The following is a 112,917-nucleotide window of genomic DNA, read 5'->3' as shown; positions in this document are numbered from 1 at the left end:
TAACATTTCCCTCCTGTTATCGCTTGTTAAACATATAGTAGGCATCACCTAGCTTAGCACTTCTTTTGAGATTTCACTAAGAGGTTCATCATGGTATGTTCTACAGGCTTACACCCCAGAGGTTATGTCATCATCATCGGTGTCTGGGTCATCATACTTCCATTGGTCTGGGTACAGGTCATGAGAGCCCTTCTTCCTCCTCGTCGTCGTTTTGCCCCAGGAGTGGGATATGAAGCTGGTCCCCCTCCTGGTCCTGGACCTATTGCTGTGGTTATCATTCTATTGCAAGGCCTCGAAGACATGGAATACAACAACATCCACACAATGTTGAAATCGCAGCAAATACTGCTATAGACACTAATATTGAAGAAATCAAAGACCTCCATTTTCCCATCCCTTCCAGCCACCAATCCCAGCCTTCGGTGTTTACTCCACTGTGCTCTTTCTCTTCCTGTTCAACGTCCCTGCAGCCCGTCGTGGCTTGAGTGAGGCTGCCATCTGCAGCTGTGTTGTTTGGGAATGAATGTGCAGCATTGTTCTCCGAACATGGCACAAACACCTCCTTTCTCTGCCAACAACATATCCAGAGCAATACGGTTTCTGGAAGGCCTAAGGGACGTGGCTTCTAACCTGTGAATGGACAGCCTTAAATCCTTCCTCAGTCCAATTTCCTAATTTCTGCACATTGTAGTGGATGTAGTTTATTCTGTCTACGTTCTTATAATTGAACACCACCAACAGATGGAGGATTCGAATCCAGCTGCTATTTGATCAACCAGTTTATACTCGTCAGGCACTCCTCTGGGGACTCCTATCGCATCAATATATGTTGGATCTCCCACTCCTTTCCAATCTCTTTTTACTCTATGTCTGGCTATGCCTTTCTGCCAGTCTTCAGGAATAAGAGAGGCTGCATATGTCATAACGTCTTCAGGGGTCATGGGTATAGCTTTAACTGGTAACAATAATGATATTAATGCACAATAACCTGACACATTTCTTGGCAGTCTGTCAAAGATTCTGTTATCACCACACCACCACCATACATCACTCCTACTGACAGGCTTGAATGTGGACTTACTATGGACCACATCCTTACACCAGGCAGTGTGGTTAAGCTACCCAAAGTCTTACTTATCCCTGTCAAGTTTACACATGTATGGTTAGCATGCCCAACTTTGCTTGAAATAAAGGTTTAATCTTAGTCATATTGGTCAATGGATAGAGTCTTGTCCCACTTAGAACAATTGTTGTTTGCTGCAATGTATGTCTGTGTCCATTACAGTCAACAGACAGTCTTGGGTAATGCTGCCGGTATTACCTGTAATATAGGTCTGGGTCCCATACATACAACACAGTCCCTTTTGTAGCTAGTCCTGCTGTTCTGCCATAAAAGCCAGTTATTATTTGTCCACTAATTCCTGTAGTACTAGGAACCAGTCATCTGTTTTCATGTCTTTGTATTTCTTATGGATGCACCCTTTGTCCTGCTGAGATCAGTCATAACTGGTTGCTTTAATGTCTTGTTAGCTGTAGCCATGATATTATCTTCACACAATATCAGGGAGAAGTAGGGGTCAGACCCTGTTTGTGGACCCCACACAAAAACAACCAACATTCTGGATCCGGTGTTCCTGGTGGGATTATGGATTTGTTTTTTGTATCCACTGCAATCAGCAAGCTATCCTCTGTTTGATACATTTTGAGGAATTGGCTTTGGTACTTAGCCCACCCGGTTTGAGCCCAACTAGGCGTCCATCTGTCATACCTATCTGCCACCAAGGTCTCCCATCTCTTATCCTGTTGATCATTTGTCATATACCAATCATAGCCACTATACCATGATCCCTGTTGATCATCCTGTGTCCGTGTCAAGGATGTAAAAGGGACTTTGATTACTACTGAAGCATTTCGGGGGAAAGCAGGCCTGTACACCAAATTGATATGCTCTTTGTTTACTACATCGATGCCCTACAGGTATAAGTGGATTGGGGCCTCTGTCCTCTCTTTTTGGCCTATTTAGTTTGTTGATGTGTCCTGTATTGTCGTGTCCGACACTTATGGCTTTCACTAATAAGCCTAATCCAAAAAAGAAAAGTAGCATAATAAGGACTGTCCATGGGGGTCCAGGGACCCTCGTTCTTTTTGTTTTTTACTTTTGTCATTTCTACACACTACAGCACACCTATGTTCAGAACAGTGGTTTCTTAAAGTCTTCTGCTAGCTTTCGTGTCTAACCTGGATCTTAACACCAAGCTCACACACTATTACTAGTCTTATCCTACTGTTCTTACTGTTTGCCTGTGTCTGCAGAAATGACTTTCTTACAGTGAGTTAAATGAATCCATGTACTTCTTTCCCCAATTTTCAAAGCTGTGGGTGTTGTGAGTAGTACTTGATGGGGCCCTTCCCACTTAGGTGAATGCCAGTGTTTTCTCTTGATGCTTCTTATCAACACCCAGTCTCCAGGTACCACTTTAGGGTCATCCTGTGGAGAAATGGGATCATCAGTGTTTGAAACTCTCCCTCGTTGTCTTTCTAACATCTTCCTCATGTAATCTGCCAAATTGGCTTCCTCAGGTACATCCCAAATTTGCCCATAATATGGCAATCGGTATTTTCTGCCAAACAATGTTTCATACGGTGTCAACCCCATGGTACTAGTTATGTTTATGTACATTTTTACCAAATCTACACAATGTGTCCATGGTCTGCCTGTTTCCTCCATTGTCTTCCTAAGTCTGTTTTTTACTGTCCCATTCATCCTTTCTACTAATCCGGCACTTTGTGGATGATAAGCACAATGATTTTTGAGATTAATCTGTAGCGCTTCTCCCACATGTTGCACTATTGTATTAATAGTTTCTGGTATTCCAAATCGTGGAATGATGTCTTTGCACAGTGCTTTAGCCACTGTAAGTGCATCTGCATGTTTTGTGGGGAACAATTCTACCCATTTTGAGAAGGCATCAATTATGACTAAACAAAATTCCTTCCCTTCATGTTTACTCAGCTGTATATAATCCATATGAATCACTTGAAAGGGATATTGTGGTGTTGGAAATTTGCCTCTTTGGGGTCTCAAATTGCCTTGTGAGTTGTGTTTTGCACATGTCATGCATGCTCTACAATGCTGTTTTGCATATGCATCGAACCCATAAAGACAAAAAATAGATTGCAATTGCGATATCATACCCCCTGATGAGACATGCGTCACGCCATGGCTCATAATAGCTGCCCATTTAAACATATTTTTTGGCAATATGGGTTTCTTTTGTGGTCATAAGTACAAATCATTTGCGAATGTAGCTCCTTTGTGTAACCACATCTGCCTTTCTTTCTCAGGTGCCTGCTGTTGCATCTCAGCAAGCAGTATGTGACCTAAGTGCAAATCTGGAGCGGTTTCCTGTACAACAAAAATAGAAGAAGCTGCTGCTGCCTCCTTTGCTGCTCTGTCAGCAAAATCATTTCCTTTTGAAACACTGTCAGAGCCTTTGGTGTGAGCCGCACATTTGCATATAGCAATTTGTTTAGGCAATTTCACAGCTTTCAGTAGTGCAGTTAGGAGTGTGGCATGAGTTACTGGCTTTCCAGATGATGTCACCATCCCACGCTCTTCCCACAGTTTTGCAAACACATGCACTGTGCTGAAAGCGTACTGGCTGTCCGTATAGATTGTCACAGCTTTTCCTTTAAACAAATGACAAGCTGCAGTTAAAGCAACTAATTCAGCTGCTTGCGCTGAGAATGACGATGGCAATGAAGTAGAATCCAATACTTCTGAATTTGTGACAACAGCATATCCAGATTGTGTTTGTCCATAAGCATTTTTAGTGGAGGATCCATCCACATACACAATTGTACTGTGTGGGATGGGCGTATCCAAAAGATCAACATGGGCCTTCATACAGACAGTTGCTACATCAAGACAATTGTGCGGCTCACCATCCTCAGGTAAAGGTATCAATGTGGATGGGTTCAATGTTGTACATCGCTCTACCGTAAGGTGTGGTTGTGATAATAGCAAGGACATGCACGAAAGATGTCTTGCTGGGGACAAAAAACTCATGTTTGTCTGCAACAGAAGTGCAGAAACTGCATGTGGAACTTTCAATGTCAGCTGATGGAATAGAACAACATTACTGCTACTTTGAACAGCCATAGAGGCTGCAACAACAGCTTGTACGCATGGTGGTAGAGCACTTGCCACTGCATCCAATTTAGATGAGTAGTAGGCAACTGGCCTTAATTTTGAGCCATACACTTGTACCAAAACACTAGTCATGAACTTATTCTTACAATCAACTGTTTGAATGAATGGTTTACTATAATCTGGTAGTGCCAAACTGTGGATGACACTAATGTTTGTTTGACTTTTACAAAAGCTTCCTCAGCATCTTTGTTCCACTCCAGCACAGTTGACATTGAAATATCATCTTTGTACATCAAATCAGAAAGTGGACTAGTCAACTCTGCATAGCAAGGAATCCATGCCCTGCAGTAATTTGTCAGTCCAAGAAATGACATCATCTGTTTTTTAGTTTGTGGTTTCGGAGCATGTAAAATCGCTTCCTTTCTGTCAGACAGGATCGTGCGCCCTGTGGCTGATAATTCATGTCCTAAATATTTACTTTATCCCTACACAACTGAACTTTGTTTTTACTCACTTTGTGGCCATTATCAAATAAGAAACATAATAATGCTACTGTGTCAGTTATGCAGTTTTCTCGTGTGTCAGAGGCAATCAAAATGTCATCAACATACACTAATAGTTGGCTATCTGCCGGTGGAACGAAATTGGCTAAACATGCTGACATGACTTGAGAATAAATAGTTGGACTCTCTGCGTAACCCTGCGGTAATCTGGTAAATGTATATCGTTGTCCTTTAAAGGTAAAAGCAAACCAGAATTGACTATCTGGGTGTACTGGCACAGAGAAAAATGCATTACTTATGTCAATTACTGAGAAACTATTAGAATTTGGTCTCAGCGAATTTAACAAGGTGTGTGGATCTGGAACACATGGTGCTCTTTTAATCACAGCAGCATTTACTGCCTGCAGATCTTGAATCATTCTCCACCCCACTGAGGGCGGAGCCTTTTTTACAGGAAATATGGGTGTGTTACATGGTGAATCTGGGCATGGCACTATTACTCCTGCTGTTAACAAATCCTCTATTACTGGCCTGATTCCTTCAATTGCATCAGGTTTCAATGGATACTGTCTTACACATGGTCTGTATTCTGTTTTTGGTCTTATAACTACAGGTTGTGCATTTTTAATCAGTCCTACGTCTGAAGGACCTGTTGTCCACAATCCTGATGGTACTGAAGAAAGAAGATCATCTTCTCCAGGACTCAACTGAAACACTCAGGATTGTGAAGTGGACACATCAATATGTGTTCCGGCTGTCAGCACCAATGAGACATTAACTGGCACTTTATACAATTTAGTTGATGGACTGAACTCCGTTCGTGGTCCAACTCTGCTCCAATCAGTGGCTGACAAAGCTGTCATGACTGTCAGTCCCAAATCTTGCCATTCTGTCAAATATGGTTTACAAAGTGACACATGTAATGGCATACCTGTGAATCTCAATTTTAAAACATCTTCAGTGGCACCTGTCACTGTTATGACAGCTGTTGAGTTGCCATCATGAATCAAATCTGTCATTGTCAGCTTCACAGGTGAACTGTCTTTCAATTTGTTTTCATAGTCACCATCCGGACCTGGAGGATCTTTATGCCACATTGTGACATGCAGGTCAGGTGGTGACATCTTTTGTTCAGGATGTTTCAGTAGGGCTGTTGCTTGCAAGACGACATCTTTACCCCATCCGGCAGCATCTTCTTCAGAAATGTCAAATGTATAGTAATAGTGGAATGTGGGGTCATCGCTTTCTTCTCTCACCATGTTAACACCTCCTGTGCGCTCAACAACTAATTTCCCTTGTTCCACAATTATGGACAAGCCCAATGCAGTCAATCCGTCTCGTCCTAAGAGGTTAACTGGACATTGTGGCATGTTCAACACTGACATAGTACATGTCAGGCCAAATGGATCTGTCAACGTTATGGGTTTAGTGAGAGGGACATTTGATGTTTGCCCATTTGCTGAGCGAACTTTGAACATTTCGCTGCTCAATTTATGGACTGGTATATTATCATTGCATGTAGTTCTACATGCCCCTGTATCACAAAGAAACACTACGGGCCACCCATTTACTAACAAGGTCACTTCTGGTTTGGGTACTGGATATTCCCAGTAAGGCACACAGATCCATATCACAATCAGACTGCCTATCTGATGTGGAGTCATGGATTATGGATTCTAGTCATTGTGGATATTGTGGCTGCGGAGGAGTATTTCGCTGTGGAGCTCTTTCCGCATTCGGGGGTGGATTTGGACAATTCCTAGATATATGTCCCTCTCTTCCACAGTTCCAACATATCAGGGGATCACGGGGTGATCCTCCCTGTCTGTTCAGTGGTTGCTGTGGCGGCCATGGTCCTTGACGTTGTGGTTGTCTACCTTGTCTATTCTGCCATGGTTTTTGGGGACGTTTCCATTGTTTTTGCTGTCTCATATTACTCTGCTGGTAATATATTTCATCATCCCCTTGTGCCACATACACTCCTTTGTCATTACTTCCTGTCTGCTTTTTCTGTTTCAGGACCTCCTCGGCATGACAACAGTGAGTGTGTGTTTCTTCTAATGTGCCTGTTGGCAAGCCAATCCAGTGTTTCTGTATCCAAGCTTTTATATCCTTATTGGAATGCTGGATCAGAGCATTTTTTTAATTGTTGTTCATACACCGGTGTTCCTGGCGATATGCCACTATGGACCCTAAAGACACTCTCAAATCTGCATCTAAAGTCTGCCCATGGCTCTCCTTCTTTCTGAGTTGTCCTAGTAATTTCAGTATAATTTATCTTTGGGCCCAATACTCCTTTTGCTCGTGTAATCATAGCTTCCACTCTTGTCTGCAACACTGGATTATCATGCTCCAGTGGCTTTCTTTCCGCGTCTACAGGATTCCAGTCCCCACGTACCTGACTCCACTTTGGGCCACATGCTTTCATCCATACCTGTTGGACCTCAGTTCCATCTAGGTGATACGACTTTCTAATATTTTCTATGTCTTGCATGAATCCCTCAATGTCAACATGAGGTGATGGTATCATGTCAACTGCTGCTTTGATATCATCAGCATTCCATGTTCGATATACGAGCATGGTTGGTCGGTGCCCTGGAGTTCCTGCACGAGGATTTGGTACTTCTATCAAAGGATAGGTGCCTTCCTGGTCACTGTGTTCCTCCATGGGAGGAGCTGTAGGCACTTTTGTTTGACTGCGTGTTTGTGGCTTTTCTTGTTTTTCACTTTTTACCTTAGGTTTTACTGCCAAATCATACTGTGGTGGCGGTACATCATCATCCTCTGGTAGAGGAAGATATAAAGGTGTTGTTGTCACCGACGATCCAGCCGACGGTGGTTGTTGAGGTTGTTCTGGTTCTCTGTGCTGAATTATCACATCTTCTTCTGCCTTACCTACAGCTTTCTTTTTCCTTGCTTTCTCTAATCGTCACTTCTCTGCTCCCTTCCGTCTGTTCTCTGCTTCCTCCTCCCAAAATGCCACTAAATCTGCCCCTATTTTCTGCTTCTTCTTTTTATCACCTTTATGTTCCTTTTCCAACCTTTCCTTCAGTTTTTGAATACTAGTCAGGTTCAGTCGTCCGTCAAAGTCATGTTTATTTATCCAGGTCTCCAATTTCTTTGTTGCTTTTGGATTTTTTGCTTCCATAAATTTCCAGTCGTCAGTTGATAAATTTTCCTTATTTTTAGACGTCTTAACCCCCATTTTTATTATCCCTTGTTATAATTTGGACTTCAGACGGGGGCACACCTAGGGTGTTCTAAATCTGAAGTTTTCACTTTCTTTGGACGTGACAATTAATTTGCCGTTGTGTGGTTGATTCCTTTCACCTCCCCGTAGGAAGCGGAATCACTTGCCTTTGCTTCCACTCACACGGTTGTCACTTACGTTGTCCAAAGTATTACACTCTCACACTTTTATTCTCAAAACCGGTATTACTTCGTATTAAAACAGAGGAGTCCGTACCCTCCTTCCGGAATTTAACTATGTGCGTCCCTCGCAACCGTAGAGGAGTCCGCCCTCCTCGCGGAGTTTAACTGCTTTACATTAACAGACGATTCCACGCCATCGCTTACGGAGTTTAACTGTTTATGTGATCACACTTTTATTCCCTACCGGTACGCGTATATAAACAGAGGAGTCCGCACCCTCCTTCGGAATTTAACTACGTGCGTTCCTCGCCATCGTAGAGGAGTCCGACCTCCTTACAGAGTTTAACTGTGTTTCATTAACAGACGATTCTGTATCATCGCTTGCGGAATTTAACTGTTTATGTGATCTGATCACCATTCACTCAGTACTGTTACAAAGAAATTCTACTCACTGACTCGACTTCCTGTCTGTCTTCTTCGGGAAAATCTCGTCAACCAGACGATGCCACCGGCGGTCGACAATTGCAGACACGATCAATCGATCGGACCTTGGCCAAGGATTTACGTCTGGACTTGGCGACCCCCGCCGGACACCTCCGGTATTGTTGAGCTCCCGGACGAGCCCCCAGTCAATGTTGGGTATTTTCTCCTCCAAACATTCTTAAAACCTTTAACAAGACAAACAGAGTCAAAAAACACCAGTGAGACAGAAAGTCAAATTTAGCTCGCGAGGAGTGCAAACAGTCCGTACACGTAGTACCACGGAAAGCACTAAGGACTGTTGCGCATGCTCACTCTTTTTATTAGGAGAAAGCCCTACCCACATTGTGAAACTTGTCCTAAGGGGGGGGGGGGGGCGCGAGACAAGTTTCTTCCCGTAAAACAAACACATACGTCAATAAGTGCAGCTGCGTGGAAAAACAGTTCCTTTGTTTAATCATATCTTTGAAGGTCAGCACATCTCGTTCTTGCAGGCTCCTCTGTTTGCACTTATCATCTGTTCTGCAAAAGCTTGGAGTGTCCTGTTTAATATATAAAATCTTTAACACATAACATCAACAGTTAACACATAACATCAACAGTTAACATATAGCATCAACAGTAACACATAACATCAACAGTTAACACATAACATCAACAGTAACACATAACATCAACAGTTAACACATAACATCAACAGTAACAGAAAACATCAACAATAACACATAACATCAACAGTTAACACAACATCAACAGTAACAGAAAACATCAACAATAACACATAACATCAACAGTAACACATAACATCAACAGTTAACACATAACATTAACAGTAACACATAACATCAACAGTTAACACATAACATCAACAATAACACAACATCCTCAGTAACATGTAACATCACCAGTTAACACATAACATCAACAGTTAACACATAACATCAACAATAACACATAACATCAACAGTTAACACATAACAGTAACAATTAACACATAGCATTAACAGCTAACACATAACATCAACAGTTAACACATAACATCAACAGTAACACATAACATCAACAGTTAACACATAACAGTAACAATTAACACATAGCATTAACAGTTAACACATAACATCAACAGTTAACACATAACATCAACAGTAACACATAACATCAACAGTAACACATAACATCAACAGTTAACACATAACATCAACAGTAACACATAACATCAACAGTTAACACATAACATCAACAGTAACAGAAAACATCAACAATAACACATAACATCAACAGTTAACACAACATCAACAGTGACAGAAAACATCAACAATAACACATAACATCAACAGTTAACACAACATCAACAGTAACACATAACATCACCAGTTAACACATAACATTAACAGTAACACATAACATCAACAGTTAACACATAACATCAACAATAACACAACATCCCCAGTAACATGTAACATCACCAGTTAACACATAACATCAACAGTTAACACAACATCAACAGTAACACATAACATCAACAGTTAACACATAACATTAACAGTAACACATAACATCAACAGTAACACATAACATCAACAGTTAACACATAACATCAACAGTAACAGAAAACATCAACAATAACACATAACATCAACAGTTAACACAACATCAACAGTAACAGAAAACATCAACAATAACACATAACATCAACAGTTAACACATAACATCAACAGTAACACATAACATCAACAGTTAACACATAACATCAACAGTTAACACATAACATCAACAATAACACAACATCCCCAGTAACACATAACATCAACAGTTAACACATAACATCAACAGTTAACACATAACATCAACAGTTAACACATAACATCAACAGTAACAGAAAACATCAACAGTAACACATAACATCAACAGTTAACACATAACATCAACAGTAACACATAACATCAACAGTTAACACATAACATCAACAGTAACAGAAAACATCAACAATAACACATAACATCAACAGTTAACACAACATCAACAGTGACAGAAAACATCAACAATAACACATAACATCAACAGTTAACACAACATCAACAGTAACACATAACATCACCAGTTAACACATAACATTAACAGTAACACATAACATCAACAGTTAACACATAACATCAACAATAACACAACATCCCCAGTAACATGTAACATCACCAGTTAACACATAACATCAACAGTTAACACAACATCAACAGTAACACATAACATCAACAGTTAACACATAACATTAACAGTAACACATAACATCAACAGTAACACATAACATCAACAGTTAACACATAACATCAACAGTAACAGAAAACATCAACAATAACACATAACATCAACAGTTAACACAACATCAACAGTAACAGAAAACATCAACAATAACACATAACATCAACAGTTAACACATAACATCAACAGTAACACATAACATCAACAGTTAACACATAACATCAACAGTTAACACATAACATCAACAATAACACAACATCCCCAGTAACACATAACATCAACAGTTAACACATAACATCAACAGTTAACACATAACATCAACAGTTAACACATAACATCAACAGTAACAGAAAACATCAACAATAACACATAACATCAACAGTTAACACAACATCAACAGTAACAGAAAACATCAACAATAACACATAACATCAACAGTTAACACAACATCAACAGTAACACATAACATCAACAGTTAACACATAACATTAACAGTAACACATAACATCAACAGTTAACACATAACATCAACAATAACACAACATCCCCAGTAACATGTAACATCACCAGTTAACACATAACATCAACAGTTAACACATAACATCAACAATAACACATAACATCAACAGTTAACACATAACAGTAACAATTAACACATAGCATTAACAGCTAACACATAACATCAACAGTTAACACATAACATCAACAGTAACACATAACATCAACAGTAACACATAACATTAACAATAACACATAACATTAACAGTAACATATAACATCAACAGTAACACATAACATCAACAATAACACATAACATCACCAGTTAACACATAACATTAACAGTTAACACATAACTGGCCTCTACTGGTGGTTGGCTCTCACTGCAGTATTGTATCACTTCCTGTTCCAGAGCTGTTTAATCTGCGTAGTTAGATTGATCTAGATAACTAGATAATGATTTATTTCACAGTGTAATCTTCACGTGCCTTAACTAAAGCACTCCCTCTGCTGAGTCACCTCTAAATTATTTACACATTATTCACTTTGTGTGTTTTTAGGAATCCGCTAGCTTAGCACAGCTAGTAGCTCTTAGCCGGTTTAACATGGCGGCTTCTCCTGTCTCTCCCGCACTTTTCTGCTCTGGGTGTGAAATGTTTAGTTATTCCTCGGCCTCCTTTAGCAGTAACGGTACTTGTAATAAGTGTAGCTTATTCATAGCTTTGGAGGCCAGGCTGGGCGAATTGGAGACTCCGCTCCGCACCTTGGAAAATCCTACAGCTAGCCAGGCCCCTGTAATCTTTGCGGACCAAGGTAGCTTAGCCGCCGTTAGCTGTCCCCCAGCAGATCCTGAGCAGCCGGGAAAGCAGGCCAGCTGGGTGACTGTGAGGAGGAAGCGTAGTCCTAAACAGAAGCCCCGTGTACACCACCAACTCGTTCACATCTCTAACCGTTTTTCCCCACTCGGCGACACACCCGCCGAGGAACAAACTCTGGTTATTGGGGACTCTGTTTTGAGAAATGTGAAGTTAGTGACACCAGCAACCATAGTCAATTGTCTTCCAGGGGCCAGAGCAGGCAACATTGAAGGAAATTTGAAACTGCTGGCTAAGGCTAAGCGTAAATTTGGTAAGATTGTAATTCACGTCGGCAGTAATGACACCCGGTTACGCCAATCGGAGGTCAGTAAAATTAACATTGAATCGGTGTGTAACTTTGCAAAAACAATGTCGGACTCTGTAGTTTTCTCTGGGCCCCTCCCCAATCGGACCGGGAGTGACATGTTTAGCCGCATGTTCTCCTTGAATTGCTGGCTGTCTGAGTGGTGTCCAAAAAATGAGGTGGGCTTCATCGATAATTGGCAAAGCTTCTGGGGAAAACCTGGTCTTGTTAGGAGAGACGGCATCCATCCCACTTTGGATGGAGCAGCTCTCATTTCTAGAAATCTGGCCAATTTTATTAAACCCTCAAAACCGTGACTATCCAGGGTTGGGACCAGGAAGCAGAGTTGTAGTCTTACACACCTCTCTGCAGCTTCTCTCCCCCTGCCATCCCCCAATACCCCATCCCCGTTTTTCCTTCCCACTTTCGCCAAGTGCTTGCTCACAGGGGGTCGTTTTGACCTTTGGGGTTTTTCTGTAATTATTGTATGGCTTTTACCTTACAATATAAAGCGCCTTGGGACAACTGTTTGTTGTGATTTGGTGCTATATAAATAAAAGTGATTTTATTTGATTTGATAACATCAACAGTTAACACATAACATCACCAGTTAACACACAACATCAACAGTTAACACAACATCAACGATAACACATAACATCACCAGTTAACACGTAACATCACCAGTAACACATAACATCAACAGTTAACACATAACATCACCAGTTAACACATAACATCACCAGTAACACAACATCACCAGTTACCACATAACATCACCAGTTAACACATAACATTAACAGTAACACGTAACATCACCAGTAACACTTAACATCACCAGTTAACACATAACATCACCAGTTAACACATAACATGAACAGTAACACATAACATGAACAGTAACACATAACATCAACATTAACACATAACATCGCCAGTAACACATAACATCAACAGTTAACACATAACATCAACAGTAACACGTAACATCACCAGTTAACACATAACACCAACAGTTAACACATAACATGAACAGTAACACATAACATCAACAGTAACGCATAACATCAACAGTTAACACATAACATCAACAGTAACATAACATCAACAGTTAACACATAACATCAACAGTAACATAACATCAACAGTAACACATAACATCACCAGGGGCCTGTACTACGAAGCGGGGTTACTGGCTTATCAGGGTAACTTCGGGAGTAAGTTGATGACGTGTGGAGTAACTTCCCGGTTAACCCGTACTACGAAGGGTGGATAGGTTTTGATCAAGGTATGCTGCCATGGCAATTTACGCTGCGTGCCAAACCGGCTCCGAGCAGGTTATGTTCTAGGTTAGTTTGAGGTTTTCGCTTAACCACTCCCTTTATAAGTACTGCCCATCCACCTTCAATCACTCCGAAGACAATGCCGGCCTACCTGGATGATCCGTTTGATATCGGGGCATAAATTGTGAGGGGCTCTCCTCGCAGGGCGAGGGTTTTTAAAGACCGCCAGAATCCACTGACATACCCGGACGATATTCTCTATGAAAGATATAGATTCTCAGCCGAGGGAATTCATCATCTTTGTCAGCTGATCGGGCCAGAAGTCTGTAACATCACCCATCGTAGCAATGCCCTGACGATCGAGCAGATAATGTGCTTTGCGCTTAGATATTTTGCCAGTGGACAATTTATGTATTCCGTCGGTGATGCTGAACATCTAAGCAAGAATACTGTATGTCGTATGTTTCGCAAGGTAGTACTTGCTCTATCTAAACTGTTGGATGTATTTCTCATTTTCCCTGGCCATTTATCCGCAATGCAAATCAAAGAAGGGTTTTATGCAATTGTGGGTAATTACTAATATCAAAATAGGTCTAATGCATGTCCATTAATTAGGCGAAGTGGGGCTTATCAATGACAATTTCTCCTAGGTTTCCCAAGAGTAATAGGAGCCATTGATTGCACGCAAATCCCAATCAGTGCACCCCTGGGAGAGCAGGAGGGCGATTATGTCAATCGCAAATCTTTTCACAGTATCAATGTGCAGGTATAGCCATTCTATTCAGCCTATTTCATATACTCATTATCATGTAGTCCACTCTAAGCTCACCTTCTTTTCACTTATTTCAGCCACATAAGGGTTGCTTTGGTTTGGTTGATTTTTATAAATATTCTAATATGCAATTACTATAATTACATATTTCGTATTCTTTTACTCCCCACATAGGGCTGTCCTGTTGGATAACCTTCATGCCAAAGTGATATATATGTACCTATGTTAACAGAATGACCATTAATGGCTTTAAATCCTTAGATGACATGTGAACATTTACCCGATCAGCAATACGTTGCCAACAAGCCTGTCTTGCTTTATTGGCAGAAGATGTGTTTGATATCCCCCTTAACGTTAATTTAAATTCCTCGTAGCTCCGCATAATACTCGTGCATTCTTCTTCAGTAAAGTAAGGTGACCACGCCATCATTGAAAAATGGTGACGTGTGCTGCAACCTGCCCCTTTTATGTGAACGCGCACAAACTCCAATTAGGTTAACACAGGTTCAACAAATCAACATCTTACTCAGCGTCGTAGTACCGATTAACACCACTTGAGAAAATCAGGTTTTGTCAACCCCGGTTTAACAAGTTGTCCCTGGGTTACATCTGAGTAAGTTAACCCCTCTTCGTAGTACAGGCCCCAGTAATACATAACATCAACAATAACACATAACATCACCAGTAATACATAACATCAACGGTAAGACATAACATCACCAGGGACACGTAACATCACCAATAACACATAACATCAACAGTAACAGAAAACATCAACAGTAACAGAAAACATCAACAATAACACATAACATCAAACGTTAACACATAACATCAACAGTAACACATAACGTCACCAGTAATACATAACATCAACAATAACATAACATCACCAGTAATACATAACATCAACAATAACACATATCACCAGTAACACATAACATCACCAGGTACGCGTAACATCACCAGGAACACATAACATCAACAATAACACATAACATCACCAGTAATACATAACATCAACAATAACAAATAACATCACCAGTAACACATAACATCACCAGGTACGCGTAAGATCACCAGGAACACATAACATCAACAATAACACATAACATCACCAGTAATACATAACATCAACAATAACACATAACATCACCAGTAACACATAACATCACCAGCTACGTGTAACATCACCAGGAACACATAACATCAACAATAACACATAACATCACCAGTAATACATGACATCAACAATAACACATAACATCATCAGTATCACATAACATCAACAATAACACATAACATCACCAGGGACACGTAACATCACCAGGAACACATAACATCAACAGTAACACATAACATCACCAGGGACACGTAACATCACCAGGAAAACATAACATCAACAATAACACATAACATCACCAGGGGCACGTGACATCACCGGGAACACATAACATCAACAATAACACATAACATCACCAGTATCACAAAACATCACCAGAAACACATAAAATCAACAGGAATACATAACATCAACAGTTAACACATAACATCACCAGTAACACATAACATCAACAGTTAACACATAATATCACCAGTAACACAAACAGTGAGGAAAATAAGTATTTGAACACCCTGCGATTTTGCAAGTTCTCCCACTTAGAAATCATGGAGGGGTCTGAAATGAGTGCATGTCCACTGTGAGAGACATAATCTAAAAAAAAAAATCCGGAAATAAACTAATGGAACACGTTTTTGATGTCTTCAGGTGTCACAGTGTCTGCACCACAGCTCAGCATTCCCCTGAAAAGTCTCTGTATGATGTATTACTCAAGAGAGAGATTCAAGAGATTCAAGCATTTGGGTGATTCTTAGACTACGGGCACTTATTATGTCCTTTGATCATATTGTATGAAAAACAAAAAAAGGGGAAATTTCACACTTTTATAGTTATCTTTACAATGAAAGTGTGTTAAGAAATTTGTTCTAGTAGTCTATGATGAATTTTTCACCTTTTTTCAGCATCATTATATGCAAATATTGCCGTTTTGTGCTTGTCCCACACCCAGACTTTTGATCTTCAATGATAAAAATGAATGGTAAAGAAACATTTTTTCTAATGTTTTAAAATATCTCTGAATAAAATATCAGTAAAATAATCAAAACATAATTGGGGTATTCAATGTCATACAACTGTTGTGATTTTTTTTAAACAAAATGTAGTTGTCCCACACTATTGCCGTAATTTCCACCACAACACTGTAATGTCCCTTTAAACAGTTTGTATGAAAGATTGTTTGGGTAGTTTCTATAGAGATAAACAGTGACATCAGAGCACATGTATATAGCGCCAAATCACAACAAACAGTTGCCCCAAGGCGCTTTATATTGTAAGGCAATGGTGTGGTGGAAATTACATTTACAAGGCCAGTAGTGCCCGTAGTTAAAGAATCACCCATTTATTGTCATTGCCACAAAGAACAACGAAATTACATCTGGAGCATCCACATGCGTAGTTAAAAAGTGCAACCAGTGCAATAAATAACCCCTAAATACCCCATGTAAGCATTTATAACATCTGTACAGTGACATTTGACAGCAATATAAAAACAAGATATTGATAAAATGCATTAAAGAGTAAGAACAGACCAAATAAATAAATATAAAAATGGTGACACTGTACAGCAATGCAGAAACCAGTTCAATACTATTAATTGTTGGCTATAATCCACGGAAGGAGGGACATAGGGGGAAGAGGGCAATTTCCAAATAAATAAATAATAGTAACAATGTGCAACAATGCAAAACCAGTTCTGTGCTACGACAATTGATTATGAACTCAGTGCAACTGATATAGTTATAGTCCATGGGAAGGAGGCAGAGAGGGGGGGAGGGCAGTGTTCAATAATCTGACAGCTTGAGGGTACAGGCTATTGGCCAGTCTAGATGTTCTGGCCTTTACGGCCCTATACCTTCTCCCTGAAGGCAACAGATGGAAAAAGTGATAAGCAGGATGGTGCTGATCTCGCAGGATATTACGCATTCTACTAAGACAGCGAGTGGGATAGATAGTGTTAATCTCTGGGAGAGTCGTCCCAATGATTCTCCCCGCTATTTTCACCACCCACTGAAGTGCCTGCTGATCAGCCTTAGTGCAGCTGGAGAACCACACTAAGAACCCATATGTCAGCACACTACTGATGGCACAGTTATAAAAGATCACCATCAGGCATCTAGGGATAAGGGCACTCCTCAGCTTCCTCAGATAATAGAGGCGTTGTTGGGCCTTTCCCACAACTGAGGCAATGTGAATGCCCCAGGACAGGTCCTCCGTCACTGTCACACCCAAGAACTTAAAACTGCTAACCCTCTCCACCACATCAGTGCCAATGAAGAGAGGTTGATGGTCATTATGCCCCTTCTTACGAAAATCCACAACTATTTCTTTAGTCTTTTTGGTGTTTAGCGCTAAATTGTTGTCCTGGCACCAAGACACCAAATGTTGCACCTCAGACCTGTAGTGTGTCTCATTGTCATTGGTAATAAATCCGAGCACTGTGGTGTCATCGGCAAATTTGACAATGAGATTGAACGGGGAGGTGACACAGCAGTCATGGGTAAACAGAGTATAGAGCAGGGGACTCAAAACACATCCTTGAGGGACCCCAGTGTTAATAACAAGGGTAGAGGAGATGTTTTTCCCCACTCTAACACTCTGTGTGCGATTAGTTAAAAAGTCCATAATCCAATTGCACAGGATGGAATTGAGACCCAGCTGATGGAGTTTGGACCGCAGTTTAAACGGCCGGATAGTATTAAAGGCCAAACTGTAGTCTACAAAGAGGAGCCGTGCATAGCTGTTCTTATGCTCCAGGTGCTCCAATAACGTGTGTAGGACCATAGCAATGGCATCCTCAGTTGAGCGATTCTCTCTGTAAGCAAATTGGTATGGATCCATTAATGGTGATATTGCAGCTTTAATGTATTTGATAACCAGTCTCTCCAGACATTTGGCAAGAATGGATGTAAGTGCCACAGGTCTGTAATCATTGAGACATGTGACATTAGACTGCTTCGGAAGGGGAACAATTATAGCTGTCTTGAAGCAAGCCAGGACCAGAGCGCAGGACAGCGAGATGTTGTAAATAGAGGTGAAAATGTCTGCCAACTCTGCAGCACAGTCTTTAAGTACCCGGCCCAGCACTCCATCCGGTCCGGCTGTTTTCCTGATGTTAATGCCTTGGAAGATACGTCTCACCTCATGTGTGATCAGGACAGGAGTAAGATCTGTAATGCGGAGAGGGGGCAGGGCAGGGTCTTTGTTATCCTTATCAAAACGGGCATAAAAGAGGTTTAAATCCTCCGCCAAGGTGGAACAGTCAGCAGAGGGTAATGATGGTTCCCTCTTATAGTCCGTGATAGCCTTGATACCCTCCCAGAACCAGGCTCAGGGAGGGGCAGTCTTCTGCTGGGACTGGTTGGGGCTGAGGGAGAGAACCAGGAAAAAGACATGCTGTGGAGGGGAGCAGAGATCAGTCACTAATGATTAAATGCAGAGTGGTGCATACAGAGGAAAAAGAGAAAGAAACACTCAGTGCATCATGGGAACCCCCCAGCAGTCTAAGTCTATAGCAGCATAACTAAGGGATGGTTCAGGGTCACCTGATCCAGCCCTAACTATAAGCTTTAGCAAAAAAGAAAGTTTTAAGCCTAATCTTAAAAGTAGAGAGGGTGTCTGTCTCCCTGATCCGAATTGGGAGCTGGTTCCACAGGAGAGGAGCCTGAAAGCTGAAGGCTCTGCCTCCCATTCTACTCTTAAAAACCCTAGGAACTACAAGTAAGCCTGCAGTCTGAGAGCGAAGCGCTCTATTGGGGTGATATGGTACTATGAGGTCCCTAAGATAAGATGGGACCTGATTATTCAAAACCTTATAAGTAAGAAGAAGAATTTTAAATTCTATTCTAGAATTAACAGGAAGCCAATGAAGAGAGGCCAATATGGGTGAAATATGCTCTCTCCTTCTAGTCCCCGTCAGTACTCTAGCTGCAGCATTTTGAATTAACTGAAGGCTTTTCAGGGAACTTTTAGGACAACCTGATAATAATGAATTACAATAGTCCAGCCTAGAGGAAATAAATGCATGAATTAGTTTTTCACCATCACTCTGAGACAAGACCTTTCTAATTTTAGAGATATTGTGCAAATGCAAAAAAGCAGTCCTACATATTTGTTTAATATCTGCATTGAATGACATATCCTGATCAAAAATGACTCCAAGATTTCTCACAGTATTACTAGAGGTCAGGGTAATGCCATCCAGAGTAAGGATCTGGTTAGACACCATGTTTCTAAGATTTGTGGGGCCAAGTACATACCCAGTGTTGTCTCCAGAATGTGACATGATCCACACAGAAGCAGATATAATCCAGTACATGGGAGGTGTACTTATCCAGTGCACCATGATTGTCAGTACCCTATTCCCTGAATACATCCCACTCTGTGTGTTGGAGCATAGGAATTGCATCCTCTGGCCATATTCTCACATTTCTAACTGTAGTCCCCATACTCTTGATCTTTGGTGTGTACTGTGAGTGTAGCAGGAGAGAAAGATGGTCTGAAAAACCCAGGTGAGGAAAAACCTGGGGTCTATATGCATCTGCTACATTGGTATACACCTGATCCAAAATTCTATCTCCTCTAGTAGCACACTTCACATTTCAATGGAATTTGTGAAGAACTGATTTCAAGTCTGCATGATTAAAATCCCCAGCTGCGATAAAAACACAGTCCGGATGTGCTGCTAGACTGTTATTAATACTACTGCTCACTTGTGCTAGTGCTAGCTTAACGTTAGCGTAAACAGCACAGATGTAAACAGCAGTAAACTGACGCGGGAGATAGAATGGCCGACACTTTAACAGCAACAGTTCTGCATCTGGGCTACACAGCTTATCCAATACTGTAACATTAGTGCACCATGAGTTGTTGATATAAATGCATAGTCCTCCGCGGATCTTTTTACCAGAGTCCGCAGTCCTATCAGCTCGGTAGGCGGTACGACCAGCTAACTCAATAGCCGTGTCCGGAATAGAACTGTCCAACCAGGTCTCAGAAAAAATCATGCAGCAACAGTTCTTAATAACCCTCCACATAGTCATTTGCAGCCGAACCTTATCCAGTTTATTCTGGATAGACCGCACATTACAGAAAAAGATGGTCGGAAGCGGTGGTTTGAATGGGCTAGCCTTTACCCTGGCCCACACGCCCCCCAGCTTACCTCTCTTCTGCCGCCACTCACAGCGTCTCCTCCTCCAGCCTTCTGCTGTGAATATCCCAGGAGGCGGTCTAATAATCTCCAGAAGGATTAAAAACTCGGCTGACAGGTGATGTTCTCCGTTATCTAACCGTAGAAGATCGCTTCTGCTGTACCGAACTGTCCCAAAACTGTGCGAAATAATGCACAGCACCACCAAAAAAAAAAATGCAAAAACTACGACAATAATGGGAGCTCCGGGCCGCTGCATCTATGTGCGCCGCCATCTTTACTTTTACTTTTACTTTACTTTTACTCAGAATCACTATTTTGACTACTGACAATTTTACACGGTTTAAGCCGCAGCATGTCTTTACATTATACACTGTGTTTGTGGATGTGATGGTATGGCGCGTGAAACATCAACAGCTACTGAGGAGCGACATTTTCCCCACACTGCTAAAGCTGAATACTGAGATAAACTGTAAATGCGAGGACCGTGTATTACTGAGCGTCCATCAAGTATGAACGTGAACAAATGCTTTTTTGTCATATTATTTTATATGTAAGTGTGGCTTTAATGAATGTAATAAACCATGTATTCTAAACTCATACAGCCTGTGTTTTCCAATAATGTTGCTGAAAAGGGTAAGTTGTTTTTCAAAAATCAAACAAGGTTTTTTGAAAAAAAGTTTTTTTGTGTGTGAAAAAAGGTTACTGATCTCTTGAGAGGAGTCTCCTCATACCTTTGAAGTTTGCATGCTTTAAAACAACGTTATTAATGAAAACATGTTGACCTTTGTCCCCTGGGCATCGGCGCTGAAATTTTTTTAATGTTTTTGTGGGAAAAAGTTACAGATGTGTTGAGAGTGGTCTCCTCATCATATCTTTGAAGTTTGCACATTTGCACGCTTTAAAACATTGATATTAATTAAAGAAAAAGTGTTGACCTTTGACCCCTGGCAGCGATGCTGAAGGCCGGATTTTTTGAACCAGCCGCTGATTAAAACTGCTGAAGACCATTTAGTTTCACTTGATGTTTTATTCGTAATGAGGTGACAAAACGTCTAGCAGTAACTACCTATTTAAAAATGATGAACACAATATCCTGTCTGTTTTTTTATTTAATGCACACCGCCACATCAACGTCCTCCTTCTTTGGCGAGAAACCTTCCCAGTGCTGGAAGTCTTTTTTTTCTTAAGTTTCTTCGTGGCAGGTTACTTGGTTGAAGCATGGTTTTCATCTGGCGAGCTGGTCCGCCCTTTTTTAAGCTTCTAAAACTGCTCATGGGCTTGATACGCACATCACTGGAATGTTTTGCTCACGTAAAGTATTGAGAAACTTTTCCCAGCCTGTAGGAGGGCTAGATTTCTTGAACGAAGATCCGACATGTTTCCTAAGATCTATGGCATGAGACCCTCTCACGGCTTTCCCTTTGTAAATAAATTCCCCGACGGACTGCAGCGCGTAAAACCCTTTGACAATTTTCTCATAATATATTCAGCATTTCTACGGTCTCTGGATGGAATGTTCTTCAGGACTTCCCTCACAGCCTCCTCTTCCTCCTGCTCAGGTTGTTTAGTGGGGCGTGCCTCTTGCGGGGTTGAAATACACAACTTGTGTTCCCTGTTTGATCAGTCTTAAATAGCGCTGCAGCAAAGCCTCATGAGTTTTAATTTTTTCATAAGGGGAGTGAGTGCGTTCCTCCAGCATGGCCCGCATTTGGGAGTCTAGATCGTTTTCAGCTGTCTGCCTGATGTTATTACCGCTTGATGGCTGCAAGATGGTATGGCTGAGTTGCTGGAGCTGCTGAGGACACAGTAAAAACATCTATTGCGCGGCTTTGAACGCCATTATCCTCTGGGCCATATTAGACTCGTTATAGCAGGCACGGCCGCGGCTAGCAGAGGCAGGACAAAGCAGCCCGTCTGTATCAATGCTCCGCACTTCCTTTTGTAGCTGGTATTTCTGTCTGCGAGAAGACGTAAAACTCTCTTTCATTTTTTTTAAGGTGCGGAATTAAGACTTGCTCAAAGTGATATTCCCCTTTAAAATATTCAAAGCAATCTCGGATAAGGTTCTCAGGAGCTCTGGCCCGCACGTTTTCAAGATGTGCTGACGCTGCTTTGCCCCGGTGTTAATTAGTGTTTTTAGCTTTCTGTAAACAAACCACAGGCCACTCGTGTGGAAGTAAGCTCGACCTCAATCTGAACTGATCTGGACACCCCTACGTACAATCCAGTAATAAACCCTTGTAACATCATCAAGAGCCTCCAAAAAATATTGTTTTCTGCCAGGAAACATTTGCTGAGCCAGAATGTTCATCTGTAACTTGTCTCTGGGGTTTTTAAACAGCACCATACAAATACAATTCAAGCTGTATTTCCCTTTATGAAATACATTCTGCGTGATCATTATAACACTAATATTCTGATGATGTCTGTACTAGGTAAAAATTATTACAAATTCAGGATGAGCCATTGCTTGAAAGATGAGATCGCCCAAAATAATAGATGACTCTTACCTTGAGGAAAAAGACTTTCATCTTCAAAGGAATCAGGCAGACCTTGTAAAAATCTTATATTTTTATTCTTCACCCTCAGTTCAGAATACAGAGGCTGTTCGGATGTATACACCCATACAATGTTTTGTGGCACATATCCCATGGCGTGGTTACAATTTTCCAGCAATGTTCACAGTCTTTCATGACCCACTCAGTCCAACAACGAGACAGGAGAATGGGAGCTGAAGTCTGGGGTCAAAATCTACTGTGGCGGTAGAGTGAGACATGTTTTAAAATCCAAAGGGCTCGGTTTCCCCATCCTTTAAAAGGTGCCGCTTGTCATATGCCACTCTGAAGGTTTTTTGAAATGATACGTTTGTCAGACTGAAACTGCTTTTATGATGTTTAATTCCCTGCTGCGGCATTTTGATAGATGCTGCGAGGGTGGGGTCTTTTATATAACCCTCAACGAGATCTTCGACACTGTCAAAGTTTATTTTCTGATAGCTTTCACGCGTTTGAGTGATCCCCTTCACCCGCATAATGGTTTTACCTCCGACGGTTTTATAAGCATAATTTTTCTTCTTACTTATAAGGTTTTGAATAATCAGGTCTCATCTTATCTTAGGGACATCATAGTACCATATCACCCCAATAGAGTGCTTCGCTCTCAGACTGCAGGCTTACTTGTAGTTCCTAGGGTTTGTAAGAGTAGAATGGGAGGCAGAGCCTTCAGCTTTCAGGCTCCTCTCCTGTGGAACCAGCTCCCAATTCAGATCAGGGAGACAGACACCCTCTCTACTTTTAAGATTAGGCTTAAAACTTTCCTTTTTGCTAAAGCTTATACGAGGTCTGTCCGTAAAGTATCGTACCTTTTTATTTTTTTCAAAAACTATATGGATTTCATTCATATGTTTTTACGTCAGACATGCTTGAACCCTCGTGCGCATGCGTGAGTTTTTTCCACACCTGTCGGTGACGTCATTCGCCTGTGAGCACGCCTTGTGGAAGGAGTGGTCCCGCCCCCCTCGTCGGATTTTCATTGTCTGGAAATGGCGGAATGAAAAGGACTTTTTTTCCATCAGAATTTTTCAGAAGCTGTTAGAGACTGGCACCTGGAAACCATTCGAAAAATTTATCTGGCTTTCAGTGAAAATTTTACGGGCTTCACAGAGAATAAGGACTTTAACTACAGGTTTAAGGACCCCTTTAAAGGACGGTCGGTGCGCCGCGCTGCGAGCTGCGACGATGCGGCACAAACCACTGGATCATTTCTAAGCTGATGGCTCTGTGGATACGAGACCGTCGTGTGCTCTTTCTCTGGTTATCACAAGACCTGGACATCAGCCATTTTCCGGCAGATTTCACTTTTAACAAGAGATTTTGTCATGGAAAGCCGCGCGGAGGCTTCGCGCGTCACGACCGATTCGCTGATGAAGCGAGACAAAGGAACACCTCCGTTTCGGAGTGTTAGAGGACAAGTTGGGACATGTCCAGCTCTCCACAAGTTCTTTTATACTCACTCGACTGGTAAGCACTGAAAGCCGAGATAGTCCTGACAGCAGGCCAGATTTCACTATTAATTGATATCAAGTGGTGGGCCGGATGAAATGATCTTGCGGGCCAGATTTGGCCCACGGGCCTTGAGTTTGAGACCCCGGGGTTACATCGACGAAATGGACCCGCTCGCCTTGCTTAGCCGTGTAACTCAACCACGAGGCGCAGGTTCGCCCTCTGTATAAGGCATTGTGAGGTTCGAGGGGAGCCGATAAACCCCTACGGGCGAGGAATTGCTGAATGGACTTTTCCCTCTGTTTCACACGCAGGGCTGCGATTCTTTCCTGACACATAACATGCAGCTGTTCAAATGAGGTGTTTGTCAGAGGATTTATCTCAGGTTGTTTAAAACATGGACTGCCGTGGTAAAAACATCCTAGAAATTCCCAGACTTTTATGCTTCCATTGATCTTAGCATAGTCATCCACATAATAACCCCCTATTTTTTCTCACCCCTGTTTAGAGGGTGATCGATCTCTGTTTTGTGTCTCAGCAACCCATTCTAACCACTGCACTGCTACATCCAAATATTTTTATACCTCATTCTATAATTGTCATCGGATGGGATCGCCAGAGTTTTTGGGGTGAGGAAGTTGGTTTTAAAGACTTTCATGCAGGCCAAGGCAATTGTAACACATATGAAAGGATCCACGCGTGTTTCAGAGATGAATTCTCACATAAACTTGGAGCACGCTGCAGCCAGGCTCTTTGTATTGTTGTCACAATACATTATTGCCTCAAAAACAGCATTTTTTATTTATTTATTTATTTTTGGTCTCGTACCATGCGTTAAATTACCCCTCCATCAGATTTTTTTCTGAACTGAACAGGTGTGAAAAGTAACAGATGATTTCGTCTTTCAGCCAGATTCCCACGGCTTTTGGCATTTGTGCCAAATGCATTGTCAGAAATTATAAGGAATCTATATATGTCTGTTTAAACACTTTGTCTGTCATGAGTAATAGTTTACTCCCAGCCATAATCATAGCTGTTCTTTCCAATCGTAACATCACAGTCCAAGAAGGCTACATGGTTGTTTCTGGCATCCTCACGTGTGAACTTGATATTGCAGATGACCAAAGCTGATGTGCTCTGTAAAGGCCTCCACTTTGTAAAGGCCCCCACTGTTGCTTGATTTTAACCGATGTGTCATTGACATATCTGAACCAGTGACTGGGGGAGATGCCCGTGAATGACGAAATTTAGCTGAGGAAGCTTCTGTGATTAGAAGCGAAATGTCCTCACGTCAAGCAACCCAGTCCAGTCGAAGATACAAGCTTCTCTACTATGGAAACCAGCTGGACAACTGAGAGCCTTCACAGAAATGTTCCACCTGTAGTTTTTTTGTTATGTAAAAGGTTCCCAATGTATTTTTTGTTTCATAAAATGTTCCGACTGTATTTTTTTTGTTTTGCAAACTGTCCCGACTGTATTTTTTTGTTTTGCAAACTGTCCTGACTGTATTTTTTGTTTTGTAAAATGTTCTGGCTGTATTTTTTGTTTTAAAAAATGTTCCAACTGTATCTTTTTGTTTTGTAAAATGTTATGACTGTAAAATGTTTTTGTAAAATGTTCTGACTATATGATGAAAAGGTTCCACCTGTATTTTTTTGTTATGTAAAATGTTGCAATTGTACTTTTTTTTGTTTGCCAATATTTTTATGTTTCATAAAAAGTTCCGACTCTATTTTTTGTTTCGCAAAATGTTCCAACTACATATCCTGTCATAATATGTTAAACTGTATTTGTTTTGTTTTGTAAAATGTTCTGGCTGTATTTTTTGTTTAAAAAATGTTCTGACTTTTTTTTTTTTTTTTTTGTAAAATGTTCCGACTGCTTTTTTGTTTCATAATATGTTTGAACTGTACTTTTTTGTTTCATAAAATGTTCCGGGAGTATTTGTTTGTTTTAAAAATGTTTGAACTGTATGTTTTGTTTCATAAGATGTACTTTTTTTGTTTCGGAAAATGTTATGTTTTGTAAAATGTTTCAACTGCATTTTCTGTCAAACTGTTCCAACTATATTTTTTCGTAAAATGTTTTGACTGCATTTTTTGTTTCATAAAATGTTCCAACTGTTTTTTGCTTTAAAATGTTCTGACTGCACCTTTTTGTTTTGTAAAATGTTCTGACTAATTTTATGATGAAAAAGGTTCTACCTGTATATCTATATCTATATCTATCTATATATATATATATATATATATATATATATATATAAAATGTTGCAATTTTACTTTTTTGTTTGGCAAAATGTTGTGACTGTATTTAAGTTCCGACTGTATTTTTTGTTTCACAAAATGTTCCAACTGTTATTTGTTTTGTAAAATGTTTCAACTGCATGTTCTGTCATAAACTGTTCCAACTATGGGTTTTTTTTTTCGTAAAATGTTCTGACTGTATTTTTTTGTTATGCAAAATGTCCCGATTGTATTTTTTGTTTCATAAAATGTTCCGACTGTATTTAGTTTTTTGTTTTAAAAAATGTTCTGACTGCATCTTTTTGTTTTGTAAAATGTTCTGACTGTAATTTTAGGACGAAAAAGGTTCCACCTGTATTTTTTTGTTATGTAAAATGTTGCAATTTTACTTTTTTGTTTGGAAAAATGTTGTGACTGTACGGAAGCGTATTGCATTCACTGGATGAAAAAAAATAGACCAGTGATCTTGTAATTTCGAGATAAGATTTCGTAATTACGAGATCTTTTCTCATAATTACGAGAAAAGATCTCGTAATTATGAGATCTTTTCTCGTAATTACGACATCGGGATCTCATAATTACGAGAAAAGATCTCGTAATCACGAGATCGGGATCTCATAATTACGAGAAAAGATCTCGTAATCACGAGATCGGGATCTCATAATTACGAGATCAGGTTCCTCCTCAAACAGACCCACCGACCACTGAGGGACACAGCGGGGCTCACACCCACCCGGGCACATGCCAGTCTGTGTGCCCGAGTTGTGCCTCACCTCACTGGAGGAGTTTCATTCATCCAGCAACAGTTTAGTGGGAAATCCACACTTTGTGCGTGCCGTGGTGTGGATCACAATGCAGTGTCGGAGGTTACAAATTGGCCTATTTTCGATTATGACTCGGGCATTCTCACGCTTGGACTGGAAGTATGGAAGCGATTACACACACACACACACACACACACACACACACACACACACACACAGAAAATAAATAAATAAAAACAATAGCTTGATCTCATAATTACGGCGACGTGGAGCATAATTTCTTGTTATATAACATGATAATTTCTCGTTATAACGTGAAAATACCGCATCATGAAATAACATGATAATTTCATATGACGAAATAACGTGATAAGTATCACGTTATAACGTGATAAATATCACGTTATAACATGAAACTTTTCACGTAATTGCATGATACTGAGCCAAATATATTATGGCTTGGCAGCTCAGAGCTTCCGTACGTAAGAAAGAGAGCGACGTCCAGCACCTCAGACTGGGCTTTCCGCCGGAACAATCCCAACGACTTGAGATGCCTGCACTGTTGACATACTAATATTAATATCATCCTCATTTTTAAGAAATATCAGTATTTCCCAGTGTCTCAGACCGAGAAGGTGGTAACAGCAGATTAATTGCGACAGCGCCATCATGCCCGCTGATCATTGAGGAAGCGCGCATACGGGGAAGCTGGAGGCACCTGATCTCATAATTATGAGATCCCGATCTCGTGATTACGAGATCTTTTCTCGTAATTATGAGATCCTGATGTCGTAATTACGAGAAAAGATCTCATAATTAAATCACTTGGCCAAGTAGAATTACATCCCATTGTGCCACCTTAATCGATAATATATTCACCAGTGATATTGAAAACAATACAGTGAGTGGGTTACTAATCAATGACATCAGTGACCACTTACCAGTTTTCATTGTTTATAATAGAAACCACTGGAAGAATCAGCCAGTGGAAAAACTCAAATACAGGCGAGAGCGAACAGAGGAAAAGACGAATACACTGAAGTATTATTTACGGGTGCAAAACGGGGAAGAGGTATACAGTAAAGGTGATGTTGATAGAGCATATGGAGCTTTTTTAAAAATATTTACATCACTATGTGAAAAAAATTGTCCAATAAAACAATACGGTAGAAAACAAAAATTCAAAGAGCGACCATGGTTGACGAAGGGATTACAAAATGCATGTAAAAAGAAAAATACACTATATAAAGAATTCATAAAACTAAGGACTAAGGGCGCAGAAAACAGATATAAGAAATATTAAAATAAGTTAACTAATATTATAAGGGTATGTAGGAAGGAACACTATAGTAAGATATTATATAATAACAAAAATATCAAAGGAATATGGGATATATTAAATAGCATTATTAAAAATGGTACCAAACAACAGAGCTATCCTCAATATTTCATTGATAATAATATTAGAAAGGAAAATATGGATGAGGTGGTTAATGGCTTTAATAATTTTTCTGTAAATGTTGGCCCTAACTTGGCAGAAAAAAAATCCTGATTCATTGTTATCTGAGGCTGGAATTATAATCTTATCGAGAGGAATCCCTGTTCAATGTTCCTCACAGCAGTGGAAGAAAAATAAATAATAGATATTGTTAACAATTGCAAATACAAAACATCAACTGCTTTAAATCCTCTACTGCCTCTACTGGTGGTTGGCTCTCACTGCGGTATTGTATCACTTCCTGTTCCAGAGCACAGCGGTGTTTTGCTGTATCTGTTAGCTGTTTAATCTGCGTAGTTAGATTGATCTAGTTAACTAGATAACGATTTGTTTCACAGTGTAATCTTCACGTGCCTTAACTAAAGCACTCCCTCTGCTGAATCACCTCTAAATTATTTACACATTATTCACTTTGTGTGTTTTTAGGAATCCGCTAGCTTAGTGCAGCTACTAGTTCTTAGCCGGTTTAGCATGGCGGCTTCTCCTGTCTCTCCCTCAGTTTTCTGCTCTGGGTGTGAAATGTTTAGTTATTCCTCGGCCTCCTTTAGCAGTAATGGTACTTGTAATAAGTGTAGCTTATTCGTAGCTTTGGAGGCCAGGCTGGGCGAATTGGAAACTCGGCTCCGCACCGTGGAAAATTCTACAGCTAGCCAGGCCCCTGTAGTCGGTGCGGACCAAGGTAGCTTAGCCGCCGTTAGTTTCCCTCTGGCAGATCCCGAGCAGCCGGGAAAGCAGGCCGACTGGGTGACTGTGAGGAGGAAGCGTAGTCCTAAACAGAAGCCCCGTGTACACCGCCAACCCGTTCACATTTCTAACTGTTTTTCCCCACTCGACGACACACCCGCCGAGGATCAAACTCTGGTTATTGGTGACTCTGTTTTGAGAAATGTGAAGTTAGCGACACCAGCAACCATAGTCAATTGTCTTCCGGGGGCCAGAGCAAGCGACACTGAAGGAAATTTGAAACTGCTGGCTAAGGCTAAACGTAAATTTGGTAAGATTGTAATTCACGTCGGCAGTAATGACACCCGGTTACGCCAATCGGAGGTCAGTAAAATTAACATTGAATCGGTGTGTAACTTTGCAAAAACAATGTCGGACTCTGTAGTTTTCTCTGGGCCCCTCCCCAATAGGACCGGTAGTGACATGTTTAGCCGCATGTTCTCCTCGAATTGCTGGCTGTCTGAGTGGTGTCCAAAAATGAGGTGGGCTTCATAGATAATTGGCAAAGCTTCTGGGGAAAACCTGGTCTTGTTAGGAGAGACGGCATCCATCCCACTTTGGATGGAGCAGCTCTCATTTCTAAAAATCTGGCCAATTTTCTTAAATCCTCCAAACAGTGACTATCCAGGGTTGGGACCAGGAAGCAGAGTTGTAGTCTTACACACCTCTCTGCAGCTTCTCTCCCCCTGCCATCCCCTCATTACCCCATCCCCGTAGAGACAGTGCCTGCTCCCAGACCACCAATAACCAGCAAAAATCTATTTAAGCATAAAAATAAAATAAAAAATAATAATAATATAGCACCTTCAACTGCACCACAGACTAAAACAGTTAAATGTGGTCTATTAAACATTAGGTCTCTCTCTTCTAAGTCCCTGTTAATAAATGATATAATAATTGATCAACATGTTGATTTATTCTGCCTTACAGAAACCTGGTTACAGCAGGATGAATATGTTAGTTTAAATGAGTCAACACCCCCGAGTCACACTAACTGCCAGAATGCTCGTAGCACGGGCCGAGGCGGAGGATTAGCAGCAATCTTCCATTCCAGCTTATTAATTCATCAAAAACCCAGACAGAGCTTTAATTCATTTGAAAGCTTGACTCTTAGTCTTGTCCATCCAAATTGGAAGTCCCAAAAACCAGTTTTATTTGTTATTATCTATCGTCCACCTGGTCGTTACTGTGAGTTTCTCTGTGAATTTTCAGACCTTTTGTCTGACTTAGTGCTTAGCTCAGATAAGATAATTAAGTGGGCGATTTTAACATCCACACAGATGCTGAGAATGACAGCCTCAACACTGCATTTAATCTATTATTAGACTCAATTGGCTTTGCTCAAAATGTAAATGAGTCCACCCACCACTTTAATCATATCTTAGATCTTGTTCTGACTTATGGTATGGAAATTGAAGACTTAACAGTATTCCCTGAAAACTCCCTTCTGTCTGATCATTTCTTAATAACATTTACATTTACTCTGATGGACTACCCAGCAGTGGGGAATAAGTTTCATTACACTAGAAGTCTTTCAGAAAGCACTGTAACTAGGTTAAGGATATGATTCCTTCTTTATGTTCTCTAATGCCATATACCAACACAGTGCAGAGTAGCTACCTAAACTCTGTAAGTGAGATAGAGTATCTCGTCAATAGTTTTACATCCTCAATGAAGACAACTTTGGATGCTGTAGCTCCTCTGAAAAAGAGAGCTTTAAATCAGAAGTGCCTGACTCTGTGGTATAACTCACAAACTCGCAGCTTAAAGCAGATAACCCGTAAGTTGGAGAGGAAATGGCGTCTCACTAATTTAGAAGATCTTCACTTAGCCTGGAAAAAGAGTCTGTTGCTCTATAAAAAAGCCCTCCGTAAAGCTAGGACATCTTTCTACTCATCACTAATTGAAGAAAATAAGAACAACCCCAGGTTTCTTTTCAGCACTGTAGCCAGGCTGACAAGAGTCAGAGCTCTATTGAGCCGAGTATTCCTTTAACTTTAACTAGTAATGACTTCATGACTTTCTTGCTAATAAAATTTTAACTATTAGAGAAAAAAATTACTCATAACCATCCCAAAGACGTATCGTTATCTTTGGCTGCTTTCAGTGATGCCGGTATTTGGTTAGACTCTTTCTCTCCGATTGTTCTGTCTGAGTTATTTTCATTAGTTACTTCATCCAAACCATCAACATGTCTATTAGACCCCATTCCTACCAGGCTAATCTATCTTTATTAGTTGGCTATGTACCACAGGCTTTTAAGGTGGCAGTAATTAAACCATTACTTAAAAAGCCATCACTTGACCCAGCTATCTTAGCTAATTATAGGCCAATCTCCAACCTTCCTTTTCACTCAAAAATTCTTGAAAGGGTAGTTGTAAAACAGCTAACTGATCATCTGCAGAGGTATTATTAGACAGCATTGCTTAAATTTTCATTGTTACGCAGATGATACCCAGCTTTATCTATCCATGAAGCCAGAGGAGACACACCAATTAGCTAAACTGCAGGACTGTCTTACAGACATAAAGACATGGATGACCTCTAATTTCCTGCTTTTAAACTCAGATAAAACTGAAGTTATTGTACTTGGCCCCACAAATCTTAGAAACATGGTGTCTAACCAGATCCTTACTCTGGATGGTATTACCCTGACCTCTATAATACTGTGAGAAATCTTGGAGTCATTTTTGATCAGGATATGTCATTCAATGCGCATATTAAACAAATATGTAGGACTGCTTTTTTGCATTTACGCAATATCTCTAAAATTAGAAAGGTCTTGTCTCAGAGTGATGCTGAAAAACTAATTCATGCATTTATTTCCTCTAGGCTGGACTATTGTAATTCATTATTATCAGGTTGTCCTAAAAGTTCCCTGAAAAGCCTTCAGTTAATTCAAAATGCTGCAGCTAGAGTACTAACGGGGACTAGAAGGAGAGAGCATATCTCACCCATATTGGCCTCTCTTCATTGGCTTCCTGTTAATTCTAGAATAGAATTTAAAATTCTTCTTCTTACTTATAAGATTTTGAATAATCAGGTCCCATCTTATCTTAGGGACCTCATAGTACCATATCACGCCAATAGAGCGCTTCGCTCTCAGACTGCAGGCTTACTTGTAGTTCCTAGGGTTTGTAAAAGTAGAATGGGAGGCAGAGCCTTCAGCTTTCAGGCTCCTCTCCTGTGGAACCAGCTCCCAATTCAGATCAGGGAGACAGACACCCTCTCTACTTTTAAGATTAGGCTTAAAACTTTCCTTTTTGCTAAAGCTTATAGTTAGGGCTGGATCAGGTGACCCTGAACCATCCCTTAGTTATGCTGCTATAGACTTAGACTGCTGGGGGGTTCCCATGATGCACTGAGTGTTTCTTTCTCCTTTTTCTCTGTATGCACCACTCTGCATTTACTCATTAGTGATTGATCTCTACTCCCCTCCACAGCATGTCTTTTTCCTGGTTCTCTCCCTCAGCCCCAACCAGTCCCAGCAGAAGACTGCCCCTCCCTGAGCCTGGTTCTGCTGGAGGTTTCTTCCTGTTAAAAGGGAGTTTTTTTCCTTCCCACTGTCGCCAAGTGCTTGCTCACAGGGGGTCGTTTTGACCATTGGGGTTTTTACGTAATTATTGTATGGCCTTGCCTTACAATATAAAGCGCCTTGGGGCAACTGTTTGTTGTGATTTGGTGCTATATAAATAAAATTGATTGATTGATTGATTAAATGAAATTGACATGATAGTTGTAAAACAGGTCATTGAAGGGATTTCAGAACCATTAACATATATTTGTAATTTGTCATTTCAAACAGTTAAATTTCCCAATGAAGTGAAAATAGCCAAAGTTGTACCGCTGTATAAGACTGGGGATAGACACCACTTCACAAATTATAGGCCTGTTTCTTTGCTTCCACAATTTTCCAAAATATTAGAAAAATTATTCAACAATAGATTAGATAAATTCATAAACAAACATAAATTACTTATTGACAGTCAATATGGATTTAGAGCAAATAGTTCAACATCACTGGCATTAATAGAATCACTTGAGGAGATCACAAATGCCATAGATCATAAATTACATTCAGTTGGAATATTCACATACCTTAAAAAAGCTTTTGACACAATCAATCATGATATATTAATCAATAAACTTGAAGGGTATAGGATCGGGGATTAGTGTTGAACTGGGTGAGAAGTTATTTGAGGAACAGAAAACAATTTGTGAAGTTGGGGGAATATACATCATCATGCTTGGACATTGCTTGTGGTGTCCCACAGGGGTCAGTATTGGGTCCGAAACTCTTTTTACTTTATATAAATTATATTTTTAATGTGTCCAAGATATTAAAAATAGTATTATTTGCAGATGACAAGTATTTTTTGTTCTGGGGGGGATTTGTAGAAACTACTAAGGAACATCACTACAGAAATGGGAAAGCTGAAAATGTGGTTTGACAGAAACAAATTATCATTAAACTTAAGTAAAACAAAATATATGTTATTTGGCAATTGTAATAAAGACATACAAGTACAGTTACAAGTACAGGGGGTGGATATTGAAAGAGTATATGAAACTAAGTTTCTTGGGGTGATAATTGATGATAAAATAAACTGGAAGTCTCATAAAACATATACAGAGCAAACTGTCAAGAAGCATTTCAGTTCTGAACAAAGTTAAATACATTCTGGACCACAACTCACTCCGCATTGTCTATTGCTCACTGATCTTACCATATTTACACTATTGTGCAGAGGTCTGAGGCAATAATTATAAATGTACAACACAACCATTATTCATACTGCAGAAAAGAGCTATAAGAATAATTCATATTACTGGTTTATAGAGATCACACAAATTCACTATTCTTAAAACCAAAAATTTTTAAATTTACTGATCTGGTTCATTTTCAAACAGTACAAATCATGTATAAAGCAATAAACAATTTACTTTCTGGAAATATTAAAACATGTTCTTTAATAGAGTAGGGTATTATAATCTGAGGGGGGGGGGGGGGGGGGGTTAACTTAAAACATCAGTGGGCATGTACAACATTAAAAGGTTTTTGTATTTCTGTTTGCGGAGTGAGGACGTGGAACAGATTGGGGGTGGAGCTCAAGCAATGTCCAAGCATGAACCAGTTTAAGCAGCGGTATAGGCACATGGTTTTTTTCTAGGTATAGGGAGGAGGAAGGGTGTTGAGGGTTAGGGTGTTTTGTTGATCATTGTTTAGTTGTGTGTACTTTTTCTATCTTTTAAATATATAGTATAAAATCACACGCATTGTATATGCATGTACGTATGTGTAGGTGTATGTCGGTATGTGTATATATGTATGTATCTACACGAGATATGTTTATGATGATGGGATTTGAGTTTGTGTTATGTTAAATGTTTATCTATCCATCTATCAGCTTTATCTATCCATGAAGCCAGAGGACACACACCAATTAGCTAAACTGCAGGATTGTCTTACAGACATAAAGACATGGATGACCTCTAATTTCCTGCTTTTAAACTCAGATAAAACTGAAGTTATTGTACTTGGCCCACAAATCTTAGAAACATGGTGTCTAACCAGATCCTTACTCTGGATGGCATTACCCTGACCTCTAGTAATACTGTGAGAAATCTTGGAGTCATTTTTGATCAGGATATGTCATTCAAAGCGCATATTAAACAAATATGTAGGACTGCTTTTTGCATTTACGCATATCTCTAAAATCAGAAAGGTCTTGTCTCAGAGTGATGCTGAAAAACTAATTCATGCATTTATTTCCTCTAGGCTGGACTATTGTAATTCATTATTATCAGGTTGTCCTAAAAGTTCCCTAAAAAGCCTTCAGTTAATTCAAAATGCTGCAGCTAGAGTACTGACGGGGACTAGAAGGAGAGAGCATATCTCACCCATATTGGCCTCTCTTCATTGCTTCCTGTTAATTCTAGAATAGAATTTAAAATTCTTCTTCTTACTTATAAGGTTTGAATAATCAGGTCCCATCTTATCTTAGGGGACCTCGTAGTACCATATCACCCCAATAGAGCGCTTTCGCTCTCAGACTGCAGGCTTACTTGTAGTTCCTAGGGTTTGTAAGAGTAGAATGGGAGGCAGAGCCTTCAGCTTCAGGCTCCTCTCCTGTGGAACCAGCTCCCAATTCAGATCAGGGAGACAGACACCCTCTCTACTTTTAAGATTAGGCTTAAACTTTCCTTTTTGCTAAAGCTTATAGTTAGGGGCTGGATCAGGTGACCCTGAACCATCCCTTAGTTATGCTGCTATAGACTTAGACTGCTGGGGGGGTTCCCATGATGCACTGTTTCTTTCTCTTTTTGCTCTGTATGCACCACTCTGCATTTAATCATTAGTGATCGATCTCTGCTCCCCTCCACAGCATGTCTTTTTCCTGGTTCTCTCCCTCAGCCCCAACCAGTCCCCAGCAGAAGACTGCCCCTCCCTGAGCTGGTTCTGCTGGAGGTTTCTTCCTGTTAAAAGGGAGTTTTTCCTTCCCACTGTAGCCAAGTGCTTGCTCACAGGGGGTCGTTTTGACCGTTGGGGTTTTACATAATTATTGTATGGCCTTGCCTTACAATATAAAGCGCCTTGGGGCAACTGTTTGTTGTGATTTGACGCTATATAAAAAATTGATTGATTGATTGAAATGTGTTTGTAGCATGGCCCAAACAGAGGGTCACCCCTTAGAGTCTGGTCTGCTTGAGGTTTCTTCCTCAATACATCAGAGGGAGTTTTTTCCTTACCACTGTCGCCTGTGTGCTTGCTCTGGGGGTTGGTAATGAGTATATATGTATGTATATAAGGGGTGGACGTTTAGAAGCTTTGCTTCTGCTTACCCCCTTTTGGTCACACATGTCATTGTGGAATTGTCTTGTGTATCAGTTTTTTGTTATTGTTGAGTCTGTGTGCCAAATAAATCCATTCATTCATTTTTTTTCCAGAAAGTGTTCCAACTGTATTTTTTTTTTTTTTTGGTAAAAAGGTTCCAACTGTAGTTTTGTGATGAATTAGGTCCCATTTGTATTTTTTTTGTAATGTAAAATGTTGCAATTGTTTTTTTTATTTTTGGTAAAATATTCCGACTATGTTTTTTGTTGCATAAAATGCTCCGACTGTATGTTTTTGTTCGTAAAATTATGTCTGGCTGTTTTTTTTGTTGTTGTTGTTTGTTTGTTTTAAAAAAATGTTCCAACTATATTTTTTGTCATAAAATCTTTTGACTGTATTTTTTTTTTTTTTTTTTTTGCATAAAATGTTCCAAATTTCGGAAGCGTATTGCATTCACTGGATAAAAAAATTTGACCGATGATCTCGTAATTACGAGAAAAGATCTCATAATTACAACATCAGGATCTCGGAATTATGAGAAAAGATCATGTAATTACGACATCAGGATCTCATAGTTACGAGAAAAGATCTCATAATTACAACATCAGGATCTTGTAATTATGAGGTCAGGCTATTTTTTTTATTTATTTACTGTGTATTGGTGTGTGTTTGTGTGTGTAAATGCTTCCATACAATGTGCTTCCGTACTTCGAGTCCTCTGTAAAGACAGCATGAGAATTCTCAAGTCATAATCGAAAATCGGCCAATTTGTAACCTCCGACACTGCACTGTGATCACATACCACAGCGCGCTCAAAGTGTGGATTTTCCCCTAAACTGTTCCTGGATGAATGAATCTCCTCCAGCGAGGCCCACAGACTGGCATGCACACGGGTGGGAGTGAGCATGCCTCAGTGGTCGGTCGGGCTGTGTGAGTGAAAGCAGGAAGACGCCTCGTGGTCCCTCCCTGGATATTCATCCGGGGAGCACTTCAGTGGAAAATCAACACTTTGTGTTTGATTGCAGTATGTATACTCGGCTGAGCTCAGCCCGCTTCTTTACTGAGGGACTGGAAGTACAGAAGTATATACATAAAACAAGTTAGTCACCTGATCTTTTCTCATAATTCCGAGATCCTGATGTTGTGATTATGAGATCTTTTCTTGTAATTATGAGATCTTTTCTCATAATTACGAGATCAGTAGTTGATTTTTTTTTTTTTTTTAATCCGGTGTATGCAATACGCTTCCGTACCAAATGTATTTTTTAAATGTAAAAATGTTCCAACTACATTCTATGTCATAAAATGTTCCAATTATATTTTATTTAATAATTGTTCCGACTGTATTTTTTTGTTTTGTAAAAAGTTCTGACTGTATTTTTTTTTTGTTTTGTAAAAAAAACTGTTCCGACTAATTTTGTGACAAAAAAGGTTCCACCTGTATTTTTTTAATGTAAAATGTTGCAATTGTATTTTATTTGTTTTGTAAAATATTGCAATTGTATTTTTTTTCATAAAATGTTCCAACTAGTTTGTTGTAAAATTTTCCGATTGTATTTTCTGTCAAAAATGTTCAGACTATTTTTTCCCATGAAATGTTCTGACTGTATTTTTTGTCGTAAAATGTTCTGCCCATCAGCCACCTTGAAGGAAGGATGAGTCTGAGTTATTTGTGCAGAAGGTCACTTTATTGAAGTGGATTGACAGGTTGAGGCAGGGTCAAAGGTCACTGTTTTGGAGCCAGGGACTGGTCAGCATGCCAGGAAGCCTCCGTCCACAGGCAAAGCAGCTCCATTAATCATGCTGCTTTTATCACTGAGCAGGAAAAGAAGCTGTTCACCACATCCTCCACCTCTATGAACACACATACACACATATACACACACACAAAGTCAAAGGTTAAAGGGGCCACGTGAAGGCAAACTAAAGGAAGAGCTCAAAGTCCAAAAATATACAAAAAATAAAAACGTATAGGCCCTTTGATAACGTGATAAAGTGGAGTTCAGGCTTTCTAGAAGTTTCTAACAAATAGCCAATGCAGAGCAAAGAGTTCTGATCCTGGAAACTGAAAGGAGATCAGAAGCAGTCTTGGATCAGATCATCCAAGACTGGACTGATGTGGTCTGTCTTCTCTGGTTTGGGGTTGTAATACCCTCCATCTGGATCTCACAAAAAATTTCTGATTATTTTATTTGTTCAAAGAGAAAGATTAAATAAAAAGGCCAGATATAGAACCTGTGAGTCTAAACACATGTTCAACTCCATATCACCCACAAACAAATGAGCAACCTGATCCATGATCGGTGCACACTGAGAACCAAGTCTTTCAAACAAGCCACAGAGTGTCGAATTGATGTCACAGCCCCTTGACCTGCCGGTTCTATGCAAATGGTTCAACAACAGTCTCATGAGCACAGTTCTAATGAGCCCAAACCACAACATCCAGGAGGATGTTACCGTGTCAACCCACATGGAACTTCATGAACCCAAACCTGATTTTAGGCATCTGGTTTATATTACTCTAGAACCACCCCAAATCCCAAAAGTCACATTGTCAACCCCACAGAGGTCCTTTGTTTGGTTCTATAAGATCATTGTCCTCAAAATCACTGTTGATTAATGATCTAATAATGGATCACCACTTAGATATGATTGGTGTATGTGAAACCTGGTTTAAACCTACTGCTGTCTTCCCCTTAAATGAAGCCTGCCCACCGGTGTACACATTTAGTCACGGCCCTCGTGATATGAAGCAAGGCGGCGGGGTGTTGCTCTAACTTATAAATCTGGGTTTAGCTTACTAGCTGTTGGGGTCTAAAATATAATTTGCTTGAACATCTGACTCTCTGCTCTGCCCAGGATAATAAGTATAAGGTCAAAAGAATAAAAATCAAACGTTACTTTGTCACTGTATATAGGCCCCCTAGCCATACTCTCTAATTTGTGTGCAGATAACATTCTGATTATTGGTGACTTCAACATCCATATACATAAAACCTCTGATCACCTCCGCAATGTTGTGTGGGCCGCTGAAGAGGAGGTACTGCTGGCCCACCACCACCAGAGGACACCCTGCCTGGAGTGCGGGCTCCAGGCACAAGAGGGCGCTGCCGCCTCACAGGAGCAGCCGGGGTGACAGCTGTCACTTATCACCTACGACGGCTGTCACCAATCATCTGATCTTCATAGTAATATCAGCAGACGACATCTCCACCTCGTGCCGAGATATCGCTCTACCTAGGAGGTAAAGTGCTCAGCCGATTGTGTTGTCTTCCCGACAATAATACTTTGTTGCTTTGTGTGTTTAATAGCAGACAGTGAGTATTTACAGCTGGAGACTGTGTTGGACTTTTTCCCTACCTCTTTGATAAGTACTCACACTCCTGCACTTACCAGTTTCTGATGAGAGGTGGAGGTGGTTTTCCCACCATACGTGTTGCTGGGTGCAAACGCATCCACATCTAACTGTTTTTTGTTCCTCGCCAGCAGTACCAGATCCGACAAGTGGAGGCAGTGGCCACCTGGGAGTTCGGGACTTGGCGGCTCCAGTATTCCCGGGGTTCGGTGGCGGAGGAAATCGTGTGGTTCCGGTTCTGCTTTGGACGGACGTCGCTTATCATCGAGCCTGCCCACGTGACACATTTTTGTGAATTGACTTCATTGCTTACTATTGTGATCTGCCGTGTTTGTCGTGCTTATTCACAACAGTAAAGCGTTGTTATTTGACTTCCTCCATTGTCCGTTCATTTGTGCCCCCTGTTGTGGGTCCGTATTCCTACACTTTCACAACACGCAAATCATTTCTAGACATACATTCAGGGTTCGACACACATTAGTGGAAATACCCTGGATCACTGTCACAAATATTGGCATCTTGCCTCTTGTGTCAGTGGTCTCGGATCACTCACTTATTAAGTTTACAGTCTCATGGTTGTGTTCACTGGAATGAGAAACTTATTTATTGTCATGGAGACACATCAACTGCTCAACTACAATTGAACTTGGAGCCAGACTGTGTGATATTTTAGCATCAATTTTGGAAAATGACCATTCAGTAGACAGTCTTGAGGACAGTTTAAACTCAGTGCTCAAAACTACACTAGACATGATTGTGCCACCTATATTAAAACCACACCCCCCAAAACACAGTCGCCTTGGTTCAATGATTACTTACATGGCCTTAAACATAAGGCTAGAGCTCTAGAACAAAATGGCGTAGTTCAAAATTAGAAGTATTCCACCTTGTGTGGCGTGATGCTATCTTAGACTGTAAGCATGCACTACTGGCTACAAAGTGGACCTATTATTCTGATCTGATCAACAAAAACAAGCATAATGTACATCCACCTCTTTTACAGCACAAGATTTGTTGAATTACTTGGAGAAGAAAATAGAAGACACTAGGTTAAACATATCCCAGCATGCTTTAACCCAGCAACTACACCCTGCTATTGAGGTGGGTGCCATCACTGAGGTATTACTTAGATTTTTGTAGAATTTGATGTTACTAGTGCAGTGCCCGTAGGACGTTTGTATTCCTATAGAAAATTGGGAGTTTAAGTACATTTTTCATGGACAAGCTGTTACAGCACATACAGTAGTGTTCAGAATAATAGTAGTGGTATGTGACTAAAAAGATTAATCCGGGTTTTGAGTATATTTCTTATTGTTACATGGGAAACAAGGTACCAGTAGATTCAGTAGATTCTCACAAATCCAACAAGACCAAGCATTCATGATATGCACACACATAAGGCTATGAAATTGGGCTATTAGTAAAAAAAAAAGTAGAAAAGGGGGTGTTCACAATAATAGTAGTGTGGCATTCAGTCAGTGAGTTCATCAATTTTGTGGAACAAACAGGTGTGAATCAGGTGTCCCCTATTTAAGGATGAAGCCAGCACCTGTTGAACATGCTTTTCTCTTTGAAAGCCTGAGGAAATTGGGGCATTCAAGACACTGTTCAGAAGAACAGCGATTGGAGAGGGGAAAATTTATACGCAGGTGCAAAAAATTATAGGATGTTCATCTACAATAATCTCCAGTGCTTTAAAATGGACCAAAAAAACAGAGACGTGTGGAAGAAAACAGAAAACAACCATCAAAATGGATAGAAGAATAACCAGAATGGCAAAGGCTCACCCATTGATCAGCTCCAGGATGATCAAAGACAGTCTGGAGTTACCTGTAAGTGCTGTGACAGTTAGAAGACGTCTGTGTGAAGCTAATTTATTTGCAAGAATCCCCCGCAAAGTCCCTCTGTTAAATAAAAGACGTGCAAAAGAGGTTACAATTTGCCAACGAATACATCAACTGGCCTAAAAAGAGAAATGGAGGAGTATTTTGTGGACTGATGAGATTAAATTGTTGTTTTTGGTCCAAGGGCTGCAGACAGTTTGTGAGACGACCCAAACTCTGAATTCAAGCCACAGTTCACAGTGAAGACAGTGAAGCATGGTGGTGCAAGCATCATGATATGGGCATGTTTCTCCTACTATGGTGTTGGGTCTATATATCGCATACCAGGTATCATGGATATGTCAAAATACTTGAAGAGGTCATGTTGCCTTATGCTGAAGAGGACATGCCCTTGAAATAGGTGTTTCAACAAGACAATGACCCCAAGCACATTAGTAAATGAGCAAAATCTTGGTTCCAAACCAACAAAATTAATGCCTCGCAGATGTGGAAAAAAACATGAAAAACTGTGGTTATACAACTAAATACTAGTTTAGTGATTCACAGGATTGCTAAAAAAAGCAGTTTGAACATAATAGTTTTGAGTTTGTAGCATCAACAGCAGATCAACTCAATCAATCAACTTTTTTTTTATATGGCGCCAAATCACAACAAACAGTTGCCCCAAGGCGCTCTATATTGTAAGGCAAGGCCATACAATAATTATGAAAAACCCCAACGGTCAAAACGACCCCCTATGAGCAAGCACTTGGCTACAGTGGGAAGGAAAAACTCCCTTTTAACAGGAAGAAACCTCCAGCAGAACCAGGCTCAGGGAGGGGCAGTCTTCTGCTGAGACTGGTTGGGGCTGAGGGAAAGAACCAGGAAAAAGACATGCTGTGGAGGGGGGCAGAGATCGATCACTAATGATTAAATGCAGAGTGATGCATACGGAGCAAAAAGAGAAAGAAACAGTGCATCATGGGAACCCCTCCACAGTCTACGTCTAAAGCAGCATAACCAAGGGATGGTCCAGGGTCACCTGATCCAGCCCTAACTATAAGCCTTAGCGAAAAGGAAAGTTTTAAGCCTAATCTTAAAAGTAGAGAGGGTATCTGTCTCCCTGATCTGAATTGGGAGCTGGTTCCACAGGAGAGGAGCCTGAAAGCTGAAGGCTCTGCCTCCCATTCTACTCTTACAAACCCTAGGAACTACAAGTAAGCCTGCAGTCTGAGAGCGAAGCGCTCTAATGGGGTAATATGGTACTACGAGGTCCCTAAGATAAGATGGGACCTGATTATTCAAAACCTTATAGGTAAGAAGAAGAATTTTAAATTCTATTCTAGAATTAACAGGAAGCCAATGAAGAGAGGCCAACACGGGTGAGATATGCTCTCGCCTGCTAGTCCCCGTCAGTACTCTAGCTGCAGCATTCTGAACCAACTGAAGGCTTTTTAGGGAACTTTAGGACAACCTGATAATATGAATTACATAGTCCAGCCTAGAGGAAATAAATGCATGAATTAGTTTTTCAGCATCACTCTGAGACAAGACCTTTCTGATTTTAGAGATATTGCGTAAATGCAAAAAGGCAGTCCTACATATTTGTTTAATGTGCGCTTTGAATGACATATCCTGATCAAAAATGACTCCAAGATTTCTCACAGTATTACTAGAGATCAGGGAAATGCCATCCAGAGTAAAGATCTGGTTAGACACCATGTTTCTAAGATTTGTGGGGCCAAGTACAATAACTTCAGTTTTATCTGAGTTTAAAAGCAGGAAATTAGAGGTCATCCATGTCTTTATGTCTGTAAGACAATCCTGCAGTTTAGCTAATTGGTGTGTATCCTCTGGCTTCATGGATAGATAAAGCTGGGTATCATCTGCGTAACAATGAAAATTTAAGCAATACCGTCTAATAATACTGCCTAAGGGAAGCATGTATAAAGTGAATAAAATTGGTCCTAGCACAGAACCTTGTGGAACTCCATAATTAACTTTAGTCTGTGAAGAAGATTCCCCATTTACATGAACAAACTGTAATCTATTAGACAAATATGATTCAAACCACCGCAGCGCAGTGCCTTTAATACCTATGACATGCTCTAATCTCTGTAATAAAATTTTATGGTCAACAGTATCAAAAGCAGCACTGAGGTCCAACAGAACAAGCACAGAGATAAGTCCACTGTCCGAAGCCATAAGAAGGTCATTTGTAACCTTCACTAATGCTGTTTCTGTACTATGATGAATTCTAAACCTGACTGAAACTCTTCAAATAGACCATTCCTCTGCAGGTGATCAGTTAGCTGTTTTACAACTACCCTCTCAAGAATCTTTGAGAGAAAAGGAAGGTTGGAGATTGGCCTATAATTAGCTAAGATAGCTGGGTCAAGTGATGGCTTTTAAGTAATGGTTTAATTACTGCCACCTTAAAAGCCTGTGGTACATAACCAACTAACAAAGATAGATTGATCATATTTATGATTGAAGCATTAAATAATGGTAGGACTTCCTTGAGCAGCCTGGCAGGAATGGGGTCTAATAAACATGTTGATGGTTTGGATGAAGTACTAATGAAAATAACTCAGACAGAACAATCGGAGAGAAAGAGTCTAACCAAATACCGGCATCACTGAAAGCAGCCAAAGATAACGATACATCTTTGGGATGGTTATGAGTAATTTTTTCTCTAATAGTCAAAATTTTGTTAGCAAAGAAAGTCATGAAGTCATTACTAGTTAAAGTTAATGGAATACTCAGCTCAATAGAGCTCTGACTCTTTGTCAGCCTGGCTACAGTGCTGAAAAGAAACCTGGGGTTGTTCTTATTTTCTTCAATTAGTGATGAGTAGAAAGATGTCCTAGCTTTACGGAGGGCTTTTTATAGAGCAACAAACTCTTTTTCCAGGCTAAGTGAAGATCTTCTAAATTAGTGAGACGCCATTTCCTCTCCAACTTACGGGTTATCTGCTTTAAGCTACGAGTTTGTGAGTTATACCACGGAGTCAGACACTTCTGATTTAAAGCTCTCTTTTTCAGAGGAGCTACAGCATCCAAGGTTGTCTTCAATGAGGATGTAAAACTATTGACGAGATACTCTAACTCCCTTACAGAGTTTAGGTAGCTACTCTGCTCTGTGTTGGTATATGACATTAGAGAACATAAAGAAGGAATCATATCCTTAAACCTAGTTACAGCGCTTTCTGAAAGACTTCTAGTGTAATGAAACTTATTACTTACAGATGCTACTATTATTCTGAACACACCCTTTTCTATGTTTTTTTTTTACTAATAGCCCAATTTCATAGCCTTAAGAGTATGCATATCATGAATGCTTGGTCTTGTTGGATTTGTGAGAATCTACTGAATCTACTGGTACCTTGTTTTCCATGTAAAAATAAGAAATATACTCAAAACCTGGATTAATCTTTTTAGTCACATAGCACTACTATTATTCTGAACACTACTGTATTGTCACCACGGCAATATATGACTACGTTCAAAGGCACAGGCTCATAATGTCTCTAGCACTTATTGTCCCAAGCAACAATGTATACCGACAATCAAGGCACCTATCGTCACCGGTTGTCAGAGCAAGTAGCAAAATGTGATGTTTAACTATGAATTGTTTTCCTCTGACACACACACACACGTTCCCATTATGTCCGCTAAAGACGCATAAATCGGCATTTATTCATTTGTCTGTTATCAGGATGACTTCAAAACTACTGAACCCATTATGAAATTTGCACCACAGATTATTAGGCCAAGGAAGACTCCAATAAATATTGGAGGTGATCCAGATCCGGACTGGTGGATCTTAGAAATCTGCAATTGCCAGCGACAGCACACATTTAAACAGGTGCTTTTTGCTGTGAAGTTCCATAGAAGAGATCACTGTTGTTGTTTATTTCCACCTTTCCCACAAAGACCGGTAGGCAGAAAACTCCAGACTCCAAGCAGATACGGTGAGAAAAGGCATAGGAAGATGACTTCAGACTACATGTCAACTCTTGATCCCGAAGATCAAAAGTGATCTTGTGAGAAATTAAATCTTGGAGACCACGACCGTGAAGACTTTCAAGTATCTGGAGGCGTACAATTATTTTATCAGTGGTCCCATGACGGAATTACGTCATCAGCCTGTTAATGTCTGTCTGTGATCTTTCTGGTGTCTGGTCCCGTGTCTGTGGGCTGAGTTGACGGACTTTTTAAATGCAGTTAAAAAAAAAAGACACTCCTGCACAGTCCAGCCAGCATGCACATCCATGTGTTAGGCTGTACTTCACTTGTGTGACAGAGTCATTAAATGCAGCAATTCTGTGTGTGCACCCAGTGCAAGGCTGGAAAAATGGAGGAAATCTCTGTTAAAAAAAAAGCTATCACAATGAGGCGGCCGTTTTAAGTATATACAGTGGTCCCTCGCTATAACGCGGTTCACCTTTCGCAGCTTCGCAGTTTCACGGATTGTTTTAGTGCAATTTTGCATGCTTCTATTTCTTTTGAACAGCACATTGTGTTGCGCGTCCTTATCAGGCGGGGCGGTCGCGGCACTGGTCTGCATCACCGCAATTGCTCTGCCTCCGATGCGCTTATAGAGTTTGTGGGCTCGGTAAATGCCGCAGCGGGCCACTCACACCGCCCCCTGTCTGCTGTGCGGAGCTGTGGCCAACTCTGGCTACAGGTCCAGAAACTACCGACTTGGATTCTTTGCAGGTCCCGCATCCGTACCCCCGGAGGCAGTGAGCGAAGGGAGAGCACGCGCATTGTGTTCTGCGTGTGTCTGTTTATAGTCTTCTCGCCCAGAAGAAAAAAGAGAGTGTTTACACAGGAGAGAAAAGTGAGAAAATGTTAATGCCTGTTTGAGAAAAGTGTATAAAGTGTGTAGTGAGGGGTTTTACAGCCTTAAAACATCTATAATAATTGTAAAAACTAACACTGACTACTTCGCGGATTTCACCTATTGCGGGTTATTTTTAGAACGTAACTCCCGCGATAAACGAGGGACCACTGTACAGCTGTGTGGATCACATGACTTCCTAAAAATAAAATAAAACCCCTGAAGACAACACAAGATATATATATATATATACTCAACAAAAATATAAACGCAACACTTTTGGTTTTGCTCCCATTTTGTATGAGATGAACTCAAAGATCTAAAACTTTTTCCACATACACAATATCACCATTTCCCTCAAATATTGTTCACAAACCAGTCTAAATCTGTGATAGTGAGCACTTCTCCTTTGCTGAGATAATCCATCCCACCTCACAGGTGTGCCATACCAAGATGCTGATTAGACACCATGATTAGTGCACAGGTGTGCCTTAGACTGCCCACAATAAAAGGCCACTCTGAAAGGTGCAGTTTTATCACACAGCACAATGCCACAGATGTCGCAAGATTTGAGGGAGCGTGCAGTTGGCATGCTGACAGCAGGAATGTCAACCAGAGCTGTTGCTCGTGTATTGAATGTTCATGTCTCTACCATAAGCCGTCTCCAAAGGCGTTTCAGAGAATTTGGCAGTACATCCAACCAGCCTCATAACCGCAGACCACGTGTAACCACACCAGCCCAGGACCTCCACATCCAGCATGTTCACCTCCACTCGGACAGCTGCTGAAACAATCGGTTTGCATAACCAAAGAATTTCTGCACAAACTGTCAGAAACCGTCTCAGGGAAGCTCGTCTGCATGCTCGTCGTCCTCATCTGGGTCTCGACCTGACTCCAGTTCGTCGTCGTAACCGACTTGAGTGGGCAAATGCTCACATTCGCTGGCGTTTGGCACGTTGGAGAGGTGTTCTCTTCAACTTTATGCGAAAGAGATGTGTTGCACTGCATGAGGCAAATGGTGGTCACACCAGATATTGACTGGTATCCCCCCCAATAAAACAAAACTGCACCTTTCAGAGTGGCCTTTTATTGTGGACAGTCTAAGGCACACCTGTGCACTAATCATGGTGTCTAATCAGCATCTTGATATGGCACACCTGTGAGGTGGGATGGATTATCTCAGCAAAGGAGAAGTGCTCACTATCACAGATTTAGACTGGTTTGTGAACAATATTTGAGGGAAATGGTGATATTGTGTATGTGAAAAAAGTTTTAGATCTTTGAGTTCATCTCATACAAAATGGGAGCAAAACCAAAAGTGTTGCATTTATATTTTTGTTGAGTGTATATATATATATATATATATATATATATATATATATATATATATATATATATACATACATAAACATACACACACATATTCATACATTTATACATTTTAACAACCTGAAGCCAGCAGACCAGTTAGAACCAAACCACGGGTTCCTGGGACAGTCACCTCTGCGTTTCTTCTCACTGGCTTTATTTCTCCCGCAGCTTGCAGTCATTTTGACGCCAGTGAGTCCAAGTTTTCACTTTGTGTTCATCCATTTGTCTGTCATCTGTGTCAGCTTGGGACTCCGGCAAGAGCGGTCGCATTCCTCCCCTCTCCTCTCCTTTTCTGTTCTCTATTTCTGCTCCGACCTTCAAAGTCCCAGCTTCACCAGACTGTGAATTCTGATTCTTCTCTTAAGATTTGGATTAACCATGGAACTGATCAACTGGTCTCTCAGTGCTATTGATACCATTTTTTTTTTCGACAAGGAAATCAGGGCCGGGGGACCCTGTGTGCCCTGATGGAACCTACCCAGCAGGCTGTGTTCTCGACACCTGGGAGAAATGGAGCGTGGCATGCTTGGCTCCAGACGTTGAGGATTTATTTCTATTTGCTTTTATGGTGTGGCATTTGGCACTGACTAGTTTGTGCGCTGCCCTGATCCACAGGAATATTAGCAAGATGGCTGCTACCCAAATCTCATCCCCTTATCTGTCCGTCATGATTAATGAGTTGGGCAAGGCAGCAATCTCAGACTGCGTTAACTCTTGAATTCAAATGCAAAAATGGATACCATCTTGGAGCATATCGCTGCATTGCAAAGGAATGTGCTGCTGAGGACCACAGAATATTGTTCATAAATTTGGACTCTAGACGGTCAGAGGTACAGTAAATGGAATTCTCAATCTCCCCGCTTAACATTAACATAGCAGCCTTATCGGCTCCTGAAGGTCAAATGCTCTGCTCTTCCCCCAGAAGGATCTACGGCCTTGGTGAAAGAATTTGGCTCCCCCTTCTTATCTATCTACCCCCCACCCCACTGCTGCCTAGCAAAGTCAGACATTATGCACACACAGACAGAAACGGACAGAAACTTAACTCATCTGCACACGATCTCCTGGCAGACAAAACAAGTATCATCTGTTAAACCCAGTTTATACCATGGTCAGTGAGAATTCCATGTCTATTATTTTCGTGTATACGCACACTTAGTTCGGCGAGTTAAGTCACTTGTTATTATCACTCCGCTCTGGTCGTCACCATAGCAATGCGCAAATCAGTTGGGGCAGATCAGCTGTGTTTTGACAGGTGAATGACAGAAACGCGATAAAGCATGAATTTCCAAGTAAATTTTAATATTTTTGACCAAAATAAAACATTTGTGGAATGGAAAGACGAGGAGAGCAGACGAGAAGAACAGCAAAAGCAATGGTGTAAAGATTTAACAATGGACGAACTGGACAAGATTGAAAACGGGAAAGAAGAGGAGTACTGTTCTATCCTTGCGGGCTGCCGGAGCGCTCCGCATCAAAACAGCAAGCGTAGTTTCTGGACCTGTTGCCAGAGTTGGCCACAGCTCCAAAAATCAAAGAGGGGGGCGGTGTGAGTGGCCTGCTGCAGCGCGAGCCCGCAGACACGGTAAGCACATCGGCGGCAAAATGTCTTGAGACTGGCATAAAATAGTCCCAAATACTTACGCATTTTTATCAAGTTCTTAAATAAATATTGTGTGTTAGCTCACTGTGTAGGACCATGGTATAAGCGGATTAAACAACTCGAAGCCGTGCATTATACGGTATGCATACACTCCGCTTCACGTCGTGGTGTTTTAGATTTCGTGTTGTGCATTTAAACCGTATAATGCACGGCTTCTCGTTGTTTAATCCTTACTTATATGCAGAAAAAGAATATCCTAATCCAAAAATGATGCACTGAATGAAATGACCAAACTGAACAAAATAATGTAAAATAATGAATGGAGATATGAAAAAACTAACAACACATACAATGTGATTTATCAAGCCGAAAAGCAATTTAAGGGGAATCTGTACTGGGGCAGTAACTTTTGCCTGACCCAGAGGGGGTAATCCACCCTTTTCCGACAAAGGACCATGCCGTTGCCATGCCACCATGAGAAGATGCCTAATTTTTGCAACATAAGGCAAAAACAGAAAATGACATAACAGTAATTATAACATAACACCTTAGTGGACTTTCAATGACTATGAAAGAAGTCACAGATATGAAAAATGACTAGAATTACTAGAAGAAAAGCATCAGGTTCTTCTCAGGCTGAAATCCAAACCAGCTCAAGAGGCTCATGTAGCCGAGTGAGATCTGATCTGCTGGACCGTGAGCTCACAACTATTGTGAATCACTATGCTCCAAGGTTCTACAATCAACAACCAACAAGACCTCTAGGAACACAAAAACAAAAGATGGATCAGCAACTGCTGACAAATTAAAAACACTGGATTTGTGGATATAGTCAGCTCCATAGTGAAGAGAGCAACATGTCTGCTGAAACCCAAGAAGATCTCTCAAATTGTCCAGTCATGAATCACCTTGACACTGAGCCAGAACGAGGTGTACAAAATACCACCCTCCGGGGACTGAAAATGACACACACACACACACACACACACACACACACACACACACACACACACACACACACACACACACACACACACACACACACACACACACATATACATATATATATATATCAACTAGTACACAGTGACATGTAAAATGAGATACACAGTTTAATAGTGATACATCAAAAGAGATGTGCAGTAAAACGGCACATCAAAGATTACATACAGTGAGATGTCAAAGGAGACAAACATGGAGTCTCACCTGCAAAACGGCCCAGAGGGATACGGGATATCATAGTCTTGGCTTTTTCGGGGTTGCTCCAGCCCATACGGCCCATCTCAGTCATCACGACAGTTGGATTCACACTGTTGACACGAATCTGTCCAAAATGAAACACCACTCGTGTTCAGGGTTTGGTATGGGAAGACTTGTACACACACAATGTGGTAACTCTGAACACTTCCTGTGTTCCGTGTCCTCCCTGATCCAGGTTTCTTTTTATAACTACCTTCTGTGTTGTGCTTTTTAAGGATTTCTTAAAGTCCACTAAGTTATTTTCTCAACATAAACTTAAACTGTAAGGTGTCGGAGATATTGTTCAACGATCAGTAGAAAGTCAAGAAGGTGGAGATGTCTGGCTTCCGGCCAGGGATTTCAGGTGTAATGATACCTTTAGTTTATTGGTGCTCTGTACACAGTTATCCTTTACCAAACTGACCATGACTGACATGGTCATGAAACAATCAGCTCCACCTGAGCTCATGGTCAGCTTCCAAATCTCACCACCATGCAGTAAGATAGAAAGCATTGACCCTAAAGACTTGAACCTTTCTTCTGCAAAGATTTCAACATCACAAGACCTCTCTGTGCTGTAACCACATGACTCCATAAGCTCATCCTAGATCTCAACGGCTGAGGACCCAGAGCCATGAATGGCTCCCAAAGTTTTGCAACAAAAAGATATACTTCTGATGGCCAAGTCCCAGAAGTTATTAGATCTTAGTCTTGATCCAGGACAATTTTAAACCCAGACACTCCAATTCCTCGCTCAGCTTGTCCAGTGCTGCAATTACAGCATCCATTGATTCCACAAAGATCACAGAATCATTGGCAAAGTCAAGTGTGTACCCTTCTACAATAACATGCTATGTGATACGCCCGCGTAGTTTTTCCAGGATGGACCAGAGTTACCAGGAAGATGGCGCTGCAGATGGGACAAGTCACTAAGAATCAGCAAAAGGCTGAGGTGTAGATCTCCTTAGGCCACACCCTCATTACACAAATACATGTCACCTGATATGCTTAAATCCAAAAAGCATTCAAAATGATGATATGGTCAAAATACGTAATAATTGTGCACACGGTGTAATTCTAAGGTGGAACTCAAAATCAGAAACAGTAAAATACAAACCGAATGAAAACATTCTGGTTTGAAGCCCTGGTATAGAACAATTCTTGTAAGCACCTTCCCTGGCACAGAGAGCAGTGTAATACCCCTTGAACTACTGCAATTTGGGCTTTCGCTTCCAGAAGACTTGTTTCTTCTCTTCTGTTGGGTTGAAACCAGTCTCCAATCCTGAAACAAAGACTGCTTGCAATGCCAGAAGAACAGCATCTCAATCCACCTGGAGGAGTTCATTTTCGAAGCCACAGATCCCTGAAACTTTCCCTGCCCTCAAATGCTTCACTACCTTTGTGTTCTTAGTAACATTTGGTCATTCTCAGTTGACTGGGCAATCAGCCACCAGAACCCTGGCACTAGAAATGTCTAACATTCCAGGATGTGGATCAGCTTTGTGCAATGCTCCACATAGCCAGGCCAATGAAACGGCACAGAAGAGACATCTATCATAACAGAAATGTCTTCTGCAATAACTGTGATGGGACGAGGTGAACTTTGGAGGAAAAAAGTGCTTTGTACACTCAACAAAAATATAAACGCAACACTTTTGGTTTTGCTCCCATTTTGTATGAGATGAACTCAAAGATCTAAAACTTTTTCCACATACACAATATCACCATTTCCCTCAAATATTGTTCACAAACCAGTCTAAATCTGTGATAGTGAGCACTTCTCCTTTGCTGAGATAATCCATCCCACCTCACAGGTGTGCCATACCAAGATGCTGATTAGACACCATGATTAGTGCACAGGTGTGCCTTAGACTGCCCACAATAAAAGGCCACTCTGAAAGGTGCAGTTTTGTTTTATTGGGGGGGATACCAGTCAGTATCTGGTGTGACCACCATTTGCCTCATGCAGTGCAACACATCTCCTTCGCATAGAGTTGAAGAGAACACCTCTCCAACGTGCCAAACGCCAGCAAATGTGAGCATTTGCCAACTCAAGTCGGTTACGACGACAAACTGAAGTCAGGTCGAGACCCCAATGAGGACGACAAGCATGCAGATGAGCTTCCCTGAGATGGTTTCTGACAGTTTGTGCAGAAATTCTTTGGTTATGCAAACCGATTGTTTCAGCAGCTGTCCGAGTGGCTGGTCTCAGATGATCTTGGAGGTGAACATGCTGTGTGTGGAGGCCCTGGGCTGGTGTGGTTACACATGGTCTGCAGTTATGAGGCTGGTTGGATATACTGCCAAATTCTCTGAAACGCCTTTGGAGATGGCTTATGGTAGAGACATGAACATTCAATACACGAGCAACAGCTCTGGTTGACATTCCTGCTGTCAGCATGCCAATTGCACGCTCCCTCAAATCTTGCGACATCTGTGGCATTGTGCTGTGTGATAAAACTGCACCTTTCAGAGTGGCCTTTTATTGTGGGCAGCCTAAGGCACACCTGTGCACTAATCATGGTGTCTAATCAGCATCTTGATATGGCACACCTGTGAGGTGGGATGGATTATCTCAGCAAAGGAGAAGTGCTCACTATCACAGATTTAAACTGGTTTGTGAACAATATTTGAGGGAAATGGTGATATTGTGTATGTGGAAAACATTTTAGATCTTTGAGTTCATCTCATACAAAATGGGAGCAAAACCAAAAGTGTTGCGTTTATATTTTTGTTGAGTATATATACTCTGTATGCTATAGGTCACATTTTAGGAATCAAAATCCAACCCGACATCTGCATCATGACAGTTGGGTAATGGATTCAGAAGGGGATTACTGTGTTGGGGTAAAATACAGTGGGAATCTTGTGTGCACCATGGCTTCTATGGTAGCCATGAAGGTCCAACAGGACATCCTTATGCCAGATCAGACAAAGGAGGTGATGGCTTGTGACAGGATTGCTGTGTAGGGGAATGAAGGCTACAGGAGGTCCTCACACCTCAATCATCTGGGATTTCACAGCCATCAGAAAAAAGGCTGATGATCTGTTCTGTCATGTCCACTTGCAATGACATTCCCACATTAAATAAACCCACAAGCAGGCATCGCTTGCATGTGGGTTTTCTTGCCTAAATGGTAATGATTCCCATATAACATGCAGTGCAGGTTACATACATCACACTGACAAAGTGAGGAACCTTGGCTTCATTTTTGATCCCATGTTCTCCTTTGACTTCCACATGAGAGATGTTACAAGGACTTCTTCCACCTGTGAAATATAGCCAAGATTTGTCCCATCCTGTCTATGGCTGATGCTGAGACCCTGATTCATGCATTTGTCTCTTCTAGATTGGACTACTGCAATGTTCCATTTTCTGGTTTACTGCAGTCCAGCATTAGGGGTTTCCAATTGGTTAAAAATCAACAAATTGTTGTGTGGGCCGCCAGAAGAGGAGGTACTGCTGGCCCACCACCAGAGGGCGCCCTGCCTGAAGTGCGGGCTTCAGGCACGAGAGGGCGCTGCCGCCCCACAAGAGCGGCCGGGGTGACAGCTGTCACTCATCGGCTATGACAGCTGTCACGAATCATCTACTCCTCACCCCTGATAAAAGCAGGACAACACCTCCACCACATCGCCGAGATATCATCCTAACAAGGAGGTAATATTCTCAGCGGTTTTGACTGTGCCGTACGCACAAGTTCTCTCTTTTCTGAGTGTTGTAGGAGTTCCTGTCTACTACTGCCAGCTGGGAGCTGGGTTTGTAGTTACTGGAGGAGTGACGTCTTCACCACTCACTCCAAACCGGCTAAGTAGTACTTTTCAGGCTCTTCACGAACTGTGTTTTCTGGTGTTAAGGTGGAGGTGTTTTTCCCACCTGACTAGTAGAAGACGAACTTGCTGACTGTTTTTGCTCTTCGCCAGCAGTACCAGATCCGACACGCGGAGACGGTGGCCACCTGGGGAACTCGGGACTTGGCCGCTCCAGTATTCTCCTGGTTCGGTGGTGGAGGAAATCGTGTGGTTCCGGTTCTTCTCCAGACGGACGTCTCCTATCGTCGAGCCTGCCCACACGACACCTTGATTGATTGACTTTGTATTCATTCTAAAATCTGCTGTGTGTAGTTGTGGCATTCACAACAGTAAAGTGTTCATATTTGACTTCTCCTATTGTCCGTTCATTTGCGCCCCCTGTTGTGGGTCCATGTCACTACACTTTCACAACAGGATATCTCGGCCAGCGTCATGGACTCCGAGGGGCGTCACCCAGCAGTTGAACAGCCAATGGGAGAGCAGGGTGCACAGGCGTCTACAGGAGGCGTGATTGGTGAGTTGCAGCACATCCTCACCGCCTTTACTGCTCGGTTGGATCAGATGACCGAGCAAAACATCCTCCTGAACCGCAGGGTGGAGGCTCTCTCCGCACAGGTGGCAGCGAGCGCTCAGGGCGCTGCTGCAGCTCCTCCTCCTGCCGACCCTGTGCAGGACATAAACGTTCCACTGGTCGTTCAACGACCCCTCCCACCATCCCCTGAAGCATACATAAGCCCCCCAGAGCCGTACGGGGGTTGTGTGGAGACATGCGCGGACTTTCTTATGCAGTGTTCGCTTGTCTTTGCACAACGTCCCGTCATGTACGCGTCTGATGGTAGTAAAGTATCTTATGTGATTAATCTGCTTCGAGGAGAGGCACGCGCTTGGGCTACGGTGCTTTGGGAGCAAAATTCACGGCTCCTTCATACGTACACTGGGTTTGTGAGGGAGTTCAAAACCATGTTTGACCACCCTAACAGGGGAGAGACCGCTTCAACTGTTCTGCTGTCAATGAGACAGGGACGCCGGAGCGCAGCCGCTTATGCAGTCGACTTCCGCATTGCGGCTGCGAGGTCCGGCTGGAATAATGCTGCGCTCTGTCGTCCGTCCTGAAGGAGCACCTGGTGGCCAAGGGAACGCTGTCGGGAACAAGACGAGGGGCGTGGCCGGGCACGCGCCGTCCCTCTTCCTTCCGGGTCCGAAAAAGGTCCGCCCTTCCCACGCTCCACGGCCTCTACGCCCCGTATGGTTACAGCTCCCCCTGCCGACGAAGCTATGGACACGAGCAGGGCCACATTCAGACCACCGAATAGACGGAGGAGGCTCCCCCGCGGGGCGTGCTTTGTTTGCAGCTCAATTGAGCATCAAGTGAGAGACTGCCCCGAACGGTTAAACACCAACGCCCGCCCCTAGAAACTGGGCTTAGGGTGGGCCAAGAAATTCACGTGGGACACACACATATTTCCACACGACTCCCAGTTACAATCCTTAGCGGGGATTTAACCCTTCAGGCCCCAGCACTGGTAGACACAGGCTCAAAAGGGAATCTGCTAGACAGCAGATGGGCCAGGGAGGTAGGGCTCCCTCTGGTGGCGCTTCCTTCGCCATTGCAGGTGCGAGCACTGGATGGCACCCTACTCCCTTTAATCACACACAGGACACTACCAGTAACTCTGGTGGTGTCAGGGAATCATCGGGAAGAGTTTTTTGTGACTCCCTCTACCTCCCGTGTGATTCTGGGGTTCCCATGGATGTTAAAACACAATCCCCGGATTGATTGGCCGTCTGGGGTGGTGGTTCAGTGGAGCGAGACCTGCCATCGGGTGTGTTTAGGATCCTCGGTCCCTCCCGGTTCCCAGGCTAAAGGGCAGGTCAAAGTCCCTCCCAATCTGTCGGCGGTGCCGGTTGAGTACCACGATCTTGCTGATGTTTTCAGCAAGAATCTGGCACTCACCCTTCCCCCGCACCGTCCGTACGATTGTGCCATCGATTTAATTCCAGGCGTGGAGTTCCCGTCCAGCAGGCTGTACAACCTCTCACGACCTGAGCGCGAATCGATGGAGACCTACATCCGGGACTCCTTAGCTGCTGGGCTGATCCGGAACTCCACCTCCCCGATGGGAGCAGGTTTCTTTTTTGTGGGCAAGAAAGATGGCGGTCTTCGTCCATGCATTGATTATCGGGGGCTGAACGAGATCACGGTTCGCAACCGATACCCGTTGCCTTTGTTAGATTCGGTGTTCACCCCCCTGCATGGAGCCAAAATATTCACAAAGCTGGATCTTAGGAACGCATATCACCTGGTTCGGGTCCGGAAGGGAGACGAGTGGAAGACGGCATTCAACACCCCGTTAGGTCATTTTGAGTACATGGTCATGCCGTTTGGCCTCACTAACGCCCCCGCGACGTTCCAAGCTTTGGTAAATGACGTCTTGCGGGACTTCCTGCACCGATTCATCTTCGTATATCTGGACGATATACTCATTTTTTCTCCGGACCCTGAGACTCATGTACGGCATGTACGTCAGGTCCTGCAGTGGTTGTTGGAGAACCGGCTGTTTGTGAAGGGCGAGAAGTATGAGTTTCACCGCACCTCTCTGTCCTTCCTGGGGTTTATCATCTCCTCCAACTCCGTCGCCCCGGATCCGGCCAAGGTCGCGGCGGTGAGAGACTGGCCCCAACCTACGAGCCGCGGGAAGCTGCAACAGTTCCTCGGCTTCGCAAATTTTTACAGGAGGTTCATTAAGGGCTATAGTCAGGTAGTTAGCCCCCTGACAGCCCTGACCTCACCAAAGATCCCCTTCACCTGGTCGGATCGGTGCGATGCCGCGTTCAGGGAGTTGAAACAGCGCTTCTCAACTGCACCCGTCTTGGTGCAGCCCGATCCCAGTCGCCAGTTTGTGGTTGAAGTGGACGCCTCTGACTCAGGGATAGGAGCCGTGCTATCCCAGAGTGGAGAGAACAATAAGGTTCTTCACCCGTGTGCCTATTTTTCCCGCAGGTTGACCCCAGCAGAACGGAACTATGACGTGGGCAATCGAGAACTCCTAGCGGTGAAAGAGGCCCTTGAGGAGTGGAGACATTTGTTGGAGGGAGCGTCAGTGCCATTCACGGTTTTTACTGACCACCAGAACCTGGAGTATATCAGGACCGCCAAGCGGCTGAACCCCAGGCAAGCCCGCTGGTCACTGTTCTTCGGCCGTTTTGACTTCCAGATCACCTACCGCCCCGGGACCAAAAACCAGAGGTCGGATGCCTTGTCCCGGGTGCATGAAAATGAAGTCAAAACCGAGTTGTCGGATCCACCGGAACCCATCGTACCGGAGTCCGCTATCGTGGCCACCCTTACCTGGGACGTGGAGAAGACCGTCCGGGAGGCCCTGGCACAGAGCCCGGACCCCGGAACAGGGCCAAAGAACAAACTGTACGTCCCACCAGAGGCCAGGGCTGCCGTCCTGGACTTCTGTCACGGTTCCGAGCTCTCCTGCCACCCAGGGGTGCGAAGGACCGTGGCAGTGGTCCGGCAGCACTTCTGGTGGGCGTCCCTGGAGGCTGACATCCGGGAATACATCCAGGCCTGCACCACCTGCGCCAGGGGCAAGGCGGACCACCAAAAGGCACAGGGACTCCTACAGCCGCTTCCTGTGCCTCATCGTCCCTGGTCCCACATCGGCCTGGATTTCGTCATGGGCCTCCCGCCATCCCGGGGGCACACCACCATCCTCACGATAGTGGACCATTTCTCCAAGGCGGCCCACTTTGTGGCCCTCCCGAAGCTCCCGTTGGCCCAGAAGACAGCGGACCTTCTGGTCCACCATGTCGTACGTCTGCATGGGATACCAACAGACATCGTCTCAGATCGTGGTCCCCAGTTTTCCTCGCAGGTTTGGAGGAGTTTCTGCCAGGAGCTGGGGGCCACCGTAAGCCTCTTGTCTGGGTATCACCCACAGACCAACGAACAGGCTGAACGGGCTAACCAAGAGCTGGAGCAGGCCCTGCGCTGTACTACATCCGCACACCCGACGGCTTGGAGTGAACACCTGGCCTGGATCGAGTATGCGCATAACAGCCAAGTGTCCTCTGCCACCGGCCTCTCCCCATTCGAGGTGTGTCTGGGGTACCAGCCCCCTTTGTTTCCTGTGGTGGAGGGAGAGGTCGGTGTGCCCTCAGTCCAGGCCCACCTGCGGAGATGCCGTCGGGTGTGGCGCACCGCCCGTTCGGCCTTGTTGAGGGCCCGGACGAGGGCGAAGACCCATGCAGACCATCGACGGTCCCCGGCCCCCACATATCAGCCCGGGCAGGAGGTGTGGCTATCTACGAGGGACATCCCCCTCCGGGTCGAGTCCCCCAAACTCCAGGACAGGTACATTGGGCCCTATAAAATCCTCAAGGTCCTGTCCCGCCGCAGTGAGGCTCCAACTCCCGGCCTCACTGTGGATCCATCCGGTATTTCATGTGTCAAGACTGAAACCGCATCACACCTCACCCCTCTGTACACCTGGCCCGGCGCCGCCTCCTGCCCGTATCATCGACGGGGAGCCGGCTTGGACTGTGCGCCGGCTCCTGGACGGCCGTCGAATGGGCCGGGGTTTCCAGTATTTGGTGGACTGGGAGGGGTATGGACCCGAGGAATGCTCCTGGGTGAAGAGGAGCTTCATCCTGGACCCGGCCCTCCTGGCTGATTTTTACCGTCGCCACCCGGACAAGCCTGGTCGGGCGCCAGGAGGTGCCCGTTGAGGGGGGGGTCCTGTTCTGTGGGCCGCCAGAAGAGGAGGTACTGCTGGCCCACCACCAGAGGGCGCCCTGCCTGAAGTGCGGGCTTCAGGCACGAGAGGGCGCTGCCGCCCCACAAGAGCAGCCGGGGTGACAGCTGTCACTCATCGGCTATGACAGCTGTCACCAATCATCTACTCCTCACCCCTGATAAAAGCAGGAAGACACCTCCACCACGTCGCCGAGATATCGTCCTACCAAGGAGGTAATATTCTCAGCTGTTTTTGACTGTGCCGTACGCACAAGTTCTCTCTTTTCTGAGTGTTGTAGGAGTTCCTGTCTACTAGTGCCAGCTGGGAGCTGGGTTTGTGGTTAATGGAGGAGTGACGTCTTCACCTCTCACTCCAAACCGGCTAAGTAGTACTTTTCAGGCTCGTCACGAACTGTGTTTTCTGGTGTTAAGGTGGAGGTGTTTTTCCCACCTGACTAGTAGAAGACGAACTTGCTGACTGTTTTTGCTCTTCACCAGCAGTACCAGATCCGACACGCAGAGACGGTGGCCACCTGGGGAACTCGGGACTTGGCGGCTCCAGTATTCTCCTGGTTCGGTGGCGGAGGAAATCGTGTGGTTCCGGTTCTTCTCCAGACGGACGTCTCCTATCGTCGAGCCTGCCCACACAACACCTTGATTGATTGACTTTGTATTCATTCTAAAATCTGCTGTGTGTAGTTGTGGCATTCACAACAGTAAAGTGTTCATACGAGGTCTGTCCGTAAAGTATCGTACCTTTTTATTTTTTTCAAAAACTATATGGATTTCATTCATATGTTTTTACGTCAGACATGCTTGAACCCTCGTGCGCATGCGTGAGTTTTTCCACGCCTGTCGGTGACGTCATTCGCCTGTGAGCACGCCTTGTGGAAGGAGTGGTCCCGCCCCCTCGTCGGATTTTCATTGTCTGGAAATGGCGGAATGAAAAGGACTTTTTTCCATCAGAATTTTTTCAGAAGCTGTTAGAGACTGGCACCTGGAAACCATTCGAAAAATTTATCTGGCTTTCAGTGAAAATTTTACGGGCTTCACAGAGAATAAGGACTTTAACTACAGGTTTAAGGACCCCTTTAAAGGACGGTCGGTGCGCCGCGCTGCGAGCTGCGACGATGCGGCACAAACCACTGGATCATTTCTAAGCTGATGGCTCTGTGGATACGAGACCGTCGTGTGCTCTTTCTCTGGTTATCACAAGACCTGGACATCAGCCATTTTCCGGCAGATTTCACTTTTAACAAGAGATTTTGTCATGGAAAGCCGCGCGGAGGCTTCGCGCGTCACGACCGATTCGCTGATGAAGCGAGACAAAGGAACACCTCCGTTTCGGAGTGTTAGAGGACAAGTTGGGACATGTCCAGCTCTCCACAAGTTCTTTTATACTCACTGGGCTGGTAAGCACTGAAAGCCGAGATAGACATGTCCCAACTTGTCCTCTAACACTCCGAAACGGAGGTGTTCCTTTGTCTCGCTTCATCAGCGAATCGGTCGTGACGCGCGAAGCCTCCGCGTGGCTTTCCATGACAAAATCTCTTGTTAAAAGTGAAATCTGCCGGAAAATGGCTGATGTCCAGGTCTTGTGATAACCAGAGAAAGAGCACACGACGGTCTCGTATCCACAGAGCCATCAGCTTAGAAATGATCCAGTGGTTTGTGCCGCATCGTCGCAGCTCGCAGCGCGGCGCACCGACCGTCCTTTAAAGGGGTCCTTAAACCTGTAGTTAAAGTCCTTATTCTCTGTGAAGCCCGTAAAATTTTCACTGAAAGCCAGATAAATTTTTCGAATGGTTTCCAGGTGCCAGTCTCTAACAGCTTCTGAAAAAATTCTGATGGAAAAAAAGTCCTTTTCATTCCGCCATTTCCAGACAATGAAAATCCGACGAGGGGGCGGGACCACTCCTTCCACAAGGCGTGCTCACAGGCGAATGACGTCACCGACAGGCGTGGAAAAACTCACGCATGCGCACGAGGGTTCAAGCATGTCTGACGTAAAAACATATGAATGAAATCCATATAGTTTTTGAAAAAAATAAAAAGGTACGATACTTTACGGACAGACCTCGTATTTGACTTCTCCTATTGTCCGTTCATTTGCGCCCCCTGTTGTGGGTCCGTGTCACCACACTTTCACAACACAAATGACATGATCATTGACTTTGGTAAAATTGGTGCTCCCAATCAAGAGGTAACAAGTTTGAAAAGATCAGACAGTGGTGTGTGTCAGCACATATAAATATCATGGAACTGTCATAGATAACAAGCTGAACTTTGAGGCAAACTGAGACACTCTGAACAAAAAGGGATGCCAGTGCCTTTATTGTCTGAGAAAACTGTCCACTTTTAACATGGACAGGACTTGACCTTGTTTTATTGTGCTTTGATAGAATCAGTTTTATCTTTTTGTCTTGTTTCATGGTTTGGAAGCATGTCCTTCAAAAACAGAAATTATTTAAACCAAACTGTGAACTGATTTGCAGTCTGATTGGTGAGTCTGAGCTTCATCCAGAATCCCTGTGTGCTGAACAGGTTCAGAGGATAGCGGCTTGACAGTAAGAGACGACTCCCTCCCGCTTAATAGTGAGTTCAGCTGCTCCCTTCAGGTCAGAGATTCAGGTACCTGCCTGTAAAACCAAATGCTACAAAAACAGCTTTTTACCAGCAGCCATCAGTACTAGAGAAACTGCAATATAATTTATGTATTTATTTTTTGTATATTTTCTTTTACCTTGTTTTTCTGAATGGCACATTTTTTTAGCCTTTGGCTTGGTATGATGTGCGTTTTGGCTTTTCATCTATTGATGTTTTAACTTATCTTGTTTTTTACCTTGGGGTCATCTTTTTTTTTTTTTTGTTCTTTTAGCCTTAGCACTGTCCTCACTTTGTCTTGTTCCATGTTGTTCAGTGCGTTTTCAAAATGAGATGACTCACTCACTGTAAACCAAATTTACCCAAGGGTACAATAAATCTGAAACTGAAATGCTGCAGAAAGTTTGACCACATTACACCCATTTTGGTGTCTCTTCACTGGCTTCCTGTCCCTGTGAGATCAGATTTTAAGGTTCTGCTATTAACCTATAAAATTATTCAGACTGGCACCTCCCTACTTAGCTGACCTAATTAAACCCTACGTACCGGCCCAGGCTCTGCGTTATAAAGATGTTCTCAGGACTACTTTGTGTCCCTAGGGTGAATAAGACGTCTGTGGGTCACAGAGCTTTCTCTTATCATGCCCCTGTTCTGTGGAATGATCTCCCTGCATCAATACAACAGTCAGATTCTGTAGAGACTTTCAAGTCCAGACTTAAGACACACTTATTCTCCATCTCGTATGGCTAGCATACTGGTATAGCATGGAACTATGCTTCCTATTGTTTTAAATTCATTTTATAATTAATGGAACAGGTCTCTGCCTCAACTTTATCTAAATCCTGGGTCTGTTAGTGTATAAAACTCCCTGTGACTGGACTAGTTGGGCTGTTCCGCCCACCCTCCAGGTTATGGTAAAATGGTACATCCCACTTTGCCTCTGACTTGTCCAGACCTTTTGTGCCTTGTTGAACCTGCAAATTGATTGATAGTTTGTTGCTCCGAACTTGTGCCGTATGTGCGTGAATATTAACGTGAGTATCCTGTATATTATTGTCATTACATGTTCTATGTTTAATACTGCACTGCATAATGTAGTTGTTAAGTTTGCGCAGTGTTAGTTTGGTTATGGTGTTTATTTGGCCGTGGGGCATTCGACCATAATGGCGGTGCCCATACAGTCTTTAACCAGGATAATGAGCCCTCAGTAAAGATGTCTACATTCCTTTGTTAGTAGGGTAGTACATTTTTTGTCCAGAAGAGGGCGGTATTCTACCACTTATGAGTGGCCTGAATTTGAGTGTGTTTTTCATGCTGGTTTGACATGTAGAGTTAGATTGTATTATGATTATTCATTCAATTGTAATTATTTTTTCCTTTTGTTGTTTTACAGAAACCACACACACAAACACTTGTTACTTGCATGTCCTAATAAAGTCCTGGAACCCAAAGGCTGTGGATAAGACTTCATTTCAAGTCTCCAGTACCTTCTGACAGAGGATTGCCAGGACCTTTCCCATGCATCAAACATCTACTCCAATGCATCCAGCAAGTGGCATTGACGGGTCATCAGAGACTGAGAGATGGCGGAGGATGGAACATTGTGTAACTCAGGTTCAGAATCAAGTGAGGGAGTTACAGAGTGCACTGCAAGTATCGCTGAACCTCAACAGAGCGCCATCAAAAATGCAGCACGTCCCTCAGACCCGGAGTACCAGTATACCTCTGCTCAATGACAGTTCATCTCTGCTCAACGAAGACAGTAATCAACCCATAAGGGACCCAGCTATGGGCAGTTTGGAGGTCATCGCTCCTTTATCTCCATTGCCACCAGACTATAACATGAGTACTGTACAGCCAACCTCTCCTCACACAGTACAGTCTATGGCTATCCCCTCAACTTTACAGCCAACAGTACCCGCTTCTACTATAGCAGGAGTGACGGCAGCACTGCCTGTTTATGTCTTCTCTTCTGTGGCTTCTACAGTTACATCTCCATCAGCACCAGTAGTATCCAGTTCTACGTTTATAGCTGCAAATCCACATCCCCCCTGGCAACAACAAAGAGACTTTAACTGGCCTGCATCACTCCCTGCATGGTCTGCACAACCGAGTGCCCAGTACGGCTTCTCTGGCACGATGCAGTATCCTTCTGCAGCCCTGCCCCCTGCCAACTCCACTCAAGGCCCTTTACCATGGGTATCAGGCTCATATCCGACTCAGCCAAACGCTGTAGTCCAGCCTCCAGTTGTGGGTTTGCCTAATGCGTGTCGCAACCCCATTCCAGCCCCACAGTCTCCTGTTAGCATGCAGTAAGGAGCACCTCAAAGACCAAACTTAATGGAAATGGCTATATCTTCCTCCTATGGCATCCCCAAACCCAAGCTGATCAGTTTCACCACAGGAAAGGAGAGTGATTTTCTCTTGTTAAAGAAAGGACTAGATGGAGTGCTGGGACCACACACACATCTGTCTGAGGATTATAAATTCCAAGTACTGCTGGACCATCTGAAATTCCCTGCTGCATTTCAAATAGCAAAAAGGTATATTTATGACCCTATTCCTTTCACTAGAGCAATGCAGGCTCTACAGCAACGTTATGGGCAGCCACGGCAGTTAGTCCAAGGTGAAATTAACAACATTCTGAGGGCCCCTACAGTGAAAGCTGGAGATACACAGGGGTTTGAGGACTTTGCACTCTCAGTTAGTAGCCTAGTGGGATTGCTAAACTCTATGGAAGGAGCAGCCAGGAGTGAACTCGAGTGTGGTTCTCATGTGGACAGACTTCTGAGTAAACTTCCCCTCTCATATCAGGACAGTTTTGCTGAATATTGCCTCACAAAGGGTATTCTGCAAAGTGACTCTGTTACAACATATACTCTCCCTGACTTTGCACAATGGTTAGAGAGGAAGTCACAGGCTATTCAAATATCCAGAAGAGCAACTGAGAGCTATATACCTGAAAAGCTATGCCCAGACCGCAGGGATAAACCATTTAAACAACACAAACCTCCATCATGCATTTACTATGGCACCGATAAGGCTACATCACTTCCTCTCAACGGCGCCTCCGTCTCTACAGAGAATAAAGATGGATCTAAATGCAAGAAAAGAGAGAAATTTAAGCCCTATTGCCCCTTCTGCAGTAGTACAGAGCACTATTTGAGTTCCTGCCCAGATTTCAGTAAACTAGGCACAGCCCAAATCGTTACCTGGATTAACGACAACAAGAAATGCTGGCGATGTGGACGGGGGCATCAGCCTGACTGCTGTAATCTGAAAAAAACATGTGGTACCTGTGGAGAGCAACACCTGCAGATTCTCCATGAAGCAGCCTCCAGCGCCAATAGGAGTGTCCTAACATTGAGTACAACATCCAGTATGGTGTATTTGGATCAGTCTACACACTCAGGGCGTGTCATGCTCAAAGTAGTACCGGTTACCCTACACAGCAATGGCCAATCTCTGTCTACACACGCAATTCTAGATGTCGGATCGGAAAGGACTATAGTACTATCCGCTGCAGTTCACTATCTGAAATTAAACACCACAGAGGATTCCCTCAAACTGCACACCATAAGGCAGGAAGTATCCCAGGTACGGGGAGCAGTTATTTCCTTTGATGTGAGTGCATCCGAATCTCCCCAAACCAAATATCATATTTGCAATGCATTCACTGCAAAGGAGCTTGACCTGGCTAAACAATCCTGCCCAATGGATATACTCCATCAGAAATACTCACACCTGACAGACGTTCCCTTTGAAGCATTTAAAGATGTGCAGCCTATGCTTCTTATAGGCTCAGACAATGCACAGCTCATCACACCTCTGTCACCGGTGAGAGCTGGTCCTATAGGCAGCCCTGTGGCTGTGCACACAAAGCTTGGCTGGGCTATCCAGGGGCCTGCGACCTTCTTGCACCAGCCTACTGACACATCATGTCTGCATACATCCCTAGTTCCATCTCCTTCTCAAGCTTTAAGGCACAATGTAGAGAAGCTGTGGCAGTTGGATGTGCTTCCCTTTCGGTCTGAAAAGGAGGCAACTCGGTCCAAGCAGGATAAAGAGGCGCTAGAGTTACTGCAGAGCGCTACTGAACGAGTACAGATTGATGGAGTATCCCACTACGCAACCCCTCTACTCCGGCGTAAAACTGCTTCCAAACTACAGGCTGGCCATGAAGCAGTTATGGCTCTCCTGCGGTCTACAGAGAGGCGTCTGGCTAAAGACTGTGATTTAGCTGCTGTGTACAATGCAGAAATACGAAAACTGGAAAAGGAAGGATATACAAGGAAAATCACTCCTGAAGAGGCAAACAGCACAGATGAATCCTGGTTCATTCCCCATCATATTGTACATCACAATAACAAGCCCAGGATAGTTTTCAACTGTTCATTCCACTACAAAAATGACTGCCTTAACAACCAGCTGTTACCAGGCCCAACACTTGGTCCCTCACTCATAGGTGTCCTGTTGAGATTTAGAGAACACCCCTTTGCTGTGAGCGGGGACATACGTAGTATGTTCCACCAGGTGTGGCTCCTGCCCCAGGACAGACCACTGCTCAGATTTGTATGGAGAGATATGGAGAGAGAGTGTAGCCCTGACATTTATGAGTGGTGTGTTCTGCCTTTTGGGACCACATGCAGCCCATGCTGTGCCACATATGCTCTTCAGCGTCATGTACAGGACTAGAAGGAAGGGAACGAACAAGTTCTAGATCAGTTCTGCACTCATTTTATGTCGAAACTGTCTGCAGTCTCTGCCTTCTTCCTCACAGGCACGGCCACTGGTTGATAACATCAGGGAGCTCTTATCTACAGGTGGTTTTGAGATCAGACAGTGGGCCAGTAACTATCCAGAGGCCATAGCTCATCTCCCCACAGCAGCAAGATCACCTACTTGTGAGCTGTGGTTAACCGCACATCAACCAGACCCACAAGAACCAACACTAGGCCTAGCCTGGCATTGTTCCACGGACCAGATCAGCTACAGATGTCGACCAGTATCTCCTCATGAACCAACTATGAGAAACATCTACAGTATACTCGCTTCACAATATGACCCGCTGGGCTTCATTATCCCCTTTACTACAAGGGCTAAACTTATTGTGCAGCTGTTGTGGCAGAGAGAGAGACAATGGGATGAGCCTATTGAAGGTGAGCTGCTCCAGCAATGGCAAGCATGGGTGAGTGAACTGCAGTATTTGCCTACTATTTGCATGCCGCGCTGTTACACCATTCCACAGATATGAGATGGAACTGTCCAGTTGCACGTTTTCTGTGATGCATCAGAGCGAGTGTATGGAGCAGTGGCATACCTGAGATATGAGTCCCCACAACACAAGGTACATACTGTTTTTGCCATGACTAGATCACGTGTAGCTCCCCGAAAACAACTGTCAATTCCCCATTTAGAGCTATGTGCTGCATTGGCCGGAGCACAGCTGTCTAAACTCCTCCTCAGTGAGCTCACACAACCTGTCAGTGACACTACCTTGTGGACAGACTCCACCACTGTGCTAAACTGGATCCAGTCTGAGTCCTGCCACTAAAAAGTATTTGTAGGCACCCGTATTGCTGAACTGCAGGAGCTCACAGAGTCTGCTAACTGGAGATATGTACCCTCTGCCCTCAACCCCGCTGATGACATCACCCGGGGGAAACGACTGCAAGAGTTATCTGCACAAAGCCAGTGGATGAATGGGCCTGTCTTTTTGAGACAAACATCAGAGCACTGGCCTACGCCGCCTACTGTAAGTATGGACCCTGTGGATAACAAGGAGCTGAAAAAATCCGTATTCTGTGCTCATGTCACCGCTGGTCCTGTACAGCCTAATCCTGCAGAGTACAACTCCTAGGCTGACTTAGTGCAGGCCACCTACCTCGCCTGTCATGATGCGGCTGCTTCCCCCATGTCCGCAGCCCAGCGCCTGGAGACAGAAATTCAGCTCCTCAAACAGGCACAACTCGACAGCTTTCCTGCTGAGGTCCATGCACTGAAGTCAGGAAAGGAAGTGCGCACAGACAGCAGACTTAACAACCTGTCACCTGAATATGACTGTCAGCTTGACCTCATTCGGGTAGGTGGTCGTCTCCGACATGCAGAAAACAGATATTGATACCCTATATCCTATTGTGCTGTCACCGAACCATCCTACTACTCAGCTCATCATTAAAGATTATGACTCCTGGCTTCTACATCCTGGCCCTGAACGTGTCTATGCTGAATTGCGGCGTACATACAGGATTATAAGAGGAAGACAGGCTGTGAGGAAGCACCAACACACTTGTTTGGAATGTAAAAAGTGGAGAGCTAATCCTGTATCAACTAGAATGTCTGACCTTCCTGTCTCCAGGCTGCGCCTTCATCAACCTCCCTTCTGGTCCACTGGGGTCGACTGCTTTGGTCCTTTTACCATAAAGATAGGTAGGAGACAGGAAAAACATTGGGGCATTATTTTCAAATGTCTCACCACCCACTGCATCCACCTTGATCTACTTACTGGTATGGACACCGATTCTTTTCTCATGGCCCTGCGCCGATTCATCGCTCGGAGAGGAAAACCCTTTGAAATACTGAGTGACCAGGGCACCAACTTCAGAGGAGGTGACCATGAGCTGCAAGAGGCATTTAAAGCTATGGAGCCACAGTTACATGAGAAACTCAGTGAACAGAGCATCACCTTTCACTTCAATCCCCCACATGCGCCACATTTTGGTGGAGCCTGGGAGCGGGAGATCCGCTCAGTGAAATCTGCACTTCAGGTGATACTCAAAGGACAATCCGTTTCAGAAGACCTGCTGCTCACCGTTCTTATTGAAGTGGAAGGCATGCTCAATTCCAAACCACTGGGATATGTGTCATCTGACCTTGCGGATGTAGACCCTGTTACCCCAAATATGCTGCTTATGGGGCGGCGAGATGCTTCTCTGCCCCAGGCAGTGTACGGCACAAGAGAACAACTTGGACGGCGCAAGTGGCGCCACAGCCAGGTCACAGCTGACCATTTCTGGTCTCAGTTCACTCGGCGGTACCTACCTGGACTTCAACACCGTCATAAATGGACACAAATTACACCCGCTCTGACAGTAGGACAAGCTGTTATGGTGGTGGACCCACAGCTGCCGCGGGTGTCTTGGCCTGTGGGGAAGGTAACACAGGTGTTTCCCAGCCCGGACGGACAGGTCCGAGTAGCGGAAGTGATCATTGGTTCGCACACTTACCAACGCCCAGTATCCAAACTTATTGCATTACCTGCAATGTCTGATGACAGTTCATAGTGTTCACAAGGGTTTTAGTGTTTACTAATATGCTACACATATTAGGGGGCGGCTGTATAAAACCCCCTGTGACTGGACTAGTTGGGCTGTTCCGCCCACCCTCCAGGTTATGGTAAAATGGTACATCCCACTTTGCCTCTGACTTGTCCAGACCTTTTGTGCCTTGTTGAACCTGCAAAGTGATTGATAGTTTGTTGCTCCGAACGTGTGCCGTGTGTGCGTGAATATTAACGTGAGTATCCTGTATATTATTGTCATTACATGTGCTATGTTTAATACTGCACTGCATAATGTAGTTGTTAAGTTTGCGCGGTGTTAGTTTGGTTATGGTGTTTATTTGGCCGTGGGGTGTTCGACCATAATGGCGACGCCCATACAGTCTTCAACCAGAATAAGGAGCCCTCAGTAAAGATGTCTACATTCCTTTGTTAGTAGGGTAGTACATTTTTTTGTCCAGAAGAGGGCGGTATTCTACCTGAATTGGCCTGAATTTGAGTGTGTTTTTCATGCTGGTTTGACATGTAGACTTAGATTGTATTATGATTATTCATTCAATTGTAATTATTTTTTCCTTTTGTTGTTTTACAGAAACCACACACACAAACACTTGTTACTTGCATGTCCTAATAAAGTCCTGGAACCCAAAGGCTGTGGATAAGACTTCATTTCAAGTCTCCAGTACCTTCTGACAGAGGATAGGAATATCCAGCTGTAACTAGCCAGTCAATACACACGCACAACGTTCACAACAGTTAGTGAAGCTTAGGGCTAGTGGCCGGTGATCACCTTAGTATTTTCTCTGCTTTCCTGTCGATTTAATGCTGATGAATTAGACCTAAGGAGTAGTTTTTTCCGGCCGACTGATTCTGCGCTTTTTCTCTTTTTTGTCCGAGGTAGGATAGTGGGATGGCTACTGAACACAGGGTGCCGGATTGACAGTGAGATGCCACACCTGAAGTTGGTGCCACACACTGCAGTCTGCGTTTGGAATGGACGTTTGCCGTGGGAACGGGCCGACTGACGACATGAGGAATGCCGGATGACCCCTGCCTGTGGCTTAACCGCCTGCATGATTTCTCATCAAATACACATATTTTGTTATTACTAGTGCAGTGCCTGTAGGAAGTTTGTATTCCTATACAAAATTGGGAGCTTAAGTAGATTTTTCATGGCTGGTCATATGAGGCTGTGTTTGAAGGTGGGATGTACAGAGAGGTGTTCTTACTCTGACATAGTTTTAACAGACAAAGTGTGTGGCTGACATTGAGATACAAATACAGTTATTTTAAGAAAAAGATGGACAGTCATTCAACATGGTCAGACATATATACACACACAGAGATATAGGAAGGAATAAACACAGTGTTCATGAAGCACAAACATATGGATGTGAATACAGTAGTTATTGATAATGTGAGTTAAGGACATGTAGGTTCGTTGTGAAATGTGTGGATTGATTGATATCTATTGTGTTTTCATATATTTTAACTTTTATCAAGGTCACTGTAGGGAGTTGAACTCCGTCCCACTAATGTGAAAGTACCACCACTGGTGCCTTTTGCTTTTCTGGCCATTGGGGAAAAGCAAAAACAGCAATACAACAGCAGGATTTTTATAAATCTGGTTAGATTTATTTTTTTTGAGGTAAAGTGTCATGGTTGGGGGTTGTGGGGTTATGTTTGTTTTCATGTTTATTGCATGTGAGGGTTTTCCTGAGAGTTGTGGTTGTTTTTTTTTCTGTCTGCACATGCTTGTCTTTCTGTTGGACTTTGGTCTGGTTGTGTCTGTTCCCTTTTGTGTGCCATGCCTTCTTCCTGCACCTGTGTCTGATGATCATCTTACCTGTTATTTAAGCCTCACATTTCCCTCATGTCTCCACCAGATCCTTTGTGCTTCATGCCTGCGTTTCCAACCTTTCCACCTCAGTGTCTTAGTTACCTGTTCATATCCCACTGTAGCCAAGTGCGTGCTCACAGGGGGTCGTTTTGACCGTTGGGGTTTTACATAATTATTGTATGGCCTTGCCTTACAATATAAAGCGCCTTGGGGCAACTGTTTGTTGTGATTTGGCGCTATATAAAAAAATTGATTGATTGATTGATTGATTGATCTTGCCGTGTACCGAATAGCCACCTGTTTGACCTGCCTGCCGCCTTATGTTTTGGACACTTTTGCTGTGTACTGTTTGCTGTCCTGTGTACCAAACCCTGCCTGGAAACAGAGTGAAGGCTTTTGAATTTCCATTGTTGTGTGAGAGTCCTGCAATTGTGTCCAGCCAATTTGTGTCTGTGAACATGACATAGGGTGTGTATGGTGGAATATTGCAATGAGTTTGTTTAGGTGATCTGTAGACAGTTTTAGCCATAAGGTCAAGTGGAGGAGGAAGTGTTGGCTTTTTAAATATTTGGAAGACACTGGACTCATCCAGAGAGTTTAGTACTGCTATAACGGACTGATGCAGAAGGTGGCAGCAACGCAACAATAAGGATGCCAGCTGCTGTTATCCATCACCGAAGAAGAGAGGTGCGCTTGATTTGTTCACAGGGGTATGACAACATTTTGGCATTTACAAAATATCGCAAAAAGCCAATTAAATAATTAAAATAAAATGAAAGTACTCAATTTATGTATATTTGCAGTTAGTCTGGGTAAATCGTGAGACCTGTTGATTGTTCAGCTAAGGCTAAGCTAATGTTAGCTGATTAAACTGGTGCACTAAACACCACAGAAGACGAGATTGTGCTTGATTTTATTCACAGGCATGTTTTGAGAAGCAATGCATTTCCTGAGTGGCCAATCCTGTAGTGAAAAAGGTTTCAAAATAAAGGTTCTGAAAATTATTCCCCAAAATTTTCATAATAAAAGATGCACATCATCGTGCCATGTGCAAGCCATATCCGAAAGCTGAGGTCAATCTGACAAACACTCAGAGAGATCTGCGAGCCACGTACACACACACACTCCAACAGATGCTTCTTTCTTTATAGATAGATGTCATGTTGTTTTGATTTCCTGTTTCTTCACCTTTGTAAAAACCTTGTAACTGTTAGAATGGCCAAAGCAGAGGGTCGCCCCTCTAAGTCTGGTCTGCTTGAGGTTTCTTCCTCAAATCATCAGAGGGAGTTTTTCCTTACCACTGTTGCCTGTGTGCTTGCTCTGGGGATTGTAACCTTACTCGTGTGAAGCACCTTGAGGCAGCTTTGTTGTGATTTGGCGCTATATAAATGAAATAAATTGTTAACACTTTATTGTCGTGCAAACACTGTTGCCCAGGCCTTTCAGTTTTTACAGTCTGCCTTTGACATTATTCAGTCAAATGTATTCCGTCTCAAACTGGGGCTAAATGCTGATGAAACAAAGGATATCCTGTTTTCAAACCAAAAGAAAGTGCCAGCAGTTCTCCCGTCTGTTACATCCACAAAAAGTGTCCTGATTGAGTTTGTGGCATCTTATAAATTGGAATCGTAATGGATGAAAATCTCTGACCTATATTGAAAACCTTGTAAAGGCACTGAAGCTAAAACTCAATTTCTTCTTCAGGAGCAAATCATGTTTTACATTCAACACCAGGAAACAGCTTGTAGTTGCCACTTTCTTGCCAGTTCTCGATGACGGTGACATTGTTTCTATGAAAGCCTCTGCTGGTGTCGCAGACTGAACGGTTCCCCTAAAAATTGGTCCCCCTGATGACACAGTTCACTGGTTATCACCTCGTTTCTGCTTCAAACTGCAAACCAGTCATCATCTATCTCAGCAACAGATATCTGAAGCTTTCGTACAACAATCATTTCCACATAAATTCAGCATTATTTCATCATAAAAGGCGTGGCTAAACAAGCTGCTAGCTGATGCATTCACTGCACGTCAGACACTTCAAAGCATCACGGAATTTCACCTCGTTTCTGCTTAAAACAGTCTTATTTCTGCTTAAAACTGAGAGGTTTTACCTTTATCATATGATGGTTAATAATCTCATTAATCCATTTGATTGGTTTGGAGGAATGAATTTTAGGGGTGGAAAGAATACCAATATCTTTCACACTCAATCAAACTGTGCTTCATGTGGGACCATAAGACATCCATGAAATATGGAGTTTAAAGGCTGCTCTAATCTAAGATTTAATCTGTGCTGCCCTGTAGGAATGTTACCTTGGGGGGGGGGGGGGGGGAGATATACTGTTACAGCACCTCTAAACATCTCACTCACCATGGTCCTCTGTATTCTCTGATCAGCTGGTCATCACTGTTCATATGTAGAGTTTTGCATTGGTACAATTTAATTTCCAAATTAGTCTTTGGACTGGTGACCTCATGTGCATGTGTGCCCTCCTGCATGTCCCATAGACAGTGTGGCCTCAGTCTGCCCTCCCAGACCTTTATTACTGCCAGTATTCCTTCAGTATGTACAGAGCGTGACAAAGAGGCTTTTTCTTACTCTGCTCCCTGGAGCACTCTACAACAGGATCTGAAGTTCTCAAGTTCGATTCCAATGGGGGATTTTGAACTTATTTGAAGGATGCTTGAAAAATCTCTGGAAACATGTTCCTGTTTTTAGTATTCTAATCTGCTTCCATTTGGCACTTTGATTTTGAGCGCCTTGGGGCAACTGTTTGTTGTGATTTGTCGCTATATAAAAAAAAAGTTGATTGATTGATTGATTGATTTTCCTGTTTTATATGGTTACTGTAAATTATACCTCTGTCTGTCCGTAGCCATTGGTTATATTGTATGATTGTATGATTGAGACTTCGTGTGTCAATGAGACTACCTGCATAAGTAAAATAACTTAACATCTAAGAAAGAGGCCTTCCAAAACATCAGGTGAAAAGTTCACCAGCAGCATAGAGCAATGCAAGATGCAAAAAGGCAGAAGCTTATACTGACAATTGTGACATGAAGACCTTCTACAGGGCCCTGAACACAATCTATTGCCAATCCACCTATGAGTCCACTGTCCACATGAGGAATGCCGGATGACATTCCTCATGTGATTCAAAGCATCATAGAATTTCACCTCGTTTCTGCTTAAAACAGCCTTATTGAAGGCTGAAGGCCACTGAGAAAGTGGAAGCGCTTGAACATGACCATACCATAAAATACCAAAACACCCAGAGTGTGCAAAAACAGGCACCAAGGCCAGGAGTAGAAATCCTCAAACACGTTGAAGGAATGCCTTCCAATAAGCTCAGTTGGATTTCTGGACACTGAGTGACTACACATACAGTCTTAGACTAGTTTAACAACAAAAGATCTTACCTGATGGGGTCCCAACTCCAGAGCCATGACTTTGGTTAACATGTCAAGGGCAGCTTTTGTGGCACCTAAAGAGCAGGAAGAAATCAGTCAGTCAGAGTGAACCATGTGGATACGTGGCAGCAGCAAATGAACAGGAGACGTCTGGGGTCAACAGATCTAGAAGAAAGTGTCATGAATGGCTATGCGGGTTCAGTGGTTTTCAGATAGACCCATGTGCGAATCAACGAGATGTGAGTACAGTAAGAACACAGGCTTTATCAAACAACTTGTTGCAAGTAAATTAGAGATGGAAAATAGTAAAATATCCAAAGTCAATTCACAGAAATCCCAGTACCTGAACAATGTAAATTAAGGAAGGTGAACTCCTTAAACAAGAGCTAATCAAATAAACCACCTTACTGAAGGATTCTAAAGAGATAACAGTTTCAAAACAAACACAAAACAATTAACTGTTAATTGTAATTAAACTAAAGCAAACAATTTAAATGGCGAGTCGGTAGGGGAAGGTTTAAATCCAAAATTCAGATAGGTAATAATAGTAGTCCAAAATATAACGTGATAGGATCCAAGACAGGAGGCTGACATGGCTCCAGCAATCTGTCTGGAATCTTCAACAACGACGCTCAGCAACAGACTCGGAATAAATATGGAAGAAAACAATCCTTGCAGGCAATGGTGGAGAACACTGATAAACTGGACACACCTTAATCAACACCAACTGAAGCCAATTATGACTGGAGATGCTGGTGCACCCGGCAACTAGACAATGCAAGGAAAATCACAGAGCAAGAGAAAAATAAAACCCGAAGATCGCTGAAGATCATAGACTGTCCATGCTAAAAGGAACTCAAAGAAATGAGGAAAAGACCAAGAGCAGTGGGCACACAGTGGACAAAATAAACACCTGCTCACCATTTGGTGTGCCAGTGGAGCGAAACCATGACAGTGATCTATGAGAGGAAAAAAAGCCCACGAAGAAGAAATTGCAAGAAAGTGACACAGAACAGATCAGACGAGGGCCAACAAGACATCAGGAATGACCCAATAAATGAACTCGATATGCAGCAGCGTGTGCACCCGTGGAACTGTAAGTATGAGGAAACCAAACAGCCACAGCAACACCCAGAGGGTGGAGAACACAAACATGAAAGCCGGGGAGCCAGGAAGGTCCAGGCGAAGGTCTTCTCAACAGTGCTGAGAAGGGAGATGCCGCGATAATTATTGCAGTCGCTGCTGTCTCCTTTGTTCATAGATGACAGAAGTTCGAAATGGAGCTCACAGCGTGTTATGAAAGGCATTACGTCACCAGTCTCTCCGGAGAATTGTTCTGGGCGGGAAAGCTGAGTGCAGATGGCGTCCTCAGGTACGGAGGCCGGTAAGGCGGCCGGCAGACTTGACGGGGGGTGACCGGTGTTACCTTTAGCCGGGTCCCAGCTGGCCTCAGAGTCAAGCTTCGACAGGAGTTGTTCCATACGAGTGCTCACAGAAGACATGAAGGCGTCGTTAAAGCCAGTGCTAAGAGTGGCGAGCCGGTCCTCTTGTTGGGCTAGCTGTCTGCTATGATGACGTATGGCTAGCTGGAAGGGACTTGAGTCCGCTGCGTCCATCGTTGGCCAGATTGATCTATCAGGTCTGGTTAAACGTGAAGGCTGGAGACAAATGCAGGACTCGACAACAGAGCTCTGTGCGTAAAAACAATTTACTGAAGCAGTAAACGGCGTCCAGTATGCAAAAAGGCAGTCCAACAAGAGCAGAAGTACATGGAACATCAGGCTTAGGCGTGGTCGGTAATACAGGTAGGTGGTCAAAACATACAAGAGGCAAGCAGGTCGAGAATACACAAAACAGAGCTGGAGAGAAGGGACTAGGCACAGAATAAAGGTGTGGCCAGAGAGAGGGAAACGGCCACCACCAAGAACCACAAGAGACAGACAAGAGAGATAGAGACAGAAAACCCCAAGCAGAAAATCCAGCAAGAGAATAAACAAACCAGAAGCAACAGAACATGACAAAAATAAACCAAAACATAAAAAAAAAAGACAAAAGATCACATCCTGACAGAAAGTTGGTAATTAGAATTGAACTATTCAAATCTAGAAAACTGGACAATTTTGTAGCCATTTTGTGAATTTTGAATGAGCTCAGATTGATAATTCATGCTCAAAGTGGAATTTCTAGTCGGGTCAACGGTACAAAGTTCGATGACCTCTAAAGGTCAATAGAGGACAGATACGGCAGATTTGGAATCAACACACCCAAATTGGCAAAGTAAGACCATTTGCCAACTTTTTCCTCACATCTGCTTATAGGTGTCAACCTTTCCAATTTTGGCACCCGTCTATTTCTACAATGTCCACTGTCTCAGGCATGTCCCTTATCCTGACACTCAGGCACAGCCTCATGAATAAACAATGGTGTCTGCAGTAAAGACAGGATCCAGTGTGACTCACAGTAGACGGTGTGGTCTGGGAGGGCACACACCGACGCCTGGCTGGACACGTTCACGATGGAGCCTCCTGATCCTCTGGACTTCATACCACGAGCCACGATCTGAAGACAAAGAGCTGTGTTTGAGGCAGCAGCAAGACGGGACACGAAGTCAAGCTGAACTCGAGCGACTGGACTATGACTGACACTGGATTTTAGACGTCCTTTATTGGACCAGGTAAAGTCTCACTGAGATTAAAATCTCTTACGAGAGACGCAGCAGAACAATAATTACAACAAACATAATACAATCAAACACCATCATACAGCGTAAAAGAATAAAATGCAAATATCCAGTTAAAATACAAAAATAAATAATGGCCACAGTCTTAAAAGTGATTAAAAGAAAACTACACATCTCAAACATTTACACTGACTGACAGTGTTATTTTCATGAGCCTTTAAATTCCTCCACTGTGATCGAGTGACAGTTTCAGCTCCTGTTGGAAACTATTCCAGGAGTCGAGAGCAGCGTTGTTAAAAGTTTTTTAGCTAAGTTCAGGTCTGACTCTGGTGACTAAAATTTGATCAATATCATGCAAGCGCAAACCACAAGGATTTAGGTTCCAAACCACACAGATATGAAGGCATCAAATAAGGACATATTGATAGACAAAAGTCATCCAGTGAGTAAATCTGTGAACATACAGAGATCTCTGAACACTGTGAACATTGTCAGAGATCACACAAAGAACATTGATGATTCAAGATCAGTAACAGGACACAGGATCCAACTTCTTCAGACAGATGAGGACCAGGTCTCCATAGTCCAACAAAGACAACTACCTCACTAGGATGCAACTGTTGGGGAGTCGTTGGAGACACAAAGATCCAATAAATTGGAATCTCAGTGAGTTGATACATAGGACACATTAGTGCGTGTTGCCTGAATGTGAGATGAATACCAATGAATACCACACAGACTGGCAGAAAAAATGCTGCCAAAAATCATGAGTGTTGTTTGAATGCTACGCAGCATTCTCATGGATGACATGTTTATGAACAATATGTTCAAAGAGGCTGTATAAATACCCCAGACTGTAGCCACAGAAGACAAAACACTGGAAAAAAAATTAGAAAATAAAATAATAATAACAAATCATTTCTGATTTTGGGTGTTCAGCTCGTCTGACTGCAGCAATCACACAGCGATCAGACAAAGTTCACACAATCACACAGCGATCAGACAACAGTCACACTGACCAAACAACAATCACACAACAATCACTCAACGATGACAGACGTCACAACAATTCCTCAGACATCACAGACGTCACACAGCAATCAGACAACAATATCACACAACAATCACTCACCAATGACAGCAATCAGACAACAATCACTGAGCGATGTCACAGATGTCACACAGCGATCAGACAACAATCATACAACAATCACTCAGTGACTACGTTTACATGCCATTAATATTCGGGTTAAGGTCAATATTCCAGTTTCTGAATCATTAGGAATAACCCGTTTACATGCTTAAGGAGACAGAGTTACTCCTGTATACATGGTCAGTGGTATCATTTGGAATATCCCCATCTAAACAGCAACGCATGGACAACGTCCAGACACACGGAGAACGTCATGACGCAAATATGCATCATTTCCGTTTCCTCTTCCTGTATCCAAAGACAAAAACAATAACAGCAGCACAATAATGATAATGAACAGGCCGGAGCTGGTAGCAGTCGCCTTTTTTTGTTCTTTGGTGCTGGTACTGACCCAGCAACAGTACCTGACACTATTGTGCCTCATGGACTACATGAATAAAAGGAGAGAACGTGAAGAAGAATTAAATGCAGCCGGATCTTTGCTATACACATCCAAGCTACCTGTTTCCACCAGAGCCCCCCAGACGCTTTGGATGAAGGTGCGCAGTCAGAACTGGTGGGAACGAGTAGTAATGATGGAGTTCACCGATGCCGACTGGCGTGACAATTTTCGTATGTCACATCAGTCCTTTACCAAACTCTCCAAGGTGATGGAGAGAGTAATGGAGCCCTGTGAAGTAACAATTCGCACACCAGTCCCTCTAGGGATGCATGTTGCCATGGTTCTCTATAAACTAGCAAGTGCAGAATACCGTGTTATCGGAAACCAGTTTGGAGTGCACAAGAGCACTGTGAAGAAGATGGTGTATTTATTCTGCCACGGAATGGTCGACTCAGTCATCAAAAGGCTGATCAGAGTACCCACTTTGGAGGAGGCATGTGCCATCGCAGACAGATTTGAACGGACCCACTCCATTCCTCAAATCATAGGTGATTTATATTTTCAGCTTTTTTGTATTAATAATTTTTGTGCAGTTTTGACAATATGCTACATGTGTACTGTACTATGTGTGTGTCTTCTTGACCATAAATCTGCATTTATTAAAACCCTTTTTTTTATTATTTATAGACTGTGTGGATGGGAGCCACATCCCTTGTCTGCCTCCCAGTGATGGCTACAGAGACTTTATAAATAGGAAGGGATGGCCCTCCTATGTCCTCCAGGCAGTCTGTGATGACAAATACTGGTAAGCATTTTACCATTTACCAATTGAGATTATGATTTTTGCCACTATCTAGCAGCACTAATTACACTTTGATTGACTGTGATAATTTTGCCACAGCTTCTGGAATGTGAGCTGCAAAATGCCGGGTTCTGCACATGACGCCAATGCCCTCAAGCAGTCTGATCTGTTCCGGAATGCCCACCTCCTCCCAAAGGTAGGTTATGCATGCAAACAGCATTTGAAATCATGTCTGGTTGCTAAATGTAACTGGTATGATAGTTAATTTTATATTAATCTTGTTAAATTAGAGTTTTTCACTCTATGCTTGCCACAAAATTAAAATGTATTCTGTCATGATTTAGGACACCAATGGTGAAACTTTCTAATAAGGTTTTTATATTCACATCTTATTTTAGAGAGCTGTGCAGATCGAGGGGCAACACGTGGATTTCTTCCTGCTTGGAGATCCTGCGTACCTGCTAACGCCCTGGCTCATGAAGGGCTATCTGCAATCTCTAAGACTGACACCACAGGAGGAATCCTTCAATGTGTGTTTGAGTTCTGCTAGAACTGCTATTGAGATAGCATTTGGTAGACTGAAGTCTCGTTTCCGTGTTCTCTTGAAGCGCAGTGATTTTCATTTCACATTTACACCATACATGGTTGCAACATGTTGTGCTTTGTACAATTTTTGTGAGATGGAGAAAGTAAATCCCAGAGGAAGCAGCATCTGTGGGAAGGCAGTTTCCACAGCCTGTGCCACAGGCAAACAGGACAACCAATAGTGCAGCCACAGCCATCAGACAAGCACTAACCGATTACCTTGCTGCACGAGTACCACTTCGTAGGCGCCTATAGGTGAGGAGGAGAGAGAGAAAGAGAGAGGGAGAAAGATGACAGGAGAGAGAACAGAGAACAAGGTAGAAAGAGGGGAAGGAAGAGAAAGATGGATCTAAGCTACAGATTTGTTACTTGCATTGTAATTTTTGTAAGGTCTTCCAATGTTTATCTGCTCTGGAGTGTGAAACTACCTTCAGGATTTGTTACTCTTCAATATAGAGAAGAACAACATTATGAAAGATAGTGGAGAAGAAAAGAGTAAAAGTTTTGTTTACGACCCACTGTAGCCAAGTGCTTGCTCACAGGGGGTCGTTTTGACCGTTGGGGTTTTACATAATTATTGTATGGCCTTGCCTTACAATATAAAGCGCCTTGGGGCAACTGTTTGTTGTGATTTGGCGCTATATAAAAAAAAATTGATTGATTGATTGAATTTCAATAGAAGTTCAGTACATATAAGTAACAAGTAAGCCAAGATGCAGTATAGGACCACAATTCTGGAGCAAGGAGGAAACTGAGTACTTTATTAGTATGGTGAAAGACATGAATATGTCTTTTGTAATGTATACATACACCTTGCAATTCAAATAAAATACTCATATGAAAGTAACAGCTCCTGTTTTGTTTTTACAAATAAGGGGCAACTTGTATTTGCAGTAAAAATATAAAGCATCTTGTAAACTTTTCAAATGTGTGGAACAAAGTGCTATAGAAAATGTTTTCTAATTAATAAAAAGTTATTCCAGTAAAGTGCAAGTATTAAAACAAAGTTTTACAAAAATACTTTCAAGTGTACATGTGAACAATGTACAAACATCCTTTGATGTAACAGCAGAACAAAACTCACATCATAAAGGAGGTAACTTAAATTTTCTCAAAACTTGGTCATTGCAAACCTTGATCATTTTGTAAAGAGGTGGTTGGGTTACAGTGTGGAGGTGGGGCACTAGAGTTGGTAGAATCTCCTCAAACCTTGGTCACCATCATCAGCGCCACCTTCAGACTGTGTATTTGGGTATGGGTTGCGAGGTGGAGGGGGAAGCCCAATATTGTCAAAAGTGTTGTTGTACGGAGTATACGTACATTGGCTGGTGCTGAGACTGAGTAAACATAGGCTGGGGCTGAGATGGCTGCTGCAGTAGGATGCCTAACCCTGTCAGAAGTTGGGTGACTAACATTCCAGTTGAGTGGGTTGTTTCAGCGACCAGACGAGACATGAGAGCCTCATCCCTGGCATGGCTCAACTGCCTCTGCTGCTCAATCCATTGGTTCTGTGCACGCTGCATTCTCTCCATGAACTCTTGTTGTTGAGTAAGTAAAGCAGTTCCACGAGGCCTGGATCTGCAACTTGACCCACCTAGAGCAGACAATACAGACCCTAGCTTGCACCATCAGGCCTGAGGGCCACACTTTGGGCACCCCTACCCTAACCAGTTATGCCCTAATTAAAAGATGTTAAAATCTTAAAAGAAGTAGCTGGAGTGGAATTTGATGGCTGTGTAGACTGAGGAGGCACAGTGGCATTGGATGGTTGTGTAGAAGGTCCACTTAATCCATTCTCTGAATCAGATTAAAAAAAAGTAAAAGCTTTATTGTAATTTAAGGATCACAAAGTTGGATAATGTTGTAACATACATACATAATCAAGCAGTGAGTTCAATCTTAAGTAGCTCATATCCATAAAATATTTACTCAGGTAGGAGGAGTAATGTTACATAAAAATAACTCTACTTGCGTAGAAGTAAGCAGTAGTGGCCTTAACAATTACTCAAGTAATAGTAAAAAATTACTTGGAGAAAATGTTAACTGAGTAGTGTGAGTACTGAGCAACTGAGCGTAAAAGTCTGATTTATGTGTCAGTAGAGACATAAATTATGAGAACCAAAACATGAAATAAAGTGAAAATCCAAATATTTCCAAAGAAATGTCTTAAACATAAATGAAAATAAATAATTCTGAAGAATAAAGTACATGAAACACAAATTACATCTATTTTTTACAATGTAAAGATTTACTCAGGGGAAGGTGATGGTCTAGTGGTTAAGGTGTTGGGATTGAGACCAGAAGATCCTGGGTTCAAATCCCCGCCTGACTGGAAAATCACTAAGGCCCCTTGGGCAAAGTCTTTAATCCCCTGTTGCTCCCGGTGTGTAGTGAGCACCTTGTAATGTGAGGCATAATTGTAAAGCGCTTTGAGCATCTGATGCAGATGGAAAAGCGCTATATAAATGCAGTCCATTTATTTACCATTTACTCAGTGGAAATAGTAACTTTTTGTTTTACTCAAGAGTAAACACACAATAGTAAAAAGTTCCATATGATAAAAGTACTATAAGAAGTACTGTTAATTCAGAAAGTTACTAAAGTACATGTACTTGAGTAAAGGTAACTGAGAACTACCCACCTCTGATCATTTCTGCTCATAGTACTACCTATAAAGCTAACAGCTTACCTTTATCATCCACACCATCATTATCACCGTCTCCTTCAAGATCACGTGAGCCACTTCCACTCGTTTTGTTGCTTGAGGTAGACGCTGGGGTAGCTGCCTCTTCAAAGTGGCAGCTACCCCTACCCCATCACTTGTTGGGGTAGGGGTAGCTGCCACTACCCCTACCCCAACAATCATACAACAATCTCTCAGAGATCACACAGACGTCACACAACAATCACTCAGCGATGACACAGATGTCACACAACAATGACTCAGAGATCACACAGCAATCACACATCACAACAATCACTCAGTTATCACACAACAATCACACAGACGAACAATCACACAACAATCGCACAGAGATCCCACCATGATCACACACAAACCCCATAACAATCACTCAGCAAAAATACAACTCAGCGACCAGACAACAATCACACAAAGATCCCACCACGATGACAAAACAATCACACAATATTCACAGAGATGACACAGAAGTCGGACAACAATCACACCACAATCACACAACGATCAGACAACAATCACTCAACAATGACACAGGCACCACAAAACAATCACACAGAGATCAGACAACAATGACACAACCATCACACAACAATCACAAAACCATCACACACAGGCAATGGTCACACAACAATCACACAGACTTCACACAACAATTACTCAGAGAACACATAGCAATCACACAACAATGACAGAACACACAGCAATCACACAGACATCAAACAACAATCACACAATGATCAAAGAGATCCCACCACAATAACACATCAATCACACAGAGCTGCCACCATGGTCGCACACAGACTCTATAACAATCACTCAGCAAATACACAACAACTCAGTGACCACACAACAATTACACAGAGATCATTCAATGATCACAAAACAATCACACAATATTCAGAGATGACTCAGATGTCACACAGTGATTACAACAATGGCTCAGCAATCACAAAACAATCACACAGAGATCACATAATCATAACAATCACTCACCAACACAAACACACAGAGATCACACAATAATCATACAAAGATCACAAAACAATTACAGAGATCACAAAACAATCACACAGAGATCACACAATTACAGAGATCACAAAACAATCACTCAGCGATCACACAATTACACACAGATCACAAAACAATCACTCAGTGAACATACAACAATCACTCAGTGAACACAATCCGTTTCCGTGACGACTCGGCGAATCTGTGTGCGCCGCGACAGGAAAAACACCTCCGTGTTGAAAACCATTTGTAAAATTCAGGCGGCTTTTGATGGCTTTCAACAAGTGAGTAACTGAGAAATTGTTTAACAGCTTGGGCATGTTCCAACTTGTCCCTTAAGTTTTCCAACGGAGGTGTTTTTCCTGTCGCGATCCCCCGCAGTCGGGTCCGGCCCGACATGCGATTCTGCCCGCACGTTCTTTCATTACAAAATGTCCGTTAACAATGGAATGTCCGAATAAACTCCTCATGCTGACTTCTTCTGAAAGTTCTCTGTTCTCTGACGACTTCCTGGGTCAACAGAGCCTGAAATGTGGAAGTTTTCAACTTGAAACGGCGAGATGACGCCGCCTCGGAGCGCAGATCGCCGTCAGGCGCTGTGGGCCGTCCTTAAAGCGACACTTACAGACCAAAATCTCATCAGCCTTTAAAATTTTTACCTAAATCCAGCTGAATTTATCGAATGGTGTCCACTCAGTTGTGCCTTACAGTTTTGAAAAAATTTTGATCAAACAAAGCAGCAGTCTCTGAGCCATTCCTAAACAATGAAAAATCGATGAGAGGGTGGGCGGCGACTCACTCAAAGACTGCCCACAGGCGAATGACGTAACCGACAGGCGTGAAAAAACTCTTGCATGCCCACGAGGGTTCAAGCATGTCTGATGTAATCACACGTGATTCAAATCCATATGGTTTTTGAAAAAAATAATAAGGTCAGATACTTTTCTAACAGACCTCGTATATTAGAAGTTTCGTAAGTACACCCAGTGAGATATCAAATTCTGTAAATCTAGGTAATACCTCAGTGATAGCACCCACCTCAATAGCAGGGTGTAGTGGCTGGGTTAAAGTATGCTGGGATATATTTAACCTGTCTTCTATTTTCTTCTCGAAGTAATCCAAGAAATCTTGTGCTGTAAAAGGAGAGCAACTTAGAGGTGGTTGTCCATGAGTAAGTGTTACCACCCTGTCAAACAAGAACTTTGAGTTATGCTTGTTTTTGTTGATCAAATCAGAGTAATAGGTCCACTTTGCAGCCAGTAGTGCATGCTTATAGTATAAGATAGCATCACGCCACACGAGGTGGAATACTTCTAATTTTGAACTACGCCACTTTCGTTGTAGACCTCTAGCCTTATGCTTGAAGTCACACAAATAATCAGTGAACCAAGGTGACTGTGTTTTGGGGGGGTGGGGTGGGGCGTGGTTTTAATAAAGGTGGCACAATCATGTCGTGTAGTATTGAGCACTGAGTTTAAACTATCCACAAGACTGATTAGTCATTTTCCAAACGTGAAACTAAGATATCAGGCAGTATAGCTTCGAGTGCAGTCGTAGCTGAGGAGTTTATGCATCGCCGCAATGATAAATAAGGTTCTTGTTCCAGTCAACATGGCAACAATACTGTAAACTTAATAGGTGAGTGATCAGAGACCACCTATGCAAGAGGCATGATGTCAATATTCGTGATAGCAATACCACATGCAAGAACCAAATCCAGGGTATTTCCACTAATGTGTCAAACCCTGAATGTATTGCTGGAATCCTAACTTGGGATGGGTATTGGATGGGAAAACCAGTTCCTGTTAAGAATCGATAAGAAATTATTCGATCCATCGACATCAGTAGCCTTTTTGCTTAACGATCCTCTTTTCAGTTCTTCAATTCACATTACGGTGGAGCTAGCCATGACGAAAACACATTTGTTTTTGTCTCACACATGCTCTGCTGAGGAAACGAGATTAGCTACATAATCAATGGATCCGAGTCCAACAATTTACCCAGACTGACAACAAATATGAGTACATTTATTAGTTTTATGCATTTTTTGTGGTTTCTTGAGACATTTTGTAAATGCAGAAATACACTCCGATCTCAAAACGCGCTCATGTGATGAAAACCAAAAGCACCCTCTCTTCTTCTGTGGTGGTTAATGGCAGCCGAAATCCTTATTGTTGCATTGCTGCCACCATCTGCATCCATCTGTTATAGCAGCACTAAATCCTCTCCATGAGTCCAGTGTCTTTCAAGTATTAAAGGATGAGTGGATTGAACAGCACAACCCCAGCAGAAGCCTGCACTGCCAGCAAGGCAGCTACAAAAGCTCTACACAAACAGGTAAGGCTCTGGCCACAGGATCCAATTTAGTGGAATAATAGACCAATGGTTAAATACTGGGTCAATACTGAAGTCATAAACTCACCCTTACAATCAACCATTTGGACAAATGGTTTGTTATAGTTTGGTAAAGCCAGTGTGGTGCTAGAGATCAGGGCCTTCTTAAGGTGGCAGAAGTCCTGCTCTGCTTCTGGTGTCCAGGTTAGAGCCGCAGACATGGGCAAGTTTTCTCCGTAAATTAAGGTGCTCAGGGGAGCAGCTGTTTCAGCATAATTTGGTATCCACTGTCTGATTAAAAAAATCTCCTTTAACAGTGGAATATCCGGATAAAATGCTGAAACCGACTTCTTCTGAAACTTCTCTGTTCTCTCACGACGTCCTGGATCAATAGAGCCTGAAATGTGGAGGTTTTCAGCTTGAACAGGCTGATGACGCCGCCTGAGAGCGCTGCGCGACGTCTCGCACCGTGAAAAGTCCTTAAAGCGACAGAATCACCTCAAAATCTCTCATCAGCCGTTAAAATTTTCACTGAAAACCAGCTTAATTTTTCGAACCGTGTCCACTTCGATGTGTCTCACAGGTTTAGAAAAAATTTTGATCAAACAAAGCGCCAGTCTCTCAGCAACTTCTCAGACAAAGGAATTCCGACGAGGGGCTGGACGACTCCTCCCACAAGGAGTGCTCACAGGCGAATGACGTCACCGACAGGCGTGGAAAAACTCACGCATGCGCACGAGGGTTCAAGCATGTCTGACGTAAAAACATATGAATGAAATCCATATAGTTTTTGAAAAAAATAAAAAGGACCGTTACTTTATTGACAGCCCTCGTATGTCAAAAAATCCAATGGGCACCTTGTTTTACCTTTACTTTGGAGACCAAACATTCAACACAGTCATAACTAATCCATTTATTAATCCTATTGGCTCAGTCAATAATTTTCATCACTTTTTTTTTTTTTTAAACAAAATTGGAGCAACTTTCCCTATTGATCCCTGTCAAATTTGAAATGGACCTTTGTCTCCATTTCTGCTGTTTTTACCCCATAACACCATAACATTCAGCCAAAGATAGTCCAAACTATACCAATTTTGGAATCTTTATGATGTGACAAATAATGTGTTATAGTTTTGAATATGACTGGTGCATTTTTCAATTTTGACCCCTGTGTAATTCTTCATTGGCCCCGACCTGCCTATAGCTAACAGTCTCTTCACATCAGTCCACCCTGCCTTCACTGCGCATGCATCATTTCGGAGCTCAGCAGCGTCATTTCGGAGCGTCAAAGGCAATTCACTGATTATCACCTCATTTCTGCTTGAAACTGCACTCCAGTCATCATCTATCTCAGCGACACATACCTGAAGCTTATGTACATCATTTACACATAAATTCAGCATTATTTCATCATAAAAGACGGGGGACCGATCAGAGCGCACAGCAGCTGCTGCAGCACCTACATCATTTCAAAGCGTCAGTAACGACTTGCCAATTATCGCCTTGTTTTCTGCTTAAAACCGCCACGTTCTGCTTAAAACTGACTTTAGAATGATTTAAGAGGTTTCACCTTGTCATCTGATGGTTAATAATCCCACGAATCCATTTGATCACTTTGGGTGAAGAAAGTCAATGCCCACTGATACGAGCTTGCCTTTGCTTCACGCAGCAGCACGACCTGTGTGGTGCTGGAAAGTAAACTAGTCTTTAACTGGTGCAGACAGGACACCAGAAAGGGCCGGTGTGTGCTATTGTGCACACAGAATTTTGTAATGTTCAAAAAAATTTTCAGGCACAAATGTCGTGCTCTGTGGCGCGATCTAATCTCCAACACGACGTGCAGCTCGTCAAGTGGAGTAAAGAAGTGAACAGAGCGAGTGGTGATGTCAGCGGATCGCATCAGAGCGCAGCTCATCTGAAGGATTATAACAAGAAGTTAAATCTGTTATAAACATACAATAGCTGCACACAAGAAGGAAAGAACACACAACTGTTTTATCAAGAAATGACAAGGTAAACATAACAAATAATTACCTTTTTAGACAGCTCAAAATGCTTTCTGCAGGTAGTCAGGCGCGCACCTCTGCGGCAGCAGCCTCCTCTGTGATTCAGGAAGGGATTAGAGCCGTTTTCAACGGCCAATTTGCAGAAAAAATTATTAATCCATCACGAAATAATTATTTTATATAAGTAGCGTCAAGGGCAAAGCGCATGGCAGCTGGTAGGACAAAGAACGACAACCAGCTGTGAACACAGCGGTTGGGATCATCACAACAACGTTCGTGCTACTGCGTGAAGCAAAGGCATTCCTGTGTCAGTGCACCTTTTCAGGCTTGCACCCTTGCCCTTCACATACTGAAAATCATCCAGATTACTTGAATCATTTAATGATACAACCCCCCAACTCCCACCAAGTTAACTGAACTAAGATGAACATAAAATTCAGAAGAATACGAATCAGGTTTTATTGTCATTGCACAGTGACGTACAATGAAATTTAGGTGCTCATTCCTAAAAAAAAAAAAAAAAAAAAAAAAGAAAAGGAAAACTGTACAAGACAGACTAAAAACAGTGTGCAAAAACAAAACACATACTAATACAGATGTGCAAGTAAGAAAACGTGTAAACATTTTAAAAAGTTTTTCAATGCAGTTCTATATGATGAGGCAATATTTAAAGTGTAAAGTGACATTAAAATGGCACAGTGATGTTAAAGTGCACAGTGGCTACATATACTGAGGTAGAAGGGGGCCAGACAACCTGTGTATGTGATCAGGGGGTCAGGGGTCAGTTCTTATGGCTCAGAGGAAGCAGCTGATTAACAAACTGAAAACCTAATTAAATAATCAATATCACAATTATTAAAATGTAGATTGAGCTGAATCTCTGAAAAATAATAAAAATGTATGTCACCACTGAGTGGCCTTTTGCTGGATAAAAGTAACCATGGCAACTCCCCCATACACACATGCAATGCATAACTGGTGACATCATAAAGCATAAAGAGTGGCTGTTGCTTGGAAACCATGGCAACCCCCTTCTACCATCATACCAAACAAGCTTTGACTGAGCTTAGTGACATCATAAAGCAGGGTGCTGTGAAGACATTTTCACCTCAAACATCAGGTTTTTGTTGTCACAAAGGCTCTAAAGTTAACTATAAGTGTGCGCACAGTTCACAACTTCGTGGATCATCTGGAGTGAGCAGAGAAATATTTGTCTTGATTCTGAATCAACGTTCAACAACCTTTGGAAGAAAAGATCTGTCAGAATGCCTCATAAAAGCAAGAAAGTGGTACGTTTTTCATATTTAATTGTTTGATGTTCCATTATGTTTGCACTGACCTGCATTATCTCACAGGGGTTGAAACTGTGAACATTCGTATCGATTATAGTTAATTGGTACTAAATGACAGAGGGATTCTTGGCAATTTTAAATCATGTATCTTACATCTCTGTACTGCAGTTGCTGGATGAATTCATATATTCATTGGCCTCTACTGGTGGTTGGCTCTCACTGCGGTATTGTATCACTTCCTGTTCCGGAGCACAGCGGTGTTTTTCTGTATCTGTTAGCTGTTTAATCTGCGCAGTTAGATTGATCTAGTTATCTAGATTACGATTTGTTTCCCAGTGTAATCTTTACGTGCCTTAACTAAAGCACTCCTTCTGCTGAATCACCTCTAAATTATTTACACATTATTCACTTTGCGTGTTTTTAGGAATCTGCTAGCTTAGCGTAGCTACTAGCTCTTAGCCGATTTAGCATGGCGGCTTCTCCTGTCTCTCCCGCACTTTTCTGCTCTGGGTGTGAAATGTTTAGTTATTCCTCGGCTTCCTTTAGCAGTAACGGTACTTGTAATAAGTGGAGCTTATTCGTAGCTTTGGAGGCCAGGCTGGGCGAATTGGAGACTCGGCTCCGCACCGTGGAAAATTCTACAGCTAGCCAGGCCCCTGTAGTCGGTGCGGACCAAGGTAGCTTAGACGCCGTTAGTTACCCCCTGGCAGATCCCGAGCAGCCGGGAAAGCAGGCCGACTGGGTGACTGTGAGGAGGAAGCGTAGTTCTAAACAGAAGCCCCGTGTACACTGCCAACCTGTTCACATCTCTAACCGTTTTTCCCCACTCGGCGACACACCCGCCGAGGATCAAACTCTGGTTATTGGCGACTCTGTTTTGCGAAATGTGAAGTTAGCGACACCAGCAACCATAGTCAATTGTCTTCCGGGGGCCAGAGCAGGCGACATTGAAGGAAATTTGAAACTGCTGGCTAAGGCTAAGCGTAAATTTGGTAAGATTGTAATTCACGTTGGCAGTAATGACACCCGGTTACGCCAATCGGAGGTCACTAAAATTAACATTAAATCGGTGTGTAACTTTGCAAAAACAATGTCGGACTCTGTAGTTTTCTCTGGGCCCCTCCCCAATCAGACCGGGAGTGACATGTTTAGCCGCATGTTCTCCTTGAATTGCTGGCTGTCTGAGTGGTGTCCAAAAAATGAGGTGGGCTTCATAGATAATTGGCAAAGCTTCTGGGGAAAACCTGGTCTTGTTAGGAGAGACGGCATCCATCCCACTTTGGATGGAGCAGCTCTCATTTCTAGAAATCTGGCCAATTTTCTTAAATCCTCCAAACCGTGACTATCCAGGGTTGGGACCAGGAAGCAGAGTTGTAGTCTTACACACCTCTCTGCAGCTTCTCTCCTCCTGCCATCCCCTCATTACCCCATCCCCGTAGAGACGGTGCCTGCTCCCAGACTACCAATAACCAGCAAAAATCTATTTAAGCATAAAAATTCAAAAAGAAAAAATAATATAGTACCTTCAACTGCACCACAGACTAAAACAGTTAAATGTGGTCTATTAAACATTAGGTCTCTCTCTTCTAAGTCCCTGTTGTAAATGATATAATAATTGATCAACATATTGATTTATTCTGCCTTACAGAAACCTGGTTACAGCAGGATGAATATGTTAGTTTAAATGAGTCAACACCCCCGAGTCACACTAACTGTCAGAATGCTCGTAGCACGGGCCGGGGCGGAGGATTAGCAGCAATCTTCCATTCCAGCTTATTAATTAATCAAAAACCCAGACAGAGCTTTAATTCATTTGAAAGCTTGACTCTTAGTCTTGTCCATCCAAATTGGAAGTCCCAAAAACCAGTTTTATTTGTTATTGTCTATCGTCCACCTGGTCGTTACTGTGAGTTTCTCTGTGAATTTTCAGACCTTTTGTCTGACTTAGTGCTTAGCTCAGATAAGATAATTATAGTGGGCGATTTTAACATCCACACAGATGCTGAGAATGACAGCCTCAACACTGCATTTAATCTATTATTAGACTCTATTGGCTTTGCTCAAAAAGTAAATGAGTCCACCCACCACTTTAATCATATCTTAGATCTTGTTCTGACTTATGGTATGGAAATAGAAGACTTAACAGTATTCCCTGAAAACTCCCTTCTGTCTGATCACTTCTTAATAACATTTACATTTACTCTGATGGACTACCCAGCAGTGGGGAATAAGTTTCATTACACTAGAAGTCTTTCAGAAAGCGCTGTAACTAGGTTTAAGGATATGATTCCTTCTTTATGTTCTCTAATGCCATATACCAACACAGTGCAGAGTAGCTACCTAAACTCTGTAAGGGAGATAGAGTATCTCGTCAATAGTTTTACATCCTCATTGAAGACAACTTTGGATGCTGTAGCTCCTCTGAAAAAGAGAGCTTTAAATCAGAAGTGTCTGACTCCGTGGTATAACTCACAAACTCGTAGCTTAAAGCAGACAACCCGTAAGTTGGAGAGGAAATGGCGTCTCACTAATTTAGAAGATCTTCACTTAGCCTGGAAAAAGAGTCTGTTGCTCTATAAAAAAGCCCTCCGTAAAGCTAGGACATCTTTCTACTCATCACTAATTGAAGAAAATAAGAACAACCCCAGGTTTCTTTTCAGCACTGTAGCCAGGCTGACAAAGAGTCAGAGCTCTATTGAGCTGAGTATTCCATTAACTTTAACTAGTAATGACTTCATGACTTTCTTTGCTAACAAAATTTTAACTATTAGAGAAAAAATTACTCATAACCATCCCAAAGACGTATCGTTATCTTTGGCTGCTTTCAGTGATGCCGGTATTTGGTTAGACTCTTTCTCTCCGATTGTTCTGTCTGACTTATTTTCATTAGTTACTTCATCCAAACCATCAACATGTTTATTAGACCCCATTCCTACCAGGCTGCTCAAGGAAGCCCTACCATTATTTAATGCTTCGATCTTAAATATGATCAATCTATCTTTGTTAGTTGGCTATGTACCACAGGCTTTTAAGGTGGCAGTAATTAAACCATTACTTAAAAAGCCATCACTTGACCCAGCTATCTTAGCTAATTATAGGCCAATCTCCAACCTTCCTTTTCTCTCAAAAATTCTTTAAAGGGTAGTTGTAAAACAGCTAACTGATCATCTGCAGAGGAATGGTCTATTTGAAGAGTTTCAGCCAGGTTTTAGAATTCATCATAGTACAGAAACAGCATTAGTGAAGGTTACAAATGATCTTCTTATGGCCTCGGACAGTGGACTCATCTCTGTGCTTGTTCTGTTAGACCTCAGTGCTGCTTTTGATACTGTTGACCATAAAATTTTATTACAGAGATTAGAGCATGCCATAGGTATTAAAGGCACTGCGCTGCGGTGGTTTGAATCATATTTGTCTAATAGATTACAATTTGTTCATGTAAATGGGGAATCTTCTTCACAGACTAAAGTTAATTATGGAGTTCCACAAGGTTCTGTGCTAGGACCAATTTTATTCACTTTATACATGCTTCCCTTAGGCAGTATTATTAGACGGTATTGCTTAAATTTTCATTGTTACGCAGATGATACCCAGCTTTATCTATCCATGAAGCCAGAGGACACACACCAATTAGCTAAACTGCAGGATTGTCTTACAGACATAAAGACATGGATGACCTCTAATTTCCTGCTTTTAAACTCAGATAAAACTGAAGTTATTGTACTTGGCCCCACAAATCTTAGAAACATGGTGTCTAACCAGATCCTTACTCTGGATGGCATTACCCTGACCTCTAGTAATACTGTGAGAAATCTTGGAGTCATTTTTGATCAGGATATGTCATTCAAAGCGCATATTAAACAAATATGTAGGACTGCTTTTTTGCATTTACGCAATATCTCTAAAATCAGAAAGGTCTTGTCTCAGAGTGATGCTGAAAAACTAATTCATGCATTTATTTCCTCTAGGCTGGACTATTGTAATTCATTATTATCAGGTTGTCCTAAAAGTTCCCTAAAAAGCCTTCAGTTAATTCAAAATGCTGCAGCTAGAGTACTGACGGGGACTAGAAGGAGAGAGCATATCTCACCCATATTGGCCTCTCTTCATTGGCTTCCTGTTAATTCTAGAATAGAATTTAAAATTATTCTTCTTACTTATAAGGTTTTGAATAATCAGGTCCCATCTTATCTTGGGGACCTCGTAGTACCATATCACCCCAATAGAGCGCTTCGCTCTCAGACTGCAGGCTTACTTGTAGTTCCTAGGGTTTGTAAGAGTAGAATGGGAGGCAGAGCCTTCAGCTTTCAGGCTCCTCTCCTGTGGAACCAGCTCCCAATTCAGATCAGGGAGACAGACACCCTCTCTACTTTTAAGATTAGGCTTAAAACTTTCCTTTTTGCTAAAGCTTATAGTTAGGGCTGGATCAGGTGACCCTGAACCATCCCTTAGTTATGCTGCTATAGACGTAGACTGCTGGGGGGTTCCCATGATGCACTGTTTCTTTCTCTTTTTGCTCTGTATGCACCACTCTGCATTTAATCATTAGTGATCGATCTCTGCTCCCCTCCACAGCATGTCTTTTTCCTGGTTCTCTCCCTCAGCCCCAACCAGTCCCAGCAGAAGACTGCCCCTCCCTGAGCCTGGTTCTGCTGGAGGTTTCTTCCTGTTAAAAGGGAGTTTTTCCTTCCCACTGTAGCCAAGTGCTTGCTCACAGGGGGTCGTTTTGACCGTTGGGGTTTTACATAATTATTGTATGGCCTTGCCTTACAATATAAAGCGCCTTGGGGCAACTGTTTGTTGTGATTTGGCGCTATATAAAAAAATTGATTGATTGATTGATATATTCATTGTGAAATATTTTACCTGCCCAGTTCTTGTGCAGGTGTTAGTACACCTACTTATGGTCTGATTGCTGCTCAGCAACATGAGCAGTCGGACTACAAGTGTGAATATTTTGTACTTTCTACACATTTTGATTCAGGTGGGGGGGGGGGGGGGTATGTGGACATCCTGTCATTCCTCAGGATCTCCACATCATTGTTGCTCAAAGTGAGTTTTCAAAGTGGAGGCAGAGTCTCTGATGTCCTCCCAATGAATTCTGAGGTCCATCAACAGACCTTACTGGGTCACTGTGAGTCCTGGTTGGCAGAACCCAGGCAGCTCACTGGGCCATCCCCACCTCCAAAAAGTAGCCACGTACATCTGGCTGCAGCAGAACAATGGCTATGTTCCTGAGATGGGATTAGGCCGGTGGTTGGCCTCGGGGTTGACAATAGGACCCAAGACAGTTCTATTATGTGGTGAATGTGGGGATACATGATGGAACCACATGATCCCAGAACTGACCTGACATGAAGTCCAAGTTCTTCAGAGACTCTAAAGTGATGCATCCTAATGTATAGCGGGACAGGCAGAGCGATCATAATTCATAATCAGTAATTTGTTTTTTCCCTTTTGGTTCCCCACAGCAGGCTTTGAAGGAGACCAGTCAGGTGAAGCTGACAGAGAATGGACTACAAACTGAGTCAGCTCTCTGTTCTCAGTCTGGTGGTGATCAAGAAGGTCCTTCTGGTGCTCATCAGGATCAGATCAACTACAATGGGCTGACTGAAGTGGAGCATTTAAAGCAGACGATCCACCAGTTTATAACCAGGATACACGAAAAGGACAAAGAGATCAAAAATCTCAAGAAAACCCTGGAGAAAGAGACAGAGGACAACCTGATGTATTTGGTTCAGCAAACTGCAGATGTCAAAGCTCTGACAAGGGAACTGGATGGTGTCAGAAAGCTGTCCAAAAAAGAACTGTCAGACATGCAACATGAATTTAAGAAAATGATGGAGGAGAAGGAAAAATGTCTGAAGGAAAAAGAACAAAATTTCAAAAAACAGATGAAAGCTAAAAATGAATATTTCACAAATGAGATGGTCGCCCTGGAAGAAAAATTTAACAGAGAGAAGAAGATCCAGGAGGACCACCACAATAAAGAATTGGAACAGAAGAACAACATGTTCAGAGATAAAGAGGAGAGATTAAAGAAAAAGCTGGAAGAGACCATTTCCAACTTCAACAAACAGCTGGCAGCAAAAGATGACTGGCTGAAGAAAGAGCTGGAGGCCCAGCAGAAGCAGTTCAATAGAGATCTTGAAGCCAAGGAGAAGTGCTTCAAGGAGGAGCTGGAGGCCAAGAAGGAAGAATTCCTGAAGGAACTGGAAGCAAAGAACTGCTTCAAGAAAGAGCTGGAGGTCCAAAAGGAGGAATTTCAAAAGCAGCTTGAAGCCAAAGACAACTGGCTGCAAAAAGAGCTGGAGGCCCAGGAAGAAAAATTCAGAGCGGAGCTGGAAGCAAAGAGCAGTTGGTTCAAGAAGGAGCTGGAGGCCCGGGAAGCAAGTTCCCAAAAAGAGGTTGAAGCCAAGCAGGACAGCAAGCAGCGAGAATTATCTGGTCAGAAGGACAGTCGGTGCAGTTTTGTTGTTGGTGGTATTTTGTTTTTTGCGGGGTTCTTAACAGCAAAATACCTCAAGTAGGACGGACAAGAACGGACAGAGGACGGCTTCATTAGATTTAAAAAAATGCACAAATAAAAGTTTGAAATCTTCTAAAAAATTATGCTTTTAGTGTATTTTTTCATGACTCAACCTTTGAAAAACATTTTGTAAGAAAAAGTTGTGAACCCCTTAGTGTTTATAAAATAAACTCATACATTCATACAAACACTCACAAAATCACATTGTTTCTCCGTGAAACATAGAAATATGGCTGTTATCCTGCAACAGATATAAAGTCTCTAAAAAACTAAAAAGCAGCTGTTTAAAAAGCCAACACTTCCCCCTCCCACTGTAATTTAATCTTTATTTAACCAGGTTAGTTCTCTTTTACAAGGGCGACCTGGACAATTATAAATTTTCCAATTCATTGAACCTGCTGATCCTATGCCTAAAATACTTCCTACAGAAACGTCTTTCAGGTATATTTTTCTAAATTGTTAAAGAAGCTGTTGCCTTTCTCCGGAATATTTATTACAACAAATGAGGACATCCCTAATGACCAAAACAATTTCAATTTCAATTTATTTTTATTTATATAGCACCAAATCATAGCCGAGTTGGCTCAAGGCACTTCACACAAGTAAGGTCTAAACTTACGAACCCCCAGAGCAGCAGTGGTAAGGAAAAACTCCCTCTGAGGAAGAAACCTCAAGCAGACCAGACTCAAAGGGGTGACCCTCTGCTTGGGCCATGCTACAGACAAATTACAGAATAATTCACTAAATGAATATACAGGAAATGCTGTTGGTGCACAGGACAGGAGGGTCTCCACCACAAATACCACACCCATCTCTGGATGGAGCTGCACCTTAAACAGAGAGAAAAAAAAACAAAATCAGGCATCAGAAAGACAAGAAATACAATATAATTTGTCAGTAAACAACAAGAAAAACAGGAAATACTAAGGTGATCGTTGGCCACTAGCCCTACGCTTCACTAAAAGACCCAGAATTTAGGTAAAGTTGAGGCTGCAGCACACTCAGTTTCCTAATAAAATGAATTAAAAGAGTAAAAAGTGTAGAACTTGACCAGTTCTCACTGTGTTTTGTACAGTAACACTACCTCTAACCTTAGTGACATGACATTTGGGGTTCCACAGGGGTCTGTCTTAGGCCCCCTGCTTTTCTCCCTTTATATAGCACCCATTGGGTACATATTGCGGCGTTTTGGGATTACCTTTCACTGCTATGCAGATGATACTCAGTTATATATGCCGATAACTGCTGGTAATCTCATTCACATAAAATCCTTAGAAGACTGCCTTGCAGCAGTCAGGGCCGTATATAGGAATGTGAAAGGGGGGGGGTTCAAATCCTTGAGTTGGGGGTCCAGTGGGCCGCAGGGCCCCCAGTGGGGTCGAGGGGCAACGCAGAACCTTTTTGAGGATTTCGAGGGGTAAAAAGCTACATAAATTTCATTTGAAACCCAAAATGTATCCTTTTAGGAAATACATTTTTATATACAAATAGTCCTTGCTTGGGATTGGATCAGTTGCCATAAGAACCACCCAGGAAGAACCAAGATAACATTAATGCAAACTTTATACATGACGCAACTGACAGATGTGAACAAAACTCAAGCATGCGCACGAAGGTTCAAGCTTGGCTGATGCAAGTGCACATGATTCAAATTCATAGTTTTTGCAAAAAATAAAAAGGTCAGATAGTTTTCTAACAGACCTCGTATTTAGCGGTATTAATAATCGCGTTTACATTATGAATATGTACGTATATGTATGTTATGTATTAAAATATCAGTATTTAATTTGGCGACCTTGTTTAACTCGCGAAATTCACATAACAAATCCCACGCGAATATTTGCACCTTTACAGTATTTGCAACAGGAAGGAGAAGCTCCCTTTATTTCTCAGCTTATACATACAAACATGTTTTTATAAACCAGACAAGTGTAATTGTGTGTCTACATGGGTATTTACAAGCCTACTAATCTGTTTGATAGGGACCAGGGAGCAAAAATTCTCAACCCCCATGGGAAAAGTTTATCTAGCAGTTTCCTCTTTCATCACTTAATGGATTACTCTGGCAGAGGAAATTGAAACTTGAGGGTGTGTGATAATAGCTGTGTAACAGTTAGTGCTTGTTGCTTATTATCAATGAAAAGAAAATACATAACGTTGATATCCAGATCAAAAAAAAAAAATCAGCAGAATTCTCGGGGGGGGGGGGGGTACAGTTGAACCCCCTGAACCCCCTCTATATACGGGCATGGCAGTGAAAAGTTGGATGTCTAGAAACTTCCTACTTTTCAACTCTGATGAGACTGAAATGATGGTTCTTGGTCCAGTGAGACATCGGCATCAATTTGACCAGTTAACACTCAGCCTAGGCTCGTGTGTCATACATCACACTGACAAAGTGAGGAACCTTGGGGTAATTTTTGATCCTTCGTTGTCCTTTGGCCTCCATATTAGAAATATTACTAGGACTGCTTTCTTCCACCTGCGAAATATAGTGAAGATTCCCATCCTGTCTATGGCTGATGCTGAGACCCTGATGCATGCGTTCATCTCTTCTAGATTGGACTACTGCAATGTTCTATTTTCTGGTTTACCGCAGTCTAGCATCAGGGCTCTCCAATTGGTTTGAAATGCTACAGCCAGACTTTTGACACGAAGCAGAAAGTTTGACCACATTACACCCATTTTGGCGTCTCTTCACTGGCTTCCTGTCCCAGTGAGATCAGATTTTAAGCTTCTGCTACTAACCTATAAAATTATTCATGGACTGGCACCTCCCTACCTAGCTGACCTAATTAAACCTTACGTATCGGCTCGGGCTTTACGTTCTCAGGGTGCAGGACTACTTTGTGTCCCTAGGGTGAATAAGAAGTCCGTGGGTCACAGAGCTTTCTCTTATCGTGCCCCTGTTCTGTGGAATGGTCTCCCTGCGTCAATAAAACAATCAGATTCTGTGGAGACTTTCAAGTCCAGACTTAAGATGCACTTCTTTTCCCTTTCATATGGCTAGCATATCGGTACAGTTTTGTTTTATGCTTTCTACTCTTAATTAATTTATTAGCAACTGGAGCAGGCTGCGGCCTCAACTTTACCTAAATTCTGGGTCTTTTAGTGAAGTTTAGGGCTAGTGGCCGGCAATCACCTTAGTATTTCTCTGTTTTTCTTGTTGTTTAATGCTGGCAAATTATACAGTATTTTTTGTCTTTCTAATGCCTGATTCTGTTTTTTTCCCTCTGTTTAAGGTGCAGCTCCATCCAGAGATGGGAGTTGTATTCGTGTTGGCGATCCTCCTGTCCTGTGCGCCAATAGCATTTCTTGTATATTCGTCCGTGAATTGTTCTGTAATTTATGTCTGTAGCATGGCCCAAGCAGAGGGTCACCCCTTTGAGTCTGGTCTGCTTGAGGTTTCTTCCTCAGAGGGAGTTTTCCTTACCACTGTTGCTCTGGGGGTTGGTAAGGTTAGGCCTTACCTGTGTGAAGCACCTTGAGGCAACTCTGTTGTGATTTGGCGCTATATAAAGGAAAATAAATTGAAATTGAAAAATAGAACTATACTATGCCAGTATGCTAGCCATATGAAAGGGGAAATAAGTGTGTCTTAAGTCTGGACTTGAAAGTCTCCACAGAATCTGACTGTTTTATTGATACAGGGAGATCATTCCACAGAACAGGGGCATGATAAGAGAAAGCTCTATGACCCGCAGACTTCTTATTCACCCTAGGGACACAAAGTAGTTCTGCACCCTGAGAATGCAAAGCCCAGGCCGGTACGTAAGGTTTAATTAGATCAGCTAAGTAGGGCGGTGCCAGTCCATGAACAATTTTGTAGACTAGGAAAAGAACCTTAAAATCTGATCTCACTGGGACAGAAAGCCAGTGAAGGGATGCCAAAATGGGTGTAATGTGGTTGAACTTTCTGCTTCGTGTCAAAAATGTCTTTACGTCTGCTGGATGAACCGGTCACAGAGATCTAAGAGCCAGTGACCATGTACAGATTTTATTTATTTTTATTTGTGTCTAGAGATCAAGGCTCCAGTGACAAATTTCATATTTATTTACTTTAAAACTCAATAAAATGTTGTTGACATAGAAAACCTGTAAAGCCTACTTTTAGTACAGAGAAAATTCAAAAGGATGGATTGATAAGGGAATCGATAAAGAATCAAATCAATAATGGCATCGATATTGATCAAATCTGATCAATACCCATCCCTAATCCTAACACGTCCATAATGTCCATACATGATTTGCAGAAGGCTTATTTATATGAATACTGAAGTCACCAACAATCAGAATGTTATCTGCACGGGTTTCAAAGTTAGAGATAAAGTCACCAAATTCATCAAAAAATTAAGAATATGGGCCCGGGGGCCTATATACGGTGACAAAATAGCAGGGTTGATTTTCATTCTTCTGACCTTGGCTATACATAGCATCCTGGGCAGAGCACAGAGTCAGATGTTCAAATGAATTATATTTTAGACCCCAACAGCCATTAAGATAAACCCAGATTTCTCAATTAGTGCAACACCGCCACCTTGCTTCATATCACAAGGGACGTGACTAAATGTGTTCACTGGTTGGCAGGCCTCATTTAAGGGGAGGACAGCAGTAGCTTTAAGCCAGATTTCACGTAAGCCAATCTTATCTAAGTGGTGATCCATAATTAGATCATTAATCAGTGATTTTGAGGACAGTGATCTTTTGTTAATGAGACACAGACTAAGGGGTAGGGTTGACAATTGGACTATTTGGATTTGGATTTTTTAAAAGTAGCATAAGATGCCTGAAATTAGGTTTAGGTTTAAGGAGTTCCACACGGGTTGTCGATAGCAGACACAAAATATTTGATGTTGCTGGAACGGGCCATCCTCAATTTTCATGTCATCCAATGTAGTAATGGGTATTTAGTTTGCAAAACATATCCCTCTATGATTTTTATGTACACGTCAGAGGAAATGGGCCACAGTCTCAACCTCATGAATTTCCCTCCCTGAAACAAACTGCAGTATCACCATAATGAATCTTCTCCACTAAGCTAATGGATTCCATATCCACATTAGTCCTAAGTCCTGTAGGTTCTCTAATCACTTGCTCCGTGGCCTGCTGTAAAGTCCTAATGTTACCCTCCCTGTAGAGCTCTATTTATGTTCGCAGATATCATTGTATGCAAAAGTTTGGGCACCCCTGATAATTTTCATGATTTTTTTTTTATAAATCATTGGTGGTCTGGATCAGAAATTTCACTTAAATATATCATATAGCAGACAAACACACTGATATTTGAGAAATGAAATGAAGTTTTGAGTATTTACAGCAAGTGTGCAATAATTATTTAAACAAAATTAGGCAGGTGCATAAATTTAGGCACCCTTGTCATTTTATTGATTTGAATACATTTAGCTGTATCGAGAGGCAGACGTGACAAATTATTGGAACACAGAATTGGTTTAGTAAGCTCACTGACCCTTGACCTCCTTACACATGTGAATTCAATCATGAGAAAGGATATTTAAGGTGGCCATTTGCAAATGTTTCCCCTCTTTGCATCTCTTCTAATGAGTGGTAACATGGGAGCCTCTAAACAACTCTTAAATGACCTGAAAACAAAGACTGTTCAACATCATGGTTCAGGGGATGGATACAAAAGCTATGTCAGAGATTTCAGCTGTCATTTTCCACTGTGAGGACCATAGTGAGGAAATGAAAGACCGCAGGCACAGTACTAGTTAAGGCCCGAAGTTGCAGGCCAAGAAAAATCTCAGATAAGCTGAAACGAAGGATGGTGAGAACAGTCACAGTCAACCCACAGATCTGCTCCAAAGACCTACAACATGATCATGACACAGATAGTGTCACTGTGCATCGTTCAACTATACAGCACACATTGCACAAGGAAATGCTGTATGATGCTGTAATGCAGAGGAAGCCTTTTCTGCATACATGCCACAAACAGAGTTGCTTGAGGTATGCTAAAGCACATTTGGACAAGCCAGCTTTGTTTTGGAATAAGGTTCTATGGACTGATGGAACTAAAATTGAGTTATTTGGACATAACAAGGGGCAGTATGCATGGCTGAAAAAGAACAGGGCATTCCAAGAAAAACACTTGCTACCTACAGTAAAATTTGGAGGTGGTTCCATCATGCTGTGTGGCCAGTGCAGGTACTGGGAATGTTGTTAATGTTGAGGGTCACATGGATTCCAGTCAATATCAGCAGATTCGTGAGAACAATGTTCATGATTCAGTGACAAAGTTGAAGTTGCGCCGGGGCTGGATCTTTCAACAAGACCACAACCCTAAACACTGCTCAAAATCTACTAAGGCATTCATACAGAGGAACAAGTACAATGTTCTGGAATGGCCATCTCAGTCACCAGACCTGAATATTATTGAAAATCTGTGGTGTGATCTTAAGCGGGCTGTCCATGCTCGGAAACCAACAAACCTGACTGAACTGGAGATGTTTTGTGAAGAAAAATGGTCCAAAATACCTTCAACCATAATCCAGACTCTCATTGGAAGCTATAGGAAGCGTTTAGAGGCTGTTATTTCTGCAAAAGGAGGATCTACTAAATATTGATTTTTTTGAGTTTTGTATTTTTTCTGTTGGGGTACCCAAATTTATGCACCTGCCTAATTTTGTTTAAAGGATTATTTCACACTTTCTATAAACCCTATAAACTTCATTTCCCTCCTCAAATATCACTGTGTTTGTCTGCTATATGATGTATTTAACTGAAATTGCTGATCCAAACAACCTATGATTTATAAAACAAAATCATGGAAATCATCAGGGGTGCACAGACTTTTGCATACAACTGTAAGATGGTGACGTCTTCCCCGTCCAGCATCATCAAACCACGGCAACCCCAAAATGAAGGCCACTTATAATAAATCTAAAGCCTTTACGCCTACAGAATTGCACCAGCCACCTATATATCAGCCTGCTAAGCGCCTTATCATTACCCCGGGAGGAGAGGGGACCAGAGACTACTAACTGATGCCGACATCTTTCTGGCGAGGTCACAAGTCCTCTCTATATCCATTTTTGTGACCTCCGAGTGTCTCATCCTAATATCATTGGCGTCAATGTTAATAACTATGTGGCTATAGTTAGTGTCATGTTCCTTTTGCTGTCTACCCTTATGCACCGTCAGGATGCTAAGGTGAGAGGCAATGTCAGCGTTGGCCCCAGGAATACATTTAATTTCAGCTGGCATCTGTAATCTGACTTTGTGGGTGATAGAATCCCTGATCACTAACACCTGGCGTTTCGGCTTGGAGATAGTGGTAGAAGTCACCTGTGGACTTGGAGAGATAACAACAGACATATCCAAGGCTGAAAAATAGTTCACAGTTCGTAGTGGTGACTGTGATGTGGGTATCACAACCAGACACCAAGCCGTTCTTAACATCTTCCACCTAACAGTCCCTTTAGCTTCGGTTGGATTTGTGTTCCTCTCTGTGTGCCAGTGAGCATGACACTTCACTCTGTTCTCCATGTCTCTCTACACACCTATGCACTCGGTAATCACATACCTGTCTCAACAACAGTCAAGGTTCCTGCATCCTGTTCTGGTTGTCCTCGTCCCACTGTCGGCCTTTGCATTTGACTGATGTGCACATGCTCGTGCACAGGTATTGTCATGATGGTGATCGTGTCTGTCTGTTCTAATTTGTCTGATTGACACTTGTCCGTGTGAATCCTCAAAATGGCCTGAAGCTGCAGCAATGATGTCAGTCATCTTTGGGAGATGACAAAAGGCCATTTATATCCGAAACTGGTTCAATTCCAGATGACAGTCTGCTGGTCTCAGACATGTGGGTCAAACACACGGCCTTGCTAAGACAAGCTGAGCGATGATCAGTTTTACTCTGATGGTTACTTGAGGAGCAGCGTTTTTACCTGAGACACCTGCAGGACGGCCTTCACATTGACTCTGACTGACCTGAAGACAAGAATACAAATCATTGGTTTACAAGCAAAATAGTTTCTCGCTGTAAACTTTCTCTAAACCAGCTTTACTGATAAGCTTTCCACATTTTTTCCACACATTTTTTTCACTTTAATAAACTCTTTGAAGAACTTCAATGAAAATTTTATAATCTTATGACTTCAAGCGGACGACATGATCGTTTGAATGTTTGTGACCTGCTGTTTCTGTTGCTGGAACGTTTTCAGAAGCTCGCTGACATGTGTGCTGCATGCACAACAACACATGCACAAACAAGTGCATGCACAGAACGCATTCATTTTATTTAACAATCTCACAAAGATTCTTCAAAAAGGGGCAGGGATATCTCAGATAAAGGCAGTGATTGGTCGGAGTTCTGTGTCAATCATATTCGCATCCAGAACGTGAAAAATCCTGACTGAGTCCAGGAAAAACAAGCAATTTCCATCAAAGACAAATCCCACAATCTGTCCCCACATTTGTCTTACGTGTCAAACTCATCAGGTGTGACGTCCAGAAACGGCTGCAGCTTGGACTGCGCGGCGTTATTCACCAGAAGATCAACAGGCCCGATGTCCTGCAGAGCCGCCGCTGTGGCCTCCCAGTGAGACAAGTCCACACATACCGGGATGATAGAGGGACACTGCAAGAACCAGCCGAGACGAGACCGTGAAGACAGAAGGCAAAGGAACAAGGACTGAAGAACATATCTGACTCGAATCAGAATCAGTCTGGATCAAAAACTAGAGTCATGGTGACCCAGTCCACCATAAATACTCTGTGGTATGAGGTCAACATACGGAAGGGACAAAGACTCAGAGCCACTCCCCTTCAGAAGAAATGGTAATGGCATGGGTCTTCACCAGATCTAGGCTTTGGGGACACAGGCCATGAGCCAACAGTCTGTTTGACCTAATAAGGTCCACTTAAAGGGACTAAACCACACTAACAGTCCAGCCTCAGTGTACAAGGACCTACACAAATGTATGGTGGCCATCCAGGGTGCAGCTGGACCCAAGAAGAGGTCAATGAAGAATTACACAGAGGTCAAAGTTTTAAAAAAATTCCACTCATATTGGAAATTATACCACATTGTTAGTCTGAAGGTAAGGATTCCAAAAAGGTATAGTTTGGACCATCTGAGACTGAACGTTCTGAAGTTATGGGCTAAAAACAGCAAAACTGGGGACAAAGGTCAGTTTCAGTTTGCACAGAGGTCAAAGGTTACAGTTGCTCCGATTTTGGTAAAAAGTGATGAAAATTATTGATTGAACTAACAGGATCAATAGAGAATAATTTGGACAGTGTTGAATGTTTGGTCTCCAAAGTAAAGGTCACACAAGGTCGTAACATGAAAACTAAACATGACAGACAGCGCAAACAACACAAAAAACCAAGACAACAACACAAAACACCACAAGAAAACAAACAACACACAACCAACAATAAGATCAAAATGCCAACGGACAAAAACAGGAGGTTGTTGACCTCAGTAGGTCAGAGGTCAATGTCAGGAGCCTCAGAGAAAAGTTGGGGGGAGGCAGAGTACCTCCTGTGTCAGCGAATCCAGGTCGGCCTGCGTGCGCGTTACCGCCACAACCTTTGCCCCACAACGTGCCAAAGCCAGAGCGGTGGCCCGGCCGATTCCTGAAGACACACACGCACACAAAAACAGTCAGAGAACTGACACCAACTAAGCAGGTGATTAACTATTAACCTGAAGAAAAATAACTCAAACAATTTAACATCTGATCAAAAAAAATAAATATATCAAGAAATAAAAAGATGAGAACTTATTTCTATTATGTTTTATTGAAGATAAAATGGTGAAAACAGTTTCAAACATCTAATTTCAGTTCAGTGACATCAGACACATCCACATGTCAGACCGAGAGATAAACGGCACAAAACCAAATCTGAAACGGTTTAAATCAGCCAACAAAGACATCACACAGGGAACACAGTGTTTATATCGTACACAACCAAATCCAAACCGGTTTACACCAGCCGACACAGACGCCAAACAGGGAACACAGTGTTTATAAGGCACAAAACCAAATCCAACCGGTTTACAGCAGCGGGCAAAGACGCCAAACAGGGAACACTGTGTTTATAAGGCACAAAACCAAATCCAAACCGGTTTAAAGCAGCCGACACCAACATAAAACAGGGAACACTGTGTTTATAAGGCACAAAACCAAATCCAAACCGGTTTAAAGCAGCCGACACCAACATAAAACAGGGAACACTGTGTTTATAAGGCACAAAACCAAATCCAAACTGGTTTAAAGCAGCCGACACCAACATAAAACAGGGAACACTGTGTTTATAAGGCACAAAACAAAATCCAAACCAGTTTAAAGCAGCCAACACCAACATCCAACAGGGAACACTGTGTTTATAAGGCACAAAACAAAATCCAAACCGGTTTAAAGCAGCGGGCAAAGACACCAAAGAGGGAACACAGTGTGTAGATGGCACAAAACCAAATCCAAACCAGTTGAAAGCAGCCGACACAGACTGCGCAGTTACTTTTGTCCTTTGTTTTGGAGGTTCAAAAATTGTTTATATTGTGATATCTTTGAAATGAACCTGGATGTTGGCAGATCCAGATTGCTTCACTCTGTTCAAATACTTATGGGTCAATAAGTTTGTGTTTCATTAATCTTCTGAGCAAACCCCCAAATGTGAAACATATTTATATCAGCTTCATTTTAACAGCATTTCAAAAAGGTAGTGGATATTTTGCCGGATACGGCAAACACGCACCTAGCAATATTTAACCGGATCTCCTTGCTGATTGGCTAGTTCAAATTACATCATTGTAGAGTTTACTTCACCATGGCGTCGCCCTTGGCATTGAGTGTTGGTGCTAATTTTTCATCTTTAAACGCCGTTTTGGGTGCCATAAAGTCATTTGAATCGGAACAGAAAGTCATCTACTGGCAGAGGAATTCTCAGACGCTAAAAGCAGCTCAAAAATGTGGCATAGCCATGCCTGAAATTATTTCCACCATGTGGTGAAAATTACTTCCACTGCGCCCGAAATTATTTCCATCAGTGCTTTTCACCACGTGGTGGAAATAATTTCGGGCACAGTGGAAATCATTTTTGCAGTCTTGGTAATTTTCTGTGTAGGGTGGGAAGATAAACAAAACCTGCAAATTCAAGACAGAATAAAAACGAAAATACAGAAGTCCACATCAATCAGCACGTGTGTTTGTCCTGTTTTTTCTCTGTCAGTGTCATGTCTGCAAAACCTTCAATCAGTCCACCCCTGAAAATAGTGAATGGTAAAATACGACAATTTTCAATAATGAAAATCACCAATATTGAGCTACTATCATGAATGTGAAATAAGGAGAAATTAAACTCCAATGGCCTTTAAGTTCCGTCGTGAATAAATTTAGACAGCCGGTAAAACAGTGCAAGCCGTGTACGGCGAAATATCGTCCAGTTCAACTCTGCCTGAGCTGATATCAACACAGGTTCTGGTACCGATGATGTCATTTGAATTAGCCAATCAGATGGGAGATCCGGCAAAACATCGCTAGCTGTAAGTTTATAACATGACATTATTGATCTCACAGTGGAGAAAAAAATTTGCCGGGTCCAGCAAAATATCCACTGCCTTTTAAAAATGACAGTCCAACAGTAAACTGCTGCTCGTGCGTGTGATTGGACGTTTTTTTCTTTTTCTTTTTAGTTTGGTCGTAAAAGTCACTAATCACACTTCAGGAGGCTGAAGTCGCTGATTCAAGCAGACCTGGCAACAGAATGCTTGAGGAAGAAAGTTTTACTTTCACAAATTTACCAACCAACCAACCCACCCACCCACCCACACACACACACACACACACACACACACACACACACAGCCAGCCGGACCAATACTTCCAATATTTCGACACCAGGGTGTTAACTCTATCATTTTTTTCTTTGTTTTTGGAAATTCGATCTTTGACTACAATTATTTATCGAGCTGGAGCTCATCGTGAAGCGCGTGCGGCGTATTGCATTTTAATATGACTCTTCGATCAGCCAGACGGTGGCGTGCGTGAGCAAAATTTACCTTTTCCGGCTCCCGTCACGAGAGCTCGTTTTCCTGCAAAAGAAATATCCATGGCCACTCTGCGCCCCGCCCACAGCGCATCGCCTTAAAGCCCGTCCGTCTGAAGCCCCGCCCACAGCACGACGCCTGAAGCATAGACATCGATTTGGCGCTGACGAGCCGTGGGGCCGCCATCTTGGACCGGTCATCCGACCCGCTCCACTCTGCTGCTTGGCAGCGCAGCACATTTAATCCATCTGAATACTAAACTGTTTTTTTTTTTTTCTGCAAACGTCATACATGTAGCGGTGATACAGGACAAATGTTTCATCGTATTTTAGTATTCATAGTGGGATTAACCGTAATAATTCTGATATAGCCTAGACTGTTGATAGGTATTTTGCAAACACTGTAAACACACATTATACATATATGCACACATACACACAGTAATACTGCGTTTTTCAACCACTGTGCTGTGAGATAATGTAAGGTGTGCTGCGGAAAATTATCCAATTTCCTTAACTGGTGATTACTTGGTATAGAAGCGGCCCATTGTCAAGTGACTGCGATTTAAAAGTAATGTTTCTTCCGTGTCAGTAGGTGGCAGCAGAGAGCTAATTTCCTCAATAATTTGAGACAGGAGACGTAATGCAGATGTCGTGTTGCATGAGACACGTGGACACGGACAAGTTTTTGAATAGGATTATTTCAAATTTCGAACAGGGCCTGGGACAAAATTCAGACCCTGATGAAGGCTCGAGTACGGGAGGGAGTCAAAAGAAAATAAAGACGGCGACCTTGAGGCAGTATAGCCAAAGGTATGTTTCATTCGGGTTTACTTTCACCGTGGATGCGACGACACCGACTCCGTTGTGTCTGGTGTGTGGCAAAAAGCTGGCCAACAGTGACATGGTTCCAAGTAAACTTAAACGCTGTAATTTCTCCCACTTCTTTATGTAAGTTACTGCCCCATACAAAGAACCAAATCAATGTACGAGGTCTGTTAGAAAAGTATCGTACCTTTTTATTTTTTTCAAAAACTATATGGATTTGATTCATATGTTTTTACGGCAGCCAAGCTTGAACCTTCGTGCGCATGCGTGAGTTTTTCCACGCCTGTCGGTTGCGTCATTCGCCTGTGGGCAGGCTTTGAGTGAGCACTGCTCCACCCCTCTCGTTTCATTGCAAGAAAATGGCAGAATGATTTGGGCTTTTTTTCCATCAGAATTTTTTCAGAAACTGTTAGAGACAGGCAGCTGGAAACCATTCGAAAAATCTATCTGGCTTTCGGTGAAAATTTTACAGGCTTCACAGAGAATAAGGAGTGTTACTACAGCTTTAAGGACGCCCCACAATGGCACACGGTGCCGGGCTCCGAGCCGCTATTGAGAGGCAGAAACCACCACATCATTTCTAAACGGATCGCTGTGTGGAGCCGGGATCGCTGTGTGGAGCCGGGACCGCCGTGTGCAATTTCTCTGGTTATCACAAGAGCTGGACATCAGCCATTTTCTGGCAGATTTTACTTTTAACAAGAGATTTTGTCATGGAAAGCTGCGCGGAGGCTTCCCGCGTCACGACCGATTCGCTGATGAAGCGAGACAAAAGAACACCTCCGTTTCGGAGTGTTAAAGGACAAGTTGGGACATCATCGTCTGACTTACACAAAAATGGCAGGAGACGTGGACATCAGTACTTTTTCGGCACATTCCACTGTTACAGGAGTTTTTTTCATGGAAAGAGAAGCGGAGGGATGCGCCACGGAGCCGTTCATGGTGCGGCACAAAACCACCTCCGTGTTGGTCTCACAGGATGGCTTTGAGATGGCTTTCAGATGGCTGTCGGTGGCTTTTCAGTCATGTGACTATCCAAGAAATTGTGGATGAACCTGGACATGCCAGAACATGTCCTGTGAGGCTTCATCACGGCGTTGCCTTGCGCCATGCGGCACCGCCGCGACGCGCGGAATTCCTCCACTCCTCTTTCCATGACAAAAACTCCTGTAACAGTGGAATGTGCCGTTCATTTCCTAACTGGACGCTGTTTATTATCCGGGACGTCGTTTGACTAGCACTGGAATTGCGGGCGGAAGACGTGGACATCAGCACTTTTTCAGCACATTGAGACAGACGTGCGGAGGAATTTTCCCAATGGTGTCCACCTGGAGGTCTCTCAGTTTCTGGAAAAAATTGATGCAGCAATGTTCCAAATCGTTCAGACATTTTATTTGCAATAAAAATCTGACGAGTGGACCACTGCTCACACAAAGCCTGCTCACAGACAAATGACGCAACCAACAGGCGTGAAAAAACTCACGCATGCGCACGAAGGTTCAAGCTTGGCTGATGCAATCACACGTGATTCAAATCCATATGGTTTTTGAAAAAAATAAAAAGGTCAGATACTTTTCTAACAGACCTCGTAAATGTCATGACATTTTTGGTCATTTCATTTAATTATGTTCTTGTTGACTATGCAATTGCTTGTAATGTTATAATCAGGACATAGTAATTACTAAAATATGAATTTGACTATTGTAGTGATTATGAATGCTTTGAAATTTTGACAATAGGTGCGGGGCTTCTTCTACCTGTGCGTCTGATTGACTGAACTTTGACTTCATGGAGATGTTTTTTGATTCATTCATTTAATGTTAGCACACAAAATGAACCAGCATTGTCAAATAATAAAATAATTGCTCTTTAAAGAGCCTTTGTTTTATTTCGAAGCATAGCAGCAGGGGTTGGTTTTCAGAGACGACAGGTGAGCTGAACTCTCATGACATTTAACCAGATGAAAGTCTCCCCTGCAGCTTCAACCTCAAATTGCTGGAGTTTTTGGAGCCACTTTCCTCACATCTTGAAGATCAGAGATGTTCTCTTCTTCCCTCTGGACGTCAGGTTTTGGTGTTCTGCTCCATCAGTGGAAGTTTTGGAGTGTCTGTATTTAGGTTCCCTGCATAGCAAATGCTATGTTCCTCATGCGTTAAGATAAGAAATCTATTTCTTAAAATATAAACACAAAACATTTAAAAAAACAAAAAACAAAATCATCTAAGTTATTTAAAACTGAGTCTTTTGTTGTAAACACAGAAGTAACAATTAAGAAAAGTGTAGTTTTTTGGTAAAAGTAAAAACTGATTGAACCCTTTACAAATAAAACGTTCACTATGAAGGCACGAGGTCCCCTAGGGGGTTCCGGGGAGCATGCCTCCCCCCTTGAAATTTTTAAAGTGGTGCATTCTGAATGGTCACTTTGGTCAGTTTTTCGTGGTTTAAAACTGTGGGATTTGACTCTTATAGTGGAACAAAATGTGACTCAAGTCTTGATTTCTTTAAAAAAAAAATTTTTTTTACTATCTTGTACGTTTTGTCTACAAGTTTCCACAACTGTACTGTCTGTATTAACTGACTTTAATTCTGTTTTCATTCTACATTTATCAAATTCTAAATGTGTCTTATAAAACTAATCAATAATTACACCCTTTCTGCTTTCAGTAAATTATACATCTGTTGTCAATGAAAAGTCCCTTGCCACTTGTAGGTCATTTAAAACTGATGCAATAGGTTAAAAATAAATAAATAAATAAAAAAAAGACCATCACACCAGATCAAGACTGCATAATGGCAAATACCAAAATCAGACCAACTCAACTCTAAAGTTTGAAATGCCCAAACCAAAATGCAGCACCTTCAAATGCCACCAGTGATAATATAAATATATTTATATTATCATTATATTATTAATATTTTGCACAGTGCTTTAATTTTACCTCAAAGTATTTTATTTTACAAACTATATCTCTTCATTTTTGAATGTTTTATCTATTATAGATATATGAGATCTATTAGATAATAAACCAACCCTTTTTTTTTAACTATATGGATTTGAATGACGTGCGATTACACCAATCATGCTTGAACCCTCGTGCGCATGCGTGAGTTTTTTCACGCGTGTCGGTGACGTCATTTCCCTGTAGGCAGGGCTTGAGTGAGATGTGGTCCCGCCCTCTCGGCTGAATTCCTTTGTTTCACACGCTGCTCGAGACGGCGCGCGATGCCTTATCAAAATTTTTTCTGTACCTGTGAGGAATATCCGAGTGGACACTGTTTGAGAAATTAAGCTGGTTTTCGGTGAAACGTTTAACGGCTGATGACAGATTATGGGGTGTTTCTGTCGTTGTAAAGACTTCCCACAGAGCAGGACGTCGTGCAGCGCTTTCAGGCACCGTCGTCGGCCTGTTTCAACCTGAAAACATCCTAATTTAAGGCTTAATTCACCCAGGACGTCGTGAGAGAACAGAGAAGATTCAGAAGAGGCCGGCATGAGGACTTTATGCGGACATTCCACTGTTTAAGGACATTTTTTAATGAAAGACGTGCGCACAAATTCGCCGAGTCGTTTCCGTGACGACTCGGCAAATCTGTGTGCGCTGCAACAGGAAAAACACCTCCGTGTTGAAAACCATTTGTAAAATTCAGGCGGCTTTTGATGGCTTTCAACAAGTGAGTAACTGAGAAATTGTTTAACAGCTTGGGCATGTTCCAACTTGCCCGATAAGGTTTCCAACGGAGATGTTTTCCTGTCGCGACCCCCCGCGGTTGGGTCCGCCCCGACATGCGACTCTGCCCGCACGTTCTTTCATTACAAAATGTCCGTTAACAATGGAATGTCCGAATAAACTCCTCATGCCG

The 112,917-nt window shown here is 42.5% G+C and overlaps 1 protein-coding gene and 1 long non-coding RNA gene across 3 annotated transcripts; one reads left to right on the top strand and one right to left on the bottom strand.

Moving 5' to 3' along the window:
- Positions 1–38,528: 38,528 nt before the first annotated feature.
- On the bottom strand, positions 38,529–108,305 carry dcxr (dicarbonyl/L-xylulose reductase). 2 transcript variants are annotated; one of them, XM_034193709.1, is made up of 8 exons: positions 108,242–108,305; positions 105,719–105,816; positions 104,658–104,812; positions 104,121–104,163; positions 77,198–77,297; positions 74,748–74,812; positions 51,015–51,132; positions 38,529–38,626 (listed from the first exon to the last, which is right to left on the bottom strand). In XM_034193709.1, exons 1-8 carry the CDS (start codon positions 108,291–108,293, stop codon positions 38,610–38,612), a joined length of 648 nt encoding a protein of 215 aa, XP_034049600.1. In that variant the 5' UTR covers positions 108,294–108,305; the 3' UTR covers positions 38,529–38,609. The 2 variants fall into 2 exon arrangements, with proteins under 2 accessions (XP_034049600.1, XP_034049599.1); XM_034193708.1 differs by having other exon boundaries at positions 38,579–38,665.
- Positions 79,663–80,240, top strand: LOC117530778. The gene is made up of 3 exons (XR_004566448.1): positions 79,663–79,758; positions 79,855–79,951; positions 80,154–80,240. It is a non-coding gene; the product is annotated as an uncharacterized LOC117530778 (long non-coding RNA).
- Positions 108,306–112,917: the final 4,612 nt, after the last annotated feature.

Source organism: Thalassophryne amazonica, chromosome 18 (assembly GCF_902500255.1).
Source record: "Thalassophryne amazonica chromosome 18, fThaAma1.1, whole genome shotgun sequence".
Classification (NCBI taxonomy): Eukaryota; Metazoa; Chordata; class Actinopteri; order Batrachoidiformes; family Batrachoididae; genus Thalassophryne; species Thalassophryne amazonica.
Note: the sequence above shows the minus strand (reverse complement) of the source record. Positions and strands in the feature narration are given on the sequence as shown.

Excerpts from the sequence above, each read along its gene's own strand:
- dcxr (XM_034193708.1), bottom strand. The coding sequence starts at position 108,293 with ATGGATATTTCTTTTGCAGGAAAACGAGCTCTCGTGACGGGAGCCGGA. Across the intron at positions 105,817-108,241 it reads CGTGACGGGAGCCGGAAAAG|GAATCGGCCGGGCCACCGCT; the intron begins GTAAATTTTGCT and ends GTGTGTCTTCAG. Across the intron at positions 77,298-104,120 it reads CCGTCCTGCAGGTGTCTCAG|ATCGTGGCTCGTGGTATGAA; the intron begins GTAAAAACGCTG and ends CTTTGTCTTCAG.